The sequence below is a fragment of the Phoenix dactylifera genome, chromosome 17 (genome assembly GCF_051530095.1).
Source record: "Phoenix dactylifera cultivar Ajwa chromosome 17, Ajwa_hap1_PhDact_Kaust_v1.1, whole genome shotgun sequence".
Lineage (NCBI taxonomy): Eukaryota > Viridiplantae > Streptophyta > Magnoliopsida > Arecales > Arecaceae > Phoenix > Phoenix dactylifera.
The window spans coordinates 11,876,303-12,009,091 of record NC_143206.1 but is presented as its reverse complement, the minus strand read 5'-3'; the positions used below and the strand labels follow the sequence as shown (position 1 = coordinate 12,009,091).

Sequence of the window (132,789 nt, the reverse complement as noted above, 5' to 3'; positions counted from 1 at the left end):
TAGACGAATTAATAGTGGAGATTGCTAGACGAATTATTTCTAAATAAATTTTTAAAGTATTTTATATTTATTAAAAAAATTTATTATTTTTTTTAAAAAAGGCCTCATTTAGTGAATTCGCCTTAGGCCTCCAAATACATTGGGCCGCCCCTGCTCACAGTAATAATTATACAGCAACATTTCAAAGAACAGAAGCAAACCATCAATTAGTTCTGCTTTCAGTATGTCATTAAGAAGTCAAGATGGATATTTGCTATCAGAAGTTGGCAATTGTAAAAAAAATAGAAAATATATAAATAAATCTACCTCATCTTATTAACTTAAGTTTTTGGGACAAGTGGTGATTTTAACAACAACCTTTGGAAGCTGGAAAATTCTATCTCGGGTGGTGTGTCACTAAGCAATTGAGTCATTAGCGATGACTGGCTTCTCCATGGCCATTTGAATCTGCTGGAAGGAATTGCAATCTTCTGAGCACCCATCATCCTTCATAAAAACTCAATGTAAGCACATACACCTAGTCCATGCCACAATCTTATCATCCGAAAGACAGAAAAGGGTTGAAGCTTTAAGTCAGAACCGAGAAAAGAAATTATAAGATTGTGATTCGTAGATATATTTTCATGACACTAAGGGTGTGTTTGATTCATGACAGAAATTACAACTAGAACTGGAATAGAATATGAATACTAGAAAAGAGTAGAAATTAGATTTTAGGAGATTGGAGCAATCCTATTCTTCCCAGAAATCGAAATGGAAGGAGCGACTTTCTCCAAACAAATAGCTAGAATGAGAGTCATTCATTCACATTCTAATTATTTCTGAATCCAACTCTCCGCAACCAAACATGCTCTAAATGTTAAACAACCTCCTTTCTTGTGAGAGGATGCATAGTCATTCGTAGCAATGAATCGGCCCTGATGCGGGGTCGGAACCCCGACACCAGCCCACACACCGGCCGAGCAGGGAAAGCATCCGCGTCCTTGCCGAGGTATTGTCCGCTCTGGGATTGCCGCTTCGGGTCTCGGCGGGAGGTCGCCCAGGGCCGTGGCCCAATGACAGTCACCGCCGAGCCCTGACGGCGCGGGGGGCCGCGGAGGTACTACCCCTACCCTCACGGTTTTGTCCTACAAAAGGGCCCTCGGTCGAACGAGAGAGTGCTGGAGCAGCTCAGCTCGGTAGAGCAAGGTATTGTCCGCTTTGGGATTGGCGGGACGTCGCCCAGGGCCTTGGCCCAATGACAATCACCGCGGGCCTTAGCCCTTTCCACCCGCACGGTTTTGTCCCCCCGTAGGGGGGCCCTCGGTAAGGAGAGGTTATTGAGCCCCCCATTTAAGGCACAGACCTTTCCGCTGATTAGCCGATGTGGGACTAAACTGGGAACCCCATCCCACAACACAGCCCCCCCAGCGGGAAGGTCTGTGCGTGGCCGGGGCCCTTCCTCTAGCGCCATCTGATGCGGGGTCGGAACCCCGACACCAGCCCACACACCGGCCGAGCAGGGAAAGCATCCGCGTCCTTGCCGAGGTATTGTCCGCTCTGGGATTGCCGCTTCGGGTCTCGGCGGGAGGTCGCCCAGGGCCGTGGCCCAATGACAGTCACCGCCGAGCCCTGACGGCGCGGGGGGCCGCGGAGGTACTACCCCTACCCTCACGGTTTTGTCCTACAAAAGGGCCCTCGGTCGAACGAGAGAGTGCTGGAGCAGCTCAGCTCGGTAGAGCAAGGTATTGTCCGCTTTGGGATTGGCGGGACGTCGCCCAGGGCCTTGGCCCAATGACAATCACCGCGGGCCTTAGCCCTTTCCACCCGCACGGTTTTGTCCCCCCGTAGGGGGGCCCTCGGTAAGGAGAGGTTATTGAGCCCCCCATTTAAGGCACAGACCTTTCCGCTGATTAGCCGATGTGGGACTAAACTGGGGTTCTGATGCGGGGTCGGAACCCCGACACCAGCCCACACACCGGCCGAGCAGGGAAAGCATCCGCGTCCTTGCCGAGGTATTGTCCGCTCTGGGATTGCCGCTTCGGGTCTCGGCGGGAGGTCGCCCAGGGCCGTGGCCCAATGACAGTCACCGCCGAGCCCTGACGGCGCGGGGGGCCGCGGAGGTACTACCCCTACCCTCACGGTTTTGTCCTACAAAAGGGCCCTCGGTAAGGAGAGGTTATTGAGCCCCCCATTTAAGGCACAGACCTTTCCGCTGATTAGCCCATGTGGGACTAAACTGGGAACCCCATCCCACAACACAGCCCCCCCAGCGGGAAGGTCTGTGCGTGGCCGGGGCCCTTCCTCTAGCGCCATCTGATGCGGGGTCGGAACCCCGACACCAGCCCACACACCGGCCGAGCAGGGAAAGCATCCGCGTCCTTGCCGAGGTATTGTCCGCTCTGGGATTGCCGCTTCGGGTCTCGGCGGGAGGTCGCCCAGGGCCGTGGCCCAATGACAGTCACCGCCGAGCCCTGACGGCGCGGGGGGCCGCGGAGGTACTACCCCTACCCTCACGGTTTTGTCCTACAAAAGGGCCCTCGGTAAGGAGAGGTTATTGAGCCCCCCATTTAAGGCACAGACCTTTCCGCTGATTAGCCGATGTGGGACTAAACTGGGAACCCCATCCCACAACAGGCCCCACTAACTAACCATCCATCATTCTCTTGTTTGCGGTTCTGGTTGGAAATTTTTTTGGCATACCAACTATATTAATTTGATACGACTTACATAGGGGGATCGAAAATATAGTGTGCCATTTGTCATGCCAACTATGCCGATCAGAAATTTAATCTATGTTTCTAAATATACTATCAAATGGATTGCTTTCATACATCGATGCTAGAGTCTCAATCTATTCTCAATATATTTCCATGATAGATTCATTCTTCCTGAATTTAAGAGTGATGAATTATGCTATACTCATATCAATAATGTGATTGTTTCTTTTAGTAGACCGAAGCTAAAACCATTAAAAAATTATTTGTTCAGACAACAAACTGATAGTTATTCTCATAATACAAAAGAACAAAAAGAAGTCTGCTTCCAACAATGTATTGAGTCGACCAAATCAACAGCTAAAAAGGAAGTGAAAGAATGCTTTGCATATGAGTACTCTGCTTTGCAATTCAATATGGGGGAAAACTTCTTTCCTAAATGCTGCTGAAAATGCTATTATGGTCACAGTTGGCATCCTAAAAGAGGCAGACTTATCAAATTCAGCAGTCTAAAGATAAAGGAGCACTGAGTTCTTTCCCATCTTTCATCTACATTTCCATTGCCTGGGTGCCATCTTGATAACAGGGGTAGCATTAAGAAGCTAATGTTTTGAAATTGGTGGTTTCTGGGGCTTTTCTCCGCCGAGATAATGAAACGATGACTATGCTCCTACTATAATTTCATGTGAAAGTAAATATTATTTAAACATGGCGAATAGAGAGCCTCTATTTTAATATATTTGCTAGATTAGTTTAGATTATCAATTTGTTGGGTTTACTAGCTAGTGAGTACAATATTTTTTAAAAAATAATTTGGAAAGGCTAATCTCCATCTTTTTTTTTTTCTATTCTATGCTCTCTACTTGTGAAGGGATAACTTTTAATAGAAATCCAATTCCCTCTTATTGCTTGAATGACAAGAGGTGATATGTAAAGTGCTCCTGCATGGATCTTGTCACTGAAAGCAATCTAAACTGTTTTGAGAAACAAGCATGGTGCAATCCAAATAAAGACTTTTTTTTGATGGAAAAAAATTCAGAAAAAAACGAATACTAGCTGCATGTCATGTATCTAAAGTAGAATGGATGACTCCGGTGGGTCAACCATAGGGGGCAAAACTATGGCTTAACTTGATGATCCATGAGAAATTAGAGTATTTATTAAGTGCCACATCAAAGAGCAGATAAGGCGGCCGGTGGATTCCGGATCCCCTCCTCTCTAACCTAAATCACTATGACTCGTTTGGTTCGCAGAAAGAATTTTTTTTCACTAAAATATTTTTTTAAAAAGATGATTTGTATAAATATGATGCACGAAAAATAGTTTTGGCACGTGGTTGATTATAGAAAGGTGAAGAGTGACTTATATTTAGTCGAGTATTTATTTTCATCAAAAAGTTATATGGAATACCTATTATTTTTTTAATAAAGTAAAATATCTTACCTATGGAGATGGAAGAATAGCTTCTTCATATCCCCAATAATTTTTTTCATAAAACATAAAAATGTTATTTTAAAAATATTATTTATTATTTTTAAAAAACTGAAACTAAATAAATAATATTTTTTTATTTTTTTATTTTTTCTGCGGACGCGTGCCCAAAAGCAGGTAGGGGTAGGCCATCCATCCCAATCTCCTGCGTCAATGGTCAGCGGTTAGAAAACGGTCCGTCCACGCTGTTCCTCCGCCCAGAATTAAAAAAACCATTATAAAAACCCAAACGGCCAAACCCATCCGCTGCCTCCACTGTACCACCCACCCACCACCTCCGGGCCCACCCGTCTTGATGCGGATCACAGCACTCCCAAATTCGCAACTATATAAAAAAAATGCTGAACATCCCACGTGGCGTCTGCATCCCCATTAAATCAGCCAACGCTATCGTGCCACGTCGGTCTGGGAAAGTGTTTGGGCCGTGTAGCCATAATACTCTACAAACTGTCCCCAGAAGCGGACCGGAAAAAAAAGTCCATCCCTTCTTTCTCTCCCTCTCCCCGTCGTGCCACTCTTTCTCTTCTCCCAGAGAGTCAAACTATGGCTGAGCTGAGCTCCGACCATCGCCGGAACTAGTTACCGCTGTCTTCTTCTCTCTCTCTCCACTCTCCGGTTTTTTTGGTTTACTTTTTTTTGCTTTATTCTTACCGCCTTTTCGTCTCTCCACATTCCCTGCGCCGATCGCGGGAACTCCGCTCAAGCGAAGCAAAGAGAGGGTTTTTGCTCGAAATCTAGGTTTCGCAATCCCGACGCGGTACTCTGATACGCGGGATCACTGGCTACTTTGGTGGTGGAGGTGGTGAGAGGCAGTTCTACTAGGGTTTACGGACGGCGGCGGAGGCGATGAGGTGAGATGGGGTGCGTGCTCGGAAGAGAGGCGGCGCCGCCGCCTCCCTCCCGGCAGAGGGAGACGGAGCGCAACCACCACCGGGAACCTTCGGCGGTCGCGTCTGATCGGAAAGCCCAGGCCTCGCTGCCCAATTTCGAGACTGGAGTTGACGTTCACGACGCGGATCGGACGGAGGAGAAGAAGGAGGGGGAAGGGGAGGTAAAGGTTAAGCCGGATGGCGGCGGCGGCGGCGGTGGAGGGGCGGAGAAACCTCGGCGGAGGGACAGGCGGAGGCCGAGGTTGGACCCGCGGCTGAGCAACCCGCCCAAGGGCGTGCACGGCGAGCAGGTCGCTGCCGGGTGGCCGGCGTGGCTTTCCGCTGTGGCCGGGGAGGCCATCCGGGGATGGACCCCTCGCCGGGCTGATAGCTTTGAGAAGCTCGATAAGGCAATCCTCTTGCTTTTTAATCTCTTTTCCTATTTCATTCAGGGTTTTTCTTTAATGTTTTTCTAAAGTTACCATTTTGATCCGTTGTTTAGATCGGGCAAGGTACTTATAGTAACGTTTACAAGGCTAGAGATATCTTGACGGGCAAAATTGTTGCTTTGAAGAAGGTCCGGTTCGATATTTTGGAGCCGGAGAGTGTGAAATTTATGGCCAGAGAGATCAACATCCTGAGGAGATTAGATCATCCTAATATTGTGAAGCTGGATGGATTGGTTACTTCTAGGATGTCATGTAGTTTGTATCTAGTTTTTGAGTACATGGAGCATGATCTCGCTGGTCTCGCCGCCAGCCCTGAAATCAAATTCACAGAGCCTCAGGTTTGATCTTTTATATATCCCAATGATTACTTTGTAAAAAAAGATTGCTCCTTTGTCTCCTTTTTTTTTTTGTCCTATATTTAAATTGTAAAGTTCTATTTTGAGCAGGTGAAATGCTACATGCATCAGTTGCTGTCAGGGCTCAAGCACTGTCACAACCGGAGGGTGCTGCACCGTGACATCAAGGGATCAAATCTCTTGCTTGATAATGCTGGATTACTCAAGATTGCGGATTTTGGGTTGGCTTCAACCTTTGATCCAAACCATAAGCAACCCATGACGAGCCGGGTGGTCACACTTTGGTATCGGGCACCCGAGCTTCTCCTTGGGACTACTGATTATGGCGTGGGGGTGGATCTCTGGAGTGCAGGCTGCATTCTAGCAGAGCTCTTGTCTGGGAAGCCTATTATGCCTGGGCGGACGGAGGTATCTCATCTTTGATCAATACTATGCACTAACCACATCCATTTCTGCCACCTTATCTATCATATGAGAGATCTTTTTGTTATTTGATAGGATGACGTTCATTTCTTGGTTATGTTTTGCTTCTTTTTGCATCACTTGTTGATTCAAATGGATGAGAAAGATCTCCATCTAGCATTGGGTATGGTATATTTATGTTATAATTTTGCAATCATTTGAGACAATTATGTGTTTAAATGGATGGATCTTGTATCTTGATTATGCTCTATTAGTTCAACAAATATAAAGAAACTCCCATGCAAACTATTGTTTATTCAAATAAATGCAAAGTCATCTCATCTAGCATCAAATATTCTTTGGTTTCTTTGTTGCACTCTTGTAGCTTGTGTTATTTTATTTCATATTTAATGCATGTATTCTTAAGTAAGATTCTACTCATGTACTAAAACTAGTGTTTTTATTTCTTTCTAATATTGTCTATGAACTGGACCCAGAGGTGTTTCCCAGCACCAGAGAGGTTCCAAACTACTCTTTTCTTCATTTGTTTTCTTCACCTTGGGCTTTCATTTTCTCTCTTTTCTTCCCTTCTATGATTTGTTTGGTTTTGAACAGTGCTTTGCGATATTAGATCTTCTATTAACAATTATTTGTTCCAATTGCAAAAATCTAGTGCTTCTAAATAATGGTTGTAGTCCCAAAGAATCTGGTACTTATAACTTGTTCAAGACAGCTAGATTTGTAAAGTAGAATATGCTCTCAATGCACCAAAATATGAAAATTATGTATTAAGCACCTCAAAGCTTGAGCTTGTATTTAAATAAAGGCCTTAAGGAGTCGTAATTGGTTTTCAGATGGAAGCTGTAAGCTGGTTGTAATTAGTTTCTGGATGAAAATCTAACTTTTAATTGGTCAGGAAATGTTGTAGAGGAAAGTCAAATTTTTGGCCAACAGTGACGTATCTTGAGATGGAGTGCAGGATTTCTTGCATCCTGTGTTCTAGTGTTTGAATTTCGTTTTCTAACTGAAAGATCAATATCCATTATTTGATAGGTAGAAGACAAGGAAAATCATCGAAGAAATTGAAGACCTGTCAAAAGAAAAGGTGAAAATGCAAACATGAAACATGCAGTCTCATTATTACAATGGGGCTAATTATAGTCTCTCACCTCTTAATTTCAGGCATTTCAGTATGATGTTGAGTTTTGCCCTCAAATACCTTCCTTTGTTAATTTAAATTCCGAATGTCCATATCTATCGGTACATTTGCGATCCAACTCCACATAGTTTGCACTACCAAGCCTTTCTTGAGTAAGTCCACTGGCCACCAAGAATATGAATGATGATTTTGTTCTTCAGTTAGGTTATCTGATAGGAATTTTCATGTTCGTAAATGCTAACATATCTCGATTCCATTTCTTGCATAAACTTAATAAAAAAGTCTTTTAAGAATTTGCTTCCTGGAAGAATTGCCTGAGATTTTGGCAAGGAAACATGATATTGTTACTGTTGATAATTGTTAGGAAGTACATGGCTTTATTTTTGTTCACTGCCAATATGTAACTGGACACTGATTATACTTCATTGCCACTGTGTAACAATAGCAACCATTTTTACCTATGCCAGGTGGAGCAACTGCATAAGATTTTTAAGCTGTGTGGTTCTCCTTCAGAAGCGTACTGGAAGAAATCAAAGTTACCACATGCTACACTATTTAAGACCCAAAAACCGTATAAGCGGTGCATAGCAGAAACATTTAAAGATTTTCCACCATCATCATTGCCTTTGATTGAAACTCTCCTTGCAATTGACCCTGTTGAGCGTCAAACTGCCTCTTCTGCATTAATGACTGAAGTGAGTTTCTTGTTCGTAAATAATTTTGATGTTTATTATTACCTTTATAGTATTGCAAATGGCATTGCAATTTGTTTTTATTTGGATGAAATATCCTGTAAGTTGTTACGCAGGTGTTAAACTTTTCTTTCAGAATGTGTTGAGCATAAGACTGCTTTATTATTATTATTATTATTGTAATTATTATATGATTATAGTAAAATCTTTCATATATGGTTTCTTAGAGAAAGCTATCAAACTTTCGTATAATCAGTTATTGGAATCATGTGGAAGGTCTACAAGGAGGGCGAAGATCCCAGCAGAAATGGTGGAAGTCGAGGAGAGATGAAAAGGTTCCCTTGATTGAGTAGTCCTTGATAGGATAGAATGGGGAAGGGTTAGTTCAACTAACCTGGTGAATAAGGCTACTTGATTATGCATAAGAATACAATATTGGCATTTTGCATACATTCTACCTTATGTGCTTCAGGTATCTTGGCTTATGTTTCCCTTATTGATTATAGTGTTATCATACTTTCACCAATTCAGTTGAGTGCAGCATCTAGTGTAGTCTGGGACTGAAACTATATATTACAGAAGGATCACCAATTTTCGCTAATAATATCTGGTACCATTTTGGCAGTCATGCATTTGAATTGCCCCCTCTGTACATACATTAAGTGATATTCAGGAGCTTGGGGAAAACTAAATATTACATAAAATTTTGTTTCTGTTGTAATAAAAAGTTAATTGTTTTCTGTCTTCTTTCTGCCATCAAAGAATCATAGTTATATAAAGTTTTCATGTTCAGCCACAATCAACATTCTATAAGATTGCTTGTTTGACCTGAATAATTTTTAATCTTGCAGTTCTTCACAACTAAACCCTATGCATGTGAACCATCAAGTCTGCCAAAATATCCTCCAAGCAAGGAGATTGATGCTAAACGAAGGGATGAAGAAGCTAGAAGGTTTTTGATCATTTACTTGTTACCTTCTTTAATTCAAGTTTTGAAAACCTTTTTTATGGAATCTTTGCTATTTAAATCCGGGCGTAAAGCATTCAAAACTATTTATAGAAAGACGCCATCCTGAGGAACTAGAGCACCTCCATATAACCACAATAATTGAAAGTGTTTTAGATTATTTCACAGCTGAGAAACATATTTAGATTGTAAATTAAGCAGTGCACTTAGAGAGCTCTTTTTCTTTTATTGATGTCTCCATATCGCATTCATTTATTAAGGAAATTTACATACTAGATTAGACTATGTTTGCTTACATTTTTTGCTTCAACAGAGCATAGACAATTGTTACTATTGTAATTTTTCTGATAATTTTCTACAAAAAAACTTGACTATGTTGAAAGATGATTTACTTTGATGTCACTTTGTTTGATAAGTTATTCTAGCATCCTTGAGTGAATCTCTGATGCAAGACAATCTTAAATTTGATTACTAATTTCATAAGACAGATGCAAACTTTCAAATTTCAAAAAATGTATATTATTCAAGTAATCATCTCAACAAGCAGTCAAGCTGAAGTATAATTCCAAATTTCCAATACTATGATTGCAACTATGAAGAGTTTGATTCATTCGTAATACCAATAAGTTATGGGACAGTTTCCTCTCATTTTCCTAATTATCCAAAGAGGATAACTAAATGACAAACATCTGGATAATATGATTATTATTTTATAAAGAGGTTAACATAACTTGTTTAAAGCCTGCATTAAAATTACCTGATTAGCATTTAGTGGTCACTCATTCACATAGTTACAAAAGAAACGAGTTATGGATACATTAGTAGAAACTATGGTAGCTATATATACCCGAAGCTGGATACATGTGCCGAACAATAGTGAAGTTCGAATTTGTCGCTTGGGGGGGGGGGGGGGGGGGGGGGAGAAAGAAAAGGTCTTAGGGGAGTTGGGTAGAAGATAAACATGCTGATTTAGGATATCTTGACCTTAGTGAAGTATATAGTAATCTAATTTGTGGAGCATCTATTGGTAACATGACTTGCGTCAATCAGAGGCATGTGAAGAGAGTAATTTTTATAATGCAGATTAAGCGTCTGACTGTTCAATGAATGATAATATTTTGTAATGAAGAGTAACATGAAGGTAAAATTCATGATTGGAAAAGTATAGCAAAATATCTTAGGACTGCCAAGCAATACCGCCAAAGATCTAATTCTGAAGTGTTCACATGACGAGAGGCTTTTCAATGTGTTTTAGCTTAATTTCAAGCTTATTTTTCTTACTTAACATCCTTGCACTTCCCGTCAACTTTGTTCAAAATGGATTTACTTTCTTTTTTTAAGAGATACCTAGAATTTGAACCCTAGCCCTCCTCAAGGGTAAGGCCTTTAGGGTGAGGTCCCAACTGACTATACTAACAGTTGTTGGCATCTGTGAATGTACTTCTGCTTAGATAATTTAACTACATGGGAATAGGTAATTGTGAGACAGTTATTGCTAAATACAACAATGTATAAGAATAAATGTAAATTTTCTCAATCTAGTTAATTTTTAGATTCTGATGGCTTCGATAGCATTAGCAAATTCATGTTAGTTGTGCAATTTACATACATGATCTTGGCAGTCAATTTCATATCCTGTACTCTCACAGTTTCTCCTCAAAGCTACCTTTGACATTTGGTGATGATATCAATCTCAGCAAATGTTTATTTTAATTGAAGTTACATGTTGAAGTCACATGTTCTTTTGTCTTTGATTTGAATGTGCATAAGAAGTCAGTTTGACATTTAGATAAGAGCTTTCCTTTTTTTTTTTTCAAAAAAAAGAGAGGAAAAGACCTAACCAACCATGTTATTGAATGACATTGCTAACTTTTTTTGGTGGCACCATTGTAGTGGAGAAGAGAAGACCGTCCAGTCTCAAACACCATCATCTGACCTACCTTTCACATTAAACTGTTAAAGCCAATTTATCTTCCTTTGTTTCCCCCAACCATTGAATTTTTAGAGGTCTGACAACAATAGATTATTTGGGTGTCTTTTAGGGCTTTTATAGAGGAGGGATGAGGATGTAAATTTTACACTTTCATAATTATATAAAAAAATGATTTTTCTTCTTCTTGTCACCATAATGATATTTTATAACATGTGATATTGATGTTGCTAAATAATATTTTATATTGACGTCTTTGAGATGGACATGTACTTAGTAAATAAACACCATGTCGTCATACTTAATTAGTTATGATTTAAGGATGTTTATAACTAAATTAAATAACTGTACTTAAATCACATGTCTTCCATATTCTTTTTTATTTGGTACCGATTGACTCCATTTTTCTTTTATATGCATTGCTCCTGCTCTAGTTTGACTATCTGTCGGTAGCATTTTCATAACCAATTTATTGTTGTTTTATTTCCAGTTTTTGTCAATCATAAGATGCATTGAAAATTGTCTTAGGTACTGACATAATAAAATTCAAAAATATAATTTATGTTCCTTGGATTCATTTCCCATTTGAAGATTTTTTTTGCAGACTATCATGAAGCTGCATGTTCTTGTTTTTGAATTATAAAATGCATAAGGTGCTGTTAAATCAAAATATATGAATGTAGGTTGCGAGCTGCTGGTGGAAGAGCCAGTGGCGATGGAATAAGGAAGACAAGGACACGTGATCGAGCTGCTAGGGCAGTTGGAGCTCCCAAGGCGAATGCTGAGCTACAAGCAAACCTTGATGTATGTCAGATTAACTGCTGCAACAGCTTTTTTTTCCTTCTTAGTCTTTCCATTATTGAGTGAACCACATGTTCTTTAGGTAATCAACATATTCTCTCTCTCTATATATAGATATATATATATATATACAGAGAGAGAGAGATGGACAAGAATCTGGTCAACCAGATTTCAACTTAGATCCAGTCAGTAGGGTGATGGGTCCGATACTGATAATCCAACTAGATATGATCTATTACCTCTAATATGCTTATATATCAAAAAGTCATATGGCTTGGAAATCCCTTGCCTATGCACCAAGTGGTCAAAAAACATGCATTGTTTTGTATTATTTAAACTATATATGGTTACCATCAATACATAGGCTAGGAGCATCCAATTACATAATTTGATGTGTTAAGTAGTTTAACAATAGTAGATCACATCTAGGTTGGATATAAGTGGACCCCCATTGTTAAGTTGGAACTAAGTGGATCTGAGTTAAAATCTGACTGAAAGGATTCTGGTCCACCTCACGTGCGCGCACATAGACATATATACATATATACCCACAAATATATATTTGTATAAGTAATAAAAAAAGTCTACTTTCTAAAATTTAGTTGGAACCAATTGCAATTTCTTTGTGGAGTTTTTCTAATTGTTGCTTAAATAAAACAGTCATCTTAACTAGGATTTAATTACAAATGAATGGTTAGTTAATTGCAATAATAGGTAAACAATGAAAATATTGTGCCCAATATATATTCTTGAAAATGTCAGGTGTTTATTCGCAGAACCTGACATTGTAGTTTGCTAGATGATGTAGATCTGCTTTCCCATTGGCAAAGGTCTACAAAATTATTTTCAATTTATACTGGGAGATACAATTATTTGTAATTTTTGAAAAAAATGATCAAAATGCACAATAATAAGGCCTAGCTGATACTGATTTGGTTGGGCTACTCGTATGATTTCAGATGTTCAGAATACTTCTGAAATACATATGGTTGTTTTTTGCCAAGCTGCCTGTACAATTGCATTTTTAAAGTTTTAAAAATGCTTGTTGGTTCAACAATTATTCTTGATTTGTTCTCTATTGTTGTCGGTCATTCTCTAATTGCACTGATTTGGATAGATGGATTGCAACTTTGTTATTCACAGCCTTGTTTGTATGGCTATTAAAAACAACAACCAAAAAAAAAAAAAATTGTTGGCTTCCGCAAATTTTTTTTTTATACTTTTGTCTTGGCTATCTACCCTTCACTGCAAATGGCGGACCATTTTTTTCTGCTCTCACTTCTATCCAAGCTAAATTCACCACTCTTGCTGCTTAGAAAAATCTTGACAGCAACATGCTAAGCATCACTAAGTTATCTGAGGTATCAGTTTTCTGCAACTGAAGATAGTAATAGTGTTTGTTAGATGTGATGAAACCTACTGCCCAGTGACTGTTTTGTTCATATTTGTTTGTATCTGAATGCATGGTTGCAAATTGGGATAGTGTATATTAGCACTGTCAAAACAGATAATTAAAATTCTTTTCTGTACTTACAGAGGAGGCGACTAATAACATACGCAAATGCGAAAAGCAAGAGCGAAAAGTTTCCTCCACCACATCAGGATGGGGCACTCGGCTTTCCCTTGGGTTCTTCGCATCACATGGATCCTGGCTTTGATCCTCCAGATGCTTCATTTAGCACAGTTTTTCCCTACCAGAAAGCCCCTGTGTCGACTTGGTCTGGTCCATTGGTGGAGCCTGCTCTAGTCGGCCATTCGAAGCGGAAGAAAGAGTCTCGCTCATCAAAACCTCTTGCTGGTGCTCATGTTACAAAGGAAATTCAGAAAAAATAATGCTCAAATTTGATTTTTAGAAGAAAAAAAAGATTATGAGAGCCACACAGTTCATTGAAATTTGAAAGATTAATTTTATAATATGCCCTTGTTATATTAGGACATTAAACGATAGCCCTTCAATGGCAGGGAAGCCTATTTGGTGTCTAGAGACAGAAACAGTCTTGTTCATTATTTCCATTGTTTTCTATTCCTTTTTTATCTTTCCTGTTTTTTTTTTTTTTTTTTAGACCAGGATGTATAGGCCGGAGAGACATATTTAGCTAGTTATCATGTGTATTTTCCCCCATATTGGAAAACTGAATTCTGGTCATGTAGGACTGAATCATGTAGTTCTTTTGAAATCCTTTCATTTATGTGTATTTGGAACATTTTGGTTGCACCATTTTGCACTGTATGGTACACCTGGGCGTCAAGGCTCGAGAGGCATTGGCATCTCTTGCAGTACCTTGAGAGCTGAGAAAGAAGAACAAAAGATTTGATGTACTTTCTATTTCACGCTTCTCCCATATGTTTCATAGCTACATAACGGTCAGTGTATGTACATATATATATATATATATATATATATATATATATATATATATATATATATAACATAATGGAGGGCCTGGTTTAAACCTTAATTTCGCTTCTAACATTTGTAAAAGCTCCTTCTACGTCCCCCTTATGTATAGAAATATATATTGTAACGAAGGTCCAAGGAATCATTGCAATGGTTACAATAACCCGGTCATGGTATTCATTTTAAACCACATTTAGTAATGTTGTTATCCCTAAAGATTGGACCCACCCCTCATTGAAATCTTTCTTTCCCAATCAAGCTTTCAAATGGAATTTCCAAGAATGAAAGCATCAGCAGTGCTGTAATGGCCGTTACAGTCATTGCAGCAGAAGAAATAACATTGAAGGGCTTTATCATGTTATGTCATCTTGATTCATGGAATAAGATGTATGTGAAATATATAACATTGATGCTTTCTAATAAAAATGATTTTTATAGCAAATGACAATTAGAAAACAACCATATCTTAAACAGTCATTATGTAAATGTACAATGTAATGTTGATCAACCAAACTAGTATAATGCCATGGTAATATTTTTATTTTAAGCCATGGCCTAGGGACAAAATGGGTGAATGAGGCTGATCATTTTGGACATTGGCTTGACCCGATGATAGGCCCTTAGACCCAACTCAGACCTTGGTTGGCATCACCTGGCTTCCAAAAGATTGAAATAACTAAAATGTAAAACGGAATTATAATCAAACTTTGGAAACAAAGCTAAGATAGGTAGGTCCACCATCTTAAACTTCACAAAATCCACAGAATTTGATTAACGGAAATAAATGATTGAACCAAAAAACCAACCCTTCCAAGTTTGAAGCATTACATGCACTTATCGACTAGTATTTTTACAAGGGGGGGGGGGGGGGGGGCAAATTGCTTCTTTCTCGTCTCCTCCTTGACGTCGAGCTGCCACCTGACCACCTTCTTTCCTGCTTCAGCTTGGATTTCTTTATCAGAAGTGATAGCTTGAAATCCTGAAGTCTTGGAGATAAGTAATAATGTTAGAATTTTTCTTTAGGAGATAATAATGTCAGGGTTTAGAAGGTATTATGGGTAGAGAGAGAGAGAGGGTTGCATATTTATAGTCCTAGCAGGACTTTTGAGTAGTGCAAATGACAGAACCAGTCTTCTTAGAATCTCAATGAACTATTGGGTTGGCGACTGTAGGAGGCGAAGGAATTTGGATCAAATTCCAAGTATTCCATTTTGACCTCATCAAAAGAATACTGTTCAGTTGGTAAAGAGAAGCCACAGTGCAGCCAGTGATTTTTCTTTTTTCGTTAAAAAACTATCAGGATTTCGTGAGAAAAAAAAATATGGCATGAAGAAATTACAAATAGAGTAGGGAAAGAAAAAATTAGCGGTCAAGACAACCACTAAAAACTAGCTATGTTTTATAGAGTACTTGCCTATATGGCATGCACACCTACCAATAAGAGTAGGTGTCAGATCGAATTAAGATGTGTTTATGGATTGAAGGTTCTAAACTCAATGTCAGACCGAATTAGATACAGATAAAGCTTATCTTGTAGTTGTTGTCTTAACCTAGCCCAGACCTGAACCAGCCTAGCCCATTGCCATCCCTATCAGAAGTCATGGTGGTGTGTGAAAGAAGGTAGTTTGATATTTGGTTATTTTAAATGCCTTGAGCCAATAAAAGAATCGCAAATGGAACACTTCATTCATTGCGAGAGTAGATAACATAATCTCTAAATCGTTCTTTCTCATGTTGCAATGGTCGTTCACCCTAACTATGAGTGCAAAGTTGTTTTGAGGGATATCCAATGATCATAGCTTATTGTATTAGAATTTTAACTTTTTGAGATTAAGTGACAGTCACTGATATTATTACAACCTAGGACCTCATCCAAAAAAACTAGCCAAAAGATAATGTTTGAGTTCTTTAGTCCTATATAAATAACCAAAATTTTCTCGGTGAATAATCAATGTGGGACTAAACACACGCCCACACGAGTTCTCACAGATATAAAACTAAAATATGATGCTCCCAACATCAAATACATACAGGGATTGGAAGATGAAAATTAAGGAAATGATGACAATCCTCATAAGGACATGGAAATTTTGGTCTAACTCTCAAGACTTTCAAAATATGCAAGTTATTTCATTGCTGACAATTTACTTCTTCTTAGAAACATCTTTATAGCAAAATGGTACCCATTTCATCATAGATTAAATGGTTTCAAAGGAGAAGATGTGGAAAAGAAAAGAGGGAAAGAAAAAGAAAAAGAAAATGAAAGGAGAGAATAAAAGAAAGAAATAGACAGGAATATGGGAAGTTTGTAAATTTACAGGTCATGGAATAATGGCCTCTAGAAAGCCATTCATAGAAATGTGGGAATATTGAATCTAATCATTTGGGCTAAGCTCTAACAAGCCCTTGCTAACCTCAACAGTAACCCTTAGTACAAGTGCAAATTTATTTTCTAGTTTGCTTATCTATGAAATATCAAGTGAAAGTATGGTATTATTCATGACCATGATCATCACATTCAGCCCCAACATCTCTTACGTAGCAAAGTAGCCTCCAATCAGCAATCTTCAAGTGAACATAATATAACATGAGATAACATTTGATTACAACACATATTTGGCAGTTATGGTCTCTGATAGTTTTTGCAATATAGCCATCCTTTGTGTGATTAAGCTGAATGGGTGAAATTATAGGAGAAACAATCAAATTCCTTTGAACTTTTTTGAGGGGAGATTCCTCTTTTTACTTGGTTTAACAAGATATATCTTTAAGGTTCTCATATTACAAGAATAACAAATTTCAGGTTTTTTGGAAAAAAGAAGGCCAAATGCCTCTAGCATAATCAGTTACATGTAATACTTCAACAAAGCATGCTAGAGTTCTAAAAGCCGACGCAGATTCATCGGAGATATGTACTTTTCATCCCCATCAACAAGATGCTTTGCAAGTATAAGATTTGCTGCCTCACTTGGATGATATGGATCCCAAAACACATGCTTTGAACGTTCTTCACACATACTTGATGTTGGGCCACATGGAATAATACCTGCAAATTGTCCTCCATTGCCACAACAAGCAATACTTGCTGTTGTGAACCCTACATGAATTGAACATTCATTAATCCAGCTAGCCATTGTCATAAGAGTTCGATATGTACAACTATGAATGTGAAATTAGGATGCTATAGGAAAGCAATCTCACCATATGATTCATAATTTGTGAGGAGATCCAAAACTAGATCATACACATTTGCAAGGACAAATTTGGCTCCAGGGAGGTTATCATTTAGTTCAGCAAGTAAATCCCTCAACCGGCCGTTGTATTGCAATGCTAATTGATTCGGTAAGCTAACACACTGTGCCTCCTTAATTCGATTGATTGTCTTCTGATAGGGAATGCAACCTATTGGTCCAACATTCGCCATTACAAATTTTCGAGCATCAAGAGAGTATAATCTCTGCCATCAAAACACATAATTGAAATTTATTATGCTAGTGTTTTGGTCATGTAAAGTAGATAAGTTGAGGGGGAATAAATGTGAAGCAAAATTACTGTAAGTTGGTTTCTTATGTTGCTGATGAGATCATCAATAAATTCATCTGGTGTTTGAAGATATCTTTCTCCTGCAGAGATGACAGGCAGGAGGTAATTGTTAAGAAAATCATTTGATCCGACGGTAATCGAGAAGATGGCCTTCTTTGCTAGGAACTGTTTTGATTTTGCCTTCCCCAGTAATCCATTGAGTTGTTGTCGAGTAATGTTGAAGTAATCAACTTGAATGTCCATTCCAAGCCTATTAACCTGCAAAAGATTTGTACCTCTTAGCAAAAATGGGGGGCTCTAATGTAGGCTAAAGATAAAACTGACATAAGAAAGCAGAGTGTGATCAGCTGCAAGTAAGATAAAGTTTTAAGAAACCGCAGTGTTTCGAAACTAGATTACATTATGAAAATAGATCCTCTAATTTATGAACATAAAAAAGCAGGGCAATTTTTTTTCCATTTTCGCAAAATAAAGTCTCAGTTTTTTTTTTTTTTTGCAATAAAAAAATGGTTTTACCACCGATAAATGATCAATAATAAAACCTGATTGACAATCCTTTAATAATATAAGATGTTACATATGAAAACAAGATCAACTCACAAATATTCTCCCTGTTTGGTTCATAATTCCTCCACCTCCAGATGCGTAGTTCACTCCATTCAATATGGCAGATCCTGTTGTATTGGGAGCTAAAAACGGGGGAGAATAGTTTTTCTGCCCTAATAACTCTCCTGCAGCAAGAAAAAAATGAATTTACCAAATTATTCAACAAAGAGCATCGTAATAAGTATCTAAAACCCTTTTTACCATCAATTAGATGATCATTTGCACTAAAATGAAGGTATATGCTATCTAAGTAATGGTGTGGTGTGCTAAGAGATCGTACCAAGTATATAAAACCATTTACGTTATCAATTGGAAGATCATTAGCAATAAAATGAAGGCATACGTGATTCATGCATGTCTGTTCATCTCTTTCTTTTTGCAAATCCTAACATATAAGAATGCAAAAACACACACACACACACACACACACACACACACACAGAGGGAGACCATACCAACAATGTCAGCAATAGTCCTTCCATTGGTGTAACGTCCGGTGGGCTGTCCGCCGGAGGCTGTGAAGTCGATGCCATTAGGCCTTATATCGGCCTTCGACAACGACGGAAGGTAGTTATTATTGCCGCAGTCGACAAGAGAGTCCCCAAATACAAAGGAGGCTCCCAACGCCTCATCACCTCTGCTGACCACCACCATGGTGCAAAGCACCAGCAGCAGCAGCAATGGCAAGCCCATGGCCATCTCGCCAACTCTCTTTCTCACTGAATCAAGCAAGTTCTAAGGAGAGCATGGTTACAACCCAGAACGCTACAGAGTTTATAGCCACTCTTTTCTTCAAAGAGGAGGAGAGCGCCCAAGACTAAAACACTTCAACTTAACCTGTGCTAGTTATAGCTATTGGAGTTCGGTATGACCTTTCCTTTTGGATGTGATGGGGAGAAGGGGAGGTTGAGAGGACTTCTAGCCTTCTAGAGTTGGTGGTTCATCAAGACCCAACGCTTTGTTGCCTTTGTCCATCCATCTCCTTCCGGCTTGTCCATGGGTTCTTTGCAATTCATTGTGGGTCAAGGGAGCTGATGCGTGCTGCAATCCAAGATCAACTTTTTTATGCATGAATAGGTGGAAATTTAGGTAGCCGTTAGGTGGGAAGTTGAGTACCTGACCATTAATGGAGACAAACTTGTTCTTCTCCAAAATGGCCTTACGACTGGGGTATCTGAATTTGTTTTAGACCAAGTTTTCCCACGTTCCAATCTCATACTAGATTTCATACCCTTGCACATTCTCTAGATGGATTTCATTCGGAGATGATGGTAGCAAAATAGTATTGATGAGAGGATCTATCATGCAAATTTTTGCAGATCGTTATGGGGGGAGGCGGTTTGAAGTGCTAAAGTTCTTTAGTCATCTTTAGGTTTTTAGTTGCTTGGGAAGGTGGCAGCTGGATTATTGGTTAGAACAAACTAAAAGATATCTTAGAAGTTTTGTATCCTGCAGCATATGTTTTCACACAAGATACAGGAAAGTTAGGTGAGTCCATGATAATATTGGGTGGTTGGTAACCCACCACCATTTCAGCATCCTAGATCATCAAGGCTGACTAAATCATAGGGCTCAGTAGGCCGGTGCTGGGCCAAGTTTGTCAGGTTGGGCTTTGTTGGGCTAAATGGGAAAAGGGCCAAAGCCCAAGAACAACTGCAAGCCTCTGCTCATAACCCCCCCCATAAGAAATCAAGTCCATGCCACTCCCATAAACCCCGGAGGAAATCTTTCTAGTCCTACGTGTCACAGCATGCTGCAAGGCCATTCTTACCTCCTTATAATTCTGAGAGCACTCAGAGCTTCCATGCTATAACTATAATAATTTAGAAAAATAGCTAGCCGAAAGATATTTTTTGAGTTCCTTAGTTCTGTATAGATACCCAAGATCTCCTTGGCGAATAACCGATGTGAGTGACATTAATCCCGGAGCTGTGTGATTGAGACAGTTTGTCATTCTCAGTGTCTAGAACTATAAACGGGTTCGACACCTTACCTAGTCCGAAGCAGCACCGTTGGCTCTATTCTATGGTCTAGGGGCAAGCCGCCCACTTTCGCGTTAGTTTTTGATGCAGCAAGTAGGGGAAAAAACTTCTTAATCGTAGGTACATTATGTTGTTGTTTTTAGAGAGTGTGGGGGCCTTTGTCTCTAACTGAACTGTGATGCCGTTGCTTCTTATGCTGCAGCCCATACCATCCTAGCTTCCCATACTTTTTCTACCGCTAATATGACTAAACACACGTCTAGACAAATCCTCACATACTCCTCCCGTTGTAGCTTTGATGTCTTCGTTGGGCTAAGGATTCAAATCCATTCAAATCTAATCACAAGCATCACGATTGGCTCGTGGCCAGCCTTATGAGCCTGTGCTGCAGTGTTCCCTAGTCCACATAGGCTATAGGCCAGATCTGCTTTGATATCATTTGTAACAACTCAGGACCTCATTTAGAATAGCTAGTTGAAAGTTATTTTTTAAATTTTTTAGTCCTATACAAGTGTCCAAAATCTTTACAACAAATAAACAATTTAGGACTAAACAACATAAGACTTCCCAAGTGTCAGCATTTTAGCTTGCTTTGTACAATGATTAGTTCAATTACATCGTATAATCCATTATCTTATTTCAGCAGCCAGTCATATTGATGAATTAATTCAGTTTTTAATGTACAAACTCGTAGAAAAAGAAGAAATTAAGAAACATTGATGTGAATGAGGTGTGCTAGTTCTAGACTCAGGCGGTGCCACAACCACGTCAACAGAGTAAATGAACAGGCACTGGTAGATCACAAGGAATCCAGATTGAGTTATGCTGGAAGAAATAGCAACTGTTCAAGATAGTGACAAGGTGTTAAAAAAAAATGAATTACTCATAATAGCGCAAACATTACATGGATATGACAAGACTATCCCAAGTATGATCCAACAAGGTGTTAAAAAAAAAAAAAGTTGAAGGAATGGGTAAACCTGCAAGAAGTTGAAGGAGAAAAGTACTACTAAAGAAACAGAAGACCATTAGATTTGATGCAAGAATTATTAGTGAATGCAAAACAAAAAAGTTGATCAGTTAGTAATAACTATCAGGTATCTGATAATTCCACAGTACCATAGATTTTGTGACTTGCTGTCTCATTAATGACTAATCGAATCATATGAGAAATTTTTTAACAATCATCACACTAGGAAAAAATATGACCATCCTACCATATCTAAGTGATGCATGCTTCAAAGAGTGATACAATGGCCCATGCAGCCATCCACTTGATCAGGCTGAAGAAAAATTAATAAGCTAAATGACAGCTTCTTTGCCAAATGTTTCGCACTACAGCCAAAATAGAAGAGATGATCAAAGTATGCACTGTTCCATGGTATGATATAAGGTCTACTTCATAACTTAAGAGACTTTGAAGTTATTCCCAATGTGATATTGAGTTGAAATAAATTTGATCCAAGATATAGCATTAATTCCCAATGATAAGCCAGATCATATCCACTGCAAGAATTCTAATAATACAAGGTACCATCAATATAGGTTTATTTTGCACAAAAAAGCATCAGTGTAGTCTACTGTGAGCTAATTAATTTGCCTTCCCTAATCATAAATAATTTTCATAATTATCTGAAACAGATCCATGGCCTGGAGTTCACTTGACAATAGGGTAAACCTAAGGTACGAATTAGCCTACTTTCAGACATCCCACATCAGTTAAATAATTTCTACGAATTGAAATGATCTCCTCACATTATACCTACTTCACCTATGAAAAACGCATTTAATTATCGAGATCTCTTAAATGAATTGGTTCTGCAGAAGATTTTTTTTTGGCATATCTTTCACCTTCAATATCAATACCAGTGACTATTGTTTTATTGATTTATATTGCAGGAATAATATGACCAGAAGCATTTCAAGTAGAACATAATGATCAACTCAGGCAGGCTCTAACCCAATTGGCACAGCTCCAGCAGCTTTTCAATTCTTTAGTTCCCTCCATATGAACTACAAAGTCAAGGGGTTGATTCATATAAAACCTTATACTCAATGAGAGTGGGAGCCTTGGCTTAAAGCACTTAAAGAGAAAAAGGCATCTGCATTACCTCTCACGGACATCCTTTGTGGAGATACCATTAATTTTCTAGAAATTGACCGGAATAACATTGCAGGCCATCCATCAATCAACCAAATATCATTTATTAGAAAAGTGAATAGAAGGCAGTAGCCAGTTAAAAGATGTACTCATGACACATTTAAAATAAGTCACACAAAGGACCGAGTGTTAAGGTCCCTAACCAAATAATGGATAAATTTGTTTCCTTAAGTCCACAAATCATAACAAGAGGTAGATCAGTTGTCAAATGTATAAATCTTTGAGTTCATTACCAATGGAATGCAAAAGAATGGCAAGAAAACAACTCAAGAGAAACATGATATCCTCATTACATCAAGTAATCTGATCTTTTATGGAGCTGATGAGCCACTCAGAAGCGCACCCTCTCCTACAATCTTCTTTTCTGCAATAACCACTTCACCTTCATCCGTTTCTTCGACAGATAATGTTTCTTTAAAATCATTGGAACTTTTGCCAATTGAATCCCCTGCAAAAAGAAAACAAATTGATCAAAACAAAAAAAAAAACATCTTAATAAGTTATTAATTTTATGATGAAAAAGCTACATTATTAAACTAGATTCTATTCATTAGAGTCCGACCTCCTAAATAATGACCATGATGAAACCAAAAGAACGTATCCAAAGCTTTTTTGGTGGAGAATGTAGAACAGTTACGTATTTTCAAACATCAAATTTTATGATAGACTAAGATAATGGAATCTAAGCATGGTATTTTGTGTAAGCCAAGAAAGAAAAAAAAATCAAAAGACACAGCATGACGCAAAAAAAAAACATCGGTAGTGTTTTGTTTGTGTCTTAGTCTAAATGGCCTGGCTTGGTGCATGGCATTTTTTCGGCAAGCTTGCGCGGTAGCATGAGATTAATAGGTCTATTAGTCTTAACGTATACATATAAATTCAAAAAGTTTTCAAGCATGCATACCATCATCATCATTTTTGAGGTCAACCTCCTCTTTCTCTTCCTCTTGTGTTTCTGTCTCGGTTTCTTTCAACTCTTCCTCCATACCCTCCTCTTCAACCACATTAGCATCACGATCTTTTCTCAGCGAAAGGTGGTCGACCACTTCGCCTCCGGCCTCTGCTTCAACTATCTCTGCATCCTTCCTTGGCGATAAGTATTCATTCGGCGTCTCATTTGTTGTCAGCTGCTCCTCTTCAGTGTCCCCCACCACCATCGAAGCAGTAGGTTTCTCGTTTCCCTGCAAGCCGCCATTGGCGTCTGCCATCTCCGCTTTCTCTACGATGGACTGCGAGCTGTTGTCGGCCGAACTGACGTCTGTTGTCGTTGAGGATGCTTTGCTCTTCGAAGCGGTTGCTTCCTTTTGAGAAAGCTTGCCGGTGCTCACCGTGTTGCCGGTGGCCACATCCTGCTGCTTTGAACCACCACAGCCCATTGCAACACACACACACACACACAGAGAAAGAGAGAGAGGAATTTGGTTGGAGTACGAAGAAAGAAGAGAGAGCTAGGAGAGGAGAATTGATGGAAGAGAGGTTTGAAGGGGAATGGAATTCTTATGGAGTTTTTTGACAGCTTGGAATGAGGAGGGTGGCGCTACTTTGGGGAATGAAACGTTGTGACGACTGGAAACTGAATGGAATTTTGGGGGATTCTTGTTGGCAAATGGTTGAGGCTTGGCTGTCGCAGATCTTTTCTCTCCGATTTTTTCTCCTTTCTAATTATAACCATTTCGGACGGTGCTCTTCAAGCTTTTTGTGGACATTATTTAATAACGCCGTTATTCTACTAGAAAAGACCCCATCAAAGTGGTTACTAAATGATATCGTTTATAATGGTAATTACAGCATTAATTGTCCCAACTTGCACGTATTAAGATTTTTTTGAATTTAAAATAGTGATTATTATTTGTTTCTGGTACCTGCAATGCACATGATTCTTGTGAAAGAAATATACATATATATATATATTATCGGAAAGTAGAATTGGCATAAAATTATGGTTTATTTCTTAGATTTTCTTTTCTTTTTATCTTCCTATTTTTACTCTCTTTTCTATTTATATTGGGACTCTACCGGAAAAAAGGCATTATAACAAAATTACTATCAAATATTGGTTGTTATTTTCTAACATAACATATATAACTTTATAGCCTTTTGTTTAACTATTATAACAACCTATGAACATTATAATGGCCTTTTCCTCTCTCTTTTTTTTTTGGCTGTGTGGGAGTCCTACTCGTATGTAAATAGTTGGGATTGGTTTGAGACTCGAATCCAGGTTTTTGCGTTCTAAGAAAATTCATGCTAATATATTAAAATTTTGAGAGAGATCATCACAGCTTGAATCTTGGACCCATGTCTTATAAGAAGAGGGATATGACCACCGGCTAATGCTCAATTCATAATGGCTATTCTCTTAAACCATTGCTTTATATTTTATTTTGAAGAATGGGTTTAGATCTGCTGCACTCCAATGACATCTATAATGCACCCTATGCTTGATGCATGGCTTGTGAGGCCCACAAGATAAAGCCAAGATGTTCATAAAGTGCATTAGAGTGAAATAAGCCTATTTTTTTCCATTCTAGAGCATGTTTTTTTTTTTCCGAGGGAGAAATTCTAGAATCAAAGACCTACATTTCACCTACCTAGATTTACGAGCGACAATCGGCAAGTCAGGTTGAGTCCATCTTTTATATTAAGATCCTACCAAAACTCAACTTGACCTACTAGCTACTGGCCCGTATCCAAATTTAATTGTGTCACGCATTTTTGAATAGTTTTGCTTCAAGCTATCTCGAAACATTTTTTGCTACATCAAATTATCAAAATATTCTTTGTTTTTTTTCTAATTAAAACTTTGAATAATTTGATCGATATCAAATAGCTAATGGCACTCATTACAAAAAATATATAATATATATATATATTATATATTAAAATATAATTACATATATATCTTTTATGACTTGATGGGTGGGTTGGGTCAGATAAACAAGTCCAAATGTCCCTGACTAGATCCTGGCAAGTGCTATGTTGTTAATTACTCGCATGATCTTTTGTGAGAAATAGAAAGGATGGATTGATAAGCCCTAATTCTTTTGTGAACTTTTGCAAAGGCATTACAGACAATCAATAAATGTCTCTCAGATGCAATCTACGCCATGTCACATGGTAGGCTAGATGGTGATGACCGAGCTTCTGGTCTAATTCATTCAGGCAATGATGTATTGGAGACATTCAAATACTCCCCGGAAGCCAGGTCATTCTTGTGCTTGGACTTTGGCCATTGGAACTTTTTCCTTAAATTTGGCTTAAATGAAGTTCTAGTTTTTTTTTTCGCCGAGTCAATATGTACTAAATTTTGTTATGTTTTGGAAGTAACAGGGATTGGTTGGAAATAACTAAAACCGCTAGTTTCTGCTACGAAGAATAGGTTCAATCTTTTAGCATGGCCAGATATGTCTCATTTCAAATCACCTCAAAACATCACCTTAACACTTCCAAACCTCTATAGGGATTCCATTAGGTCCATCGACATGTATTCAAATTGTGCTGTTCTAATTGAAATTTTCACATGATAAGCCTTTCTAACTATCAGATCTTCAATCTAAACTTTTCCCCATGTTATTAATTCTCTTGTCCTCTATCTCTTGCATATGTGGGGACCCGTGCGGGCATGTGTTTAATCCTACATCGATTATTCACCGGGTAGCTCTTGGGTATTTATACGGGAGTAAGGAACCCAACTAATACCTTTCAGTTAGCTATTTTGGGTGAGGTCCTGAGTTGTTATACCATCAACCCTTCACCTTTTGCATTCAAAGGCAAGGGATTCAAAATTCTGGCATCTGGTAGAGTATATTTGTTGATCACTGAAGTTTGATTTTTTTTTTCATCTCTTTAGATATCCATGATGCCTTACCTTTGATTGAGTGCTCCTAAAGGTTTCCTTATAGTTAACTTCTGCAATGTTCATTTGCACAAGTTAGTAACCATGGGGATGCTAAATGGCTGGCTTAGGGTCTTAAAGTTTGAAGTCGTGAGCAACAAGTGTTGGACTAGAGTAGAGCTAATCATGGGCCGGCCTTGAAGCCTACATTATATTAATTTTTGGTCGGGCTTCGGGCCAGGCCTATTTAAAATTTGATATTTTTAGCCTAGCTTCTGGTCAGCTCTAGACTAGAGCTATGGCATTATTCAAGGGTTGGGTTGATTAGTCAATAGTTGACCCTTATCTGATCCACTGACGCCATTATTGCAAGATATGCTTCTTTATATGATCCATATTTTATGCAGCACATTACAGATTCAATTTTCTTGAGATAACTTACAATGCTGGATTCACCTTTGGATACTTATCAGATTGTTTTGCCCTAGATTGTTTATTTAAAAGTAGAACCCGTTGTCTAGTTCCCTAAACTAGAACCCTTTTTCTTTTTTTTAAGTTCTCTTGGTATCAGTTTCTTCTGTTGGGCCATGTAGCTGCTCTTTCCAATATACTGCAGTCAGCGTGCCAAATTGTTTGAAAATTGAGGGACCATGCCGCTGTTCTTGCTAATATACTGCAATCAGCGTGCCAAAGTGTTTGAAAATTGAGACACATCTCACGTTGGAGATTAGAGAAGAGATGCTCAGTTATAATTGATGGATATGGTTATGAGAAAAAAGTTTAGGGAACTTAGATTAGTTTCTTTGTTTTACTAGTAACCACTGTTTTTGTAAGTTTTGGAAGGTCAAAAGCTTCTTTGCTTTCTAATTACTAGTGTCCATTATGTGCAATGCACATGATAGAAGGCATGGAGGGCTGTGATCTTCCATCTGGTTAGAAAAAATTTGACCATGTATGTCAATGCACTCCGGGTTCGGGAGGTGCACTTTTGTTTCACTCCCTCAGACTAAGAACTGAATAGTTGGTGCACATTTAAGATGAGGGTAGTTGCAATGCCATCGGGGGACCTCCTGAACAAAGAGGCACTTTGGAGCTTCAATTATATCTTGAAATTGAGGTGGTGTATGTCACAATCCAGGACCTCACCCAAAATATCTAGCTGGAAGGTATTTTTTGGGTTTCTTAGTTCTATATACCTACCCAAAATCTTCTCGGTGAATAATTGATCACTACAAGAAAATTCATCCTTCCCGACGCTTTTTATAATCTTTTCCGACGCTTATAAGCGTCGGCTAAAGTTCCCGCGACGTAAACAGAACCGTCGCAAAAGCGTTGACGATACTGGAGTGGCAAAAGTTTTTGCCGACGCTAAGGGAAAGCGTCGGCAAAAACACGGCTTCCCCGACGCTACTAAAAGCGTCGGCAAAAACAACATTCGCCGACGCTTTAAAGCGTCGGCAAATGTATCTTTCCCGACGCTTTTTTTTGCGTCGGCGTAGACGTACAGTTTACCGACGCTTTAAAGCGTCGGCGTAGGCGTGCCACAACTTTTATTTACCAACGCTTTAAAGCATCGGTATTGCTATTTTTTAAAAAAAATAAAAATACGAATGTAAATAAAAATACGAACCTGTATTACAAACACTTCATAGTGCAGACTTGAACACTGATTACAAGATAAGAAATGTTTACAAAACTCATTATTTGTCTACGTTCATGGTATCACACGACATACCTCTCTGCATTTTTATCCATCCACATAAAAAAGACCTAGACATAAAGTCTAAAGCAGGATATTGACAACTCGATCATTTACATTGATCAGGTGGGCTATGGATCTGTCACAAGCCACATAGCGTAGATAATATTTACATTGATCATTTACATGATCTAACCTAACATAGACATCCGGTAGTACAGCCAGGTTTGGTGCATCTTGGGCACAGGCGTACCTCTGTACATCTTGGACAGGATAAGATACAGCCACAGGAGTACTTAGGGCAGGAGAGGCTTGGAAGGACACAGCATGGTCTGGAGAAAGGAAACCCCCAGCCACAACATTGTAGTTTGGAGCAGGGGAATCCCCAGCTACAACATTGTGGTTTGAAGCATGAAACACCCTGATTGCAGCAACACAAACTGAAGCAGGAAAGCTCCAAGCAATTGCAACGCGGCCTGTAGCAGGAAACATGGTGAAGATCCAAACACTTCATGGTGAAAAATGTGAGATTATATTAGCAGTGCAGAAATACGGTGTAAATTAAGAAATCTAAAGTTTCAGCGGCAAACCTGGTATTTTTGAACCATATCTTCATAGGAAGTAGGCAAAATGATAGGAGCACCATGAATGTTGAAGGGAATATTTTGCTTAGATAGCATCTCTCCAGGCTTTGGATTCCTTTAGGCAAAATGCCTAATTTGGAAAGAAATGTAGATTTCATTAACTGACTTGAGATAATTAAATGTACATGCACTGCAGCAAAGAACAGGCAAGAAATGACTACTAAGTTAAGAAAGAACAGACGTGGCACTAGGCATCATTTAAACAATACACAATGTTTAAATATCTTTTAAGCTTTAGGAGTTGCAGAGCTAATGCATCAGGGCAATCAGCCTGAAAAGCAAACAAAAATTAGCCTGAATCAATGCACCTAAATTCCTACCAAAATCTAGTAAATAAGCTACTAAGTACCTATCCCCAAAATTAAACAAAAAAGGGTCAAGATAACACTTACATAGTTCCTGCCACACGTGTGCTAATGTGAGTGACATTGTCAGGAAAAAGCTTAGCTAGACCAAAGTCTCCAATTTTTGGGGCTAGGTCTTTGTCAAGTAAAACATTACTAGCCTTGATATCTCGATGGACAATATGTGGCTCGGCTTCCTCATGGAGAAATGCAAGACCCTGAGCTGTACCCGCACAAATAGCAGCTCTTTTGGGCCAATCCAAAGCAATCCGCTTATTCGCTGGACCCGACATTCCAGATGGTTTATATGAGACTATGAGTCACATGTTCCCGAAGATTATGAATCGAACTGTTCAAAATGATGATTTCACTACTTAATTACCAAGTAGAGCATTTGCTAGACTATTGTTCTCCAGATACTCATAAACCAAAATCCTGTTCCTGCCTTCAACACAACACCCCATCAGTTGAACAAGATTAGGATGCCTAATATTTGATACCATATCAATCTCAGTCAGAAACTCATTCGTTCCTTGCTTTGATTCAGCAGACAGTGTCTTTATTGCAACCTCTGTTTCATCCCTCAATGTTCCCTGCATATAGAATAACAACAACGGCTTAGCATATGACAAAGAACCATTGAACTGAAATCAGTTTGTTGAGTAGAAAACAAACCATCATCGCGAAATGATTGTTTGGCTACCCAAACTAGTAATAAACAGATGAATAAAATGATAAAGTAATCAACTACAACAGAACTCCAAAGTCTCACTTTATATACGACTCCAAACCCTCCACGACCTATTCTGTTTGTCGGATGAAAGTTCCGTGCTGCTGACTTCAACTCATTATAGGAAAAAAGCCGCACATTTTTTGGTGCCTGTGGTAAACCAACACCTGCACTTTCTTTCATGTTAAAGACATCTGAATTTTTCTGAAATATAAAAGAGGATCTAGAATAAAGAGAAAGTCTAGGAATAAAAAATAAGAAGCATAATATGAGAACACAGAATATTTCCAAGACACAAACTTAACAAAGGAGAAAACATCATATAATAGCAGAATGCCCCAAAACTAGAGGGGCTTAACGTGTTGAAGGACTGTTTACTGGAATATTTAATCTGCTGTCCTGCTCTCTGCCTCCCTTCACTCTATCATGAACTCATGGCCCTCCCACTCCTTACTCCAAGGAGAGCCACCCCCAACCCTGATGTCTCTAATCATATGGAGAAGAAAGTAGAAATACAAGGAATAATTCCAGAATCCAATTTTAGAATGGTGAATGACATCTCTTGCAAATCTTTAGCATGCAAGGAAAATTGTGCTGGTTGTGCTCCTAATCATCCCGCGAAGCAGGAAGCCCCAGAGTTGTCACGATTCAACAGCTCCTAAGGCATTATTGGCCAGGGAAAGGCCCAAAAGATCACATTTCTTTTGATGCTTTCAAATATTTTTTCCAGTAGAAGAATTGAGTACTCAAAAAGACCTAATTTTATCTTTCCCAATCCTCCAAGCAACTATTCTCAGGAGGATACTCCAGTTGTAATTAAAGAACCTAAAAGGGAAAAAAATCAAAGAAAAGCCTGGATAGCACCTAACATTCAAACACCCTCATGATTCTTGGATCTTAAAAAGCCTTGAGGCTCAGAATTCCTCTCTATTTTACCAATAATCTCTCCCGTAATAGTACAACAATTTCCTACCTCAAATATAGGAGTAGCAACATGCATCATGCATGAGCTTATATAAAGTTGATCTATGATATGTCAACATCTCACTAGTACCTGTAGGATTCTTCTGAACTATTTTGAGCTAAAACAATCTTAAATTTATAAGAAAGAAATTAAAATCCTGCAACCCAAATCTAAATGAACCAGGTACCTTCTTTTATTCTGTAGCCGCGACTAACCCTAACTCAACAAATTGAAAAATGAAACAAAGAAACCCCGGGAAATGAATGAGACATGGTCATGGGGCATCCGCTTATGAGTTATATGAATTTATGTTAATGATGGATCAGTTGCTCTGGGACTAATTTACATAATTTTATCAACTAATCACTCACACACACAGAGAGGGAGAGAGAGATCTGATGTTGTCCGATCCAATGCCCCAAAACCCAAATAAAGAAATTTAACGAAAGAAAGGCGTACATAGATTTCACGAGATCCCTACAAATGCAACAGAGTATACACGAAATTGAAAAGGGGGGATGGAATTAAATGGAATTTTGTATGGTATATAAATTGATTTGGGGAATGGACGGAGGAGGGATCAGACATACTTGTTCTCGGGTGGCGGAGTGGGAGTTGAGTTGGAGGGCGAGGGCGGCGTTGGAGGTGAGGGTGTGAGCGTGGAGGTGGGGGAGGCGCTGAGAGATGTGTGCGGGAGGTATCCGGAGCCGTAGATCCTGGATCGAGCGCCTCAGGGAGGCCGCCTTCTGGTCCAGCTCCAGCGTGTACTGCTGCTGCTCCGGCGCGAACACCATAGGCAGCCGCTCCTCCTCCTCCTCCTCCCCGCCCTGCCCGCTCCCTCCCACCACGTCCGCCGCCCACCTGCAATAAAATGCCGGAGAGGAGGAAGGAGGAGCGGAGCTTGCCGTCGGACGTCGCTCGGCGCCGGAGAGCACAGGGGTCGGCCGCTCGTCGTCGGAGAGGAGGGAGGAGGAGAAGACCTTTCCGTCGGACGTCGCTCGGCACCGGAGAGGATAAGGGGGGGCAGTTCGTCGCCGGAGAGGAGGAAGGAGGAGAGGAGCTAAGGCTTGAGATCGGGATGCAGAATGAGGAGGGGAACGGCCCGCTTGATTTTTGTTGTGAATTTGAGTTCTGCGTCGTCTTAGGCCACAATCTACTCGTCTATGCCCGACGCTTTTACAAAGCGTCCGCATATGTTGGGGCTGGACCGAAAATCGCCGACGCTTGTAAAAAGCGTCGGCAAAAAAGGTTGGTGAAACCCCATTTTCTTGTAGTGGATGTGGGACTAAACGCAAGCTCACACAGGTCCTTACAGTGTGTATTTGTGGGTGCATGTATTCACATGCTTGCGTGCCTGAATTTTTCCTGCTATGATTCCTGATGCTTGTTATTTTGACCCTGCAGATTTCAAACTTCATGGCGAACAACATGACCAGAAATTGGGCGCATTATTTGTATGAGAAAGTTGCTCAAAGCATCTGAGCAGTATCTTGCAATTTGAGTTGGAAAGAATCCAATGGCTTATTATGGAAGAATATGTAACTGCATGCGTTGCAGGACCGTTTTGATAGAAGCAATCTAATATTGTCTTCTCCTGCACACTAAGAACTCACAAGATTTTGGCCCCAATTATCGGCCTGGTGTCAGTGTTTCTGTATTGATTGAATGCTAAAAGTTGATGTAATTCATGCCTTGAAACTTTTTAATCACATCAAATGGTTATTCCTTTTGTTTCGTGGTGAATATCTATGAGCCTCAAAAATGATTACAGGTCCAATATGTAGTCCGATGAGTGAGTTATTTCTACATTTCACAAGTCCCTAGGATTATGCATGGCATGGTGGCTTCAACTTTCAGGGCCTTGAAGTCTATTAGCTGCAGTTCATTTTGTGAGAAGTAGAAGGATTAAACGCCCACTTCATTTGCTGTAATTCTAATCAGGTATTAAAAACACTATTACACTGTGAGGTTCTCACACATGTCAGCGAACAAATGTTACATGTTTGATTGGTTAACTTAGAATTAAAAAAGGACAGTAAAGATGATTATATCAACGTCTATCAGGGAACATCTGCTGTTGTCTTGGTCACGTTTAATTTTTCTGTTGGCAGTCGGTGTCATCTAGACATGTTCATATGGACTTGAAAAGTGGCCGAGGATGGGAGATGCGGAGGCACAAGCTTCGTCATCAGGATTCACAACTCCAAACTAGCGATGGCGGGGGGTTGGCGGATCTTCGACTTCTCTGTAGTGTGTGCTGAGCTTAGAGTCGCCTAGGATGGTATCTCCTCTGCCCGACGGATATTGGACGCGGTCCGACTCATCCTCGAGGGCAACTTGGCCACGGTGATCAATAATTGATGAATAGTTTAGTTTTATTTCTATTTCAAATTTATATTCAACACTATGAGCTCGTTTGGTTCGCGGGAAGCATTTTCCTTCCTAGGAATATGATTCCTGGAAAACAAATTCCTAGGAAGAGGATGCCTAGGAAAGTACTTTTGGCATGTTTGGTTGACCATGAGAAAGTGATAAATTTCCAAGGTGCTTATGTTTGGTTGGAATTTTTCTTTCCTAGGAAAGTTATATATAATTCCTATTATGCCCTTAATAAAAATTAGGTTTTTAATGCCTCTTTAATGCTTCTTTAATGCTGAAGGGACTTTTTGGAAAAAAGTAAAAATAGAGTGATTCCCGCCTCATGGGAAAGTAACTTTCCCATGTTTCTCATGAGAAAGATTTTCCCATGAAATGTGGGAATCACATTCCCATGGGAATACAACTTTCCCTTCTCTCTCCTTTGAAAATTCCAACCAAACAAGAGGCATCTCATTACTTTCCCGTTGACCACACTTCCCCCCTTCTTTTCCCGCGAACCAAACGAGCCCTATGTACCTACCCACGGTGATGCGATTTGGTCATCTCATTCTATGCAAGGATCAAATCCTCGCAAGAGGTATCTTATTCTGGTATCCATCTTATTCCTGCAACTGGACGGCACGATGGGCAGACGGTTCTGGACATCTGGTTGATGTCATAAGTCATAACCTGTGAGAGCAACTCTCTTGACAAGGAATGTCCAACCTTTTGTTTATTAGGAGTCCATTAAGTGCGATATCTAACATTAGTAAGTGCATCCTCCGCTTATAAAGCAGGATATCTTATCCAACGGATACGATCGATCTCTTTTCGTGCACGCCTCCATGTGACTTCTGAACTAGATACGCAGATCAGACGGTGGGTAGGAGCTAGAGACAACAATCCAGCACTTAAAAAATAAATTGGTGGGCCTCACTCGGTGTCTTGAAAGAAATCATCACCTCCAACTTCGTGGATCCCCTGTTGGATCCCTTAGATTTAAGAAAAAATCTACGTTTTTAAGGACGAGCTCGATTGCCCCTTTCAGAAGCGACCTGCCACCTTTTTTAAAGTTCTCTAGTTGTCGAATCCGTACTTCCATTACTTCCCTTGTGCCGCGTTCTTTCCAAATTTACTCCGCCCTCCGCTCCCACGAGCTGAAATCCACCACCACCGCTTACCCTCCCTTCGTCCTTTTCTTTATCACTCCTTATCACGGATGACGACCCAATCCCCAACCCTGTTATCTTTTTTATCTTCTCCCATTATTCAATACAATCTATATACAATATTGTTTTCTTACTATATATGTGCTCTCAGGCTGCTCTCTTCGCCTTTGGGGTTCACATATGGAGTCTTCCGGTGACAACGCTCGCCTGGGCTTCGGGAAGATGGGCTACGGGTTTTCTTCTCTTATCTTCTCTTCTTTAATGTCTTTATTATTATTCTTCTTGTTTTATTTGGTTTTTGCTGTTTTTCTTCTTCGCTAATGCTTTTGATTTCAAATTTTTGGATCAGATGCAACCACTACAGGAGGAGGTGCAAGATTCGCGCCCCATGCTGCAACGAGATCTTCCCCTGCCGCCTCTGCCACAACGAGTCCACGGTAACCCAAGTCGCTGTTCCTTCTCTTCTCTCCAAAGTTATTCGTTGATATTAGATCTTTTCTTGCTTTATTTGTGCAATTAGAAAGATCGCCACGAGATCTGTCGCCACGATGTTCAGAGGGTGAGTTTTGTTCTACTTTTTGCGACTCTGTTTCGTTTATTTCTTATATATATCTCTCTGAAATGATGCCATTTGGATTTTAAACTTGGTTTTTTTTTTAAAAAAAAATTGCAGGTAATTTGTGTGATCTGTGACACTGAGCAGGCAGTAAGTGTCAATAGTTAGCTCGAATTTGGAGTGTTACTGTTTTTGTCCCCTCTTTTTTTTTTGGTGTTTTGAGTTTAATAAGATTCGGGCGGGCATTCTTCTTTTTTAGGTTGCACAAGTGTGCTCGAACTGCGGGGTAAATATGGGGCAGTATTTCTGTGGAGTGTGCAAATTCTATGATGATGATGTGAGTCTACTGGATGATATTGTCGTTCGTGGCAGAAGCTTTTGATTGGCAGAGATGTGATAATGATTTTTTTTAATTAATTTGTTGGTTGCAGATTGAGAAAAGACAGTATCATTGCAATGAATGTGGTATCTGTAGGTTAGTGTTTTTTTTTTCTTCCTTTCCTATTTTTAATTTTTAATTGTACCAATTAATGTGATTCATGAAGCTAGTAGAGTGATCCAAATCATGACATATGTAAACAGAATTGGAGGCAAAGAGAACTTTTTCCACTGTCAGAAGTGTGGTATGTGCAGTTCATTCAAATCACATATTTAAATTAACTTTGATTTCTCTTATGGAGTTTTATGGGAAGGAGAGTATTGTTGATTGGTTTCACATTTTGGTCCGACTTGTGATGGCATAAGCCTTATGATTTTCTAGTTTCAACTGTATTCTGAGTCAGTCCAAGCTTACACTGGGCATGGTTGCTCATGGTAAGAACAACTGACTTGTAAAGGAAAATATTTTGTTCTACTAACTTGATTTGATATTCTTCTGAAGGAAATTTTTTTGTCACCTGAGTTTGATATGAACTTTTGATGGAAATTGTGGGATTGTCTGCCAGTAGGAATTGGAAGTGAGTAAATAGTTAATATACTCGATCATACTTCAGGATTTGCCAAGCACTGCTTCAGTTGTAAATACTATTGTAGCATGTACTGTATTATATACAGTTATACACTAATAATGTTATGGAGATTATTGTAGCCATAGTAGCAAGGTTTGTCGTACCGTACGAACCGGATGGATAGTGCGGAACATACTGTACCGAACCAAGCAGTACGGAATGTATCGTTCCATACCGGTTTAGTACTGATACACGATACGGGGTCATACCAACGCTCGATATTGCCAAACTAGCCCCATACTGTATCATACCGACACAGTGATAATGTGGCACCGGTACAATACCCAGTACCGAGATGACGTACCTTGAGCCGTACTGTAGTAAACACTGTACCAGTGGATGCTTATCAATGACATAAAGAAGAAAAGTTGAGAGGTGCCCTCTCTATGTGCATAGATCTGCCAACAAAATAGCTCCACCACTCCTTTCATTTTTGATACACTCCAACATCCTTGCTCTTCTTGAGTTCTTAAAGGGATTATAGTCCTCTAATAAGGTCTTCTGCTCTTCTTGGCCTGCTCTATTCCTACCTCTAGGGTGCTTGATTGTTGGTCCATACAGGTTTGGACTCCTTGTGTTCCTTTTTAGTCCATTCAACCCTTTAGTAGGTGCCATGATTTGTTACGATGGCCACTCGCTCCAATCACAAATACAGGCATTACTTTTTAGTCCATGGCCACTCATCAGATCACAAATACTCAAATGCTCTTATTCTTGTGGGGACAGACCTTAACATCATTCAATTTGCTAACCAGCCTTGAATTTGCTAAGCTTCCATGTAAGTCGTCCTTTTCCAGTCCATGTACTTATTTATGCAGCAAGGGAGACCAGTTAATGGAACCATAATGGTTCATATTGCCACCGAAATCTTCTTACTAAAAGCTGCTCAGGAAAGACTGCAAATATGAAGTTTACCACACCATAAGTCTTTGAAAACAAAACTTTATTTTGTCAACCAACCAAAGATCTTATTCCACTCTCACAATTTTATGCACAAAATAAATAATCAGTAAGAGGATGTGGCCAGAAATTTTGCCAGAATTATGTTTCTTTTGTTCATCATATTCATCAAGTGATCTCATTATACTATTGAAAAGTTTCTTCAATTTTTTATTCTAGTTATGATAAACTGAGTTTTTGCCACCAGAACCCCTCGAAAGGTAGCTTGATGAAGAAAATCAGATGTATAATTTTACCTTTCTATTGGCCTGCAAATCATGATAAGCTAGCTAAATGTTTGGCCGAGTCAATCAATGCTAGGACATCAAAAAACAAGTTTGGCGAGTTCAGCTCAAAGGTTGGCCAGTATTTCTTATGCAAAAGAATGAAGAAATAATAGGAATTTTCAGAATGACAGTATATGCATTTAACTCTGTCACCTAGCTCAATGTTCGATTCACGCTGGCTATAAGCATATGCCTATCTATAAAAGCCACATCTTTACAGTTTTTGCTTTGTTATATATTGACTCCTTTCAAGTGATACAACCTGTCAGCTGACTATCCTGGTATAATACAGGATCCTGCTACTCTATTGATTTGCGTGATAAGCATGTATGTGTGGAAAACTCAATGAGGCACAATTGCTCCATCTGTTATGAGGTCTATATCTTTAAAATGCTTCCCCTGTCTTATGAATTTTTTGATCTCCTGATGCTAACTGTTATCCTGCAGTATCTTTTTGATTCCTTGAAAGTAACAACGGTTCTGAAGTGTGGACATACAATGCATTCACAATGTTTTCATGAGATGCTAAAGCATGATAAGTAATCCTTGATGCCATTTGACGTCTAATTTCACTTTGGCATTTTGTTTCTGAATTTAGCATTTCTATATGCAATTATCATCCTTATTCTTTTCACTTAATCATGGCATGCAGATACTCATGTCCAATATGCTCCAAGACAGTGGCTGACATGTCAAGAGCTTGGAGGAAATTAGATGAGGAGGTAAGAATAAACTAAACTATTGTGCATATCTATATGGCATCCATTTTGCTCCTGTTATATATCACTTGAAGTTGCTGTCATAGACCATTTTTTAAATATTTAATAAAACACATTTTGATATTTTAGATTTTTAAGGAGATCTTAGATCTTTCCATTCCAAAAACCAAAAGGATATCTTAGATTAAGAAAATCTACAAATTTATGATTTAGACCCAGATTTGCTCTGTTTCAATTTGAACTTTAATGCCTAGATAGTTTGGTGCTCAATACTGCCCACTTATCCTTCTCTTTTTATTGCTTGTTGCTTTCTAAATGTTTATTTTTCTATCTACCATTTACATATCACTCTTCAATTTATTTTGATATACATAACATTTTATAGATATCTTATTCTCTCTAGTAGTTTCTTCCTTGGATAGTCAATGTAAGCTAAACTGGTTTGCTGGCTTTATTTCAACAAACTTAAATGAAATCATATCTCCTAGTTTAATTCTAATATACTCAATTAATTTCTCCATTTTCATCCTTCATGGTTTAAAATAGAGTTGATTTCAGGTTTTGGCAGTAATTGCCAGCAAACCATAGTTTTTTGACTTTTCTTAGAACCCCACTTGTAAGTTGCAAAGATTATAGCTTGACAATATGCATATCAATAGGATTTGTCTCATTAACTATTTCGCATCATGTGATATAAACAATAGCAGTATATGGAGATATAATTATGGAAAATAGCAGTATATTATCTACTAAATTTTGGTTATGGACATATGGTTAGACGATACATGATTATGAAGATTTTCTCCCCAGATAAAGTGCATCAACTTGCCTGAAAATTGGCAATACTTGTTAGAATGCAAGTATTTCTGACTAAATTTTCAGAAGATGTAAGAGCTGTGATAGGGAGTTTGCAATAAACACATGAATAAATTTAAACTGCATCTATGTTTTTTCGGTAAAGCATCAATTTACAATCTTGTATATATCAAAGAAGTCTAGCTTTTCTCTTGATCTAGTTACCTACCATCTCCCTCCCTCCTCTCTCTCTCTCTCTCTCTCTCTCTCTCTCCCACCCACACACACACACACACACACATGCATGCATGCACTCATGCAAGCACACATACAAGCGCACATGCATTGTTAGTTAATTTCAACCAAATCAGCGTGCAACTAATTGTCTACTTTTGCAGACTGAAGCAACCGTCATGCCTGAGAATTATCGGTTCAAGAAGGTCCTTGCTTTCATTTTTCCTTTATCTGTTATTTTTTTCCTAGGTGTCTACAGGGTTTTCTTAATTGATAGACATGGCCTTCTTATAATCTTAAACATGGATTCAGAACAATTATAATGCTTTTGGCAAGTAGGTTTAACACAATGGTCCCAATCAATCACACATTTTTTAGAAAAATAATATGTCGTTGAGTTTTTTGTAAACCCTTCAATTCTTCAAAAAAAAGTTAATATGCCTTGTACAATGATTCAATCTATTTTGTCAACATCGATCTTAGTTACCTCCACATTGTTCTTTCTTGAGGTTCTGATTATCTTGCCAAGTTCAATGATGAAATAACTCTGGAAGAACTGGTAAGTTCTGATTCAACTCTGTGCATGGCATTGATCCCTTGCCCATCAATTAGGACGAGTTTCACAAAAAATAGTAAGATTAGGATATTTCTGGCCATCAAAACTTACAAGAAACAGGTCTACTAATTTAGCAGTTTGTCTTAGTGGCATGTTTGCCTGATGAGTGTAGCGGAAATAGGTCAGTGCAAGTATGAATCTGACATGACAATCCTATTGATCTTTACTCAGGACCCAGTTGAAACTGATTCAACTACTTAATTAGATAGAAGCAAATTAAAGTAGATGGCTGCCGATAAGGTCCTAGCCAGGCACTTGGGCTAGAAACCATCATCTCTGAGCTCTGCAGGTCTCATGGTCCGTAGATTTGGCAAAATTTATCTATATCCAGACCCTCCAGATGGAGCTTAATTCTGAAATTTGGTCATGAAGTCTTGCTTCCCTTTGGTTATTATATTTTCATGATTTCCACAGCAAGAAGCCTAAACATTTGTTGGTTTTATAGGTGTGGATCCTCTGCAATGACTGCAACGATACGACGGAAGTCTTCTTTCACGTTATTGGCCAGAAGTGCAGTCACTGCGATTCATACAACACTCGTGTAGTTGCTCCCCCAGTGCTTCCTCGGTGATTGGATTTGGTTTCTTAAAACATCTGTATTCATGGGCAGCTGGAACACCTTTGCATGTACTCCTTCAACAGACCTTGTGCTGTTGTCAAGAAAAAGCTGGTTCTTAATATGTTATTAGACTTGCTGTAGTTGTGTTATTTCTTCAGATATTTTGTTGTGCTGATTTTTATATGTCTTAGTGTGACCCAAATGGATCGACCAGTGAATCCAATAATTTCCTGTATATTGAAATCTTCCTGGTTCATTCTAAGAGAATTCATGTTCCATAATAGTCTTTTTTTTTTTTTTTTGGTCGCAAGATTGCCAGTGTTCTTTGAGAAGAGTGAAGCTAAGGTTGCAAGCCGGGCCGCCGTGTTCTACTTGAGGTTGAAGCTAGTTTTGGGTGGGTTCGGCTAGGCTAGATATGGACCAGTTGTGGCCCTAATGTTTTCATGAACTATGTTTGGAGAGCTTTTGAACATTATTTGGCCCAGGTTAGGTCAAAGTCATATTGCTCTAGTCCTCAGCCCAACCCCAAGAGCCCCATTTGGATACCAAGTCATCTTGGGGAAGGCCACTTGTACAAGCCCATCCAAAGTTTAGGTTGGGTATGCATTGGGCGAGAGTTCAGGGTTCTAACCACCTTTACATCCAAAGTTCAACACATTTGCATCCAAAGTTCAAAGTGTTTTAGCTTCTAACCAAGGTCAGAAGTTCAATTCCTTCCTAAAATATTTATTGATTAATATTTTTAATAAAGACAATAAAAACATGTTTATTAGTAGCACAGTCTAGCTCAGGCTGCAAATAGGCCGGTTAAGTTGGAGCATTCTCAATCTTGACAAGATTTGATTTCATATTCGGATCATAATTTTAGACTCAAACCCGAACCATTAGCTAACTGAGTCGGGGTCAAGTATAACACGATCCTAACCTAAGATACTCAAATTCAGGTTGGAACTGAATAGGATTGGGTTTATAATTTGAGTCATGTAGTTATTCTTTTTAGATCTAAAATATAGCAATTGATAATTAAATATTAAATTACTAATATATTTAATCAAAACTAAAAACCTTAAATTTTATTTTTTATTCGAAACTTATATTTATTTTAGATAAGAAACGAGCACAACAAACAATTATAAATATTTCAATATAATTAAGTGAAAAATAGATGAGAGGAGATGTGGTTGCTAAGATGAAAAAAAGATGAGTTAGTTTCAATGGGAGTTCATTTAGGAAAGGTATTTGCAATAAAAAGAAGGAGATTTAGATGATTTAAGTTTTTGGATTGGGCAGAGGCAGGGTAGGATTGGATTCGGCTTAGGTTGGGGCTCTATTTTTATTGACCCAAAGTAGATTGGAATGATATGTGGGCTGTCGGGTCTGGTCAGATTTGAGATACAAGACCTAAAATCTACCCCGATTTTAGATCGGGTCCAGTTTCTGATCCAATCCAACCCATAAGTCTCCAGGTTGGGTCTAATAGGGTTGGGACCGGGTCGGGTCAGGGCTCGTCCTGACCCATTTGCAGCCCTAATTCCAAAGTGGAAGCTTAAGTGTTTTCCCAGTCCTCAATTACCTGGCGGCCGCCGCTCTGCTCCCCATGGCTCAGACGGTGCTCCGGCGAGGTTTGGCGCTGCCGCTCGCTGACATGGATCCGGAGCCCAAGGAGGAGGCGAACGAGAAGTGATCCTCCGTGCTTCTCTCTTTAGCGGCAAAAATTGGAGGCCTTAGGGCAAGGTGGAATCGACCGGAAGCTTTCTCCCCGTACTCGCTTTTTACCATGCTTCCGGTTGCTTCTTGTAAACATTTGCTAATATTCGGAGGTGTATATATGATTTTTTTTTCACAAGAAATCGTTTTTTTTTTTAATTTCTTGCGTTGGAAATTTATTAGTGATGCGTCCGAGTTCATCTTGCTTGATTCTATGTTGATTTATTAATCTCTAGAAAAAATTAACAATTTCTTGCACAACAGAACAATCCACACTACTAGATCTTTGCCGACGCTTGCTTGAAATGTTCTGATGCTAGCCTTCTCATATATTATTTTTCGTTAAATAGTTTGTGAGTATGGAGAGAGTTTCATCTAGAGACACGATTATAGATATCTATCTATGCGTCCAAAGGTTGCTTGTAATAATCAAGTTGGTCATTAATCAACTCTGTTTTGTTAGGTGGCATAAACATCATTTGTATGATGTCCCATTAATTCAAGAAACGCCGAGCGACGAATACATTATAGTGATGTTATGTTTGAAGCTATTGCTAGGTTCTGATCTTGTTCCCGCCTTAGTAAAAGAACCCATGATGAGCTTTAAGCAGAATAGAGGGAACTATGATTCATCTTCTCTGCCTTATACTCCTTGCCGTGCTGATCTATGCATTTGGGAACCTTCTTGTTTTGAGATGATCAGATAACTAGTAGAACAATCTTGATTTTATTTAACTCCATATATTTTTCAATCAGGATGCTCTATGGAATTTGGTATCTGCCTAATGTCCTTGAAAGATAAAAATACAATGTTTGAAGGTTTCCTAGACTTATTACATGTAAGCAATCTTGTTAAAGAAGTGGAGACTATGCGAAAGCGATGTTCGTTTTAGTAAACTTTCTTGCAGTCCCTCACATAAAATACATTTAAAGACATGAAAACATAACAACTGCATGCATTTTGCTGTTGTCTACCCCTATAGAACAAATTGAGTTGGATAATTTTATTTTATTTTTTTAATCTGAATCCTCAAATGTATGGCATGCTATACTGATCTGTATCAATGCATATCGCACATATAATATCGTACCAATGCATGATATGGGGGTGTAGCAAGTTAGGTATGCCGAACCAACTCTCGTACTGGGCATATTGACCCCACACCAAGATGGTACTGGTATGAGATCCTATACCAAGATCGCAAACCTTGCTTATATATTTTTATCTAAAATACGAGATAACGATTATTGTAGTGAGTTCCTAGGATTTCATTTGAGATTTGTCTATGTTTTGTTGGGGGGTTTTAATACAGAGTTGATTTTCCATTTTGTTCTTCATATCAATGTCAATTTATTTCAAGCATTTACCTATGTTATCTCATCATTGACTTTGATATGGGTAAGAAATTTACTCTCTGTTTGTATTATAGGTGAAGGCTCCCCTCACCGCCCCCCCCCCCCCCCCCCCCCCCAAAAAAAAAAAAAAGTGTTTGGAATTTAATCCTATCTCTTTTACAGTGCGGTATGCCTTCAGTTTTATGTTTGTGCTGGTGGATCTATATGTGTTTATTTTGGATAACAATAACATTTGCTTGTTTGATCAAATTGTGCTTTTCATGGTTGTTGCCTTTGATGATAGACACAGGCATGAGCCCCAACAACATTTGCGCACCAGGTTTTACTATTGCCTGGGTTGTGGTTGGCAAGGATGAATGTGCCATAATGCTAATCTGAGGCCTCACTTTCTAATCAGTATATTTGAGATCACTTTGCTTTATTCTTTATATTGCTGTTCTTTTCTGAACTTTCTTTAAAAAAAAAATGAAAAAAGGGAGAAGAGTTTGCAGGTCCTTGGATGACCTTTTTGATTCAATCGTGATATCCTTTATTCCCTTGCTAACATTTTCTTTCCTAAACCCCTAAGCAATGATGCATTGCTCAGTAATATTATGGAGAACTATTTGAAATGTTTGAATTTCTACTGATATTTCTTGATATGGTTGTCTTTTTAAATTTTTGCTTTGGGGATCATTTTCATCTTTGATCATTTATGTCACCTAAAGTAAATTTTTGTTTCCTTCTCAGCAAAGAGTCATTTCCTTCATTTCAGAAGCCATATTTGTTGAACTATTTACATATGTCATTTCAACAATCACCAGAAGTGCTACCAAGGATACCTTTCAAATGTTGTGATACTATACCATTTTTTTTATATCTTTTCTAGCACTTTTTTCTTCCATGTTTTGTCTGAAGTTGTGATTTCTACTATTTATTTTAGGCGAGCTTATTACTTTTTACCGATATAGTCGCATTCCTCATGATGCTCATGGTTGATTAGATGACAACATAATCTGCTTAATGCCCTTTTGAGATGAAAATACAATTTTTGAAGGTTTCCTAGACCAATTTCCTAGGCCAAGTACATGTAAGCAGTTTTGCTAAAGAAGTGGAGACTACGTGAAAGAGATAATACAGTTCATATTAGAAAACATTGTTGCAGTCCCTCACATAAAATAAAATAGCCATATCTTTTAAAGACATGAAAATATAACAACTGCATGCATATAGCTGCTATCTACCCCTTCAGAACAAATTGAGTTAGACAAATTTTATTTTATTTATTGTTTTTCAAATCTGAATAATGATATGTGTTTTATCTCGAAATCCGATATAATGATTATTGTAGTGAGTTCGTAGATTTTCACTTGAGATGTGTCTATCCTTATTTTAAGATTATTAATACCAAGCTGGTCTTCCATTTTGTTCTTCACATGGTTGATTTATTTCAAGCATTTAGATGAGTTATCTCATCAGTGACTTTTATATGGGTAAGAAATTAGCTCTTCATTTGTATTATAGGTGAAGGCTTTTTCCCCCCCGAAGTGTTTGGAATTTAATCCTATCTCTTTTACAATGCAGTATGCCTTCAGTTTTATGTTTGTGCTAGTGGGTTTATGTGTTTATTTTGAATAAAAATAACATTAGCTTGTTTGATCAAATTGTGCTTTTCATGGATTTTGCCTTTGATGATAGACATAGGCATGAGCCCCAACAACATTTGCGCTCCGGGTTTTACTATTGCCTGGGTTGTTGTTGGCAAGGATGAATGTGCCATAATGCTAATCTGAGGCCTCAATTTCTAATCTGTATAATTGAGATGACTTGGCTTTATTCTTTATATTGCTTGTTATTTTTTGAAGAAAGGGAGAAAAGTTTGCAGGTCCTTGGTAACATTTTTGATTCCATTATGATATCCTTTATCCATTTGCTAACATTTTTTATCCTAAACACCTGAGCCATGAAGCAATGTTCAGTAATATTTTGGAGAACTATTTGAAATGTTTGAATCTATACTGCTATTGCTTGATGTGGTTGTCTTTTTAAATTTTTTGCTTTGGGAATCACTTTCATCTTTGATCATTGATGTCACCTAAGTATATTTTTGTTTCCTTTTTCTGCAAAGAGTCATTTCGTTTATTTCAAGAGTCATATTTGTTGAACTATTTACATATGTCAGGTTACATTATCTGATTGACTAAATGGGTTAAGGTCAAATTTGATACCCCTATACTATACTATGTACTAAAGTAGTACAAATTACAATTCATGTTATATTTTATTGTATTATACTTTTCAAGACTATGCATAGTATCCTAACTACATCATACTATATAATTTATACACAGTTGTAGGTCGACTAATCACTAGCTGAGGTCTCATCTATAATTTATTTTGTGAATGCTCAGAAAGTAGGAAATCTGTAGTACACATAAAGCTGAAAACCATGTCAAACCTTGAGTACACATGAAGTGAAAATAGACCAGCCAGGACTCGCACAAGCTAGCCACGTTCATCAGTAGCAAATATATTTAAATTTTGTAATTATATGTCTTGTGATTTGAGCAGCATAGATATAGTAGTGCTTTTAGCTAGTCCAGTATCAGTGGCTTTGTAACATATCCTGGCTTGTGATTTTTTACCCAGGATATGGTATTAATAATGAGGAAAATGAGGTTTCCTTCTTTCCTTAAGAGGTGTTGGGCGGTAAAGCTAGAGGTTTATTAAAAACTAAAGGCAGTAAAGTGGAAGAATTGGGACATTAAATACCTATAGGGAGAGTGGCAAAGAGCCTGGCAGTGCAAAATATAATGTTGATGCTGGTCATGTAACTGGCATGCTGTGCAAAACTGATTGGATTCCTCACCAGTCCTGCTATCAGTTGTTGGCTATGTATGTTGAAAGTCAACGTCATGCTTGAAATTTGAGATGCTGCTTGTTCTACAAAGCTACTCTAGGTGTTGCTTACCTGCATAACAATAAATACATACAGATTTGTAACTCCTACAATTCAAAGTTTTGAACAGCATGTTAAAGCTTTTAGATCGAGACTATTTTGGTCGGATAGCCAGTGAGGCTTTGACGTGCTTGGTCCTGCACCTCATGTGGTCCCTTTAATTCAATAAAAGGTTGTTACGATTGGACTCATCAACTAACATTCTTCTATTAATCTATTAAGCTGCTAAGAGGTTACTGGTGATTACATGTCCTCAGTCACTATATGGTGGTTTGATGGGAGGGAAAAAACTTACTACCATCCACCATCCTTTTGATACAAGTGATCACAGACTGCGGAATCTTTTAAGCTCAAAGTTCCTAGTATGTAATCTTTCACCTTCAAATAAAAAAATAATGCTGCATATAGTGTGACAAAGTCATTAGTCTGAAAGATTTCTCTGTAAAGTGTGTAGTTACTCTGAAATATCCAGGGCTTTCTTATGTGTCGTCTTCTACTATTGGGTTTGGAGATGTTGGCTTCGACTACAACTACTTTTCTACATAAGTTCTGGGAGTTTGACATTTTGTCATGTTGGACTGCTAGTTTACTACAATTGCTTTATAGTTAAGCATGCAATCTTAATAAAGCAAAAGAAAAATGTGAGTATTATGGGAGATAGGTCTGAAGGTCGACACAATAATAAAGCAAAATAGAAAGAATTTGAGATTAGATTTCTTGTTGTGACAGTAGTGGATAGGTCCAACTTGTAATTTAGTTTGAAACACAATGATTCCAGCTCGGATCTTGTTAATTTTTTGCCTTAATGCGTATGTCGACATCTATTTCTGCATTTCTATTGCACCATACATGTTACTGTCATGCTACCAATCAATGATATAAACTTTGTTGAATAGTAGTTGGTGACGGGCAGCTGGGATTTGGTTGTTGTAGAATGGTAGGGTAATGCATAGGCCTGTTGCAGTTAGCTAGCAAGTTAGATAAGCTGATCTGCTCGACTCCTCAGCTTTATAAATTCGCTCAGGGCAGAGCAGCCTCAAAGCTATACATCATCACCCTTCCTTGTTTGCCTGCCTTCTTCCTTTGTGGGGTTTTTTTTTTTTTTGTGGTAGAAGATCAAGATGAGACCTGGTGGTCCAGGAGGACCTGGTGGTCCAGGAGGACCTGGCTGGCTTCCTCTGCCTGGGGGCCCTCCAGGTTGGGGCCCTGGACCCGGAGGACCGTTCGGGGGACCTGGCTGTTGTGGCCTCCTAGGCTCATGGTGAGTTATGTCAGTAACTTATAATCCGAGGTATACAAAGATGGGTTAGGAATTATTCATGCAAAGTCATTCAGGAAAAAATCACTTCAGGTTCTTTACATCTCCTGTCTTTGTTATTCCCCTCTAAAACTTCTCCTGCATTTAGATTTCAGTAAAGCATGGTTTTTTTAAAAAAAGAAATTACTTATCTCAATTTTTTGTTTTTATTATATGGACATCATTTGGCAGTAGAAACATGGTTTATGTGATTGGCATTTAGTGTTGGACTTGGCCATCGGTGTAGAGCTATCTCGTAATATTATGACTTCTATGGATTGTTATTTCTAAAATTTTTCCATGCAGGCCTAGGAGGATGTCCTGCTGTGAAGCTAACATGTTTTTTTCTTTGGCAGCTTTTACTTCCTTTGCTGTTGCTGCTTGCTTCAAGAGTGCTGTGGGCCCTTGTTCGGTGGGCGTCCAGGCCCCCCTGGACCACCCTTTTAGTCTAAGCTGTCCAACCAGATAGAAGGCACACAGACAAAGAAATAATTAGATGTAGACAGTGAACTGCTTAGAGCTATCTATGTACTTGATCCTATTTGGACCACTGTCTTATTTTGGTATCCCTCATCCTGAATGGTATGCCGTAGTCTACTGCCATGTAGATTGTCTCATGTCAGATTAGCTGTCATGAATGAAAGAAATCCAACCTTTGTTGGGGAGCTTTTGCTTCCTTCTCAATAATATTGGAAGGTTCATCGTTTGACATCTGAACTTCTTGGTATTTTTTGCAGTCTGTCCTTTATGATTGAGTTTTATACGTTTCGAGTTCAGGATGGACCATTGGAGGACAAATGCGAGAGAGGGGGGAGGAATACTTGCCTTCATGTTTGCCTTGTTGAGTTTACAAAACTTTGAGATCATTTTGGCCTTTTGAAAAACAAATCACTGCTAGAGGAGGTAAGATAATGCAACTTTTGGTTCAACCTCGCCTTTCGGAAGGCAAATCATTAATCTGCAATCAAAGGGTATATTATCATCACTGAACGGTGTCTTTGCTCTAATCCTCATCACATGTATCGTTTTTGCTGTAATCTGCAGTCAAAGGATACATTAGCTATTTCCTTTGCATATGTTTAAAAGATCGTTGGGTTGGGATAGACCTATGTTATTCTCGCTAATCAGACATCTCAAGTTACTAAAAAATGTAGTAGAAAATTGGTAGACAATTATCTCACTCTAAGACTTGAGCTCACTAAGGTTGTTGCCTAAAGACACCTTTGACATCTGGTGTGTCAGAGAGTGTTTAAAAGACCGTTGGGTTGTGATATCTCAAGTGACTAGAATCGTATTTGAAAATCAGTAGATAAATATCTCACTCTAAGACTTAAAGCTCACTAAAGTTGTCTAAAGACACCTTTGATATATAGTGTATCAGAAAGAGTACCTTTGATGTATCTTCGATATATGAAGGCAGAAAAGATGCTTTTTGATTCTCATCTATCTCTACTACAATGGCCTAACAGAAGATATACATCTGCTTTCCTGGTCATCACATTTGCCAATGAAAAAGCATCACAACTCACAAGGAATGCAGCAAAATATTTACAAAATCAAGAAGAAAGACAAGGGATTCATTTATCTATTTAATGGAAATAGATGCACATGAGCCTAACTGCAGGCAACAGCTGACGACGAAGGAGAATTAGGTTCAAGGGTATAAGGGAAAATCCTTATCAAAGGCATGTAAAGAAGTATTGATAACAACAGAAGCAATTCCAATATATGTAGGAGTTGTTTTCTTTTATCAAAGAAGCTACGTGAAGAACTTAGACCTCTAATGGGGAGGTTTTTGTGGGGACCTAAACATAATGAGAGGAAGATCCATTAAGCAAGCTGGAAGAAGCTTTTCGTACTAGAGAGAGGAGAGACGAGCTTCAAAGAATTACGGCCTTCTAGCAAAGCTCTACTGGCAAAGCATGGAGGCTGGTGCAGAATTCTAATTGTCTGTTTTCAAGTATATAAAGTAATATATTTTTCTTTCTGTTCTTCCTTTTTTTTCTTTTTTTTTTGCTGAAAGAAAAGGGGAAGGGGGAAGGAAGCGACAAGCTCACTCCCGCGTAGCAGCCCCCACTGGGCTCCCATCCCGTCAAGAGAATGTTCGATGCGGGTAGAAATGACCGTGTATTGGGCACCCCGGCCGGTTTTATTCATACCCTTCTCATCCATAGGCTCGGCTCGGTTACCCCTCTGGGCTCCGACACGAATACCACGTGTGAGTACGTCGCATCTGGCACCACCGAGGCTACTAGCAGAGCGATACGCCCTTCCAGACCCCATGTCCTAGCAGGGAGCATCCGGTCTCTATAATTTAATCGATGCTCGTGCGTTTCGAACTCGAAACCACTTGGTTGGAAGTAAAGCCACGCTCCCACTGGGCTACCACCTCAGTGGCCTTTCTGTTCTTTCTTAGGAATTGGTCTGGGATATAATCTTTCTATATTCATGGAGAAGCATGGAAATAAAATCGGCACTAGAAGCAGGATTGAGATGGTGGATTGGGAATGGAGAAGAAAGTCAGAACATGATTATAGGGTAGATGGTTACATGCGAAGACCATTTGTAAAGTGGTGTCATATATTGAGTTTCTGATTCCAGCTAGTACAGTGAGTGATTTGATATATAGGGATAGAAAGTGTTAGAAGGAGAACATTATAAATGACATTTCCTTGTCCATGAAGCATATAGAGCATCCTCCAAATTCCTATTAGTGAAAAATGCCACATGATCATTTGGTGAGGCATTCCATAAAAGATGGAATTCTCAGAATTAAAAGTGCTTACCACTTTATAATAGAGCAGAAAGAGAGAGAGGAAATAAAAGCAATTCTAGATGTCCTACTAAGGGGGAGGAAATGGCTTCAAGTTCTTATCATGGTGTAATTTTTGGGATCTGTATAGACAAGAAAAAGTAAAAAAAACTTTGATGTGGAATGCTCTTGAAAAACATAATCCCAACAAAAGCCAGCTTAAGTAAGAAGCAAATTAAATTGAAACATGATTTGTGGGAATAATGTAGGGAAAATACAGAGGATGGAGTGCACTATCTAAAATATTATTGGTTTGTGCGACGAGTTTGGAGCGTTGCTTTTCTGTAATTCAGAACTAATGCATCCAAAGTAGATATCGTGTGGGCACAAGAGATTTTTTATAAGATGAGCAAGAGAAGGATTGAATGTATTTGCTATGATTGCTTGGACAATTTGGAAATATGAAGCAATTCGTAGAGCATGCTAATTATTGGAAAAATTTCAAAGATCCAAGAAGGTAATAATACAACAAAGATTCACAAGAAAATGGAAACCACCACTAGATCAACATTATAAAATTAGTGTTGATGGTGCATTATTCCAAGGAGGAAAGTTTGGGAATCAGAGATAAAATAGGAGCATTGATTGTAGCAAGGTCACAAAAAAATGATCCCAATAACAATGTTCGCAACTAAGCAAGGCCTGCAAATTGGCTTGAATTAAGATTTATAATGTTGTCATTGAAAGGAGCTTCAATTAGTGTAATGAAATCACCGAGCATCTAAAACCAAGACTTCTCTGATGCAAGTTTGATTTTGGAGGATGTAGAAAATTATTAGCAAAGCTTTCAAGAAGTGCATGCTCAGCTATATCAAAACACTGGGGAATGAGATGGCACATATATTGGCAAAGTATGCAAGTCACATTGAAGAATATGAAGTTTTGGATTCAAAAACTCCAAATTCTATTACAAATATTTTGTACAAGGATGTAGCAAGTTGTCTTGCTTAATAAATCATCTCCATCTTTTATATCCAAAAAAGTCTTACTTCATGATATAGTTTTGAAGAGCTAAAAATTCAGTGGAAATTTTCTTTTATTCTTTACATATGGTAATTTGTATATTATACTGTAAGTCTATTTCCAACTTGACCAAGATCGAAATTAAAAACATTTTGAGCCTAAGATCTAAACTTATAAATCACGAACCACTTAATAGATTTGGATTAAGTTTGTCTACTATTATATTTGATTTTGATCATAACCAAGCAAAACTTGGAACTTTCATCCAATTTCATTTTGTCATATTAAACCAAGTTGATCTTAGTCCATTTAAATCGAGTCCAATTCAACGAGATTTATATCCAATCCAACTTGTGGTCAAATCTCAATTTAGAACTATGTTAACTCAGATGGGGATTTGGAACTTTTTTGTTATTTTACCATTTGTATGTGTTTATCTATTTTTTTTTCTTAAATGAACTACATTAGTTCGTTGATTTGGTTACCTTTTTAGTTAACATAACAAAATTTCATAAGTATCATATACATATTAACCTTTTTTATGTTTTAGCATACTTTAATTTATAATAAAGTTTTGATATTTTCAACAAAACGATATTCGCTAATGTATTCAAAGCATTCATTTATTTTTCAATATTTATTCTAACCGCTAGAATAGTCGGTACTTTTGTTGTCATTGGAGAATTTTTTTAGTTTTATTCAATAAAACTTTATATGTCAATAGTTCAATATTAGTTCAATTTTTATTTCTAGTTTTTATTTTATCTAAATTTTATTTTCTACAAATTAATAATAAAATTTCTTTTTATTACCTCATAATGGCATTATACTAATAGTTATTTCACATATCTCCATTCCTCTAGGTAATCCTAGTTACTTGCGCTCAATTAGCTAACCTTGTTCCCAAGTCAATACTATCTAATGTTTAAAATAACAGCCATTATAACGTTATAATGGTCCTTATAAATTATTACCTTATTTCAAAAATATGGATAATAAGGAAGAAATACAATCACCACTTTAATGGATAATTTAGTGTTATGACAATATATTATGAGAAAATAATTAATATTTTTTGTATTTTGCATTTATGCAATTTATTTACAAAAAATATTTTACAATAGTCAAAATTTTGTACAAATTTTTCTCTACAAGAGTTTATCACTACCAGAAAACACACGTATAGTGACAAGGATTCCTGTCACTATATAGTATTTCCGGTTACTAATACGAAACTTGTGACCGGAGCTTCCGTCACTGAATTAGTTACAAAAACATGCGTCACTAAATTCTCAGTGACAGCAGCGATTTCCGTCACTAAACTCCATGACAGAACCGCCGTCACTAAGCCGTTACAAATCTAAGAATTAAATATTTAAGAAATTACGTATTTTCCGTCACTAACCAGTCATTGAGTTAGTGACGAAGGTAACTTGGTCATTGATTTTGTCACAGAATTCGGTCACAAGTTTGGTCACTGATCTGTCACAACCTTCAGTGACAGATTTAGTCGTCATAAATATGGTCACAAATGTTGTCACTAAATTTGTCATTAATCCCGTCACTGACCTAGTGACAAGAGTACCGTCACTAATTTGTCACAACGCACTGAGCAAAATCAATTTTTAGTAACCAAAATCATGTTACTAAGTTTATGGCTGCTTGTCACAATACTTGGTAAACAATTCAGTAACTAAATTTGGTCACTAATCACATTCCAATAGCCTGGTACATTTGGTACATTGATTGGCTCATAATAATAATAATAATAATAATATCATTAATAGCAAAGGCATTCAACATTATGCAAAAGGCATTTAATATGTCATTCAAAATAGGCATCAATATGTCCTAAATCCATCAAAATCAAAGTCCAAAAGTATGTCATAGAGATCAACAGAGATTTCATTCCTCCTAGGAATGCAAAGACCTATCATCTAAGGCAAAAGCAATCATAATGAAGCATAATCAGTAAAACCAGAATCACCATTACTCCTCTGATCTGCCTGCATACCTTGGTCCAAAGCCAATCTCTTCTCTCATCTTTTGAAGAACCTCCTCTTGCCATTTTTTCTTTTCGTGCTCAAGAATACCTAGAAGGTCTTCATGCGTGTACAGCTCTGGAGCTTGACTTGTAGAGGTAGAACAGGATGATGATTACCCAATAATTCCAGTGAGATCCTCCAGGGGACTAAAGCCATAGACATGGCCATGAGTTGGGACACCAGTTGCCTCAAACCACAAGTCATAATCATGTGGTGGAGCATCTGAGATGGAGGCATCACCATATTTTTTGGAGTATTCAACTGAATACTTTGTCTGCCAGTTGATTTAAAAGAAGAGAAAAACATTATGGTGGATCAAACAAGAGATAAACATGAGCAAGCTCAATAATATTTATGAATTATAAAAAAATTATACTTACCATGATAGCTTCACTTCTCTTATCCATATATCCTCTCATGCCTTGCTTTGTCTTATGCATCCGACTAAAAGATTCAACTATTATTGGCTCCCCACCGAACTTTATTTTCTACAAAAGAGAAAAGAAAAAAATCATTAACATATAATGGGCTGATTTGAGATTATTGAATAATAATATCAAAATTATTATAAAAATCTAATTAAATAAAGATGTGTACCAGTCGTTTGTCATGATTGACAAATGCGATTGATCCTCCACAGTATTTAGTGATGCTACCATTCTTCATAGTGTTTCTATTTTTTTTGTTGGTTTCTGATTTCTTCTTCCATTCTGGGAAAATCCAAATGTCAATTAGCTTATTCCAATTTTCTCTAGAGATCCAATTAGGGGATTTATCACAGGCTCTATTTAAATCTTATTTTGATTCTACAAGCTTTTGGCTTTTGACCCTCCCTAATAAGGTTGTCAACCGTCGCTGACAATACTTGTTCCAAACTTGATACACATGATGCAATTTTCTTGAAAGAATTGTGTGTATCTCCTAACAATATATAGGTCTCAAGTAAATAGACTTACCTAAAAATATATAATATATTTATTAAATGAACAAGTATGTTAAAAATAACATAGTTTTTTTTATTACATGCTATTTTCTGCTATAATGTTACCATAATTATTTTTATTTTAATATTAAAAATTCAAAATTGTAAATGTTTTTGTTGACCATTACAAAGCCAGCATCAGTTTTTGGGTCACTATAACATTATAAAATTACTAAACATTATTTTTCTATTTTTTTATGACCGAGTTATGCCACTAAAATATCATCACAACCCAGATTTTTCTATATTTATATAGGGTGAAACTGCTTGAGGATGTTGAGAGACAGTAAGGAGTCAAAAAGAGAAAACTTGGGCTCTTTCTGACAAAGGTCGAGATTTCCCAAAAGAACAATTAATAGTAGCATGACATCCTTTCTTTGATAATGAAATGCAACCTGGAAATCTACTCCTTCAAACTAAAATTAATAAGATCGAAATTTTTTTTTCAATTTTCTCCAACATCTTATGTTTTATTTTGGAGAAATGTTCTCATATATAAAAACTTTATCAAATTGTTCCCATTTTATATGCTCTAGTGCATGCATATAATGGGATTCTAAAATTTTAAAGCATGCATTCAGCATTCTTTGATCATGCTAAAGTATTAGTTAGTTCATATATGTTTCATTTTCAGGAGGGTGATTTATAACAATTTGGCAGCAATTTTTTTAGCTTGACTAGATGCTACTGTATACATACATACATACATACATGCACATATACATACATACATACATACATGCACATATACATACATACATACATACATACATACATACATATATACATACATACATACATACATACATATATGTGTGTGTATACATACGTAGACAAACATGTGGACCTATTGCTTGGGCATAAGCATTATCAAAGAAAGGATGCCATTGCATTCTAACCAACATCTCAATTTTGGAATCATCACCAACCAAGATGACAGTTGCAATTGACTCGTCGTTTGTTGAGACAATGCCTCCATTCTCGCTCACAATAACCTTCACGTTTATTAGTGTGGTCGGTGCCAAATATTGTCGCTTCTTTTATAGAAATAATTTTATCCTGTGTGCTTTCCTTCATCCCTTTATAAAAGAAGCAACTGGGGCACCCTTTGTGCGAGCCTTCCAAACATCTGCTTAAAATTATCCTGAGATATGGCAGAATTAAGAGACTAAATCTTTTAATTAATTTTGATGAACTAATAAAAGATTCGGTCTCCTAGTTCTGTCATTTTTGTCTTCTTTACCCTATTTCTTTGAACTGTAGGCTCGTGGAGTCACCCTAGACCGTGAGTTTGATTTCCGTATCCATGTCGTCAACTGAAGATGGATATCGATGTGGATAAACACTGATATCCCATGCCAAAATGCTGCCTTCGTGGTTGAAAAACTTGCTGTATCAAATATTCCCGTTGCTGTACTTATAGACATCGTAATTATGGACTTTTCATCTATTTCATTAGTCACCTAAAAGTATTTCAAACATTAGGCTGTGGAGCCCGAAATCAGGCGCCAATTGTCGTGCTCACCTTCCAACTGGTACATTTTAAGACAACGTCATTACCTTTAAAGCTTCGTTCTTTTGGAGAAATGCTTTTTACTAAAACGACTCATTATCTGTGATTTCCATGCATTTTTCACACTTTTTTGTTTCATTTTTTAATTTATTTATTGATCATCCAGTGTCTCTTGTCAGCATATTTCCCCTAACTTCCTACACCGGTTTCCTGTAATTGCAACTGGCGCGCCTAACAGCAGCCATGCATAGAGAAACAGTGTCTCCGAGCATTTGGAAGCTCAGAGAACAAAGAATGTGGGAAGGCATTATTTTCAAAATTCTCTCCTCCAAGTCGTTCTCTGGGAGATCTGCCATGCCACGATCACTCCAGCCACAGCAGCTCTCCCATTGTGACGTTTTTATACGGAACACCTCACAAAGCGCAAGATAGGAAAGAATTCCTGTTTGCATAACATCCAGGAGGAAGAACCTCTCTGCCTCTAATCAAACAACAGCGGAGATATATGTATTTAAACATCTAATTTGTAGCTATATGAAATGCCGTTTTTCACCAAAAAAAAAAAAAAAAAAATTGTCAATCAGCATGATAACAATGAAACATGGGAAAGAAACAGAAGTTCACTCCTCATCAGTGCCCGAGCCTTCAGAACTCGAGTCTCCTTTGGCAACACCATTAGCCAATTTGCTCTTCTTATCCTTCCCATCATCCTCATCATCGCTGTACTCGCTCTCGTAATCGTCATAGTCCTCCTCCTCCTCCTCCTCCTCCTCTTCAATACCTTCATCTGCTGGCCCTTCCTCTGCCACATGGCCCCTAGTTCCTGCCCGGCTTCTCTTCAGAACTTTTAGCTTTACATTCGTCTTCCTATCACAACCTATCCATGAATCACACAAACAATAAGAGCTCAGATTATAGTTCCCTTCTGCAGGTGCCTGAAACTTGCCCATAATCAGCCTCGACCCATTCTTCACCTTCTCAACAGCTTCCCTCACAGCAGTGCTTATTTCTTTCACACCTACACCCAAACTCTCCTTTGTTTCTTGAATGGCCTTGGATGCAGCTGCAATGGCAGCAGCTTCATCTATGAAACTGACCTTTTGGGACATCCACACATCATTTGAGATGGGATCGGCAAGCAGCAACCAGAAGTTTTCCTCCTTGTGGAATGGGTAGTACGGGGTATGGGGGAGGGCGCCTATTAGACCATTCCCACGCCTTAGCGTTACCCAAGCATACATCGTGACAATGTCTCCCTCTTGTATACCTTCTTCCCCTTCAGTCTCACATGCGATCTCAACTGTGATTGAAGGGATCATCTCAAGTACAAGCTCTACATCATGTGCTTCGGCTGCAGAAAGCCCGGCAGCCTGAGTCAGCAGCTCAGCACGGCCCTCCACAGTCATGTCTCGTAGCTCCTGAAGCGTCCGCACTTTCTGTAGAAGATGCACAGAATCAAAAGTTAAGGATTCACCTGATAAATGACAGCAAATCACAGAGAACATGTGTTGAGAAAGTTGACAAAAGAACGCCCATAATCCATAACTAAGGAGACCACACAATTGTACATTCATCTAGAACAATAAGACTGCTTACAGGGAAGGATGGGAAGGTTTTCATTGAATCAGATTACAATTTCCAGATAGATACATAATGGTCACTAAGACTGTACATGGGAAGCTATATGGATGAAATTTGCTGCCCCAAGGATAATACTTTAGGGCAGGTAGTACATGGAAGGATTTGATTTTGTAGTTTGAAAACAAAACATCTTTATCACAGTGTTGAGTGCCTCGGATACATGCCCCAGAAGGAATATACAGCACATAATTAATGCTCAGAAATCAAAAGCTTCAAAATTTAATCTGGATATGACTGAAGTTGCCAGCAATAGAGAGGTCAGAATAAACATTACATTTGTTAAAGGTAAAATATGGGAAACAATCTCATGAAAGAATTTGAAAGGTCTAATATGCATTTGCAGTCTTGTTGGTGTGAGTCATTAACCGTATACCAATTCAACCAGCAAAGGAATCTACAGACCTATAAGCCAAAAAAAGATAAGGTTATCCACCTAGCTGATGAATACATCATACATAACTTAGAAGGGTAAGCTGAGTCCAGGAAGATTAGGAGATTGTGCAGGATGCTTAGAAGATGGAGCTAAATGTTGGATATGAGGAAAGAGAAATATAAAGCAGTTTCTAGGAATTATTGCAGTATCACAGATGAGTCATCCAGAGAAATAAACACTAATACATGAATGAAAGGTGCTATTGGGGAAGCTTCAGGAATCAAATTATATGTGTCAGTGGCTCTTGTAATGCAATAAATCCTCTCGAAATCAAGGAATAGGCAATGATACAAGGTCTAAGTCTGGTGGACGAGGATGGTGGTTAGAAACCAAGGTATACTGAACCGGCCGGTTCAGCCCGTACCGGACCGGTCCGGTCTCTAACCGGTCTGGTTCGGCCTTCAAAAACGGTTCCGGCCCCATAAGCAATACTAGTTGCATTCTCGAAACCGGATGGTTCCATCTAGTACGGTTACGAACTGATGCGAACCGGTCGGTTGCATCGGTTCGAAATTTTTTTGCCACAGCGCGCACGCATTGTCGCCTAATTGGCCGACGGCCTGTGCGCGTGCTCTGTGGCCTATTTGGCCGACAACGCGTGCACTATGGCCATTTTGGCGACAATGCGTATGCACGGTTGCCCCGTGCCAATGGCCACAGGGTGTGAATGTTCGGCTATAAATGAACAACACCACTTAGTTTTTCAAAAGAGAGTGTTCTATAAAATTGATTCAGCAGAGGCTAGAGGAAAAAAATTGATTCAGGCCACAGGCTATCAGAAGGAAGACCAAAGGCTAATTAAGGTATTCTTTCTTTCCCATATTTACAATAAATAAACATTTTTTTGAACTAGAAATTATTTATAACATAAAAATAAATAAAAAATTTAAAAAAATATCATCCTCGTAGGAATGGAGCCATCAAGAAAAACCAACCTCCTAGAGTGTGATATTGGCTGGGAGCATGGGCGAATGCTCGAGGGCCGGCACCAGTTTCAATGCAAATGGTGCCACAAAAGCTTCAAGGGAGGAGGGGTAACTAGAAAACATGAAAAAAACATAAAAAAACAACAAAATAACATTAGATTAGACTTAAATTCATAGAAAAAGACGGAAAAGAGAGAGAATTCAAAAAAAAGCGTGAAGAATCAGAAACCAGGCCGAACCGGTGGTACTGGTTCGGTACCGATTTGGTTCGGCCCGAAACGGTCTGGTAGTCGATCGGTACGCTTACCAGTACTGATTCGGCCTACCTTGTTAGAAACACTGTCTTAAAGCAGATTCATGACTCTGATTAATATGTTACAGAAGGGGCTCATGACAAAGAATAGAAACCTTTGTTCTTCTCTAATGTTCTTCAAGGCCAGCCATGTCTACAGCGAGGAGAATAAAGCAACAGACTAGTTAGCAGCTAAAGACTAACCTAGATCTCAGTCACAGCAATCCTATTCCAGCCGAGCTTCTGTTACTTATTCATGCTGATCTTTTTGGTTGCATTTTTGTTTGACATTGAGCCTCTGGCTTCCCACAATACCAAAGAAAAAAGAAACAAAAATAAAAAAATAAAAAGGTGCTCATGACAGAGAATAGGCACCTCATAAAGAGAATAAGCAAGTGGGAGGAACTGAGTAATACAACAATTTCACACAGTAGATTAGGCAAACTAGGTAAAGCATTGTTCAATTAGCCAAGTTATTAGGTGGAGCTTGTGCTAGGAATCAGGGTACTGAAATAGGTACTTATTACTAAACAAGGTCCGCAATCTCGGTACTAGGTACCATATCGGTAACTTATCCAGGTATGGTACAGTATGATACACATCTCTACCAAGATAGCTCTCTAACCATTTTTCTCAATTTTTATCTCGGTACGCTTCGGTATGGACCGGTACGCACCTCGATACGCCTCGGTATGGAACAGTACGAAACTTGTACTCATTTGAAGGTATGTTTTGTACCAGTTTTCTTCCAGTACGGTATAGTAATGCCCCATACTGGGTAGTAAGGGGCGGTACAGCAGACCATGGTACTAAGCTTTCTTTTTGAAGCTGGCATGAGATATATACTGATTTTTAAGATAACAAATTTTCCTTTCCAATGGAAGAACTAAGGCACTTGTTCTGAAATCTGAAAAGAAAGCAACTATGCTTTTCAGCGAGTTGTTTGACATGATGTTCACATTTCAACTAACAGACAGAGAAGTTGTTACACATTGAATGGTTAGTAAACAATTGTGGTCATGGATGGTTAATTAAATCTTAACCAACTCTTTTTTCAATTGTTAAATCGATAATATATAGAGAAGTTCGTATATAGAGCTCAGTTAAATTTTCAGTGAAGCTGCTAATGGTAACAAGGGTATTGTTGATATAATCTATTTTTTATATGATATTATTCAGAGGAGATCAGTTGTCACTTTTCTAAATTAAAAGAGTTCATTGCAATGTCCATTCCAAGATCATTACATGGAATGAACTTTGTCCTAAATATATTATGTACAAGAACACATCAAGATGCATCACAGTCTCTATAGCAATACATAGGAGAAATATTCTGTCTCAAAAGAAAATATGATAATTGATTGCTATCAGTCCATTGGACAAGTTAGCTTTGCCAAGACCAAAAATTAAGCTCTTTTGCATCATACAAGACTATAGACATGAACGCTAACAATAGCATTTCTCCATTCCAGGCCATTAAATTATCTATAATGATCACGAAATTATATACTTGTCAACATATTGGATCGATCTTAACTCTTCTGGAAGTGGGTATGGGAGTGAATGTGCAACGGAGTAGTGAAGGCAAGCTTTCAAAGACATTTGGAATAAGGAAATGCCTACAAACTGCCAACGGAATAGGGGTGGCAACTGGTTGGGTTCTGCTCAGGTTTGGCCATATCCATCCAAAAGCCAAAGTCCATATGTTAGACCCAAACCCAATTTATAATCCTACATCCATATCCACTATTGGACAAAAACTTACTTGGGAGATAATAAATGCATGCAAGCTATTATGACAAATTATAGAACTGTTTTGTTAAGTTAATCCACCAAAAGTATTACCTTGTGAACGGTGCATCATTTACATCATGTAGTGGAGTGAGTGGAATCCTAGGGCCAAAGGTGAAGAAAGATGAGCTTGATAGTGCGATTGTCTCAATTCTATTACACAAACAAATTGCTTTCTTGACTCAAACTCCACATATTAGGCCACAGTTTGGGTCTTAATTGGCAATCCTTAATCCTACCTGACAGTGAATCAGGCAGTTAGCTTGGCCCTACTCAACTTCAAATCAGCTGACATGTTTTCATTCCAAGCCCAACCCAAATTAAACAAATACTGTTCACCTTGATCTAAACTACATCTTGGGTTTAGGCCAGGTTCAGTTCAGGCCAACCAAGCCTAAATGTCAGCCCTATATGAGGTCAACCATGCAAAAGATTCATGTTCCCAATAATTGAATGTCCAATGCACATATTATGGTCAACTCCGTTCTACAACAAAGAGGAACAAAAGTTGTTATATGGTATATACTATTGATTATACATTGTTTACCTTGCGGGCAATTTTTTTCACAGTTGTCTCATTGAAATGTGGGAGCTGCAAAAATTGTGCAATGCCCTCGGGATTTCCTCCAGTTGTTTTTCTCGCACTGAGAGGTACAGCCTGTGCAGTTGAACAAATCAGCATAAGAATCCAACAAAGATTAGTATCAAATTTAAACCAATGAAAGAGCAGAAAAGTTAGGAAAACTTGCATGAAAATAGTAGAAGTATTCAGTGCTATTGCAAATATCAGTATATAGTAACAATGGAGTTAACCATTGAAGTTACTGACTAGCAGAGAAAAAGTAAAAAATAAAAATAAAATAAAGGAAAATAGAAAAAAAATAAAAATAACACCAATTACTAGTTCAACATATCAAGAATTAGATAACAGAGAAAAGTATTGGACACAAGACGAAGGATGAGGAAGCAAATCTTAGGATTGGAGAAATCAACAAGTTGAATACACCTCTCAAGAATTGACCCTAATCAGATCAAGTTAGTCAAGTACATTTAAAATTCAAACATGCAGTTCCATCTTCAACACTTCCGAAATATTCTGCATGCTTGATATCATCCAAAAAACGAACTTCAAACCTAAAAATGTTGTAATTTTATATGTTTAATGATGTCAATGCATCAAATTATTCTTTGGACATTTAATATACAACCAACAAGTCTTATCTCCAAGGGTGACACTTTGTCGAACATGGTTTGATCCTCTACAGTTTGATTATATTCTTCTAGCTCTCAACTGGAAGACAAATCCAGTCTTGGTATTGCAATCCTGGCTGACATAACTTTGTGGGAAATTGAGCTTGCAGTGCAAGCTAACAACCAGTACCCTTGCAGGGAGACTTAAATTTATTAGCCACAAAGTTGAAATCATGCAACAAATGACCCTCTTAATTCCTCGAGACTTGGCAAGAATACACACCAAATGAAAAGGGAAAAAGATGAGGTTTGACATCGGGAATTGCATCCATTTCTAAGGCACAAATTACAGATCACCGAGCCAATTGGAACACATTACTTCCAAAAAGCACCAATAATTAACAATCAGATGTTTAAATTGAACCAAGGTAAGGACTAAGAACTTTTAATGCACGATCACCATGAGCCAGTTTCCATGAAAAGATCACCAGAAAATTAAATAGATAAAATGTTCGAAGATCCTGATTCCTGAATGGAAAATAAAATAAAGCTATGGCCCCTTCAAGATTTAATGATGCGTGAGAAAAATGCAAATACGGAACTGCATAAATCATCGGGTATTATACTACTTAACCGAACAGCTGATTAAGATTATCTTAAAACCTGTTTGCAACCATGAAATTGACAAATCAGGTACTTCCTGATGCAAATGTTAAAATCATGTAGCTGGAAATTAAACAACCTTCAGAAAAAAAAAATCTGAAATCTGAAACATACAGTTACAATACTTTCATCAACTTTTAAAGAGATACTGTATTGCAATTTTAAATGACCATGATGTTGAAATTTGAATAGGAATTCAAGAAAGAGTAAGTCTCTGGTACAAGCCAAAATAACCAAGTCATGTGGCCAATATCACCAGCAACAAAATTGAGATCCACCAAATGTATTGTCTATTTTCACTTCTTTTGTTTTGCAAATAAATTCGTCACTTGGTACAGATAATATGAATGTACAGACCAAACTGTCACATCAATCTGATGATGAGGCAAACAAGTTAGGCTTGTTCGGAACACTCCCTGTTAAATAGTAAAGAAAGAACTTTGAACCAAGGTAGCTTTTCTTGGTGGTTGCTCATTACCAGTCAGCCTGCTTCCAAGTTCAACAATATTGAAAAACTAAGGAAAAATTCACAAAACATTCTAATTACAGGAGCGATGATTTCTTGATTACTTTGTATCAGTTAATCCACTTAGAAGAAGGGGCAACACAAGTTAGATAACTGCCAAAGCATGAAGGATGTTAAAGGTGTGAAAACCAAATCCAAGATTAGCAAGGAATCAGGGAAGCGGTAGCATTTCTTCATGCTCATTATTCTATACAGTGTTTTTGCAGTTGTGCTGCTTTTATGCCAGATGCTTTCTCCAAGGGAATATATGAGCATGAGAAGGGGCAACGCTAAATGCCTCTTTCCAGGAAAAAGATTTCTTTATTTTTTTCTTTTAACAAAAAAGGCTCACCTAGCCAGGGGGGGGAAAGAAGAGGAAAAGAAATGATGTCTCTATAAGCTAAAGAGAATAGCTTTCGATGTGATCCATCAAAAGCAGAGCCTAATACCATTTATCTGGAAACAGTGACATCCATGGAAAACATTCAGAGAACTGAAACCACGAATTGGGGATCTATTATCCTGAGCTTTATAGTAACTACAAATTGAACTGTTATGCGCTTGAATGTCAAAATCAGTAGCATGAAGAATACGCATCTGCAAAATTGCTAAAGAAAAGGTTCTGTAAAATGAGAAATTGATATTTTCAAATCCAAGTCAGGTTAAAGAAAAAAAAAGTTGCATGGCTAGTCAAAATTATAAGCAATTGAAATCACATTGTTTTGTTCTTCTTTCTGATTGGCACATTGTTTTGTACATACAAAAAAAGGTAGGAAATGCAACTAATTAAGCACCTGAATAATACACTGAGAAAGCTCAACCACCCCAATTGCAGGCCTAAGCCATCCATGTCCTTGAGCACTGCGTGGTAATACAGCAATCTGCACATACTAAAATGCATTAGGGTGCAGTACAACATATTCTTTTGTAAAAATTCCTTGATTACACAGGTAAAAGATAAATATGAAAGTAGTTAAGTCAAAAGATTGGAAAATTGTAGAATGAGCGTGATGGCAGACATGTAAATCTAGAAGTACATGTCGATCACTTAGGAAACTGCCAAGGTTTTCTCAGCCAGCAGGGGAAAAAAAGAGATAAAGCAAAGTGTTTTGACTAATGAGATCAAATGAAAATACAGGTTAAATGGGCTTGTTACACAGAGAGAGAGAGAGAGAGAGAGAGAGGAGATATATATTAGTTCTCCATGCAGTTCAAAAAATAACATTTTGTTCTATGAACAGTGACATAATGACATAACACTGTTATCTTGCTGTTATTAATTATTATCCATTATTTTGTATTATGATGGCAGAGAATCCAGCCCAACATCCAATATTTTATTCCCACAATATTCAAACTGTAAGGCAGAAGTGAGCTAATACAAACCAAGATGCTACATTTTGGAGAATCTCACAAGTACCAATGTTTTGTGCAAATGTCAATATGTCCAAGCTAGTAGAATAAACAACATAAATTTTCTTGAAGAATGAATGCAACTTGTTCTATCATCTTCCTATAAAAAGAGTTGACATTGACCACATCTCCAATGCACTAGTGAAGAGAATCCCTTCATATTTCCACTTTCATATCTACTTATGCTTTGGGTGAAGTTGGCACCATATCTAATGCAAAGAATCCTAACCATTTGGATCCTCACAAAAGACCAGAGTTATTAAAACAATCACTTGGACTTGCATGCCCTAAAAACTTAACACATAACATTGAGTTGGACATGTGTTATGCATGTCCAAACGTCTAACTCACCACTGAAGAGAATTCTTTTTGACACTAACCCTCTAGTTCTTTTGAAGCATTTCAAAAAAAAAAAAAAACCTATTATACTGCCATATATTTCCATCATTGCAATACCAATGCCCTGGAGCCGTGATTGAATTGAGCAAGTAAATAATTTTCTGTTTCAAGATCAATATCACCACAAGCTTAGGTCTATGTGATACTTATCAACTTATTAGTGCTGCACACCTTTTAACATACATGTCAAGCATGTCACTGTTATAAACATGTTTTTGAAATTAAAAGTGACATTGTCCTGCTGATATGCACCAATATCTATACTACTATGTGAAGGAAAAAAGGCACCCTGGTTTTTGTCCATACCATTTTATTTTCCATAAGTGTTCTATACATTGGAAAATTCTACTTGTATCCTCTTATTACTAGATCCGGTCTTTGCTTCTCCAGTAAGAATTCATTTCAGAAGCTCTTTTTGTTACCATTAAGCGTGTGGGGCCCACAAGGACAGAAAATCCCAAAGTGCACTTATTTTTATTCTCTCTCTCTCCCCCTTAATTACTCTCTCTCTCTCTCTCTCTCAGGCACATATCCGGTTCAAAGATAAAATCCCAAAGAGCACTTACATTTTTAATTACTCTCTCTCTCTCTCTCTCTCTCTCTCAGAGGCACAAATCTGGTCCAAAAATTTTGGCTTTCAGTAGTACAACTTTCATATAAAATATTTTTCATAAATTATAAAAATGTAAATGTTTCTTGCTTTATTTTTCTCAATTAAATGGTGGGGTGGATGCTTTTCAATATATTGATGATGTCTAACTCTTAGTTTTCCCTCTACAGAATTAATTTATTTTCCTTGTATTACAAGTATTTCACTCCATTTTATGAACTCTTAACTAAGAAACCTCCAACTTGTGGGACCGTCTCATGGTAAAGTGCTGTTGGGACTAAGAAGGTAGGATTTCAGAATTAAAATGTTAGGCTCTATTAACCCTCTGCTAGCATTACATACAACCTAATATAAATTGAGCTGTACGCTTAGGCCTTTAAATAAGCTCCATTACTGCTTAGCCCATGAACACTGCATTTAATTCTCTTGCAGTTTGTGTTGAAACTTGAAACAGATGAGGTTCATCTTCAAATAATTGGCCATTCATGTATTGCAACAGATGATAGGACATGATGCAACATTTATAGTCTTGGCATTGCTCAAACACCAATTATCAAATAGAAACTTAATATGGACTGGACCACTTCAGTTAGTGCACACCAAAAATTCTTAAGAGTCTCATCAAATGCTGGTTTAGTAACTTTATGCACAAAAAATGATTGCCCCATAGCATTCCGCAATAGGAAATTAGTGATTCTTACATTATGCCCTATTTTTTCACTCCAGATTTGGTGGGAGACTTTTTAATGTGAGGGTCTCTTGATAGCTTTGTCAAATGATGATACAATTCATATGTTTAGGATTTGTTGCTGTATTAAGTTGGTAAATTTCTTAATAAAACTGTACTGAGCCATGTTCAAATTTCAGATACGAGGAGTAAGAGTACAAATATGGAGCGAAATTTGAAGTTAGAATGTTATCTTTGAAATAAGAAAAGGAGGAAAGGAGAGAGCATGATAGATTCTACCATCCCTTTCCGCAATATCTAAGAATTCTTATTGGTGTTCATTATTTCTTTGGTCAGGCATCTGAGCTAATGAACAATGGACAATAATGAAAAGGGAAGGACGGAACCTACATTCATGCACTCCCCACTTTTTCATTCTCTTCTTAGCTGTTTTTTTTTCCTTTTTCAGAAGGAGAAAATTGTTTTGCAGTTTTAATTTGTTTATTTAATTCCTAAATTGCACATATTTGGTGCCTTGGTTCCTTTAGAATGCTCTGCGACTTAGACACTCATGTATGATTTTAAAATTTTAATTTTAATTTTAATTTTTGCATGCCAAAACCCAACTGTCTTTGCTCGTCAAAGATAGATATGTTGGCCTTGTGCGGAGTTGGAGATAGGGAATGGAATGAAGGCATCAATTTTCTTATATCAATAGGTTTGACAAGTCAAATTGTCATATCATCATGAATTAAGGGTTTAGATCAGTTAGTAAAAAAACTTATTTGTTTTAGTTTTAAAATATAAAAAAAAGAATTTTGCATGGGTAGTCCACGTACTATTTGTGCACTACATTCTTTAAAGAACATTTTCTTTTTAACTTGCAAGACAATCATATAATGGATTTATGGTTATTTAGGTCATTAGGTGTGACAATGTTTCATAAATATCTTGATTTCATTACACTTAACCTTTTTTATCAACTTCTGCCAATTCATAACTAAACAGAAGGGTTCAATATCCTTCATTAAAATAAAATTAATGTCCTAAAAATGCTATATATCATTAATTATTTTTTACTCGCATGCAGGTATGCCTTTTGGGCCATTTTGCCAAATACTATAAAAATTCAGAATTAGAACAATTATCAATTTATTAGACCTTTAGGATCACATGATCTACGGAGAAACAATCTTATTGGTCAAGACTTGAGAAGAATATACTTATCAAGTGCATACTCATCAAGAGTTGACATCCAGATATGTCCTGCATGTATGGTTGCTTGCAACTTTTGAATCTTATTAAATGTTATTAGTAATCTATCCTTAATTGAGATAATTCTCATACATTGAAAGATAAGTATATCATAGTTATATTTTAATAGGAATTTTTATACATTGAAAGATAAAGATATCATAATTATATCCTAATAGGACATTTAATAAGTGTAGTTCTATAAGATTCTTATATGTAATATATCAACCATGACCATGTTGAGGTTTTGCCTAGGAAAAGGTTGTGAACAATTCTCACTATATGCATCAATATTTGTGAGGATCAAAGTATACAACATCATTAACCTATTTTATAAACACATTTAATAATATTTACATCACTTTTTGCTTAATTTTTTTTTCAATGACTTAAACATCTTACAACTATTTTCAATAATTCAGGTTTATCTGGCAAATAACCTATTTATCTCAAGGAACTTTTCGAAGATTATCCTGATACTGTTCAGGAGTTTAGATAATGCAAAAATATATGTAAGAGAGCATATATTATGTAATGTATTTCTAAATTACAAGTCATTAAACTTAGATAAATTTATTGTTAAATCAATAACTCAAAATCCTTCGTAACTTTGGTGTTCTTGAGAGAATCCTATTTTTAAAGCACTAAAGTTTTGTCATAAAGAACTTCATTCTTTGGTTGCTACAGGCAGTAAGAATTTATGTAGTTATAGATGAATTTGGGAGTTGTTCAACTATTAGGAATATGTGGGCTCTTTGCTACTGAATAAAGCTTCAAAAAGTGAATTTTTCTTGTTTGCCTCTAAAATCAATCTTTAACCATGTCTGGAAGATCATCTAGGTGTGTATGAAAATTAAAAAGGAAAAAAGCAGAGGTTAAGCACAAAAGAAATAATTGTTTAGCTTTCTTGAAAAATCCTGACAAAGGTTGCGGCAATCCTTAGAACACGTCAAGTTTCTTGTTACCAAGAAAAGCATTCTTTATTAGTTATTGAGAATGTCAATTAAGGTTGTTCTATCAAGTTCAAACTACATACTAGGTCAAATCAACTCAAAGTCTGAGTCTATTAACTTTCTAATGCTGTATACTGCAATGAAAAAAGTTCGCAAACTGCCTGGAGAAACATTTGCACCTATATCTTAATTTGTGATTTTATGTATCAGCTTAAAATCATTGTATTCCTAATAGAATAAAGGGGTTGTAGTTAAAGTATTTTATGAATTGGTTCTTCACACATAAATGGTCACCTTTTGAATGTTATCCATGCTCGGTCACATGCATTGCATGTGCTTAAAATAGTACTAATTATTTAGCAGTTACCAACAAGAGAAGAAATCTTCCAATCATATAGAACAATAGGAGATGAAACATTCTAATCAAATTATGTATAGTGCAGTTTGTCCTCTCCCCCCCCACCCCTGCCCACCCACCCGCCGCCTGCCTCCTCTACATGTGATTTGGATCACATGTTAGCGTTCATGCATCAAAGGCAGTAAAAAGATTCCAGTTAAAGACTTTAAGTCACTATATTTGATGTCTCATCTACTGAACAAAGTCTAGTTCTATAGAAGTTTTTGGTTCAATATGCTTCAAAGTAATTAGAAGCATGGTCCGCAATCTAGGTACTTACTGATATATTACCGATTTAGTACGGTACACACCTCGTATTGAAACAGCCCTCTAACCTTTTTTTTCACCTTTTATCTCTGTATGCCTCAGTACAAGTCGGTACACGCCTCCATACGTCTCGGCATACCTTAGTACAAGGTTTGTGCTGACCCAAACTTAGTTTTATACCAATTCCCACCTGGTACGGTACGGGGTGGTATGACAGTCCATGACTAGAAGCTAAGCTAGAATCAAGTATTAGAAAGGCAGCCATAAAGCATCTTTTTTTAGGATTTGAAGTGAAATATCAGGATTGCTATGATTTTATTAATGATAAATTAGATATTGCATAAGTAATGTATGAACGATATTGGAACTTTTAAGATAATTATTTTTTTGGTGGGTTACACATTTATCTGCTTACCTCTTCTTCTGCTTGAACTTAGCATCTTACTCTATTTCACTTGTCTATCTATTTTTCCATCCATAACTAAAGATATAACATATGAGCTACACGCTTACAAAAATTATATGCACCCTTCTTTCATATATTCCACTACTGCAACTAGCTATCACTATATAAGAAGGGCAGGAGGCTGTGTCATATCAAGATTAAACTGAAATTCTATAAAAGTAAATAATATGAAAAAAAAATACACAAACTTTCCACCAAGTTGTGGTCAAAGACTAGACAACTTAATAATCCTTAATAATCCTCCAAAGAATCGCTGTGGGCTATGAAAGAAACTGGAAGGTTAGTCATGCCATTTGAAACATCACACTTCAGTCCTCAAAATTCAGAACACAGAAAACCATAATATCAGTCAAGGACTTTGTTTCGAATCTTTGGATGATGAATGCAGATGTTATAATCACAACTTTTATAGCTATGTTGAACAGAAGAAGCTGGTAAATTTAATTATGGAAGAATATATACAAATAAGAAGTAAGGAGTTAAAGAAAGGATTTATAATCACCTTCACTAGTTCTTCAAGAAGACGAGGTGCAAGTTCTAGCATACGTCTAAAATCACTTTGTAGAGACGAAGATAAAAAAGCTGATTCACGGGTTAATTGGGCTTGAATCAGCAATTCCATCTGAAATCAACAAAAAAAATGACTACAGAATTTGAAGGATAACATCAAGTACAAAATAAAGACAAGAATTATCATTAATCTTGGTGAGGCCAATGATGCAAGGAGATCTAAGAGTTTGACTTCTATGTTCTTACTCCTTTTGGACTGTGTAGGATGGGCCTCATTGGCAACTATCTAAATTCTGAAGTATAAATAGTTGTTGGAATTTGCTATGCCCTTGTGGGCTGTAAATGAAGCTAATGTGGTCATATCATAAGGGCTGAAGAATGGTCAGACAGTTGTACACCATTACAGCATCTTCAGCACACAATAAGATGAATTGCTGAATATGGATACATAATACTACCTTAACTAATGATGGATGCTGCTTCCAAAACTTTGCTTGCTCGGTTTTGATGTTTTTTAGGTCCAAATTCAATTCACTTCTGACCGCCACAAACAGTTTCTGAAGGGGCTCATCATCACTTCTACGAACTGGTATTTCCATAAATTCTGCAGCCTTGATGAAGACATCCACGACCTTGCTGTATCATTATTTATTTCATCAGATACAGAAGGAAAAGAATTATAAAACACCTTATAGAATTAATAAGGGATGATGTTATGCAGAGATGTTAATATTCAGAAAATAACTGGATGGTCTCAAGTTACAATATATCTGTGCCCCAGCTTTAGCTAATTAATCTGAGAGTCCCTCATCACATCACCTTTCCATGAAACAGGTATTGTCAACATCTTATTATATCGATTCTTTGATGGAATTATAACTACCGAAAATGAACAGGTGCACGGGCCTTGTGCTAAAAAGAAAGCAGTTTCTAAGACCTTATTGTAAGAAAAGCAAATGATAAAGAGAGATGAGATAAATGCAGTGTTGCCAACAAGCCCCACCAAGTTAGATAAGAAACCAACTTTTTGTCAACAAAGACAAACTTAAGATAACATTAAATTGGAGTTGAAAATCCTAAGTAGCATGTTCACAGGTAATCCTTTGTTAGCTACCTTCTAAGGCATTCACATCCATTTGCAGAAGCCAAAGAGCAAAATGGTGATAAGTCTAACAATCACCAATCTCTCCAACAAATTCATGTGAGAAGAGATCTCATGCTTTATTTATCAACTACATTCTTTCTATAACTATTTTTTTCACAAAAATTATCTTACTAGTCGAAGAGCTGGATGATCATGTCACCAGGGTTATAAAACAAATACTAGTCATTTTCTCTTTCATATGATTTCTGTTATTTCACTATAAAATTTCTCTCATTTAAGAATGTAGTAAGAAGCATAGATACTAGGTAAGAACACAGACGTATTATCTAGATGTTCAAAATTTGAGCTTGCCGAGGTTCTAGATACTTGAAAATAGACGTGGCAATGGATTGGGTATTGGGTTGGGTAAAATTTGGTTCAGGTCAAAAAATTCTTAACCGATATCAGACCCATTTATAGTTGGACTGGAAAGAATAAATCATGCTCAATACATTTATTTTGTATGGAGTATGGACCCATAGCCAACCTGCCAATCCAATTAGTGCTTTACTTATCAATTATAGGGCTAAAATTTGGGGATCTAGGGTGGAGCATCCAAATAAAGTGAGAAGCTGAAGTGGAGAAGAAAGTGTAATAAATCCTCAATATGCTACCCCTTTAACTTTTCTTCATCATATTTTATTCATCTCCTAACCATTAATTTTGTAGAATTTCCCCAGTTTTGTGTTTTGTGTGGAAGGAGTGAAGAGATTGCAGATCACTTGTCCTTGAGCAATGTTTCCTCTTGAATATTTGTAAGTATTTTGTGGATAAACTTAGCATTGAAGATCTGCCAAAATCTGAAGGCAAAACATGGAGGGAGTGAGACTGTGCAATGTTAGAACCAATTCCCAATCTGGGGTGGATGTCATTGCCTCAGTACTTTGCTGGAGTATTTGGATTGAAAGAAAAGAAAAAAAATATTCAGAAATCATGCTAGAACAATGGAGAAGGTTGGGAAGAGTTCTGTTTTTTCTTGTTTTCAATTGAACGGCTGCTAGCCCTAAGAAGGGTCAAGCACTACTTAAACCTGTTCTAGACATCTTTAAGTCGGACCTGTAACCTTTCACCCAGTCTAATGTCTCTTGGTGCCCTATTTCACCTCTCTTACCCTGCCCTCTTTTCTTGTTTGCACCTTGTTTGCTTCAGTTAACTCTGGCTAACTGTAGATTTTCTACTCTATAATAAATTGGATCAGGGTCTGCCCAATTCTTTCTCTCAAAATAATTGCAAAGCCTTCCCGATCAACCAAATCAGACGTAGAGTAGGCCATGGCCCATCCCACAATTTCGACTACTATAAAGGTCCATGAATGGATTTTAAGAGTTTGCTTAATCCATGAGGACCCATTAGGTTAGACGGTCAAACCCATACCCAACCCATTTATAATTGGTTGATCTTGGCTAACCCAAATCTAATCAAATTATAAAGAAGCCTCACCAAGCCTATTCATTTTGGGTAGGTTTGAGTAGGTTTGGGCAGGTTTGGGCAGGTTGGCAGGTCTAAGCTAGAAACTTTGAACCCTGCTTCGACACATGTAACAACTCATGGCACTCTTTAACATTCCAGACCATCAAATCATGTACCCATTATCAATCTTTACATTTGGCACATGTACCAACGTCCATTAAAGTTATCAAGTATAACATATCATTTAGAATGTAGCCAATTTATGAACTTAGGGGAAGTAGGTGCAGCTCCCTATCAATTTATAGACACATTCTTTTCTCCAGGGAGATTATATATGCATCTATCATGATTAGATATACATATAAAAGATAAATATGTGTTTGTCTAAGAAGCATAATCTTTTGGAAAAAAAAGTTGGAACATTAAGTTTCTGAAAGGGGGTGGCCAAATGCATGAGATTCTCGCCATTGCAGGGTCCGGGGAGGGTCGAATGCATGTAACCTTACCCCCAATCCGGAGGGGCTATTTTTGGGTTTCGAACCCGTGAGTTTCAGGTCACAAAGGAGCAACCTTAACATTGCACCAAGACAAGTTTATGAAAAATCCATAGAGAAAAAATTGAGAAACATGGCAATCTTACATGGAAATAAAGAATAAAAGTTCAAGAACAACTATAATGAATTAATAATAAATATGAGTATGATTTTTATGCAGAATAACATATAATCCTTGTTATAATAGCCTTTAAGAAAAAAAGTTCCAGTTTCCTGTTCATATCTTTGTGAGTTCTAAAAGATTGAATGATCATGTTAGATTGCCATTTTTTTTGGCCTCCTACAACACATTCAAAATTATATTTTTTACCTGGAGCTAGCAGTTTGATTCATTTGGGTAATTTTTGACCCCTTCCTCCCCTACAAGAAGCCCTTATTTGTTACAATCAAGTTTTGGTGCGTTCTTTCGCCTACCACTACCAATGAACTACCAGAGACACCAAATCAGTTCAATTCTATCTGATCACCCACCTCTTTTATGTAAGATTACAACATCCTTCTTAGGTTTTTCCTCAATATGATCCTTTATGAGGCTTTAACTATGCTTTTTCATGATTACAATCTGTTAGGTACCAGTGTAATATTTTTTTTGGTATTTTAATGATACTTGCTAATTGTCATACTTCATTTTTGGTTCCTCTCTTAGTGGACGAAGCCTTCTTATGATTCATCACAACCAAAACCTCCTTTGCCCTGAATAGAGGGTTTGACACTCCATTTCCATATTTTTGTCCCATCAAGTCCTCAATATTTGCCTCCTTTGGTTTTGGTCCTTCCATAAGAATGGGCAACTTCTTGGTTTCTACTCCATGTAAGAACAGCTTGGGACTTGTGGCTTAGTGTGCAATGTCATTTTTTTGCCATATTAAGGTTCAATATGATCTAGTTACTTTGGGCACATTAAGTTTTTTTATGTTCATTTTAGCTTTTGTAGTTCCTGCAATCCTCTACAAAATAGTGAGATCCACATGTTCTTGCTAGTCTCACAACTTTGCCATCATAACTTTCTTTGAGTCTGGCCTGTCCATCTTGGTTTATTGTAGACGCCATTCTTATTGCACATGTTTAACACATAAAGCATGCCTAGAATTTGTTGGTTTTCTCAAGTCAATTGTCTCACTAGTGTTTCACAGCATAAAATGTGGTTGACCTCTCCAGACCAAGTATGCTAGTACTAATGCACCCCACCTGCCCCCAGCATCCAATGCATCGCAATTGATCCTACTTCACTGTCTAGGATGTACATATCGCTGATAACTGTGTCCAATAAGGTGAACTGCTTCCTGCAGCATAAGCCAATTGTCCTCCCGCCTTCTTCAAGTATCATCTCAGTCACACCTTACTGAATCATCCACATAGTTGTGGGCATAAAGTACAAAAGCTCTGCTGTTCCCATCCTCTCATTAGCAGACGCATTGCACAAGCCATATACCATAGTTTAGCATCTTTAAAGGCAGACTCTTGGCAAATGACCAACCTTGAGTCTGAGTGCAGAACTAGCAAGTGCCAAGTAGTGTGAGAGATAATTAAAGTAGCATATGGTAATGCATACACATAATTTGTTTACTGTGCCTTCTGTAAATTTCATTCAAATATATGAGTTTGCACATGAATTGATAACAATTTTAATGTTTATACAGATCTATTGCGCTTAATCTGTGACTTATGCTCCTGCTACTTGGGAGTGCATCATTTGCTAAGGTATATACATTGGCAAATTCCCTAATGAGATCTTCCAGATGTTCGAACTCTTGATACTCAAATGCTTTAAGGCGGCGATGCCCAGTCAGCAACAGTTAGTCACCAACACAGAAGAACATGAGCTGATAAACTTATGCAGCTATTATTATTGGCAACTTATAATAATTAAATTCAAACAAAGAGTACAATACTTATTAAATCATTAAATATATTAGGGAAAACATCAAGTGGTGCTGCATACCTTGGAGCTAAAGAAGGTTTCATGAAATAGTAGTATGCAGACAAAGTTTGATGCATGACATAATTTCCAGTATATTTTGATGACCTTGAGAGGTAGATAACTGCTATCAACAAAGGCAAAAGTATGCAAATTCCAACAATCCCAAGCAAAAGTACTCCACCAGATGCTCCATCAAAATTCAGTAAGAACTGAGGTAAAGCAATTCCCATTTGAAATCCCTAAACACAGTAATATAATGATGTACCTTTAGCTCAAAAGCAAATGCTGAAAATAGAACCAATTTATAGAAACTTAAGCCTTCAATCAGAAAAATACCCACTTGTGAACAAGCAAACTCGCAAGTGGGGGAGTTTTACCTGTCTGCCATCAGGGTGGCCATATTTTTCAAAATTTTCACGAGAAATAGGATCAGTCAAAGCCTGGTATGCCTTGGATATAAACTCCACAAAGTACTTATGTGCCTCTGGAACATCAGCATGTGATCAAAGTCAGAACAAGGAGAAACATTCAGAATTGCTTAAATAATGATATGAAGGATGGTCTAACATATGGAAGACTTTCAACCTGGATCAGGATTTTTATCCGGATGGTACAGAATTGAGAGTCTTCGATATGCCTTCTTTATTTCTGAGTCTGAAGCTCCCGGCTCCAATCCAAGAATGTCAAATGGCTCAAATGGTTGAGTCTGAAGAACAGCAGATATGCCAAGCACAAACAATCAAAGCGAAATCATAGCATGATGATACCGCTTATAGAAACATTAATATACCATATGGTTAAGATGCCTTCAGTGATTTATCAACAATTTGTTAACATAAGTTGGCTCTGCCTTCATGCTGTTAGTTTGGATCTATCACATAAAGAATAGAGGGACAACCAAAGACATATCTACTATCATATAAATATAATTAGCTAGATATTTTTCACTAGACTTTCACTGTTTCCCACCTTTAAAGGAATTTTCGTGAATATGTATTATTTTTGGATGCAACCACCTTGGTTTAGCTCTTTTTTTTCTCTCCTTGTTTAAGAGAGAAACAAGAGAAGTTCGACAACCAAAAGTCAAGGTGCATTAATCATCTAACATAAATTGAGATCACAACAGTCCATGTCCAATACATATACAACAAAAGGTTTGACAAAGGCATGTTTCACTAAATTAAGGAGAGTAGGCTAAGGTTCCTTTGAAGTGTTAGTAATCTCAGCATGCCCTTGAGAGCATAGAAAATGTAATAGATATTCTCTAAAAGATATAATAAGGTGGATATGGTTTAAACCACAAGGATAAGATTGGAAATTGGTATATCAGAATAAGTCCCAAAGTTAACAAATATTACAAATAGTAAAATGGAGAACCGGATGAAACTTTTGAGCATAAGAAATTAAGGTCCAAGGACGGTTATGCCAAGGGCGGGTAGATTGTGTTGAAGGACCAAAAATAAGAACAGAAAGACACGAGAACAAGATGAAAATTTTAGATGATGATGCGAAAAAAGAGTTGAACTGGTGAGGCTAAATTTATACAAAGCAAAGGTTAAATACTTATGAAGATTTATCGTTGTTAAAAAATCTAGTAGTAGTAGTTTGAGCAACAAGCACCACCCGAGACATTGAGGTGGAAAAAAATAGATAGCTAAACACCTACAACATCATGAACACAAAAACACAAGCCACACCTCCTAGAGAAGGCTATACTCAATTCCCAGCAACACCTAAAGCTAAACAAAAAAGGAAAAAGAAAAACAAGCAAAAGCTCAGCAACTGTCCATAGAGTGAGAAGCACCAGAAAATATACAGAAAAGGTAGCGGTTGGAAAAGGGTGAGGTGATGGGAAAAGGTGGAGCAGAGTGGTAATGTGGCGAGCAGGGGTGAGATGAGTGATGATGCTGCTAGAGGTGGTCTGCTGAGCAGGGCTGCAGTTTGACTTGGGGCCTGGGGCTACCATTGATGATCGTGACAAAGGTCCCATGTTGATGCAAGGTCCATTGCTGGAGCTGGGATGCAGTTGTACGATGTGTCTACATGGGGACATGCTGAGCCCAGTAGCATGCAGGTTGGTACAGAAAACCTTGTTTTTAACAACTATGCAATCCCATAAAGAGTCAAGTAACATTAATAAAAGTTATGGTACTTGCAATACCTCACGGCTTATATGTTTAATGTAATAAACAAGAATTCCCATGATGACCCAGAGCAGCAAAAGTGTCAGATTGCTACCAGTTGAGAAGTTTGAGATCTGCAAGTAAATCAAAAGGTATACATTACACTAAACCAAATGTGACAACCTCCAGGTATAAACTAGAAGAAACCATAAATGTAATATTTACCCGTTTGAAAATTGATTTATGATACTTCCCCGAATGTGAACATACAGAGCACTGGCAATGAATGGCCTTTGTTTTTTTAGAAGCAGCACGGAATAACCTAAGAATTGTGTAAGGCACTAGAGGCAGTGCCATTATTGTTAAGATGAAGATTGGAAACAGAGAGCTGTTGTCCTCTGATGCAGCCATTGATGCCTTATGATGTTGGCAAAATAAAACAACTACTATGATCTGCAAAAGGGAGTCAAGATATATCACAAAGAGATGACTGCAACTTGGCAATCAAAATGAGCATTGTATATTTAACAGAACAGATCAAAAATATCACGGTTGCAATCACAAATTATGAGACAATTAACTAAGGAAAAAAATTATTTATTGCTTGTTCAAATTTATTGAGAAAGGAAGATGACTAGGTACATTGATAATATTCCGATGGTATCCAAGGTAAAACTTTAAGATCAGTGCTAGGGTTACTAACCTCTGTTCGTCAAAATACCTATCAATATCATATAAAATCAATTATTTGCTAATCTCTACTTTTCTATTTATTTTATTTTATTTTATTTATTTATTTATTATTTTATTATTATTTCTTCTCTTCTTCCTGTTTCTTCCCGAAGCTTCTCCCGTTCTTTCTTCTTTCTTTTCTTCTCCTCTTCTCTTCTCCCGACTTCTTCTCCTTTCTTCTCCCGCGAAGGGAGGAGGGCGAGCTCGGGAGAGGACCAACGGGAGCCCACCCCACCGTGGGGAGCGAAGGAAGGGCCTCCGACCGAGGATCGGCGGCGCTACGGCCATGGATCCACCGGTAAGTGGCCCCTTCCCTCCTCCTTCTTTTCTTCTTTTTGTTCTTCTTTTCTTCTTCTTTTTTTCTTTTCACGATTCATCAGATCTCCCTCTTTTCCCGCGAAGCAAGGGGGAAGATCTCCCTGTTGGATAGCTCGGGAGGAGACCGGCCGAGGCCGACGACGCCCGCGACCAGCCAGAAACGCCCTCGGGACGGCTGCGGCCGAGCGTGCGACCGCTCCCCGCGACGGATCCGCGGTCGAAAGACCCCAGGTAAGCCCTTCCCCTTCCCTTCCTCTTCTTCTTCTTCTTTTCGTTTCTTCTCTTTTCTTTTTAATTAATCTATCCTCCCGAGTGGATCGGGAGGAGGAACTGCAGGAAAGGGAAAACGAGGTGGTCGGGGGGCTTACCTGGTTCCGGGGATGAACTGCGACGACCCTCTCCGGCGGCAACGACGTGGGTTTAGAAAACCTGTTTTTAAGGATGTTGAGGGCTTTTATAGCCCCGGGAAAGTTAGCCTCAACGGCTAATGGGCCGGCCCACCGGCCCAACTGTGTGCGGGCCGGTCAATGAACCGGGCCCTCACAATAAAAAAAAATAAAGGATTAGTCATTTTCCTTTCTTCTCTCATGCCTAAATATCATGCCATGAATATGCATATTGGATATAAATATGTCTAGATATGTACACATTTACATAAGTATGTGTTCGTTTAACCTGAAAGTTTAGACAAAATTAGTCTAAATTGAAAGAAAATGTTTAAATTCAATATTAAAATAATGATGATAAAGTCCTTAAAAAGAGGTCCCAAACAATACAAAAATATCTACAAGCTGCCACAATCTAAAATTAAAAAGCTATATATTGTATAAATAAAGCCAAAATGAACATCATATTTGATTGATATATGCAGTCAAACTTTATCATATTTTCAATGTTCAAACTGCTTGAAGATGTGATGAAGAAAACTGTCACTCATATTGGTTGAGCACTTCATTACTCAAATTTCTTGAAGTCAAAATATCATACATATTGTAGATAGATACATACTTATGTACAAATATATGTATATATGCATATATAGAGCAATATATGCCAAATCGAACTAAATTTGGCTAAATGGTTTGGATTCGGTGCGAATCGTCCTGAATTGCTCCAAATCGAGTAAAACTGCCTAGTTCTACCAGGTACGACCCAATTCGCATCAGAAAGGGACATCCCCTAACCAAAAAGAGAGGAGAAGGCAGCCTATACCATTCCTCTCTCTTTTCTTCAAAATTTTTTCAAAGAAGGTTAGGTTTTGTGATGAAAAATCCGGGAAGGAGACTGATTTTTCTGGTTTTTAGCCCAACACCAAGCCAATCAAGTATAATCTCCTCCCTTTTCTCCATTCTTCTTTTTTTTATATTTTTATGCCTAAAATAGGGTGAAAATTAGTAAAATCAGAAGAAACCATACTTAAAATTTGTATTTTGGCATAACTTCATGATATGCTGTAGATCTAAAGACTAATGTATGCATTGAAAAAGAAATCATGGTTTTTCATTGATAGTGTAATTTTTTAATTAAAAAAATATATTCAGTTTAAGAAATCATAATAAATATAATAATGTTCAAAAAAATTAAAAATAATAGCATGTTTGGAGGTATGCATGTTATTTGCTATCTTATTTTGATGGCAATTTGTTTAAATTTAGGTATGGTTATGGCCACCCAAGCCTAAGTTCAAATTCAAATAAATTTCAAAATAAATGGTGATGAACACATGCCCATAGACTTAAAATTATATGTAGCACCCTTATAAGAGTTCTATATTTGTCTAAATAAAAATTATTTTTCTAAGTACTTTATAACTAAATATTAATGTTTTACTTAAACATTAATACATTAAAATATTATAAATATGAAAAAAGTGCTCTCTATAGATAATGTACAATTATTTTTGAAGTAACTCGATCATTTTTTGCTCCTGTACTTGCACAATTTTACTAAGACAATAATGAACTCTATCTGCAGCGTACTACCTGAACCCTCGATTTCAGTACACTGTAGCTGAAATCAATATGGATGACGAACATCTGGCCGCTCTACATAATATGTTTACACGATGGAGCATGATCCAAAAATCGCGGCCCTATATCTAGAAGAGGTAAGTTAATTTAAGTGACATGTGTAAGTTAACTGGTATCATCAATTATTAACATAGTACAACACAGTTCTTTGTCATGGGTCAAAATATTTAGAGAGAATATCGACAGCTAAGGTCGGAGGAACCAATACCAGGCACCGTACCGGTTTTTCGGCGGCACAAGTTGGTACCAACCGTGTCGTACCGTGCCGTACCGATAGAGGGCATAATATCGTGTGAGAGTGAAATGTATGTATGTATGTATATTTATATATATATTATCTAGGCTGAATGCTACCATATATATTTTTATCTAGGCTTGATGCTTCTATATTTACTAGTGTTAGGTCAACTGCAAAGTCTATCCAGCCAAATGCATGTGCTAGAAGCTTGTCTAAATATAATGGTCAACTCAAGTGGCTCAGCTAAGATTGTCACTAAGATCTTAGAACCAAAACTCAACCTAACTCAAACATGTGGACCTATTGATTGGGCGTAAGGATGCCATCGCATTATCAAAGAGCGTAAGGATGACCTTAGAAAGTGCCTGAAGAACATGCGAACAAATACTATGAGGATCCTGCAGGCGTGTATTTAGTCCCACATCGGTTATTGGCCCAAAAGATTTTGGGTCCTTATACATGACTAAGAAGCTCAAAAAAAATGTCTTCTGACTAGTACTTTTGAGTGAAATCCTGTATTGTTACAAATGGTGTCAAAGCAAACTCGGCCCATAGCCTATATGGAAGAGGACACTACAGCATGGGTTTATAAAGATAACCACGAGCCAATTGTGGTGCTTGTGATTAGATTTGAATGGATTTGAATCTAATCACAGACTCTGCATTATGGTTGATTAAAAAAAAAAGGAGATTCTTTGAGATAATATTGATTATTCAAGTGCTTTAGACTATTCACAATTCATACTTATGATGGTTATCACCAGTACACAGGATACTTCAAAGAGAATTTACTCTTTTTTTTGTTGGTTAATCAAATAGACATGGAAGCAATTGCATTTATCTTCTAAAAATTACAAAGGCATACAACCGTCTCAACAGGTTTTTGATAGTAGCAGGTATAACAGACCGCTGTGGCCTATTCCATTAATGGAAAATGAGTATAACTTCTCTCTCATCAACAAAGGCAATCAAAGAAATTTTCACTTTGGAGGTGACATTGTCATGGCTGCTTGCTCATTATATTCGTTTATCATCATCATCATCATCATCATCATCAACATAATCATCAGCGTCAGCATTTTCGTCATCAGTGTCAAAACTTTCATGGTTTTCCAAGAAATTAGCCTGCATTTGTTGAAAATGGCTGATATAATCTCTTGCCTCAGAGATGAGAGCAGTCCTTGCAGCTTTGAGAGCTCCAATTTCCAACTTACTGGTGGTCTTCTTACACCTATCGGCAACAGGGATTGCAGTCTTGGTGCACGTTCTTCTCCTTGCATCTCTACAGTGAAGGTGATCAATGTACTTCTCATGCAGAGCTATGTTCTTTATCTGCTTCAGAACTTCAGGACTTGGATCAGCCTGGCTGGTCCTGAATCTTGAGAGCATTCTTTTATGAGATGATGAAGATCTCTCATTGCAATTTTGGAGAAAAATGGAGGGATTGGTTATGCAATCAGTTGTTTCAGGTGACATAATCTCAGAATTTGGTGAAGTTTCAAAATTTGAGAAATGATCTGCTTCCTGGCTTCGATCAGTGAGGCAGTGCTTCCTTAGCAAATGCCTTGCTGTCTTCCGTGCAATAAGACTCTTCTGTTTACTACTTCTAACTCTTCTCATTTTTGTCACCATAAGTTCTTTCATTTTACTTCCTGACGAAGTAAAACTGCCTACAGGAGAAAAATTCAATTTATTTGCCCTTGAACGAGGTTGAGGTTGAGTTGGGGTTCCGAGGTCAGCATGGATTCTGTTGAAGCATTCCTGTGCAGTCTTTCCTGGCACCTACAAAAATTTACAACATCAGATGTTATCGTACAACTTGAATAACTTTATGGCGATGCCGACATCTTGGGACTTGATTCAGAAGAAATATGTTAAAACACTTATCATGCATGTGCAAGAAAAACTAAAATAATTTCAGCTGGCTCAAATCAATGAAATGATAGAGATTTCAAGTTGCCAACATGGTCTCAGGAAGATTGCAATTTCTACTTGGATATTTGCTTTGGCAGGCTTTACTTTATACACAGAATAATATGATTAATATGATTAATAAAATATATGACTACCCATGTGCACAGAAGTTATATTGGCATTTGAATTGTAAAAAGTGCATGAGTTGAAGGAAGAAGATGTTAGTCAACCACACCACCACATTTCTGCATTGCAAGCAAAGATAACACAATATTTTAAGCTCAATTAAATGTGATTTTCTATAGTAATCTTATTGTAGACATGAACGAACAAGCTCAATAATCGACCTTGTAAATAGTAAAATCTACGAAAAAAATATATATAGAAAATATAGCTAGTTTTATTAAAAAGGAGAAGGGAAATAATTTGACCGGATACTAAATTTCCACAAATGGAATGACACCAATCATCTAATGACACCATTTCTAGAAGCAAGCAAGCTATCGTTTCTATCCAAGAAAGCCCTTGTGGAACTTAAAAGACAGTACCTACTCAGACACCAACTTGATATGCAGCAAATGACTACCTTTAGAAACAAAGACACCTAGCCTAAGTAATACTCACCACACACGTCTTTGACAAAATAAACTCCAGTTCCCGTAACAAGTGATGCCAAAGATTTTGTTTGAATACAGGCACATTCTATTGTATGCTGCCAGTCCACATTGGTCCACGCTGCTTGTAGATTGGCCAGGAAACCCATTTTCCAGATAGGTTCTTGCACTGTACCATTCTAGCAGTGATTGGCATGAATGTTGGTACATGGTATTTCAATACTTGGCCTGAAGATACCAACAAAAGTTATAGTAACCTCATTATTTTCTCCAAGTTCACAATTCTAACCTCACTATGTCTCTCTCCTTTTTTGGTAAGGACTAAGGACCTCACTATTATCTCTGAGTTTACAATTCTTATATCTGCTGAGGGCTTGAGGTCTATCATATTATAACTTCTCGCATTTTAGAAGCAAGACCACTTTTGTTGCCACTTGAATTTCTACAATCCACAACCCAAGTTTCTTTATTCATTCATCTACTATTTGACTTCCACAGTACCAGCAATCTTTTAGAACAATTTCTCATGTAATCTGACATCATTTTTTTTCCATTTTTAAGGAATGATACACTTGTATCCTTTAAACTTCTTTGATATATTTTTTCAAACATTTTATAGTTTTCTTTCTTCTTCTAAAATGCAGATACATTACTATCAACTTATCCTGGGTGATCAATTTTTTTCCTAGTAATATCTTATGACATTTATTAGGTTCTTTCTTTTCTCTTAAGGAGACTCGACATATAGATATATGCATATTGATAGATTGTAGGCCACCACAAACCACTCACCAAGTTTCTAACTCAGAATCCTTGTTCATCATATGCCTCTCCTCTCCTCTACTATTTCTCTTAGATGGCTTTTACTGCTAGTCATCACGCTTATATTTCTTCTCCATCCAGAATACCTTGCATTAGTATATCCCTCTCTAGTAGCATACAGTTCTCTCCTCCCAATTGACTTTAATAGTTCTATCCTGCCCACATATTTATAATCGTAAGCCGTTGCCAGTCTTCATATTTTCCTTTTTACTCCTTTCAATTCAATCTCCCCAACTAAAGTTTCTTATACTGTTTATATTGAAATCCCAAAAGGCTCCAAGTTTAGAACTAGCTTCTTTCCCGTCTATTATGTCACATGAAAAAGAATCCTTACTTATTGTTGCTGCTATGGGGACACCATTACAGATGGTTGCTTCTAAACAGAAGATAATTTCCCAGTTGTATATCCCTTTCTTGGGGGGGAAACTTTACATCTTTCACCTAGTTGCCTTAGCAGAGCCTTGCCATTTCTCAATGCAACAAAATCAAGTTGTGATGCATCAAGTACACATGGCTATAACAGGCACTTCACTGTTTCTCAGCATGATCAAGTGTAACTGCAGTGTGTCACTCATAGATAACTCTATAGAATTAGAAAATTTAAACTAAATCCAAATAATGCACGCCTCGTCTTTACATCTGTCATCAACCATGAGTTGACCTTCCACCTTTCTCGTTGGCCTATTATCAGCATTGCTAGCATTAGGGGATTCAGAGTCGAAATCAGAAACTCGTCTTTTCTATCAAAAACAGAGTATGCTGAATGAGAAAAGTGCACTTTCTTATGCCAACTTCTTCTGTGTGCTATACTCTAAAATGATGCATTCAAACCATTCAACATCATTTAAAAAAAAAAATTGTTCAATAAGGCCAGCTATGTTAATCAAACTGCAGAACATTTTAACTAGATAAAATTGGATAAGTGTTCCAACTTCCAAAATTGCCCTCACAGGTTCCAAATATGCTCTTATCTACAAGACCTCTCTACAGTTGGCATAATCCATAGATACTAGGCTTGTAAAAACCCAAAAAAATAAGCAAAACAACACAATTACTGCGACACGATGATTGATTTCTTAGGGAAATCAGAAAACATGGACCACCACAAAGATCCAAAAGACAGAAAAATTTGATAAATGTGTTGGTCGAGTATTACCGTAGTATGACGCAAAGACGTGTTCAAAGCATTCGAGTACCCACAATACATATTTCTGATCATGAATCTGAAAGAAGTACATGCAGGAAATTTACACAAACTCTTGTAGAATACTGGCATGCCAGAGCCGCTTGCAAAGGTGCAGATATAGGGAACTCATAAGAAATCAAAACTTCCATTCCGGCATATCTGCAAACTAGTCTAAATGAAATCTATATGCCAACTATCAAATCCAACTGCTCTGGATACCTAGTAGCAGGTTAATCTAGGAGCACAAGATGGACTCATTCACATGTAATTGGAACATATATGGAGCCAGCCAAAGATTTGCCAATTTAACTATTCAATATTTTTTCAATCTAAGGAATTGAGTGGGTAAACCCTAACAGCAGAATATTCAAGTTGAATTTACCATGTCCAGAATCTTGAATCAAGAAGATCATATGAAAGCCACAAAAATGAAACTGCAAAAGAAAGGCCTGGCAAAATACCATTTTGGACACCTTCTTCCAGAAATGCGGTGATGGCCTCGCCAAAAAGTAAGCCCTCCGCAACGCCGCCTCCTGCTCTCTCGTCCAAGCCTCGAAGCCGCAACATTCCTCCACCTCGCTTCTTCCTGTCTCCATCTCCGCTTCAACATTCTCCACTCTCTTTCTCCTCTTCTTCTCCCCTCTCCCCCTCTCTCGATCACTATTCTCGTCCCCCGTCCAATCAACAGCAACCTTTGGTGCAACCTTCGGAGAAGCCATCAATCTCCCAGACCGCCTCGGTTTGACAACGAAAGCTCCATCTTTCTTCATAACATCAGCCAGATCAGAGGCAAACCTCGGAGACCTCCTCCGGCTCTGCGAGAAATCGGCATCTTTCTTCGTGACCTCGGCCGAATTGGAGGCAAACCTCGGAGACCTCCTCCGGCTCTGCGAGAAATCGGCATCTTTCTTCGTGACCTCGGCCGAATTGGAGGCAAACCTCGGAGACCTCCTCCGGCTCTGCGAGAAATCGGCATCTTTCTTCGTGACCTCGGCCGAATTGGAGGCTAATCTCGGGGACCGTCTCCGGCTCTGGGACGCATCGGCCGTGCCGGCACCGAGATTTTGCCGGGACTTGAGCGATCCCGAGGATTTCTTCTGGGTCTGCTTCGAATCCGGCGAGAAAGGAGAAGATTGGAGCTGGGGTTGCTCCTTGGAAATTGGATCGTCGTTCTTCTGGGGATGGAATCGGGGAGACCTTCGGAGAGGGGTTTGGTGGGTAGGGCGTCGGCCGGCGCTGCCATCGCCGCCGGGTTCGCTTCTGGTGGGGATTTTCTTCTTGGACATTGGAGATTATTAGGGATTGGGAGTGGCCGGGGAGGGGGGGGAGGGACGGTGAAGACTGAAGAGGGAAAAGGAGGTTTCAAAAGTTCAAACCCATGCACTAAAAATGGAAAGGTGGTTTGGTTCCGGGCTGAAGCGAGTCAGTCCACAAAAGACTACATGATTGCCAGCAAGGTGGTAGCCTAGTGGTTCTGGGCAGCAATTCTAACCACAAGGTTCCAAGTTCGAATCGCTGCGGCGATAATTAAATTGTGGACCGAAGCTCACTACTTTGGCCACTGCTTGGACTTGTGGTGTAGGACCGCTCTTGAACCGCTAGTAGCCGGGGTGGTGCCGGGTGTGACGTACTCACACGTGGGACTCGAGCCAGAGCTCAGAGGAGTAGCTGAGCCGGGCCTACGGGTGGGGAGGGTATGAGTAAAACCGGTCGGGGTGCCCAACACATGGCCATTTCTGCCCGCATCGAACATTCTCCTGGCGGGGCGGGGGCCCAGTGGGTTTGCTACGCGGGGGTGGGCTTGTCCCTTCCTCCCCCCTGCCCCTTTTTCAAAGCAAAAAAAAAAAAAACCACATGATTGATCTTCAATTTTTAATGAATGTTCCACAAACATGTTTCTGATCATGTTGTCCTTGATCTGCAAACATCCAATTTTATTGAATATTTCGAAACTAATTATCAAGAAGAGATAAAAAAATTGCATTTGATCGGCGAAAGATTATAAACTACTTTAAAGTAGTTTAGTTTGTTGGACGATACACCTATTGTTTTGTTAATAAAAAAACTTAGGTGATACATTTGGTTCTCAATTTAAAAGATGGACCGGCTTAGGTTTACATCCGATGCTAGGATCTTATTTAAAAAGGCTAGCCAAAAGATATTTTTTAAGTTTATTAGTCTTGTATAAGTATCAAAGATCTTCTTGGCGAATAACCGATGTGAGACTAAACACATGCCCGCACCTAGTCCACATAGGCTATGGGCCAAGTTCGCTCTGATACCATTTTAACAACCCAGAATCTCATCCAAAAAAGATTAGCTGAAAGGTATTATTTAAGTTTCTTGATATATATAAGTATCAAAGATCTGTCCAGTAAATAACTAATGTAAAACTAAACACACGTCCGTACGAGTTCTCACAAAGAGCGCAGCGCACACTCCACTTTCAGCAATCCATTGCGATTCCAACAAATTGTGGTTCGAATTTTTTTGCTTTAACCGTATGAATATTGCAACCATAGCTGTAATGCTTTATTTTAAAACTCCATGAAGCAAACTCTGATATGAGCGAAATTTTCGAGAGGGATCAAAGTGGAGTTTAAGCACGACCAAATGTGGTAGCATTATGTTGCTGTCCTGCTCCAATCAATCCCAAGTGCCCTTATGCTGGCTTCAATTACCCATACTTGCTAAATTTTAGAAAGCCAGCTAGAAAACTCTCTCCAATCCATGAAACTATTGCAGGGAACTGATAGGCCGATGCTACTACCAGCTTGTGTGTGTTCGATATCAAGGAAAAACAATTCTGGTTTCAAAGGGGACTCATCTTCTGATGAAGAAATGGAAATGTTACCTTGTCCATTTTTGGCAATATTATTTTCACTTTTGGTCTCAACCGTACAGGATCCATATAAACCAATTATCAAACTGTTCTTTCTATTTTCTAGGTTATCTTTCAAGTGTACTAATAAATCCTTCGGCGGTAAGGAATCAAATGCTAGAGAATTCATTTCTAATAGATACTGTTATTAAAAAATTCGATACCAGAGTCCCTCTTCCTTCAGCAAACTAATACAGTAGAATTGGTGCTTTTTTTCTCAAGATAATGTATTACTATCCTTGTCGTGCCCTATGGGAAACTACATAATATATAACCAATTACGAGGTCTTGATAGTAGCTTCATGTAGCTTTGCTTTTTCTCTTTTTTTCATCAAATATACGGCAAATCTGGCTACAAGTTATAGCTACAGTAGTTAATTCGAAAATACAAAGGCAAAAGACCTGCATGCTTTGTAAGCAGTATATAAGGCTGCAAATGAGTCGGATTGACCCATGATCCGACTCGAACTATTTTGCAGGACTCGTAAGGTTGGGTCTGGTCCTAAAATTGGATCCATTTTATTTTTCGAGTCGGGTCTAAGTTTACTGAATTTAGACCCGATCCGATCCGACTTATTTGAAATTTGAATAATTTTGAATTTTCAATCCTACAACCCAACCCGAATTTGTAATATTATTTGGACCCGCAGGCCGCAACCCGTAAAGGTACAAACAAATTATGGAGCCAGGGATGGGTTGACCCGAACCAGACCCGACCCAAATCCGAACCAGACTCAAATTTTTTTGGTTGGGTCAGGGTTATATATGGACCTAACTCGACCCGAATGATCCGTTGAGTCAAAAATTATAGCAGTGGATCCGATCCAATCTGATCTTCTATTAAGTTGGATATGGGTCCAAAATTAGAACCCGAACAAAGAACTAGATTAGGTCTGGGTCACTCATCTGATCCGACCGACCCATTTGCACCTCTAGCTATACAATAAAATCTAGGACTTGCTATCATGCTTTAAACGACAAAAATGTCATTCAATATTAATATCCTAAAATCTAGTTGGCACTTATACATCCTTGAATGCTGATAGCTCGATAACTATTATTGTATACCTGATTGCCAGTCTGCTTACGGAATTAAACAGCGAGCTTTCGCCCACAGCTGAAGACATGATAGAGCCATCCATGGATGCTTCTAAGGACTCTATCCAGACTCCGAGGCCCACCTACGTCATGGCAAGCCAAACCCTTAATTTGTCCATATACAAAGGTGGCTGACAGAAACGTGCACGTAAGTTAGACTTCTAGTTCTTGGAAGGGCAGCTACGAAAAGATTTGGAATGGTAGGTCGGTCATTTGTTTTGCTATGGCTTGTTAACCAAAAAACATTCTCTCTTCCTCCTATATATATATCTATATATTAGCATCTTTCCTTGTTGGCTTTAGAGATTCTTAGCTCACCGTTCCTTGTTGGATTTGGAGGCTCTTAGTCTCATCTTTGTGTGTGTGTGTGTGAGAGAGAGAGAGAGAATGGGACCAGGAGGACCTGGGCCTGGACCAGGGCCTGGAGGGCCGCCCGGTTTCGGGCCAGGGCCTGGTGGTCCGGGTGGTGGTTTTGATGGACCGTGTGGCTGCTTATCTTCATGGTACATTTGCCTTCTCTCTCTTTCTTTTTCATTCAATTTAATGTTTTCACAGAATTTATTGTTTGTTACCTTAAAAAAAACAGAAAATTTGTTGTAGTCCTTACAATTTATCAAACATATGAGCATTTCTCAAACATATTTGGGGTACATCCACAAGGATCATGCTGTAACCTTGAAGACTTTGATCATGAGTTAGGTCTCATTTGGTTGGATGGTTGGAGAGATTTGGTTAATTGATTCACAGTGACTTTGGTATTCAGCACATCCATGAGGAACCACCATAAAGTATAGTTCTTGGCCTGTGGATCTAAGTAACATTTTTTTATTTTTGGCACATGATGATTATTTATATGGTCCTAACTCAAAGATTTATCAACATTGTGTTATCCATGGAACAATTTTGATACACATATTTATATAATACCAGAAGGTTTGTAGTAATGTATCTTAGATATTTGGTGGAAAAATCAGCTAATGCTTCTCTAAACTCTGTCAAAAAAGGAGTTAAATACTAAAAAAAAAGTATATTATCTATAGATCATTATTCATATTTTTTTTAAAAAAAAAAATAAACTAACATAGGTTAGCTCATATTTTGGGGCATTAAGCATGTAGAATGCTACTTTCTCAATTTTGTTTTGATCTAATAGCTAAGTACCACCTGATTCTATATGTTTTGATGGCTTGTTGGTTTACTAAAGGTTGTGAGTTCGACCATGCTCCTAAGATATATGTATCGATCGAGTGGATTATTCTGTTCAGGTAGAGAATTTTGTTGCCATGTTTGCATCTAGCAGACTTATTCTATCGATAGGAAATGCTACCTCTTATTATGTAGCTCAAACTAGCGAACAAATTGTTTATTAACTATATTAACCTAATGAAAAATTTTTAATGCTGTTTGAGCGAAGACTGTTCTCATTTGCAATTATTTTTCCCCCACCTTTTACTTGAAGATAGATGCCTTCTGCTATTTTATCTGAGAGGGTTAATTCTCTACATAGCAAAATAATCCATAGCCATCGAATATGACCTGCTATTTCTTTGTGCTTGCAGCTTGTACTTCTTGTGTTGCTGCGGGTTGCTCCGGGATTGTTGTCGCCCATTATTTGGTGGGCCCCCAGGACCACCTGGGCCTGCATTTTGACGGCCTCTATCAAACCATTTGATGTGATCAGATGTATGATAAATATTGCAGTTGGATGTGTCATGTGTGTGCTTCACAACAATAAAGGAGTGCTTAGTGCTCACTTTTCTTGTATAAACCTTTTTTTTATTTCGAATTATTTATGTAATAATTTTGGATTTGGCATCGAATCAACTGGTCTGTAACATCTAATGGAGCACAAATTCTCAAACAGCTTACGCAATATCTTATAAATCAACTTGGCCACCATGATGATCTTCCCCCAAGCTACCTATGAGCTCGGCTAAATACCGGAGCGGCGACATAGCCAGCTTGGTTGATTCTGAACTCGAAAAAAACTGGAGCATGTTACGAGTATAATTTAATGTTATTTGATTAATGTTGAGCCCAAAAAGATTTGTTTCCAATGCCTTAAACTTGTTTGAACATGATTTACTAAATAAAATCCATAAACTGAAATTTTGGAACCACAATGGGAGAATTCGAATTCAGGAGATAGAATAACAGGCAAGCAAATTTAATCCATAATTTTCTAACTAAGATACGAGGCAAAGCAAATAATTTTATTCCGGTTTCACATTACCCTAAATTTAGCTATGCTAAGTGGATGTTGGCGGCACCAATTCAAATTTCTTGCTCTTGGATAATCTGCTATTATTCTTTCTAAGATATTTTAATTTCCACTTGATTTATGGCAAAGCTGGCAAATTTTTGATCCAGCCCAGAAACCTGGCTCAATCCTCTTCGCACTGAGTTAGTTCCAGGTTACGTTGTTTAGGTAAAGCGTGCATCAAACTTTTTCTCATGAGTTAAACAAATATGGATCAAAGCTTAACCTCGCCCGGGCAGCAAGAGAAGAGTTCTATATCAATCAAGATAATTTAGGTCTTGTTGATTCATGTCCTTGAATAAGGATCATACGCATGGTTGGTTTTTTCCAATGCTCAAATAGTGGGCCACCATTTCTCAAATTCGATATGTAGCCATTGTGGCAACTTATACTACTTACCATATCTAGCTGGCTAAGAATGCCTGAACTGTTGGAAAGAGCAGCCCTACACCTAGATTCATCGTGGAGTGAGCTCGGGTACAGACAACGAAAATCATCCATGCAGGTCCATCGGACAAGCCTTTGATAGTTTTGGGCATCTATGGCTCTACATCTACTCTTATAGTGCCACAGACGGTGTTTTTCACCTAGAAGCCCCCATCTTCAAGTTTTTTCAAGATCAACTTTGATAGATGCGTGCTAGACGATGGCAGAAGGGGTGGCGCAGACTTCGTCATCAAAGGCTCAAACTTCAGAGTGGTTGTTGTGGGTGAATGACTCGACTATGATGATCGGCTGGATCCAGGAGGCACCGGTAGAATGGGTGGCTGCCATCCTTTGCTCCAGAATATTCGAGCCATGGTAGGTGGAGACGTCGTCTTTCCGGCTAAATTTATCTACAAAAAGGCCAATGAAGCTGTGGATTGGGTATCCTCGTATGTGGCTGCTCATTCTGGAGGAACCGTTTGGGTTGGTGAGAGGGAGTTGCCTATAGCACTTTGAAACTTATTATCTTTTGGCTTTTTTGGATATATTTATACTAGAAGTGTATGAGTCATCTGTTGTAGCAAAAAAAAAAAAAAAAAAACCAGAGATTTAGAATATGTTGCGGTTAAACCCAAACCAGAGGCAATCATGGTCAACCCGTTGATTGTTTCCGGGCCTTAGATTTGGAACTCGGTGCTTGGTTGGATCGAAGAGGAGTCAAAGTTTGTATGTTGCCCTAATTTGACCCAATCCAAACAAAATATAATATAATCCATTGCCACCTCTAGTTCAAGGTAATTTTCTTTCATGATTGAAGTAATAAACCAATAAACCCACAACTAAAGTGCCAGTTCAAATCTTTTGTTATTTTATTCTAGAAGTATTTGCTGACCACTTATTTATGCAACAATTTTTTCAACTAATTAAGCAGATAAAGTTAACAAGTTATTCTGTTTGACACATTTTAAACTTATGTGCCGACCACTTTTCTTGGTCGTCCGAATGCGCCACGTGGCTTTTTCTAGAAAGGGACATGTCATGCAGAAAAGGACACAAGAAGTTATTTGTCTTGGAGAAAATCTAGTATCGTAGGAAATCCCTAACTAAAAGATAGCAACTACTCAAATGTAATTTTTTACAAATGAAACTATCCTTGTTTCTCTATAAATGATCGAAGGGTCTATTAGATGGTGATCTAGCAAATCACATCAAACTGTAGAAATGGCTAAGTTTTCTACATTGGATGGGCTTTTATGCCCTCTGCTATATTGTAACTTCTACATTTGCTATGATAACTTGTAGGTTTTAGTTTTTAACTTGTTATCTTTCTTCGAACGTATTTTCAGCTTATGCCATTTTAGATGTAATCATCTAATTTCTAATGGATTTCTTCAATAATTGAGATCATCTTGTAGTCATTTAAAATCATGTTTCGATTGTGATGAAGAATTCATGAGGAGACGATGACAAATAATGAATCAATTCATGGAAAGGGCCTTGAGAATCAAATTAAAATGACTGCAATCATTTATTACATGGTGAATTCTAAATCCTCTTTGATAAGGTAAATTTAAAAAAAAACGATCAACAAGATCTTATTTGATAAGGTAAATTAAAAAACCTATCAAAAAACATACATCAGTGATAGAAATAAAATTAAATGAGTCAATAGTATTAGAAAGTTCTTAGAGCAAGATAGATCTAGACCAGATAGCGAAAATACCCCAAGTAACCAATTATCAAAGAACCAAATCTTCCAATGCTAACTTACATCTTCCAGCAAAATCAAGCCACCCGACCTCTAGAGGCTTGGCCTCAATTTTTTAGCAATATAATGTTCATTCTGAAAAACATTGCTTAGAAATATTATATTGCTGTTGCAATTGTTGATGAAAAAGAAGAACATATGCTGCCATTTTTATGCTACTCTTTGCGCATATAAGGCACGAGAGAGATTAGGTAGAAGGGACCTTTCTTTCTTTTTTTTAATTGTTACTGGTTAAACTATGTGACATTTTAAATACATATTTAATTCTCTGTAATTTTCAGGGTCAAGATTTAAATGGAGAACGATAGCTATGTTAGGTAAGAAATACCAAAGCAAGTCGCAATTTATGTCCCTGCTCGCCCATGGAGATAACCCATATGGTACATATGTTTCATATGTTAATAGGGATGGTAGTACAAAATTATTCTAGAATAACTTGATAGTCTTCATGCCAGATCACCTCAAACATTATCATTCAAGGCATTTTCTTTCAATTATCTAGTCGAAAAAAAATAAAGCTCCGCCATTAAAGAATTGAGTAGATCTTTAGCCATTTGTTAGATTCTTTTAGAATTGATGATGCTCCTTTGCTGCCCATCACTCCAGAGAAATCTCATGAACATGAATTGATATTGTACCCCATCTTTATATTACATATTGTATCTTGACTCAGCCCGTTGTACCCCAAAAAAAAAAATTGATGATGCATTCTTAGGTAAGACAAATTTAAAGAATTGAGGGGCCTCCAAAAAGTTTATATATATCCAATCAAGAAGATATCTTATCAATTGCAAGTTTAGCTCATGCATCCTTTCTGAACTTGCAAAGAGTTAACAACTTTACATGAAGTAATAAGTTATAGATTTTTGATAAAAAAATTATATTCAACCTAAAGAAGCAAACAAATCTAAGGCCATGTTTGGGGGAGCTTTTGGAGGGCCAAAAAGTACTTTCTGGCCCTGCAAAAGTACTTTAGATAAAAAATGGTGTTTGGTAAAATTTTCGGAAAACTGTTTCAGCTTTTGCGGGAATCTGAAAATAGCTTTTGAAGAGAAGATTCAATTTAGAGCTTTCCAAAAACGCTGTTTTCAGCTTTGTCGGAAAGTTATTTTTTGGACCAAAATATCCCCATTTAAATCACGCTTTTTTTTTTCCAAAATCCTCATCCCGCCTTTTCCTCTCTCACCCATCCTCTCCCTCTCCCTCCCTATCTTCTTCTTCCTCTCAACGTCGTCGCCTCTGTTCCTTCTTCCTCTTCTCTATTTTTTCTTTTTTTTTTGTTTTGGGAGCTCGTGGCTGCCCACGGTGGCAGCCACCATGCCGGCCACCACCCATGGCCGGCGACCCCTCTATATTTCAATGAAATAAAATAATAAATAAATAAAATAAATAAATAAAAAAATAATATGTGAGTAGCAAATAATCTGATCTAAATAAATAAATAAATAAATAAAAACAAATATTAGTAATTATTTAACCAATTTTATCACCTAGTTAGAAAATTTGTTAGAGAGATAAATAGTCATTAGAATGATGAAACATTAATTTACACTAATAATATTTTATATATTTATTATTGTATTATACTATAAATATAATATTATATTACATTATATCATAATACATTGATATGTTATGTTAAATAATTTAATATTATATTAAATTATTATTCTATAATACATAATGTTATAGTATTATATTATAATAATATTATATTACATTATATTAATATTGTACTATATCATATATTTATGTATTAATACATGTTATATTTTATTATGCTCTGTTATATAATACTGATAATGTCCTTTATGGTCATTTTGTCACACAAAAATACTTTCTCAGTTTATTTACCAAACACATATTAAAATACCACAGCACTTTAGAAATGTAGTTACCAAACAGGAAACAGTTTTTTATAAACGCTCTGCTTCAGATAGCTCTACTTCCGAAAGATCTACTACTAATAGCTCCTCTAAACAGGACATGAGAGCCAAATACATATCTAGCAAATATCTCTTAGCCATCAACACTTGCAACATGTTAGGATGAGGCATGAGATACTTATCCAAAACAATTGCCAATGTGTCATTTGTCCACAGTGGGAAAAATCTTAGCTATCAGCTGCGGGTCCCACTTGCATCAGTGAGAGGGTTATCTTGGGGTTCTAATTTGAGTAAACATATAAATAAGCTAATAAGGAATGATCAGACGTGTAAGCGAGCACCACCCAGACCACATCCAACGGCCACGTGGACGTCCGGACACCGCGTCTTACGCCCTGTCGGCTCCATCAAGAAAGCGGACGCGGTTTGATGAAGCTTCTCGTCCCCCGGTGGTTGCAACGCGCTCCCCCCCAACCACCAGACGCATGCCTCCACGTGTTCCATCGATCATTCCCACCCGAAGTTCGTCCCTGGCCTATTTTATCTTCAGGAGACACGTGTCGATACAATAGTGCTATTGCATGAGTGGGTTACTGTAGCTGATCCATGTCGAATGCTACTCCAGCCCTATCCGACCGGTTGGGGATCTCGATCGGCGGCCCTCGTTCATCTCCGACCACTCAATGAACACCTGCCACGTGGCCCAAATGCTCGCCCCATGTTATTATCCCCAGGATACCTATACGGAATCGCTGCTTCCGTCCAAATTACGGAAACACCCTCCCCTATTCCGAAAGGCTCTTGCACCCATTATTTGCAATTAGACCCGATAACTAAGGGCATTTTTGGTAACTAGAGGAATAGTAGGCAAACGTGGACCAAGAAAAGAGGCCCATAGAATGATTAAAAAAAGGAATACTTATATCGAGTTTCACTGCAGCCAGAGATGAGCTCGACACGTGGAAGGACTTTTTGCTCTATTGTGAGCCCTTTTTATAAGCTACTATCCTCCTCCGCTCCAACCACCAAGGCAAAACAAAGAAGCTATCCCCAATAATCTCCTCTCATATCCTTCTCCCTCTTTTCTCTCTCTCTCTCTCACACACACAACGATGGAGGTGGCGTTGATGGGCCGGCGGGCCGGCGTGGTGAAGCCGGAGCTCTTCGCGACCAGGAAACTTGGGCTGGTTGAATCGAGGCGGACAGGGTCCAGAGTGGACCGGATCCGGTTCGATCCGGCGACCGGGAGGGGCCGGAAAGGGGCGGTTAAGATGGCTCGCAGGGGCGTCCGGTCCGAGATGGCCGTCCGGGAGGCAGAATTGAACGCCCCAAAGAAATCGGTAAACTCTTCTCTTTAATGTTTCATGTTAGATTTAAGATAACAGATCTGGTAGAGCTAAGTACTTTTTTTTATTTTTATTGGGTAATATGGAAATAAATCGTTAGAATTTGAAGTTGTTGTTGTTTGTTTGTTCATCCATCCAGTTAGTAAAAATAGATATAAATTTGTTCGAGTAAAAATCGCCTGTTTAACTCGATACAGAGAACAGCATACGTATATGGAGCCAACTTCTTGGTCACTACCTTCTGCTATTTTGTACCATGGTTGAGCCCCAAGGCCTTTTTCCTTGAAATAATAAAAGTGGAAGAAATGACACCCTTTACCATCAAAAGAAAAAAAAGACGCCCTTTGTTCCGCTTCCACCAAAAAAACCAAAGGGAAAAGAAAAAAAGGCACCCGTTTGAACACGTGCGTAGAAGTTTCTATATGGGTCACTTTGGGGGTCGTGTCTACCGAAAGAATGGAATTGGGATGCCCCGTTGAGATCTCCATGTCGTTTTGCAAAAAAAAAAAATATTTATAAAAATATATATATGCAAATAATGCTTTACAAAAATATTTATACAATTTCAGATATTTAAAAAAATTTATATATAAAAAATTTTAATTTTATTTTTTATTTATGTAATTTTGATATTAATTTAGAGGATATTCATTAAAAAAAATTAATATTTAGAAGGTTATTTATGTAAAAATTTAAGAATTTTTTATATATATATATCTTCCTAAATATATAAAATTATATGAATATTTTCTAAAATTACTATTTATATATACACTCTTATAAGCATTTTTTTTAACATGTTTATTAATAATCATATTTTCGTCATTTTAATTGTAAATCGCTAACTTCTTAATGATATTAGATGGCATGGATATATATATATATATATATATATATATATATATATATATATTTGATGAGGATACATATATAAATATTAATTTTGAGAGTGTGTTCACGAAAATGTTAATATTTTAAAAAAAAAATATGTACATAAAAAACCAAAAAAAGCACTCGTTTAAACACATGCATAGAAGTTTCTATGCGGACGGCGATACCTCCCTATGGGTCATCCTGGCTTTCGGGCCCTTCGGGGTCGTCGAAAGGACGGAATCGGGATGCCCCATAGAGATCTCTATGCGTTTTGGTAACATAAACGGTCCAGATCACTTCAATTTTACCGATTACTGGAATTCTGGGGAAAAAAAATTAATTGTTCTTTTTGTTTCGGTTCAGACCGGTCCGGTTCGGCTATTCGTGGGTCTACCTCTCGACGCGGTCTCCGACTGCAACGCCGTGAACCACGCTAAGGCCATCGCGGCGGGGCTCCGCGCCCTCAAGCTCCTCGGCGCCCAAGGCGTCGAGCTCCCCGTGTGGTGGGGCGTCGCCGCTGCCGGCGAATGGTCCGCCTACCTCGCCCTCGCCGACATGGTCCGCGACGTCGGTCTCCGCCTCCGCGTCTCCCTCCATCTCCACGCCTCCCGCCGCCCGGCCTTCCCCCTCCCCGACTGGGTCTCCCGCCTCGCCGACGCCAACCCCGACCTCCTCTTCACCGACCGCTCCGGACGCCGCCGCCAGGACTGCCTCTCCCTCGCCGTCGACGACCTCCCGGTCCTCGACGGCAAGACCCCGTTGCAAGCCTTCGAAGAGTTCTTCCGTAGTTTCCGTTCCGCCTTCTCCGATTTCATCGGCTCCACCATCACGGTAAGCAAAAAGCTTCCACCTTTGTGCGTCTTTTGATTAAAAGCCTCCACCTTTATACTCTTTCTTCATTCTTTGATGTAAAATTCGTGCTTCTCTCTCTTTGCCACCCAATTTCTTTTTCAGGACATTTCGGTGAGTCTCGGACCCAATGGCGAGCTCCGGTACCCCTCGTTCCCCCCCTCCACTGGAAGCCATCTGTTTACAGGCGTCGGAGAATTCCAATGCTACGATAAATACATGCTGGCCGATCTCAAACGGCATGCCGAGGAGTCCGGAAACCCACTGTGGGGCCTCTCTGGTCCCCATAATGCCCCGGAGTACGACCAGTCGCCGGATTCCGGCAACTTCTTCAGGGAGAATGGCGGCTCGTGGGAGACCCCCTATGGAAATTTCTTCCTCTCCTGGTACTCAGGGCAGCTCCTATCCCATGGTGATCGGATGCTCTCAACTGCATCGAAAGTGTTTGGTGATTTGCCGGTGACTCTGTCTGCAAAGGTGCCACTTTTGCCCTGGTGGCACGACACCCGGTCCCGGCCGGCTCAGCTGACTGCTGGATTCTACAACACATATGGAAGGGACGGGTACGATGCCGTCGGCGAGATGCTCGCAAGGAATTCTTGTGCAATGATCATCCCTGGAATGGACCTCTTGGGCAAGGAGCAACCTCATGGCCTGAGATCGAGCCCCGAGTCGCTGCTATCTCAGATAATGAAGGCGTGTGAGAAGCATGGGGTGAGGGTTTCCGGGGAGAATTCTTCGCTTGATGGCATCGGCGTAGAAGGTTTTAGAAGAATTAAGGAAATTCTATCTGCAGAGAATTCAAGTGTCGATTCTTTTACGTATCACAGAATGGGCGCTTTCTTCTTCTCGCCAGAGCATTGGCCTCTGTTTATGGAGTTCGTAAGGAGCATGGCCCAGTCAGAGATGGATTCTGATGATTTGCCAAGCAACAAGGAGGAGAAGTTATCCCTATCGGTGGATCGAGAGATGCAAGCAGCTTAAGGGTACTGCTCTGTGCACTGTTAATATATGTATTGAGTGGTAGGGATATGCGGAATTACTGAAATAGGCTGATAATATCATTGGTAGAGATACGTAAGCATAGGCCCGGCCTGAGTCATGCTCGGCGTGTGCTACAGACCTGCTCAGTTATATTGGAGGGTGACTTAGCCACTGTGATCAACTGGATCTAGGATGGCCCGAGTGGCGGTGGAGGGGGACACTCCTGCTTTAGAATATTTGGACTATGGTGAGTGATGAAGTGGCCTTTCGGACTAAGCATGTATTTAGACAGGCCAACGAAACTGCAGATTGGGTGGCTTTTTACGTGGCTTGTCGTTCCGGAGATACCTTAGGGGCCGAGGAGGAGGAGGAGTTGTCCAGAACACTTTGAAATTTATTGTTATCTGATTTTATTGGATGTATCCGTGCTAGAACTGTATGAAGCGTCCGTTTTTAGCACCAAAAAAAAGAAAAAAGAAAGAAAAGAAAAGAAAAAAAAAATAGAGATATGTAGCACAAACTTGTCATCTGCTGCTAAATTTTTGAGGCATCTAGATTTATATCGTGCATCTAGATATATATGTGAGCTGCCATTTTATGTTGTACAATGAGTTTGAGCTGTTGATTATATAATATTTTGGGAAGTATATGTTATGTTTAAAAAACAAGTTGCTTCCTTCTTGAAGATGTTGTTTGGTTGCTGCTTAGTTTTATGAAGGAAAACCCATGATGAATTCAACAACCATGAGAAACATGATGGTCTTAGTTCAGAAAAACTGGCTTATATTTGGCAAAACATTTTTTTTTTATAAGTTACAATAAGAGTTTCAGTCTTAATATGTGATGTTGTAAGTATATTGATGATTATGATCGTGTTTATTGGAAGGATCCCTGAGATGAGAGAGAATCTACATAATGATAAATTAGATTAGAAAAGGCCCCAGATTAACTGATGTTGATAGAGCAGCCCAATCTTTTGAATTAGATGTGGAATCTACGGATAGACACAGAAGAGAGGTGTACAGCTTCATTTGAAGTTATTTATCTAGTCAGGCTTTCCCTTGTGAATTAACATAACTAACAAGGAGATATTTATCAGGCTCAGCAATTCTATGATGGACCACACTACAATAGAAATAGCTTTAAGCTTTATAATAATAACATGGCAATAATGATGTTCAAGGAGACAGAGTTGCACCTTGGAGCTTTGTTCTTCAACTTCAACTTTCCCTCCTTTCGGCCGGACAAAGGCCCTGACAAGTTGTCTGCGCGGGATGACTTGGATCTGAAGAACCATATCACTGGTAATGAATCAAGGCTGCTGAGAGGGAGAATGAGAAATTGGGAACCACTCTTGGGTAGTGTTTAGTTCACGGTTGGAATCAGAATCAGAATCGCAATATAGCCATATCTCCCAACATATTTGATTCACGACCAAATTTAAAATAGAATTTGAATACTATGGAAGGGTAGGGATTAAGTTTTAAGAAATTGGGCACATTCTCATTCCGCTCTAGAGTCAAAATGAAAATGGGACTCCCTCCAACCAAATGGCCGAAATGAAAGTCACTCATTCCCATTCACATTCACATTTCAGAGTCTCAACTTTTCCCAACTAAACATGCCTCTGATTCTATTGCAAAAGTAGAGATAGAGAACATGACATTCTTCTAGGACCTCTGTTCACTTAACAGAATATGTGCGAGGACGAGCAACCATGCACTATTTAAGTACACTAAATTGCATATAATCCTGTGTACAATACCTTTTGTTCGTATGAAACAAGATATGAACTCAATCGATGTGCATGAGTGACAGATATCCCCATAATCCCAACAATGTAAAATCTTACCGAGACTACCATTAACTACAGAGAGTACACAAGCAGACAATATGAATGCATAAAATTTTGTGTAGATGTTGAAACTGGAATTCAGCAGGTGTAGCTCCTAAATCTTGGAATATGTCGTTGTGATCCTGTGAATACCATACAATCGATGTGCATGAGTGACAGATATCCCCATAATCCCAACAATGTAAAATCTTACCGAGACTACCATTAACTACAGAGAGTACACAAGCAGACAATATGAATGCATAAAATTTTGTGTAGATGTTGAAACTGGAATTCAGCAGGTGTAGCTCCTAAATCTTGGAATATGTCGTTGTGATCCTGTGAATACCATACAATCGATGTGCATGAGTGACAGATATCCCCATAATCCCAACAATGTAAAATCTTACCGAGACTACCATTAACTACAGAGAGTACACAAGCAGACAATATGAATGCATAAAATTTTGTGTAGATGTTGAAACTGGAATTCAGCAGGTGTAGCTCCTAAATCTTGGAATATGTCGTTGTGATCCTGTGAATACCATATAAAATGGCATGGAATCCTTAATCAGAAATTTTGTTGATAAAGAATATATGAAATAAGAATAAATTTTGCAGCTGCCAAAAGGGAAAAGGTATATAAACCTCTTTCAGGGTTCTGTTTGATGCCTCACCATCTTCTGTGGTATATCTTCCACATGAGTGGGAATGGATTGGGAACCAAGTAAGATGTAAAAGTGGGACAGATTGGGGGAGGTTGTGGATCATGCACATCTAAGATTTCCAATATACTAGAAATCATCTCACCCTTTACTCATATTCCCTCTTCTCTCTTCCTCCGCTGCTCAAAATTATTACATTTTTGTGGTTAATTCAAAGAAAAATGCCACCTTTCAAAAATGAACTCGGAACCTTTCTTTCGTGCATGCACTATAAGTGGTACCAAGAGAGGACTCAAGAGTCAAGCCCTACTGGCAAATGATTACAGTTGATGGAGTAATACTGTACTTAAAATGAAATACGAAGAACCAATGTCCAAGATAAGAAAATCCTTAGCTAAAGAGGTTCTTTTATCTGCAAGGGCAATGGCCTAACTCCCGCATAAGAAACAATTCTTAGCAAACACATGGAAGGGGAGTTTGCAGGGACTGAAAGAGGATGTAAACACAACAAACTCCAAGAAACTAGGATAATGAATTCGAACAAAAAGATGATTCTGCCTACTTGTGGAGGAATTATGAGTTCACTCTCTCCTTCCAACCCTTTGCTAATCCCTTCAAATTTTTCTTAATCAACATACATGGTGATAATTTTAAAATTTTCCGCAGAAAATCTAGTATGTTGGACGACCATGTACATGATACTTCATTTCAAGTACAAAAAGCTGAGACCAAATGGTTTTAAAGCTCTATCGACACAGAATTTTTTAGTAAACATGTAGAAATATATTATATAACCTAAATATCATAGTTTTGAATAGAAAAGGAAAATTACTAAATAAAACCTGGTACAAGTGAAATACTCAAAAGATAATTAAAGTGCAAAACAGAACTAAAATTTTCTCCACCCAAAGCATAATATACTATTAGATGGAAACCATTTCATACTATTTTTCAAATATCATATTCAAAAGTAAAATACTGAATCTGAAAATTTCTGCTCCATTTTCTCCCAAAAAAAGAAAGCAATTTGCACCACTTCTAACCTGGCTTAGATGTGGGACCATTCTCCCCCAATTAAGCCCAAGCAAGCAAGAAACAGATTCCACCTTTTGGATGGCGTTTTAAGCTGGAAGAATTTAAATGCCCCAAAGTGCTCTCTGAATTTGTGGATATCTGCAATCATCACGTTCCATAACAGCATTCAAATTTCCCAGTTCCACTTTGATAATCCAATCCTTGGCTGGGGGATTCATCAGCCACAGAAACAGACTCACTTCCACTACAAGCTGAGCCATCAGTCGTATGTGGTGTCATCATATTCCACTCTGAATGTTTAGCATTTTAAAGAACAAGGTATCACCACCATCCTAGTCACTCTATGGATGCTGCAATGAGAGCATTTGAGAGCAGAGAACTTTTGGCACTTCATCAGATTGCACTTCATTTCTCCTGCCTTTAAAACAGAGTCAGAATTCTAGAGAAGATTCTGACTAGGTGAAATTGAACCTTCTCAGGCGGTAAAGGTCCATTAAAGGCCGCCGTGGCCGTGACTGTCAGTTTTACATATCCAATAAAAATCATCAAGCCAATTTTCAGTAGTCCAAAGTATAGCTCAAGGTCCAGCCGATTTTTCCTAAACATGGCCAACAAAGTGAGGATGGAAACAATCTGATATAAAATTATCAACATGCTTTATTATTATGAAAAAAAAAAAAATCAAGGTTAGCCTGCGAGGAGAGAGCATCTCAAATTGTCCCTCTATACAAAGTAAAAACTGTCTTTTGTAACCTAATATATTTTCTCTGGTGCAAAACCATCAGAATAGAGAGATATACATGATGCATTTTATCTTTTATCCTTGGGAAAGAGTAGTTTTCTATTGCATTTGATATCACAGATTGTAGCATCCAGCTCCAAATCAGCTGTGCTTGTCTTTGCTTTTCGTTCCGTCTCTCATGGGTGCAACAGGTATCCAAGGGCCACACCAACTATTGTCATGAAAACCAGAAACAAAAAGGGAAAACCAACCTGAGTCCCTGCCATACACTTCCTTCTGAACAATATCTGAAATTAGACACCAAGATATCAGAGACCCATTACATTCTATAAGAGAATGGTTTCCACAAGAAGGTACTGACAAACTGAATAAAGAGGACGAAATCATACTAGGACATAAATAAGAATGCTAGTCTGTGTGAATGACCAGCCACTACATAAATGTTTGATTCTCAAGGGTGCATAAAGATATCAAATATGCAAAGATAAATTATGTAAGGCAGGAAATCATCAAGCAACTGCACAGCAATGTGTGCACTAATTTATTCATGAGCCACTTGAACTTGATGTAACAAAATGGTTGCTGCTCATCTAATTGGAAGGTCTCAAGAAATTAGAGGCACAAGAAGCAATTCAAGCATACAAAATAGTCCCCTTTTTTGGGTGGATGTGGGGAGCGCAGAAGAAGCCTCATGAATAAAAGGTTCTATTCTTCGTTATTGCAATGCTCTATAGACTACTGCATAAGCAAGGCTTAGAAAAAGTGTCAATCAGAGCAGTTATAGTTTAAAAGGAATAGAATTAGAGTTTAGAAATTAATTGGTTTTCCCTGATTTCCCAGTCAAATAAGATGCAAATTTCTGAACTAGAAAACAGTAGTGTTACAAGAGATAAAAATTTGCTTCTAAATAAAATAAGACTCACTATTTCTTGTTGCAACTTTTCCCTCTCTTGAATGGCTGCACCATTCTCTTCTTTCAGCCTTGTAACTGTATTTTCAGCCTGCAAAATTACCCATTTCTCTTATACTTCAAAGATTATCCTTTGAATAACAAAGTATATTTCAATGAAGAAGTGCGGCAGAATTTGACAATAGATTTATAAAAGATAAAACAATAAATCACTTGCACCTACTGTGACCTGCTCCCTCGATTTATGTGCAATACAGCAGTTCTATCAATAACATACAGAAAAGCCTATTTTAACTAACAATATGTTCTATGCCATGCTAGATCGTGGAGAAGAATTATATGGACTTGGAAGCAGGTTACGTCTGAAGTCTAAACAAAACCTTTAAGAAAAAGTTTGTATGCTCAAATGGAAGAGCAGACATTACAACATCATTTCCATTTCTCAGTATCACCAAAGAGCAACTATGTTCACTTATTATTATGATACTTGCTACCATATGTTATCTATACCTAAACTTAGAAAGCATAAATCTGGAACCGCAGATCCCCAATTTGAGCAAGAATCCTGATTACAGCATGTGTTGGGCCAATGATAAAGGTAAGCATGGGGGTGCAGAAAAGATCCAAGAAAGTGGCATTAAGAACAAAAGTATCAAAGACTACAATCTAGGCCAAAAATCAAGTCATATGTATAAAAACTGACCTCATTTAGTTTCACTTCAAGATCGTTCAGCTTCAACTTTAGATCCTCAACATCCTTGGCAACCTGAAAATAATATGAAATGGACAATTGAAAAGAGATGTTTCACAAAAAGAATATAGAGATTATGGTGTCCATATTATCTATGTACAAAAAAATTAAAAAGCACTGTTTCTAAGACTGATCATTCAAAAACTAATATGGAGAACCAAACTGATTATGTCTTCTCAATAGAATGCATTTCATTATCCAGTAGGCTATTTATTAATTTCATATAAATAATGATAAAATTGCAGCAAAATATAAGGTGCAGTACCTTGGGGTCATAGCAAAACATAAAAAGACATGATGTGAAGCTGGAACAAAATCTCTTACATGAAATGGGTGAAGATTCTCGACTCCATTCATTTCTTGATTGGTTGAAACAGGAGTTTCTTTCAAATTAGGTGCTTCGTGAACTGGCTCCTGCTTTAAAGCTCCATTAATTGGTTGCGGTACTGGAAAATGTGGTGAGCTAACCAGAATGACTCTCATTTTGTTCTCTTCAATATATCTGCCATTTGCTTTAGAAAACTGAACCAGGAAAATGAAGAGGATTATAGAAGGAGAAAACAAAAGGTCAACATTCAGGGCAACAATATATACTCACAAAGCTCGGCATAATTTCCTCATCCATGGTACCATATGAAACAACTGTACTCTGAACTAGGAACTTATCTCTTAACTGCATATCAGGAGGAGCTGCCTTTTGAGCTTGCATGGTAACTAGATTGAGATTGAATCAGCAACACAGAGATCAGCTAAAAAGAAAGTAACTAATACTAATAAGAAATCTAAGAGATAAATTTAAAGCACCAAGCACAGTTGCCATAATATGACCCTACACAGTGATATTAACTCCTAGGTTTGTTTCAGTTAGAAACACTGAAGGCCAACAAAAAGAATTCAATAATGAATGCAGAATCTAGGTGATAAAACTAAAATGTGATGCACAATAACCATTATTGTGTTCGTATAGTGGCATTGACTTTTAGGTTCATTTTAGTTGGGAATGGTGACAATGAGAATCAAAAGTCGCATTTCTGGCATCAAATTTGTTCTGAGGAAATTCAGATGATGAACTAACATGGTCTTCCATACCACAGAAACAGCCCATTTGCACATTGAGTGCGCTCCTCTCCTCTCTTAGTCTTCACATTAGCATTCTTTTTTCATACTACTATATATCACTATTCTATCTCCATTGTTCTACCATAATTTCTACTCTTTGGCTTGCATATCATATAATTTCAAAGCCAGCTAGTAGATGAGCTCTTTGCTGATTTTACTTCCACAGAGTGATTTCCAGGGATAAAATATCTATTAAATGAATTAACTGAAACAAAAGAAACGGCTCAGAATAGTCCGCTAACAAGACTACCTTCATGGTGATACTAAGGAGAGAAGCATCTAAGTTGTCCTAGGAGTTCACATGAACATTGATGTATGGTTAATTTAGATGCACAAATCATGACATAGTTTTATGATATAATGAAGCCACGGAATAGCTCTTTGAGAAATCAAAGAAGAAGGATGCAATAAAAGTGATATATTTAACAAACAAAATTCTGGCTTGAGTTTTTTTTTTTTTTTGCCTTCGAATGTTTAACAAGGTCTTGCAGAAACTTATGCTGCACTCATGAAGTACTTGATGGACTGAATCTCTACAAACATTTAACAAGTGATACACACTCAGAGAAATTATATGAAAAGAAATAGACTGGCCACATCCATAGCTTGTTTGAGGAAGTGCAACCATCTATTCTTACAAGTGATACCCTGAAAGTACAATTATGCTCATGAATGCCACGTCTACCTGTTTTCCCTTACCTATTTGAATACCTGGTGATAAGTCCGTATAACTCTTGATCATGGTAAGTCATTTAGTAAATGCAGAATTCAGAATTGTCATGGTGATTGTGATTCCAGTGTAGCCAGAGGCCCAAGTAATATCTGCACAGTTGTAGATGTTTTTTGACACAGTGGAGTCAAATTTCAGGACTACTTTCAAAAGCCAACATGGGCCTTCGAAAGCCAACATGGGCCAATCATGATATTGTCGCCTATCTCCCCCGGGCAACAATTGTTTTTTATCTTCTTTTTGTTGAATGCTCACTCCAAGTGTGCTGCTTTTCCTCAGACAACAAAAGGGTCATAAATGCAACAACCTCTGATATCATCAAAAGTTCATGATTGCTATTGATACCTTTTTGAAGAAAATTCCTTTTTCATCTTACAATATTTTAGAAGTTAGTTAACTTTAACACCCTATTAACTACTTAAGACTTAGTAGCTCTCCTGCCATAGCACGAATAAGGATCTGGAGGGTCCTGTAGTTCCTACTATAAAATGGAAAACTAAACATGTGTTACTACTCATCCAATCACTAATTTACTTCCTTGAGTAGCTTCAATTCAGGTTATCATTAGTTTGATTGTTCCTTGTCCTCCCAACTTTATCCTTAAATCTTTGGTTGAAGCCTTTCTCATGATGGTTGGAAGCATCACAATGCAAGGACAACACAGATTTCTCTCCATGAAAATAACAATTATCAAGTCATTCCTCTTCCTAAAGGGAAATAATTAATGGATATAGGTAGGTCCATGAAGTATAATGATAACAAAACCCAAACTAGGCATCACGTAACATGCATATGGACCTAACTGATTTAATACCTCTCCGCTGGATGACTTAACTCCCTTTCCATTACCATCTCTCTTGCAGCCATTCTGAAGGATGAAATCTACCAAGAAGTTAAAAATAACTTTCTTTCCCAGAGATAGAAAAGAAGATGTATATGCATCAACACAGGATTTACTGCTGAATAGAGAAGAACTCAAAACTAAAAAGGGTGCATTTATGGCCTTGAACAGACACTAGAGCCCAATTTCACAAATCCAGCAGAGTTTTGTAGAATATGAACTTATATGAAATTGTATTAACATTGTAAGGAAGAGCTCTCCTTGTTAATTACATTATATGATTGGAAGCAACGCCTTAAGTTGCAGAACTGAAATTCCTGAGACACCATGTTCATGGAAAAAGACCACCTTTGATCTCCATATTTCCTTCAAGTAGTAGTAATGTCAATATGAAATAAACCTTTTTGTGACGAGTGCTTATCGATCAAGTTCCGCAAGTCTTTGATCTGCATATTTCCTTCAAGTGGTAGTAATGTCAATATGGAATAAACCTTTTTGTAACGAGTGCTTATCGATCAAGTTCCACAAGCAGGACTACGTGGAAGTGACCCTGTAAGGGACCAATTCAAATTCACTACTAACCAATTAGAACTGCTGGCAAATCCTAGACCATACAGCCGAGTAGTTAGCGAACTGATTAAACTTAAAGATTAGATGACCTGGTTTTTATTTGAAGCCAATGCCATCAATAATTTATGCCTCGATCTTTTAATTAGGTTCTAAGTACCACCTTCATTGTTGTTTAGTTCCTCCTTCTCAATCACATTCTCTCCTCTATATAGAAATGCATATAATGAGATTTCTGCAGGGTTTACATGAGATTAGCTACACCATTCAAGGCTTCTCATTTGAGTCACTAGAAGCAATATTCTTGCAGCCATTGTGTTGATTTGAAAGGAATCATAGTATTACAAAGTCAATGAGGGAACTTTACTTACAAGATGTAAAAATCATAAAAATATATGACAAGTCAGTAGAACTTGAGGATATAAGATTTCGATGATCAGCATACATGTGAAGCAAAATGACATTATATAATTTGAGGATTAGGCAAGTATGCAACTTGATGCCGCATCTCTTTTATTAAACAAACAGCAACGTGCTAATAGCAAATGTATATATGTATAGCTACCTGTAAAATCACATGTTGATCTTGGTAAAATGACACCTGTGTTTGGTCGCACACAGTATCTCTTGGGTGATGTAGTTTTGACCTAGTAGATGCATCATAGTCCAATCAGTCACTATTATGATTCAATCTAATATATAATGACAGAGCCAGAATGGAGGATCAACATTTCATGGTACTAAGTGATTCCCAAATGAAAAACAAATTGAGACTACATTTTTTTCATGTATATGGTTGGCAGCGAGGGGGAAAATTTGAGTGCAAAAGGCATTTTAGTGATCAATGATAATAGTGAAAAAATGAACAGAACTAAGAACAGAAATTTAGTAAGGCATAGGTGACCATGGACAACTAGCATAAGCAATTCAAAAATTAGTTACTCGTGCTACCGAAAGACAGATCCAGAAATAACACCAGAAACCTGCCCTAATGAATGATCTTAAAAATCCATGAGAATAATCACAAAGCTCTTGTAAGCACATAATTTTTCAAGAGGCAACAAAGCAGAATTTACAACCCCTGAACCACTGCTCTTTATAAGCAGCCACATTATGAATAAAACACATGCAAGAAAAAAACAAGAAGCACTAACTTTGAAGGCAACGTAATCATCGGTTTTATTGACAAGATGTACCGAACACGAACTCTGCTTCTTCAACTCAACTGACAGAAAGAAAGACATTACAATCTGTAAGACTCCTACCCGTATCCAAATCAGAAAAGAGACATATACAAACCTATGACAATGAAACCTATGATAATGTACAACAATAATAATAAAAGGAGAAATAAGAAATCATATATACTGCTATATTTATACAAACAACAGAGGAAGCATATCAAATTAACAAAAATTATGGGAGAAATTTATGCTCTGTAACACAACAAATTATCAGATGAAAAATCATAGCAGGCAACCAAAAAATCAAGGCAACAGATTATCAGAAAATGACAAATGATATTGGGATCAGACAGAACTTCTTATCAGAATCACATGGACTCAAGTAGCTAGTTGTGGTCTAAAACAAGAGTGGTGGAATATTCTCCAAGCTATGTCAAAGGATCAGAATGCCAGTTCATGTCATACAATATCCTAGGAGACATATTATGTCAGCAAGCTATGCACACAATAAAAGGATGTGTGCCTTTGTCACATTAATGTTAGCTTGTATCAGTGCCTATCAGTCTACACCGGTGCTTTTCATGTCAAATGTAGCTGATACATGCCAATAGTTACTACTCCATACTTGGTTCCCCCTTTTAAATTCATCCAAAAAACCTTGGTTCTCTTAGTGACAATCTACAGTTCTTTTCCTGTCAATTTTCATATTGTTAATCTTGGGGATATAAAAGCTCATCAAAGGCAAAAAATCAAGGTGACCAATTATTCCCCATTTTCTTTTCTTTCAAAACTTTCTTTTTTGGCTTTAGAATTGAATCAAATGTTAAAATCAGATAACTATCACATAAGAGGAACCATGTTTGATCCTCCCGAAGACATTCAAAGAGCATGAGGCTATTAGATAGGGTCTTCAGGTGAGGTATGATCCATCAAAAACTTTTCAGCTAGCCTTTTAGGTGAGGTCCTTGGTTGTTACAATTATACCCTTACATTTCCTTCTTACTTGGTGACATTCCGAAAGGTACATCATATATTTCTACATTGTTCATTTACTCATTCTTTCTCATGGTTTGTGCTGGGAAAATTGCATGTGATCCTAGTCCATTAATCTACTTTTCCCATCAAAAGAACAGAAAAGACCATGCATATATTTGATATTAAGAATTAACTAACTTATATGAAATTATTCATCATAGACTTGCTCCATTATTGATTCTGAAACATTTCGATAATCTTAGAAAATGTATACAGTTTTCACCCATTTCCTCTTCTCAAACAAAAATCTTGACACCATCCAAGTACCACAATAGGCAAGTAGCATTACAAGCATGTCCATGCTCGGGTCCTCTAATCCCCCGCCGTCCGTTCAGGTGGGTCACACATCAGTTGGTGGGTCCCAGCGGAGAATCAACAGCGGGACAACACGATCAGATGGTAAGTGTTGGAATATATTCCAGTGTCATCAGATTCAGCTATATATTTCCAAAAAAGACAGGATCAAAGTGCATACTTTTCCGTACGCTAACTATTAAAAACAATAATTAAAAAAAAAAAGCAGCTATGCGTATCCTTTGAAGCATCTACGATGTTCCATGTTATAAAAAATAAACGATCGGTTTTCAAAGCTCACGAGACTGCTTCGATTCTTCTACCAACTTACAGGTGAACTTCAGTTCCCGTGGTTCGATTTCCAGAAGCACTTGGCCCATCCCTTCTTCTACGCTCTCTCCGCGATCACCAAATTCCTTCGATCTATAAATCTACACAAAAAAAAAGAAAGAAACCAAATCAAACACCAAACTTCTACCAGAAACTAAACAAATCAAGTGGGGTGGGAGATCGACAACAACTTACTTCCGAATGGTAACTAGACTTCCCTCACGGAACGGTGGAAAAAAAGAATCCAACTTCGCCTCCAATAAAATCACCGACCAAGAGAAGGGAATTTTAATTTGGTAGCGAAATAGGATGAGACGTGGAACCCTAGGCCTCAGCACAACTGTAACTGAGATGTTGCCGAAAGAATTTATTAAGACAGAGAAGAAAGAAATAATTTCGAGAGAGAGAGAGAGGGGAGGGGAGGGGGGTGGAGGCTGGGAGGGAGTAAAAGCTAGACCGACTCGGCAGTTCCCCGGATAGCACTTAAATGAAAAAGATCGGCTGTGTGGAATAGTATTCCAAACAGCGTCGTAGGGGACTAAAATGCAGGCTGCGATTTGTAGGAGACGAAGAGGTTTACGTGTCAACTGATGGTTGGTTTCTAGAAAGTATGGTCATGGAGGTTGAGTAGACGTTTTGTTCCTTTATTTTGACGCGTAAGGATAAAAGTATTTATGACAATGGCTAAAAGTTTTTTTTCTGCTCGCGAAAGACTTCTGAAAAGATGTCAGAATTATTTTAAATGCTTATATTCTCACCCGTTTATTAATTATTATTGATGAAAGGTTTACAATGGATGGTTTTTTTTTTTTTTTTTTTTTTTACTGCAAGACGGTCTAGTCTGGTGTGAATCTATTTAAAAATAACAATCAAAACAATGATACCCACCTACACCATTATTGCTTTCTAAATCCAGCCAATTATCATAGCCCAATCATTTTAAAATACTGACTGTGTTAGCCTATAAAACAAGCCATATTTGGCACATACCGGTCTAAATTATTTTTAATTTTATTCTAAAATAGAAATATCGAAAATCTGATATCTACCGGTAACAATTATTTTAGGGCTCGGCTTCTGATGGTGAAATTTGCACCATCTTTTCTGCCACCAAGTAGCACTCATCCTCTGATATGTTTCGGCCCATGATAAGAATTGCTTGCAAATCGACAAAAGAAAACAAATGATGGGCGAAAATATGATCCACTTGTCTTTTTCCACTGGTGGGACTGGTGGATATGGTTGAGAAGTCGGCGGCAGCGACAGCATGAAACTTGATGTTTTGTTGTCCCTCCCGGCGCCACCGGCACCATCCATATCAACAGAATTTTACCAATAAGGCGAGCTAGGGCACGTGTTGAGTGTTGCTAGGTTTTGTCTTTAAGCGTGGGAACATATTAAGCTAAGTTGGCTTAGGAGGAGCAAAATTTGATGTACGGACTGTTGGGGGTGAGGTGGCGGTGTACGTTGCGCAGGCTGGTGAGCTGTCGCACCGGCCGCGTCGCGTTGCTCGCCTCCTCGGGAAGCGAAGCAACCGGTTCCAGCGGACGTTATTATTTCCATATGACCGTTATGCCCCTATTTCCATATGACCGGTTTGGATCTCGTATTTATATCATATATTCCACACTTGCGATTCTCTTCCCATGCGGACAACTATTAATTTTTTTAAAATATATAGAATTTTTTTTAATTTATAATACTAATTTTATCCATATGCACATCTAATTATATATGCCTGATTTTAATTAAAAATAATTTCTAATCTACAAAGTTTTAATTTAAAAAATAACTTTTTTTTCATGAGCGTTGGAATTGAGCTTGTGGAAAAGAGATTATAGGGTATTTTTTTAATTCATTTTATTAGAGTCCTTGAGAAGCGCATGCAGCTTTTTAAGCTAGGGGAGGAGATTTGTGTTAATTATAAAATAATTTTTCCTCAAAATTTTAAATTTTTTTTCAATTCTTTCTCTAAAAGAGTTTTGTCCCATCTAAAGAAATGATTCAATGATGGATCCGTCAAAACGGAGTTAAAGGGCAAAATGAGAGTGCAGGTGGATGGGTTGGACAACTCCATTGGATTTGTGTTCTTGGGATGAGAAGGAATTGAAGATATGTGATTTGATTATATCAAAGACTATGGATACCATCCTAAGTGGGGCAGGAGAATGTTATAGTTGAACCGTCCCAGTGAATTTCTCGGTTCAATGATGTTGAAATTGGACCAGAACTGCTGGAGAAGCCAAAACTTATCAGGAACTGCTTTTGTAGAGCAGAGTGGATGGGAGAGGACATACTAACTAGCGCAAGGAACTGGACATCTCGTGCGTTCAAAATGTTTGAACCATGTCATTAGAAAAAAAAATTGGATATATATATATATATACACACATATATATTCATCCATATGTTTAATTCTAGATGCTTAGTTCTAATCAAAGAAGTTTTGGATATGGGAAACTTTTTAATTAAATAAGATAAATGAGAAAATTTTTTATGAGGACCCATGCAGGTATATATTTAGTTCCATATCGGTTATTCGATGGATAAATCTTATGTACTTATAAAGAATGAAAAAATATAAATAATACTTTCCGGCTAGCCTTTTTGGATGAGGTCCTGAATTGTTACAAATGGTATAATACAAGAGTTTAACTGATTATGAAATTATCATAAATGGAGATTGGTGCACATGAGTAATTCTCTTACCATATACCGCTTGGCATGCTTCGCTTTACCTGCATAATCCAATTTTCATTTATCTATATTTTTCATATATTTTGAAAATGTTGATGATTTTTTCTACATTAAAGTTATATCTAGTTTCTAGGAATGAAAAGAATCGAAATAAAATAGAAGGTAAGGAATTCAAACAGCGATTCCAATTTCATTGTTTAGATATAAAAAGAAGGATTGTCAGAAAACGGAATAGCAATTCAATTCCATTAATTTTTTTTATTATTATGACATTATTTATAGTTTCATTTTTTATTTTCATATTTTTATTAGTCGATCTTTATTCTATTTTTATTTTATTTTTATTTGAAATTTTTAGTTTAAATTGAGTACTTTTTTAATTTTATAATTTTTTGTGTTTTTGTAATAGTTTTTACTTTTATTTTTATTCACATTTTTGTTATTAGTCAATATCATTTATGATATTTTTAAATTTTATCTTATTTTAGTTATTTATTTTAATTAATTTATAGTATTTATCTAATGAACCTTTGTTCTTTCTCATCTATCATTTGATTAAGCAAGGAATGGGTGATCTAGGAGTGACAAAATGGATGACAAGGAAGAATATACTAACAGATACCTAGAAAACTTTTTAAAAAATAGGAAACCAAGTTTAAACTTTGTTCTCTCTTAGTTTTGTTCTTCCTCCGCCAATGATCAAATGGGAGCTATGGTGTCTTTAATCTAATTGACAAATGGTTCGATGAGGATCGACCTCATCTTATCTTCAAGTTTCTTTTCTATTTGATCTATAAATAGGACCCAAAGTAAGTGCAATTATATGACAATATATTAGCCAGAGAAATCTTTGGATGCCCTTCATCACATGATAAGTTGATAACATATGTTCCATTCGATCACTTAAAATAAAAGCAGCGCAAGAGAGCAGAGCAAAATAATATCTAACATCGGAATTCATAAAATCATCCGACATCATTGATGGACTGACAGACAAACAGGACCGCACAAGTGTCACAAAGTATATAAAGATCAATATACGGTAACAACGTTTCATTTTTTGAAAATTATATTTTTTAATAGTAAAGATTTTTTTCAGCTGAGTCCCATGGCTTTTAGAGCTATGTGCATTGCTCACCAGATATGGCTGGCTAGGAATGATAGGATCTTTGACGGACACCGTATGTCGCCGAGATATGTGGTAGTGTGCTTGTGTACAAGTAGAGGAGCTCAATTACGGAACCTCGTCAGGTGGACCTCTGATAATTCGAGATATATGGGATTTCCATTCCGCTCACGCAGCACCTCGTTTGGTATTTTTCACTTGGGAGCCCCCACCTCCGAGTTTCCTCAAGATTAACATTGACGGGTTAGTACAGGACGGTGGAAGTAGAGGGGGCGCTAGGTTCGTCATTAGAGACCCGAGCTCTCGTGTAGTAGCGGCTAGTAGCTGTCAGCTAGTAGAGACCTCGGTCCCCAGCGCCGAGCTGAGGGCTGCATTAGAGGGCCTTCAATATGCGCGGTGAGTGTTGCACGCTTGCTCCATTATTATGGAAAGCGACTCGGCTACTATTATAGGGTGGATCCAGGAGGGTTCGAGGGTGTCGGGGTGGGATCATCCCCTACTCCGAGATATTTGGGCCATGGGTAGAGATGGGGACGCCTTCTTGGCCAGACATGTTTATAGGGAGGCTAATGGGGCCACTGATTGGATGGCCTCTTACGTGGCCAGTCACTCAGGTGGCACTTTGTGGATGCAGGGGAGAAAGTTGCCCACGACTCTCCGTGATATAGTATTTTCTGACTTTATTGGGTGTCTCCATACTCATGTACTGTAAAACGCCCGCCTAAGCAAAAAAAAAAAAAATAGTAAAGATTTTTTTTTCTTTGTGGGCACTCCTCTGCCATCCATCAACACATCAAGATTCCCCTGCACATAGATCTACTCAAACCAAGCATCATCTTATGCCCAAATCTCACACACTAGTGAATGGCAAATAGGTCATTTTATCCTCTATTTCCTTAACTGGCTACTCATCCAAGACTTGGTTGGTCATTGGATCCGATGTTCTCTTATAGCTAAAACATTTCCTTATTTCCAAACGAATAAGATCGGCACAAGAATGCTGGAGCTTGCGCCCATGTAGTGTCTAAGTTTGGACTTAGGGCTGCAAGTACGTTCGGCCCAGCCCGACTTCAAATTGGGCTATGAGCCAAGCCCAAGTTAACTCGATTCAAGTTTGGGCTTAAAATTGGGGCACGTAGATAATTTAGGCTGGGCACGGGTAGATATTTGGCTCGAACCAGGCTTGAAAACCAAGCCTAGTGTTAGGCCTAAACCCAGTATCTAGCCCAGCTATGGCCTAGATCCGGCTCGTATCTAGCCCGAGGTCAATTTCTTAATTTGGTTCGCTGAGTTTGCTCTAAATGAGCTAGAGTTCAATTGAGGCCATGGCCACTTGGTTCGCTGGTCTCTACTTCTCTCGAAGAGTCCCGATTAGCTGATCCATAATCAAATCAGCTAGGGTTCTTGAAGAGACCCAATTGGTTGCCACCTCCTTCACCCGTTTCTTCTTGAAGCTATTGAGTGCCTGATGGTTGGCGGAGGAGAATGGAGTTAAATAGGAGCTTGAGGTTGTCAAGATCCCAAAGGCAATCCAAGAGAGCCCAAACGGCCTTGAGGAGGTCGGTGTGAGAGAGGAGGGCTAGGATGGATGTGGGGTCAAGGGTGAGGGTATGATTGTAGTCGACAATGGCATTAGCAAGGTGGTAGGCGGTGCGGTAGGCAGCAATATGGCTAATGAAGCAAGCAACGCCAACGACGAGGGATTTTAGGGCCCCCGAAAGTCCAAATGGTCTTTCTTTCCCCTTTCGATGCGAAGCAAAAAGTCTTCTTTTGGGTTATAGTCTTTCTTGCTTCTAAGCAAAATGTCTTCCTTTACCCCTTCTTGATGTGAAGTTGAGTTCGATACAAAGCATCGAGATACTCATGACAGACTCTACTAGCAAGTCTTCTATATAGAACTGTTCAGGTCAATGTTTTTTTTTTTTTTTTTGGGTACAAACTGTCCAATTTGTTTTAGTTTTTCTCTTTTTTTAGAAACTACTCTTCGGCTTGAATGGTTGTGATACTCGGATGGATTTTACATTCAGAACATGATTGAAAATTTATTCATATGAGGCCTAACCCTCATGTCTCGGATGCGGATTGAATGAAGCAGCCTGGCCCAAATAGCTATATTCAGTTGGCCCAATAGCCTTGGGCCTAATTTTAGAATATTTCGGCGATAAATTATTTGTGGGCCCAGCCCGGCCCGTTTCCTACCAAGCGGTGAGTAGGAATTATGAGAAGAAGTGCGGTAACCTAAGCTCGGTGACGGGAGCGGTCAATAGTTTGTTGAACAGCCATTTGCCAACAACCACGTGGAACACGGCTGACAAAACCCTTCGAATCGATACTTCCAAAGCCTCCCCGCTTTCCTTAACCCGCCGCCCCTTATGAAGCAGAACCCAACTATTTCCTAATTTACAACAAAACCATTAGAACTTCATCGTTATTTGAGAAAACTTTTGAGGTCAATATAGGAATTTTATATTCCGGCGTACGCTCCCCCGGCCCTTTCGATACTACCGAGGCCCCGGCAGTGCCATTATGCCATAGCGACACCCTAGCCTCGTTCTCTTTATATACGGGGGACAACGAGAAGCGCCTCCATGTAACTCTTCGTGCTCGTCTCTCCCCCAGATCCAATCCTCCTCCCTCTCTCTCACTTTCCCTTTAGCTCTCTCTCTCTCTCTCTCTCTCTCTCTCTCTCTCTCTCGCCTTCTCTCTTTTTTTTTTCAATCGATCCATGGCTTCAATCTCGGGAACGGCGATCGCCGCCTCTGCTCGGCCTCTATTTGCTGCGCGGGCTCAGGTATTGATCTCTTTGAGCTCCCTTCTCGTTCGAGATCTGCTCTTCGTTTCTTTTCCTCTGCTCGGATCTGTTATTGTGGATGAGATTTAGGTTATTCGTCTTCGATTTTGAACGATTTGGCATGCTGTAGTGGCGATCTGCTGATGGATTAGGGTTTTTATTGCTCATTTCACTGTTTTTAGTTTGTTAGGCTCTTCTTTCGGGATTTTGGGGATTTTCCTGTTGTTTATGTTTTAGGAAGCGTTTTTTGTGGTTCAATGGAACTTACTGGCATCGTTCGATCTATCATCTCTCTCTCTCTCTCTCTTGGGTCGGGGGGGTTCTTTTTGATGATCAATCAGCTGGCAAATCTATGATAGATCATGATGGGACGTGAGTTTTTTTCTCCCCGTATCTCCTTTTTTTTTATTTCCGAAATCATGAAACGTATGCGGGGTTTTTTTGGTTTTGATTAGAAAAAAAAAGTGTTAGGTTTTCGTAACGGTGCGGCAATTTCAAAATCAGATGACAAAAACTCATGCTTGTTTCAAGATAAGGTTTTTACGTATGCAAATATTTGTTCACCTAAAGATGCCCGAGTTCCAGTTTGGATTCGTCATGCCTTGCATGAGCCTTGAGGGGATGTTTTGATTATCGGTGATTTCTCTTTGTTTGTTATAAAAAGCCATTGTTTTCAATGATCTTGTCGGTAAGGATCTGAATTGTGACCCTCATGAGACTTCAGCTGCCGCTTGCGAATAGTAATTAGGTTTTCCAGACATACACTATGCAGTTTCAATAAATTTAAAAAAAAATCTTAGCGAGAGAGCACTTGTTTAAATTGAATAGTACTCTTCTTTGTGTGTTCGCTATATCTAAATTGATGATGATGCAAGACAACAAACAGAATTTTTATCTCTCCTGAGACTTCCAGATGCATTACTTGGTGGACTCTGGTGTAGTTGATGCGTGCATCTCATGACTTTGGAGAGTTAGATGCATATAAACTGGAGATTTGATCACATTCTTAGATCTTGCCAAAGTTGACTTTAGTTTACACGTGCAAACTGAAGAATACTGTTTATTTCTCTTGAAGGCGACCACCTTGGGTTCTTGTTTGATTTATTTTTGGCACTCCCATGGAGTTGGGAGGCCTCCTATAGGAAGTATACATTAATCTTAGCACATTAATTGCTTGTTTGTATGGTTTTCAGGATGCCCATGGAGCTAGGCTATGTTTATTTTCGATGGCTGGGTAGTCTGATTTCCTCCCATGTCCAACCCCATCCGTTCCCTTTCTTTTAGTGTGTGCCTGTATGCGTGCATGTGTTTGTGTACATCTGTGTGAGGTGATTTGCTCCAATCACAAACCTTTACTTATCAGGAATACCTCCTCTAGGAGCTATGCATTAAGGCCTATTACCTTGAGTGTTAGTTTGTTTTGTTTTTATCACTCCCAAGGAGCTAATCTAGATTCATCTTAGGTAGCTGGGCAGCATGATCTCCTCCCTTGGATTTTTTTTCTTAGGCTATTGAGATCTGTGCCTGTATTTAAGTGGTCCGCTCTAATCATAAATTTTGTTATTTCTTCAAAATGTTAATTTCTAAATAAGGTTTTTATTTCTTAAGGAAGATAGCAGTTTAAAACAGTGAATAGAAGATGAGGGGAAAAAGACAATCTTTGCAAAAGCTCTATTCAATGTAAGGAACCAAAGGATTTTGAATTTCATTTCCATCGTTCTTGGAAGTTAACTATTCTTCAAAACACAAGTTAACTATTCTTCAAAACACATGGAGACACAGATTAATATAAAGCCACGACTCTCTTTTTTCAAAAAAACTTATGCAAAATCACTAATTAGCTTGATTGTGATGTACAGTCAAATGTAGCCTAAGTGGTTTGAACTACTTGATGTAAGAGAAATAGTGGAATGCATGTATCAGCACAACCCTTGATAGCATAGTTGATCAGTTGTCATGGCCATAAACCATTATTTTTTCAGTAGATACAGTTGTTGCATTTCCATTGAATGTTTCCTATGCTTGAAAGATTCTTGTACATGAGTTGTGGCAGAATACATTTTGTGCCTTTTCTAGCATGAAATTTGCTGATTTAATGAATTAGTGGTATAAACTAAGTGTGGATTGTCGTTGTGCAGGTTGCGAAAGGGTTTTCTGGACTGAAATCTGTTTCGTTTTCCATTCAAAGAAAGAGCTTTCCATCAGTTCGGTTGCAAGCAGCCCCACGACGCCTGCAAGTTTCCTGTGCTGTATGTATCTCAATATCAGCAGCTTGTCATTTTTTCTGTGTTTTGTTGCTTTCAAAATTGGTCTCGACTCTGGTCATCCAGTACCAACCATTATTAGGTGTTTATTTTTTCCAGAGAATGCCATTTATCAAACTAGATATATGAACAACAGGTCTTGCCACAAAATCTGTGGATAATATTTGGTTGGATAAATCATTGGATTCTATTCTTGTATCAGATCACCATTATCCACTTTTATCAAATATTAAAAAAACTATATCTGATTTAGGCGTGGAACACTTTTCTGCATGCTAACAGACATGCATTTCTAAACACTCAGCCATGTGTCACTGCCTTATAAAAGTGAACTGACCCCATTCATTACACTCCGATATGTGCAATTGAGACATTCCTGTAATCCAAGGTTTATTGCTAGGTGGGCCTTCTATGATACATCTTGGTTTCTGGAGATGAAATCAGCGGCCATAGTTTCTGCCAAGTTTCATATTGTCAAAATCTCAGTTTTCCCAAAATATCAGAAACTAGGGCTTGATATATTCTGCTTCTAAATATTTTTACTTTTCTGCTGAAGGCTTATGGAGTAACTGTCACTTTTGTAGTGCACTACCATTTTAACCCACATGCAAACGGGCACCTTGATACATGAACTCATTAGTTGTAGGCCATATGCATATAAAGATGTCAGGTCGCAATGGTAACTTTGTTGGTAATAGGGACCTTTACCTTTGAAACAGGCAAAACCAGAGACAGTTCTGAAGGTGTGTGAAATAGTGAAGAAGCAGCTGGCGCTGTCTGATGATACTCCTGTGACTGGTGAATCAAAGTTTTCAGCGCTCGGGGCCGATTCTCTTGACACGGTATGATTCATTGTATTCAAATTATTAGGTCATTTTGCAGAATTTGTGTACTTACGTGGCAAAGTCATCCATACTTGAAATCTCATGTACATGCCAAAATTTGTGGTGCTTAATGCACTTCTTTGATCTTAAAAAAAACACAATGATCTGGCAGTTGACACCTGAAAGCATAATCCCCCTGCAATTGAGTCACATAACACCTGCATGTCTGTATTTCTCGGACTAGATGCCTGTCACCATTTTTCTTACACATACATTCTTGGATCATCTAGTATGCGTTGTTGCACATCCTTACTTGGAAGTCTTTATTTCCTTCTTGTAGGTTGAGATTGTCATGGGCCTTGAGGAGGCATTTGGGATCACTGTTGAGGAAGAAAGTGCACAGAGCATCACAACGGTGCAGGATGCTGCTGATCTGATTGAGAAGCTTGTGGAGGGAAAATCTAGTTAGATAAATAACATTTTTCGGGGACAAAAGTTTTTCGATTCGAGCACATTTCCGTCATCCTAGTTTTGCACTCTGTTGGCTCTCTGCCAGTTAGAAGGTTTCATGCTTGGGGTTCTTATTTAATTTGGTTTTGTTCTATGCAACTGCTAGGGGACCATATCAGATATTCTCTGTTGGGCCTTTATTTTAATCTTCTCTGCATCCATGTAGCCAATCTCAAAGTACCAATCACATTTTATCTATTATGAACTCCAAGAATGCGAAATGAGGGGGAAGTATTTCCAATTTGGTACCATTAATTTTAAATCGATTGATCAGGACGTTGGCAATGCAAATCAGTCCCAATATCCGTTGCTTCAAATCTAAATCTAAATTTAAATGGGGTTCTGTTCTGTTTCATTGGTAGGTTTTCTTACTTTTGTGTGATGCAGCCGATGTCAGTTGCGTAGTATTTCTTGAGATTTTCTTGGTAGCTCACAGAGATGTATCATTGGTGGCTCAACTAACTTGAACCTAAGATTTGGGATGGCTGAACTAATTTGAACCGAAGATTTTGCTGTTCAACAACGTGCCTAATGTCACATGTTGATCAACTAGAAACCACTTGTGCGTGGGATTCTAATCTTACGCTCTATGCCTGCGCGCGTACCCTTCGCTCAGACTGAACCGAGAACTCCGGGTAACGAGCCGCCCGCGAATCCGAGATGCGAGCAGCAAGGGACCAGCGGGAGGGTCGACGCCCTTCGAAAGCAAACCTTCCTCTCTTGAGAGGGAGGGGCAGTATCATCGAAAGCTACGGAGTAGTTCTAAGAAATAGTGAGATTGATCATAATAGGTTGTATCATCCAAACTAGGCTTCGGAGTAGTTCTAAGATATAGTTAATTTGATCAAATCTATGTTGGTTTTAAGTATTCCATATGGAAGTGTAGATCCCCAGTTCTCGAAGCAGTGCTCGTGATTGGGTTGGAGGCTGAGGATGCGGACTAGGGTTTTGGATGGATAGTTGAGTGGTGCTTTGGAGGCCGAGGATGTGGAGTAGGGTTTTAGCAGAGGGCAGAGAGGTGCAGTGCTCCCTCCCTAAGATAGCCTGAATGGCTACATGGCAAATATGGATTGATACGGTGTATTGTTAAGATAAAACATCAAATGTAGGATGTAATTTTTGAGTTAAATGAGTTCAGTTAATGGGAAATTATTAGTTGAACTAGTTTCACCACTATAGTGGTGGATCAGTCCAATCAGAAGGTAATATGAACAAATTCAAACAAAGAAGAAAGGAGAGAAAAAAATGAAGCCCCTCTGTGTTGCTTTCTAGTTAGGCCGGTCCACGGAATGAGGGTCAATTAAGAAGGAATTCAAAATTTTCATTAAAAAAAATTAATTATTAAATGGACCAAGTTCCATATTACTCTCTTATATTTAGATAATTTAACATCAAATGATGGGTGCCTATCATCCATCGTACACATGTTTTGAGATTTAGATTTGCCCATGTAATAATTTCTCCATGAAGAGGGTTAGGGATGGGATTAGGGATCAGGACTAATGAGTGAAGGGGTTTGGGAGAGGGGGATGCTACCTTCATTTATTTTCAAATAAGAACGCCTTTTTTTTTCTTTTTTTTTTTTTTGCTAGGACGGATGGGTTATACCTGGTGGGTACGGATACACCCAATAAAGTCAAAAAATAGGATACCTCGGAGTGCCAAGGGCAACTTCCCATCTTCAGTCCACAAGGTGCCTCCGAAGTGACAGGCTACATACGCAACCACCCAATCCGCAGCACCATTGGCTTCACGGTAAATATGCTTGGCCTGAAAGGCCCATCCTTTCCTCACCATAGCCCAAATGTTATGGAGCAAGGGATACTCACTACCGTTACCCCTTGGGCTTCTCTAGATCCAACTGATAACGGTGGCTGAATTACCCTACAGGATGATGGACTTGGCCTGTAACATGCACCGAGCATGGCGAAGGCCCGCCCAGGCAGCTCTCAGCTCCGCACTTGAAACCGAAGTGTCAAATAACTGACTACACCCAGTAGCCACAATTCTGACAAACGAGTTCCAAATAACAAAATCTGCACCTTCCCTCGTGCCACCATCCAGAATTGACCCATCAAAATTGACCTTCAGAAAATTCGGAAGTGAGGGCTCCCAGATGAAAAACACCGTATGAGATACTGTCGAAGTAGAATAAAAATCTTAGATGTTCCGAGCTATCAAGATCCCTTCAACGGCAATGGTGTGACACAGAGCCTAAATGCGAGCACTCTCGACCACAAATTTTGGGGACATACGTCGTTGTACGAGTCTTCGCCATCGCTTCGTTTGTCTCCCATCCGACCCGAGACGAAGACGGACCTCAGGGCCAAGACGACTCTCACCAGGTTCTCTTTTTGATGTTTGAATCCCTTCTTGTTCTTTTTGTTCGGAAAAAAAAGATAGGATTTTTTGGTCGTTTTCGAAGAGAACAGGAGTCGGAGTAGAAAGCAGGAAAGAATGGTTTGTTCTATCCTCTTGATACCTCCTTAAAATTTCTGATCCTTGGCGACTACGGAAGTAGAGGAAGAAGAAAACAGAGCCCAAAAAAAGTCTGTTTGCTTTATTTTTTTCCCATTTATTTCCCACTCTTGGATTCTGTTTGAGCCTTTCCGGAATGATCGGTACCTACAGTCCGTCATATTGTTTTATTTCAATTTAGTCTTTTTGCTTTTATTTAACGTGTTATTGTTTTCCGGGGTATTCGAATCCCTTCTTGTTCTTTTTGTTCTAAAAAAGATCGGATCTTTTTGTTTGTTTTCTAAAAGAATAGGATTCGGTGGAGGGAGCAGAAAAGAGTGGTTTATTCTATCTACTGCGTACCTGCTTAAATTTATTGATCCTAAGCGACTAAGGAGGTAGATGAAGAAGAAAACAGAGCCCAAAAAAGGGGTTTTTGCTGTTTTTTCTTTTCATTTATTTCCTTCTCTTGGATTCTGTTTGAGGCTTTCTGGAACGATCGGTAGTGATATACTTTTATTTCATTCAATCTGTGTCTATTTCTCTAAACTTTCTCATCTTTTACCTTAATGACATTTTATTTCGGGGACAGAAAGGAGGGGAGGGAGAAAAATCCCTTTCTTACGTCTCCAAAATCATGAATTATTAACATCTAAGCCCTCGGCCATCGCGATTGTTAGTCAGATTCAGTAGCATAAAGCAATCCGGCTCAGGAATTTTCAAACTTAGCTGTCTGAAGCCTAATAATCCATGTTACTGTCCGATTGATGCTACATCTTAATTTGAATTGAATGATGAAGATGGGGTTGGTGGTGGTGGTGGATGCAGGTATGGTGGTTCGAGAGCCACAGCAGATCAAGGCAGTCTTCGTGGTTGTTGTCGACTCTTACGTAATTGAATTTAGAAGATTCGTAGACAGTATTGCAGTAGAATTGTTTGTGTATCATATGATCCTTTTTGCCTTGGCATTCCTTGATTCTCCATTGCTTGTAAAACTGCATTATCTACATGCTTCGATTCTGCCATTGTTAATGTTAATTTTAGGAGTTGATAAGATATTGGATTAAGAAATTCAAGACAGATCAAATATTTTTTCCAATTAATTGTGAAGTATTGAATGTAGATGGTGAGAATCTCCTTGGGTTGCTATTTTGAAGGAAAAATAAGAGTGCTAATAAAGTGTATAACAAAATAACAAAGAACAAAGAGACAAGTTTTGTTCCATATTCATTTGATTGGTCGGGGATGTTAAATACAACAGAAAATAACTGAAGGTATTATACTACCTTCTTAGTATCCTACTATTCTTCTTTTATGGTGGATCTGTTGACTGTTATCTGGCCATTCCATCATTTTCTTGATAATCTTTGGGTGGAGATACATGTAGAGTTAAAGGGTTGGTGACAAATTGCTGTTAAGTTAAATAGTATGATGGTAAAGTTATGCACGTACAATATACTATAGTATACTAGGCTCTAGTATTACATTTATTAATTCATTCAATTTATATATTTGCAGACGTGCATCACAATTTATTTGACATACTAATCTTCATGTGAATTTGCAAGGATATATCTATATATATATGTATGTATGTATGTATTTATATATAATAAAGAGCTGGACTTGGCTACACTTGGGTAGATTTACTCAGATTTGGTCAGGTCTGATCCATTGGAGGTCTTATATCGATGGCCCAAGCCCTTGGATGTGATCTACTAACTTTAAACTACTTACATTAAAAATCATATAATTTGGAGATCCCTAGATTATATATAAAGTGATAAAAATATATATGTATATATATATAGTTTCAAGTTATTTAGACTATTCAATTTTTTGACCACTTGATGTATAGACTTAGGGTCTCTAAATCACATGTTTCACATTCAATAGCTCAGATCATCGATATAGGACTCTCATTGTCCAATATAGAGCTGGCCGGATCTGAATGGAGATCCAATATGCATGCATACATGTTAGCTACTTGGTACCACTATTTAAGTAGGTACTAATTAAATTTGATTTCTCTAGTCTTTAGATTTGTTTTATCATGGTAGCTAGGGAGTCAAAGCTTTTTTTTGATGTGCAGATCTGGAAGAGAAGGCAAGCAAATTCTGAAACTGATAGAGGAAAATGCTGACTCATTTGCTCAGCGCGCGGAGATATTCTACAAGAAGAGACCGCAGCTTGTAAATATGATTGAGGATTTCTATCAAGCTCATGGTTCGTTGGCTGAACAATAAGACCAGCTCAAGTCAGGATGTCAAACACGTTGCAGCACATCATTTGGTCCCTCTTTCTTAGAAAAAGGATGGTTGCAGAAGGTACGGAACAGCTCAACAGATGAGTCATCCGAGCTTTCCTCAGATTTTCTTGATTCTGAGGATTCTGAAGTTGATGATCCTGAACAAGAAGCTAAGTAGAGAGCAAGTTGAGTGAGGTGCCAGTTAATAAGAGTGACTTATGGTGTGGTGAAGCAGATAGAGGAAGAACTAGATGGACCTAAACAGGAGAATGCAACTCTGAAGGCTGAGCTAGCAGAGGAAAATGAAGAGAAGAGGGAGGTCATCAGACAGCTTCCTTTACCCTTGGACATCCTAGAGGAGGAAAAATGCTGATTTGAGGAAGTGCATCAAGGATGCGAAGAATTCGGGAAGCCATTTTGAATTCAAGAAAATATTCATGGAAATTATTTACTGGACTCTCAAAGCCTCGGACTACAATTGGGGCCCTCTAATGATTCCTCAAGTGTGACATAACATCTTTTGAACCTTCATTGTCTCTCTATAACAAATTTATAGGGTTAAGAGTGTGGCCTTTTCCTTGCTAGGCTTGAGTCGAAGCAGTATGATTTCATAGAAGATTCATTGTTTTAGCAATTCTTTTTATGTATACTCAAGAAGATTGTGTGCTCTTGTACTGTCAGACCCAACCTTACATGTAATCTTTCCTTGTGACGCTCTCTTTTAATTACAAAAGTTATAAACCGAGGATGTCTATGTGTAAAAATGACATCAGTAGCTTCCATCAGATCTGGTTTTTAAGCTCTGGCTGTTCGGTCGCAGTAAATTTTCTACAGATGTATACAAATAGAAATTCACTGTTTACCTATCTTCTTTGAATCGAGCAATTCATTGTCTGACGGCAAAACGGTCGCGATAGCCAGCTACCTATGAACCTCACCTAATTTGTTCTCTGTTATGTGATGGCCAAATATGGGTCATAGAGCTTTTCACAATTTCACCTTTTCTTCTGAAGACTTCACGTTCGGACATCATTCTCTTGTTCTTACATACTTCAGTTACAGTTTCTTATTCAGAGCAATGGAAGATGCCGCATCCGAAAGCACTCGGCGAAGGCATTTTTAGAAGTTCTTGTTTGGGAACAGAAGTGGAGTCCCAATATTGGCTGCTCGGTGCTCACCGATGAGAATTTACACCAACATAGATGGCTCATATCAAATGTAGTAACGGCTACTTTCCGCTCAGGGTTTTGGTAGTACTATCATCACAATATTCCAAAAGCTAGTAGCCGGCTCTTAACAGCTTACCACCTCGTTTCTCAAGTAGGACAATTCATGGCCGTCTCCCGACAACAGTTCCCTTCATCTTGGGCCATGAACAAAGAAGCAGTTCGAGAGACAGATGAGGGTAGAAAGGATTCAATCAAATTTAGTACGATAGGCTTGTACATGAAAAGAGAGGAACACGATCCGCTCATTGAGGGTTGGGGCGGGTCACGCCACGGGTGGAGGAGGACACTGCAGTGAGACGAATATTAGTGGAGTTAGATTCAGGTGGACTGAGGAGGGTGAGATATCTAAGATTGGCCAGCTCCCCAGGCCGGAGACCAGAATTGCGGAGACCGAAATTGCAGCTTTGATTCGGCCAGTGTCAGAAATGAAGGTGCAGGAGGCGGTATGGGGCCTTGCAGAGGATAAGGCCCCTGGTCCGGACAGGTTTCCACCCTTCTTCTTCCAGAGGTATTGGTGCATTATTTGGAGAGCAATGGTAGAAGCAATACAGCTTTATTTCAGCCGGATCGTGATGACAGATGATTGGAAGGCCACTTACATCACATTGATACCAAAGCGTCAGGACGCTTCGGAGCCGAGTCACTGTAGACCCATTAATCTATGCACTACCTTGTATAAGGTGGTGGCGAGAATCATAGTGGGGAGGATGAGGATCATGTTGCCGAGAGTTATCAGCCAGGAACAGGGAGCTTTTGTCGGGAGGGGGGGCAGAGCATCTCGGACAATATTCTGCGGGCTCAGGAGATGATGGGGGATTTATAGCGAGCATCGAGGAGATGATGCTTGATGGCAATAAAGCTGGACATGGAGCGTGCTTATGACCAGATCCGGTGGGACTTTCTTTAGCGAGCGCTCGAGAGCTTTGGTTTCCATCAGATTTGGATTGATTGGGTTCTAGGATGCGTGCAGAGGCCTAGCTATTCCATTCTGATGAATGGCACGCCATCGCCATTTTTTCGAGCTACTATAAAGCTCCATAAGGGATGTCCTCTGTTCCCCTATTTATTTATCATTTGCTCTAATGTTCTTTCCCGTGCTTTGCATGTAGCTTGTGGAAATCGAGAGTTGGTAGCCTATAGCCCAGCCCCTGGCGTCCGCCCCATGTCTCACTTGCTTTTTGCAGATGATTGCCTCCTACTTGCCAGGGGGAAGGTGACGGATACGAAAGCCCTACAGGGCATGTTGACAGAGTATTGCGTGATGTCCGGGCAGAGAGTCAATCTCTAGAAGTCAGCCATATACTATAGTCCGAGCACGGAGTGGAGGGCGCGACGGGAGTTCAGGGCGATTCTAGGGATGCGGGAGCAGGAGGGGGCCCTTGTTTATCTAGGGGTCCCCCTCACAGGGAAGTGGTTGCGGGTGGCGGAGTGTTCTACCTTGGTGGAGAGGGTGCAGAGCAGACTTGAAGGCTAGAGGGCATTATCACTCTCCATGATGGGCAGATTGACACTGATTAGGTCAATTTTGCGCTCTATGCCTATCTATCTAATGACACATACTGTTGTGTCGAAGACGATATTGGTGGAGATTGAGCGGCTTATGCGGAACTTCCTTTGGGGCTCCCTAGGGGGGCCACGGGGTACATCTGGTGGCCTAGGAGAGAGTATGTATGTCACTGCGAGGGTGGTTTGGGTATGCAATCACTTATGGAGAGGCGCGAGGCACTCCTGGCATGGCACGCAGTGCAATTGGTCTTAGAGCCGCATGAATTTTGAAGTCGAGTCATGACGGCTAGATATGGTCGGATGAGATCTGACGGGCAGGTGGCAGGCTGCTGGAGGAGTTCCTTTATGTGGCGAGAGATTGGGAAGTGTGTGACCTATTCAGACTAGGGGCGGCGGAGTGGGATGGCGACAGACTGGGCCAGTTGTTTGGGGAGCATTTGGCATAGCAGGTTCAGATGCTCTCTATTTCGGGATTAGTCAGTCCGAATGTTAGGATTTGGAGCACTACTTGTGGAGCCAGTGCTGGGATTGGCAATGTCTCTCGGGCTCTTCAGTAAGAGTCAGAGCCGGCCTTAGACTGTGGTTGGGTGTGGAGGTTTGGGCTACATCAGAGGGTTGCTCTCTTCCTCTGGAAGGTGGCCTGGGAGCGTCTGCCGACGAGTTCAGTGCTGAGTAGACGAGGAGTGAGCATCTCTCCCTTGTGCTTGATTTGTGGGGTAGACAAGTTGGTGGATCATGTGCTATTCTAGTATATGTGGGTGAAGGGTGCTTGGAGGTTGTCAGGAATCCCGAAGGATGCTTGGAGCCAGAGAGATAGTTTTCTGCAAAAGGTTCGGCAATGGTCTGGTATCCCCCAGATGCGTTACGTAGCTATTAGGGTGACCTGTACAGTTTATCAGGTATGGCTAGTCAGGAACACCCGGATATTTGGCGAGCTCAATTCATCCCCGCGGCTCGTGCACAGGCAACAGAGATCATCTGTGCAGCTTCAAACTATAGACTTTTGGCAGCTCGGGACATCTGGGGCTCTCATATTGCTTCGGCCACTCCATATAGGGTATTCTTTACCCTGGAGCCCCCACCTCCGAGTTTTCTCAAAGTCAATTTTGATGGCTCAGTCATTGAGGAAGGTAAGAGGGGGGGAGCTGGATTCATCATCAAGGGGCCGAGCTCCAGTGCGGTGGCAACAGAGGACTGTCAGATTTTCGATACCTCGGTTTCGAGAGCAGAGCTGCGGGCGGCCTGGATGGGCATGTGCTACACGCGATGAGTGCTTCAGGCGAGTTCAGTCATTCTAGAGGGTGACTCGGCCACAGTTATCAGTTGGGTCCGAAAGGGCCCGAGCAATGTCGGCGGAGTTCACCTCTTGCTCCGCGATATTTGGATGATGGTGACTGAGGATGTTACATTTCAGGCTACGCATGTATATCGCGAAGCTAACGGAGCGGCCGACTGAATGGCGGCATATGTAGCGAGCCACTCTAGAAACACCCTATGGACTAGGAAGGGAGAGATGTCCAGAGCGTTTCAGGACCTTCTGTTTTCTGATCCGATTAAGTGTATTCATACTCGTATTGTATAAAATGCCCATTTTAGCCAAAAAAAAAAAAAGAAAAAAAAAAAAGAAGAAAAGAAGTGTTCTCCATCGTACCTCTGGAAACCATCTTCATAAGCTCACTAGGGAAAGTATAAACCCGAGCAAAAAAAACTCGCAACTAAGCATTCTACTTGCACTAATAAACTGCAAATTTTTAAGAAAGATAGTGGCATGATGTGACTTTTTAGAATGGATGACACCTCACCGAATCGCATCAGAAAGTTGTTGAATATGGTCATTAGTAGTTTGACATCAGCAAGGAAGCAATCCTATGATACCAAACAACATTTAACATCTTCCCTCCATGGAAGAAACCTTGTCATGATGAGGTGAGTACTTACCATTAATTTCGACCGTGCAGAGTCAATGGGACCCCACAAAGCCCACAAACACCCCATGCTGTAGGTTCCCCACATCCTCGTCACCTTGCACCAATGCCAACCTTTGCCCTGCCGCCCATCCCCCAATCACCACACTCCACATGTCGACCACTACACACTCCACTAAGCACCCCTGCCCTCCCTTGCCTCCCTTCTTTAAACTCCCACGCACGCTTACAGCACCCCACACAATGGCCACCACCACCACCACTTCCCTCACTCCCTTCTCTACTCTGACTCACACACAACTCCTCTTCACGCTCTTGGCTGCACTTCTCCTCCTCACCAACCCCGTCTCCGACGTCTCGGCGGTGCCGGCTTTCCTCCCTGTTGAACCTACAGCTTCCTCCATTCCACCCACATTGGCCCCTGACAAGATGCCTTTGCTCCCCTCACCAGGAGGCAATGCCAGGGCGGCGCCGGCCGGCGCGTTGCCGACCGTTCCATCGAGCCCGAGCCCGCCGGACCCCGACAAGTTGCAGCCCAATTCTGCCATCGCTCCATCCGGTTCTGCTGCTGTGACGTCGGTGGCGAGTTCTCTGGGAAATTTGGGTAAGCTGAGTATGGATTTGGTTTGTGGATTGGTGCTCATGTGGTGGTTAGAGTTTATGGACAAGTGATGCTGTGCAAGTGAGCTTGGTTGAGATGTTTGTGATTTCTTTTTTCTTCTTTTTTTTTTTGTGTGTGCTAGTCTTCTCATATTTGTGCGCTGGTTGTTCAAAATATTTTAGACTACGTTGTATTTTACCTCATTGATTAAGGTAATCATGCCATCATAATAATTTTTTTTTCTCTGTCTCAAAAGCAATTTTTGTCATGAGTTCCAGTATTCTAAGCCCCCACTTTTTCTCGCTCTCTAAGAAGCTTTAGTTAATTTTTAGCCTTATAGAAGCTGGAAATTTCAACAAGTTAATCAAGTTATGTGCACAAGTTAGCCGTGTCTAGCAAAAGGAGTGCGCCTTATGGATCCGAACTATTGAACATAATATTTGGGAAGTTGTGAAATCACGAAGCCATATGTAAATGAGATTATAAATTTTGAAAATTCTCTCGCTCGTTTTTCATACATGGAGCCTCAATTATATGGTGGAAAGACGAAGTCCGCAAGAAGAAACCAAAGGAAGGTAAGTAGAAAAGGCAGCAGTCACATAAGTGTCATTGCCAGAACAGAGGAAGAGCAATGAGCAGCAAATTTCTACTTTCACATTAGGTTTAGTACGCTGGGGAGGATCCAAATCATCCACAAAAACTGTTCACCAAGCTAAAATCTGAGTGACCGAGACCGAGACTGAGATGAACTGAGCTCTTGGTTTCTGTTGACGATATGGTCGATAAAGAAATATAGAGGAAACTGATATTTTCCAATTTCTTGGATAATATTGTAAGAGTAAGATATTAATATCTTGGCAGGTATAGTAAATCTAGATTATCAGCCATGGTGAAGCATTAATTTCAAGATATATTGATTAGAAAATCAATTCGAAGAAATAAAAAAATGCATGAAAAATATCAGTCAATATGAATTATATAGTATTGGCTGGTATCTTGAATTTTATCAGTTTATATCAGCCAAGATAATAGAGACGAGATTTTTGTGTAAATACCATATCAGGATGGGGTACCCAGTATAGATATAAAATCAAGTTCTTGGCTGAAATGAAAACCTTGCTATTCACATGCCCTCAATCCTACTAGAACATGATAATTTTTTTTTTTTGTTCATTTCCTTGGTGTCGTCATCTTGTTGGAACACATAGTGCCAACATGCAACCAAATTGAAAAATGGTAACCTACTGTT

General features: G+C 38.5%; 11 protein-coding genes and 3 long non-coding RNA genes across 21 annotated transcripts; 8 read left to right on the top strand and 6 right to left on the bottom strand.

Annotated features, from left to right (window-relative positions):
• Window positions 1–4,653: 4,653 nt before the first annotated feature.
• On the top strand, window positions 4,654–13,997 carry LOC103711730 (putative serine/threonine-protein kinase At1g54610). Its single transcript, XM_008797989.5, has 7 exons — window positions 4,654–5,466; window positions 5,559–5,843; window positions 5,952–6,269; window positions 7,890–8,117; window positions 8,966–9,066; window positions 11,695–11,815; window positions 13,349–13,997. The coding sequence occupies exons 1-7, from the start codon at window positions 5,044–5,046 to the stop codon at window positions 13,643–13,645; spliced, it is 1,773 nt and encodes a 590-aa protein (XP_008796211.1). The 5' UTR covers window positions 4,654–5,043; the 3' UTR covers window positions 13,646–13,997.
• A 2,900-nt stretch (window positions 13,998–16,897) lies between these two features.
• Window positions 16,898–19,355, bottom strand: LOC103711729 (GDSL esterase/lipase At2g23540-like). The gene is made up of 5 exons (XM_008797987.6): window positions 18,815–19,355; window positions 18,354–18,484; window positions 17,763–18,011; window positions 17,412–17,667; window positions 16,898–17,307 (listed from the first exon to the last, which is right to left on the bottom strand). Exons 1-5 carry the CDS (start codon window positions 19,056–19,058, stop codon window positions 17,084–17,086), a joined length of 1,104 nt encoding a protein of 367 aa, XP_008796209.3. The 5' UTR covers window positions 19,059–19,355; the 3' UTR covers window positions 16,898–17,083.
• Window positions 19,356–22,813: 3,458 nt separating this feature from the next.
• On the bottom strand, window positions 22,814–24,296 carry LOC120112934 (uncharacterized). The gene is made up of 2 exons (XM_039133147.3): window positions 23,407–24,296; window positions 22,814–22,950 (listed from the first exon to the last, which is right to left on the bottom strand). Exons 1-2 carry the CDS (start codon window positions 23,876–23,878, stop codon window positions 22,814–22,816), a joined length of 609 nt encoding a protein of 202 aa, XP_038989075.2. The 5' UTR covers window positions 23,879–24,296.
• Window positions 24,297–27,989: 3,693 nt separating this feature from the next.
• LOC120105994 (putative serine/threonine-protein kinase) lies at window positions 27,990–31,611 on the bottom strand. Its single transcript, XM_089928072.1, has 6 exons — window positions 31,309–31,611; window positions 29,797–29,958; window positions 29,407–29,617; window positions 29,073–29,304; window positions 28,627–28,810; window positions 27,990–28,512 (listed from the first exon to the last, which is right to left on the bottom strand). The coding sequence occupies exons 1-5, from the start codon at window positions 31,510–31,512 to the stop codon at window positions 28,738–28,740; spliced, it is 882 nt and encodes a 293-aa protein (XP_089784198.1). The 5' UTR covers window positions 31,513–31,611; the 3' UTR covers window positions 27,990–28,512; window positions 28,627–28,737.
• Window positions 31,612–34,067: 2,456 nt separating this feature from the next.
• LOC103711728 (E3 ubiquitin-protein ligase MIEL1) lies at window positions 34,068–40,235 on the top strand. Of its 4 annotated transcripts, none has more exons than XM_088713175.2 (12): window positions 34,068–34,478; window positions 34,595–34,682; window positions 34,766–34,804; window positions 34,919–34,951; window positions 35,061–35,138; window positions 35,233–35,276; window positions 35,384–35,424; window positions 37,327–37,409; window positions 37,482–37,573; window positions 37,687–37,756; window positions 38,947–38,988; window positions 39,844–40,235. In XM_088713175.2, exons 1-12 carry the CDS (start codon window positions 34,426–34,428, stop codon window positions 39,967–39,969), a joined length of 789 nt encoding a protein of 262 aa, XP_088569301.1. In that variant the 5' UTR covers window positions 34,068–34,425; the 3' UTR covers window positions 39,970–40,235. The 4 variants fall into 4 exon arrangements, with proteins under 4 accessions (XP_088569301.1, XP_089784200.1, XP_088569300.1 ...); XM_089928073.1 differs by having other exon boundaries at window positions 34,095–34,318; window positions 34,397–34,478; window positions 37,327–37,573; XM_089928074.1 differs by lacking the exon at window positions 38,947–38,988.
• Window positions 40,236–43,111: 2,876 nt separating this feature from the next.
• Window positions 43,112–47,966, top strand: LOC103711727 (uncharacterized). Its single transcript, XR_005514481.3, has 2 exons — window positions 43,112–47,219; window positions 47,612–47,966. It is a non-coding gene; the product is annotated as an uncharacterized LOC103711727 (long non-coding RNA).
• Window positions 47,967–56,052: 8,086 nt separating this feature from the next.
• LOC103711724 (dnaJ protein ERDJ2-like) lies at window positions 56,053–78,605 on the bottom strand. The gene is made up of 11 exons (XM_008797983.6): window positions 78,519–78,605; window positions 77,326–77,553; window positions 77,139–77,234; window positions 75,563–75,683; window positions 75,355–75,461; window positions 74,999–75,216; window positions 70,407–70,584; window positions 69,941–70,060; window positions 63,807–63,893; window positions 61,201–61,311; window positions 56,053–57,006 (listed from the first exon to the last, which is right to left on the bottom strand). The coding sequence occupies exons 2-11, from the start codon at window positions 77,509–77,511 to the stop codon at window positions 56,191–56,193; spliced, it is 2,040 nt and encodes a 679-aa protein (XP_008796205.1). The 5' UTR covers window positions 77,512–77,553; window positions 78,519–78,605; the 3' UTR covers window positions 56,053–56,190.
• Window positions 77,902–83,098, top strand: LOC103711725 (uncharacterized). Its single transcript, XR_015974394.2, has 4 exons — window positions 77,902–78,130; window positions 78,235–78,381; window positions 78,487–78,564; window positions 80,125–83,098. It is a non-coding gene; the product is annotated as an uncharacterized LOC103711725 (long non-coding RNA).
• On the bottom strand, window positions 81,436–86,325 carry LOC103711723 (uncharacterized). The gene is made up of 2 exons (XM_008797981.6): window positions 85,416–86,325; window positions 81,436–82,200 (listed from the first exon to the last, which is right to left on the bottom strand). The coding sequence occupies exons 1-2, from the start codon at window positions 86,238–86,240 to the stop codon at window positions 81,436–81,438; spliced, it is 1,590 nt and encodes a 529-aa protein (XP_008796203.3). The 5' UTR covers window positions 86,241–86,325.
• A 2,900-nt stretch (window positions 86,326–89,225) lies between these two features.
• LOC103711722 (uncharacterized) lies at window positions 89,226–90,817 on the top strand. Its single transcript, XR_604819.5, has 2 exons — window positions 89,226–89,436; window positions 90,493–90,817. It is a non-coding gene; the product is annotated as an uncharacterized LOC103711722 (long non-coding RNA).
• Window positions 90,818–96,196: 5,379 nt separating this feature from the next.
• BMY3 (beta-amylase 3) lies at window positions 96,197–100,067 on the top strand. The gene is made up of 3 exons (XM_008797980.6): window positions 96,197–96,613; window positions 97,856–98,323; window positions 98,447–100,067. Exons 1-3 carry the CDS (start codon window positions 96,386–96,388, stop codon window positions 99,323–99,325), a joined length of 1,575 nt encoding a protein of 524 aa, XP_008796202.2. The 5' UTR covers window positions 96,197–96,385; the 3' UTR covers window positions 99,326–100,067.
• Window positions 100,068–103,493: 3,426 nt separating this feature from the next.
• Window positions 103,494–111,894, bottom strand: LOC103711720 (vesicle-associated protein 1-2-like). 5 transcript variants are annotated; one of them, XM_088713749.2, is made up of 10 exons: window positions 111,558–111,820; window positions 111,364–111,455; window positions 111,006–111,175; window positions 109,674–109,744; window positions 109,085–109,166; window positions 105,861–105,976; window positions 105,587–105,784; window positions 105,215–105,277; window positions 104,525–104,602; window positions 103,494–103,888 (listed from the first exon to the last, which is right to left on the bottom strand). In XM_088713749.2, the coding sequence occupies exons 3-10, from the start codon at window positions 111,037–111,039 to the stop codon at window positions 103,778–103,780; spliced, it is 753 nt and encodes a 250-aa protein (XP_088569875.2). In that variant the 5' UTR covers window positions 111,040–111,175; window positions 111,364–111,455; window positions 111,558–111,820; the 3' UTR covers window positions 103,494–103,777. The 5 variants fall into 5 exon arrangements, with proteins under 5 accessions (XP_088569875.2, XP_089784439.1, XP_088569876.2 ...); XM_089928313.1 differs by having other exon boundaries at window positions 111,364–111,463; window positions 111,558–111,780; XM_088713750.2 differs by having other exon boundaries at window positions 110,962–111,175; window positions 111,558–111,779.
• Window positions 111,895–117,716: 5,822 nt separating this feature from the next.
• LOC103711719 (acyl carrier protein 1, chloroplastic-like) lies at window positions 117,717–121,815 on the top strand. The gene is made up of 4 exons (XM_008797974.6): window positions 117,717–117,976; window positions 120,115–120,225; window positions 120,960–121,082; window positions 121,405–121,815. The coding sequence occupies exons 1-4, from the start codon at window positions 117,911–117,913 to the stop codon at window positions 121,531–121,533; spliced, it is 429 nt and encodes a 142-aa protein (XP_008796196.2). The 5' UTR covers window positions 117,717–117,910; the 3' UTR covers window positions 121,534–121,815.
• A 149-nt stretch (window positions 121,816–121,964) lies between these two features.
• On the top strand, window positions 121,965–127,064 carry LOC103711749 (protein NETWORKED 3C). Its single transcript, XM_089928147.1, is given in 4 exon segments — window positions 121,965–123,919; window positions 124,860–124,971; window positions 126,124–126,643; window positions 126,645–127,064. Coding segments are annotated over 4 exon segments (903 nt in total). The 5' UTR covers window positions 121,965–123,792; the 3' UTR covers window positions 126,789–127,064.
• Window positions 127,065–132,789: the final 5,725 nt, after the last annotated feature.

Coding starts and splice junctions, on each gene's coding strand:
- LOC103711730 (XM_008797989.5), top strand. CDS start 5,044: ATGGGGTGCGTGCTCGGAAGAGAGGCGGCGCCGCCGCCTCCCTCCCGG. Junction 6,270..7,889: donor TTATGCCTGGGCGGACGGAG/GTATCTCATCTT, acceptor TACCTATGCCAG/GTGGAGCAACTGCATAAGAT. Junction 8,118..8,965: donor CTTCTGCATTAATGACTGAA/GTGAGTTTCTTG, acceptor TTAATCTTGCAG/TTCTTCACAACTAAACCCTA.
- LOC103711729 (XM_008797987.6), bottom strand. CDS start 19,058: ATGGCCATGGGCTTGCCATTGCTGCTGCTGCTGGTGCTTTGCACCATG. Junction 18,485..18,814: donor GACTATTGCTGACATTGTTG/GTATGGTCTCCC, acceptor TTCTTGCTGCAG/GAGAGTTATTAGGGCAGAAA. Junction 18,012..18,353: donor ACCAAACAGGGAGAATATTT/GTGAGTTGATCT, acceptor AATCTTTTGCAG/GTTAATAGGCTTGGAATGGA.
- LOC120112934 (XM_039133147.3), bottom strand. CDS start 23,878: ATGGGCTGTGGTGGTTCAAAGCAGCAGGATGTGGCCACCGGCAACACG. Junction 22,951..23,406: donor CCTCAAAAATGATGATGATG/GTATGCATGCTT, acceptor TTCTTTTTGCAG/GGGATTCAATTGGCAAAAGT.
- LOC120105994 (XM_089928072.1), bottom strand. CDS start 31,512: ATGGTGTTCGCGCCGGAGCAGCAGCAGTACACGCTGGAGCTGGACCAG. Junction 29,959..31,308: donor ACTCCGCCACCCGAGAACAA/GTATGTCTGATC, acceptor TTTATATTTCAG/AAAAATTCAGATGTCTTTAA. Junction 29,618..29,796: donor GGTTTGGAGTCGTATATAAA/GTGAGACTTTGG, acceptor TTCTATATGCAG/GGAACATTGAGGGATGAAAC.
- LOC103711728 (XM_088713174.2), top strand. CDS start 34,426: ATGGAGTCTTCCGGTGACAACGCTCGCCTGGGCTTCGGGAAGATGGGC. Junction 34,683..34,765: donor TCTGCCACAACGAGTCCACG/GTAACCCAAGTC, acceptor TTGTGCAATTAG/AAAGATCGCCACGAGATCTG. Junction 34,805..34,918: donor GTCGCCACGATGTTCAGAGG/GTGAGTTTTGTT, acceptor AAAAAATTGCAG/GTAATTTGTGTGATCTGTGA.
- LOC103711724 (XM_008797983.6), bottom strand. CDS start 77,511: ATGGCTGCATCAGAGGACAACAGCTCTCTGTTTCCAATCTTCATCTTA. Junction 75,684..77,138: donor TTAAACATATAAGCCGTGAG/GTATTGCAAGTA, acceptor GCTGTTCTTCAG/ACTCAACCATTTGAGCCATT. Junction 75,217..75,354: donor GCCACCCTGATGGCAGACAG/GTAAAACTCCCC, acceptor TACTGTGTTTAG/GGATTTCAAATGGGAATTGC.
- LOC103711723 (XM_008797981.6), bottom strand. CDS start 86,240: ATGTCCAAGAAGAAAATCCCCACCAGAAGCGAACCCGGCGGCGATGGC. Junction 82,201..85,415: donor GGAAGAAGGTGTCCAAAATG/GTATTTTGCCAG, acceptor AAATTTTTGTAG/GTGCCAGGAAAGACTGCACA.
- BMY3 (XM_008797980.6), top strand. CDS start 96,386: ATGGAGGTGGCGTTGATGGGCCGGCGGGCCGGCGTGGTGAAGCCGGAG. Junction 96,614..97,855: donor TGAACGCCCCAAAGAAATCG/GTAAACTCTTCT, acceptor GTTTCGGTTCAG/ACCGGTCCGGTTCGGCTATT. Junction 98,324..98,446: donor TCATCGGCTCCACCATCACG/GTAAGCAAAAAG, acceptor TTTCTTTTTCAG/GACATTTCGGTGAGTCTCGG.
- LOC103711720 (XM_008797975.6), bottom strand. CDS start 111,412: ATGGGCCAAGTGCTTCTGGAAATCGAACCACGGGAACTGAAGTTCACC. Junction 105,278..105,586: donor AGAATCTTCACCCATTTCAT/GTAAGAGATTTT, acceptor TATTATTTTCAG/GTTGCCAAGGATGTTGAGGA. Junction 104,603..105,214: donor TTGAAGTGAAACTAAATGAG/GTCAGTTTTTAT, acceptor GTAATTTTGCAG/GCTGAAAATACAGTTACAAG.
- LOC103711719 (XM_008797974.6), top strand. CDS start 117,911: ATGGCTTCAATCTCGGGAACGGCGATCGCCGCCTCTGCTCGGCCTCTA. Junction 117,977..120,114: donor TATTTGCTGCGCGGGCTCAG/GTATTGATCTCT, acceptor GTCGTTGTGCAG/GTTGCGAAAGGGTTTTCTGG. Junction 121,083..121,404: donor GGGCCGATTCTCTTGACACG/GTATGATTCATT, acceptor TCCTTCTTGTAG/GTTGAGATTGTCATGGGCCT.